At 39.2% G+C, this 132,372-nt stretch overlaps 1 protein-coding gene across 1 annotated transcript; it reads right to left on the bottom strand.

Moving 5' to 3' along the window:
- Nucleotides 1-13,423: 13,423 nt before the first annotated feature.
- On the bottom strand, nucleotides 13,424-132,022 carry GAB1 (GRB2 associated binding protein 1). The gene is made up of 11 exons (XM_016206928.2): nucleotides 131,901-132,022; nucleotides 51,142-51,436; nucleotides 40,675-40,900; nucleotides 36,557-37,158; nucleotides 34,991-35,076; nucleotides 34,493-34,796; nucleotides 26,090-26,179; nucleotides 24,293-24,386; nucleotides 23,093-23,216; nucleotides 20,920-21,042; nucleotides 13,424-17,660 (listed from the first exon to the last, which is right to left on the bottom strand). Exons 1-11 carry the CDS (start codon nucleotides 131,970-131,972, stop codon nucleotides 17,502-17,504), a joined length of 2,175 nt encoding a protein of 724 aa, XP_016062414.1. The 5' UTR covers nucleotides 131,973-132,022; the 3' UTR covers nucleotides 13,424-17,501.
- Between the last annotated feature and the right edge of the window lie 350 nt (nucleotides 132,023-132,372).

Raw genomic sequence — 132,372 nt, 5'->3', positions numbered from 1 at the left:
GGGGGAGGAGGAGGCGGGGCCTCGGCGGGGAGCTTGGTGACTTGGGTTTAGGTTTGTGCGACTAACCCGCGGCCTGACGCGAGCGCGGCCTTACACGTGTTCCCAACGGCCCAGGGTCTTCCGCCGCCGTGTCTTCCCGGACCCCCCGCCTGGCGTCGCTCCCGGAGAACTTGCGCAGGTTTTGCGCCCCTAATGAAACGCGGACGCCTGCGCCGGCCTTGGCACGGCCGCCGCCGCCTCCTGCGGGCGTGACGTCACAGCGTGACGACATTATGGTTATCCCGAGTGACGGTTCCGTTTGGGTTGTTGTGTAAGGAAACGTGCCCGTGAGTGTGATTTTTTTTTAAAAGTTTTTTCATATGTTGGATCAATCAAATCTAAATACCTTCTGCTTCCCTTGGGTACAGAATTTATCTGCTAAAGTTAAGCAAATTGAGAGCACGTTAAATCATAGGTGAGAAACGTGAGTAACCAGTAGATCAGGATGAGGGGCCTGGGGTTTTCTATTTTCCTCAACCACCAAGTGTTAAATGAAAATGATGGAAACGTACATGCTTCTCTCAAGAAGTGTTAACAGCTAACCAGCACTAATTACTTGCACGGCCTTGGGCCCCTTCCGCGCAGCCCAAGGGCCGTGAGCATCCTCGGTTCCCGCGCAGACTTCAGAACTGGGAACCTGTACGAATGCAGATGTCACATAACTTACTGGAAGTCAGTTTTCTCACCTTTTTTTATTATTACCTTGCTGCTGTTTATCAACTAAGTTTATGTAATAGTCACCATTATAAATATAATAATGAAAAAGTATGAAATAGTGTGAGAATTACCAAAATGTGGCACAGAGACAGGAACTGAGCAGATGCTGTTGGAAAAATGGTACCAAGTGAGTTGCTCCACGCAGGCTTGACACAAACCCTCAAGTAAAAAAAAACAAAATAACTAAAAACTAAAAACAACAACCCTGCAGTATTTGTAAAGTGCAATAAAACATATACCTGCATATTATCTCAGCTTTATATTGGATAATATTCTTATGATAATGTTATAAGGATTAAATAAGGTAGTGCATGTGGGTGTTTAATATGGACCCCAACATATAACGAGCTCTGGGTTCCAGTGTTAAATAATATTCTTATCCTAAAGAATAATAAGCGTGCGGATCAGAGAATAGTTGGAGAAAGGGGAGCCTAGTGGTTTTTTAATAAGGAGAGTAAAGAGGAATAGTGTCAAGAAAACACTACAAGGAATTAGTGCTTTAAGCATGTTCTCAGAAACAGAACGTTACAATGTAAAACTATGTTAGTATTCTATCTCAAATATGCAATACTCATGTTTATACCTAGTGTGCTAGAACAAACAGCATGTGCTGTCCTGAATAAGTACAAATGGGGGCAGAGAGATATTGCCAGAGGACAAAATATGCCAAGAGCAGGGACTATCTCAGCATTTTGTCCTTGAATGGTAGCAGAAAGGAGTTAAGTTCATCAAGGGCAAAGTAGGAATACAGGGCCTCTTTTCATTGCATGCTTATTTTATTTTGTGAAAACTAGGAAAATAAAGGCTGGCTATTACAGTGCAACAATAGAACAGTATTGAGTTTGTATCTAAGAATGGAAATTTCCAACACTGGATAGAAATGACCACATCTTCTATGTATCTTTTTCAGAATTCTCCAACATAGGTTATTTGCCATGTAAGAGAATTTCAATTAAAGAAAAACATTGTGCTCTTAATAAGTAAGTAAGACTTAAATACATTCCCCTCATAATTGGTCACCAACTCACATCAGTGGGGAAGTACATATAGGGTGTCCCCAAAATATGTATACCATACATTTTTTGATAGCTCAATTGATGTTTCTTTCTTTTCAGATTTAACCCATTGGAATTAATAATTATTCAAAGTGTGTATACATTTTTAGGGGGACGCTTAAAGTTGCCTCTTCCTTACTCTTTACAACTTAGAAATTCAAGTTCTCTGTGCATTCCCTTCCTGCTTTTAAAAAGTATTTTCTTTTTTATTACATTGGTTCTAAGTCACATATTCCTAGGAACCCAAATGTAATGATCCAAAGTTAAATTTTAACTACCACCAACCTTGAATATTTTCAAAAAAATTAACTAACCAAAGCTATGATTAAGAAATTTGGGGTTCCCTTTGTGCAACTGATTGAAATTAAGAAGATGCAAAAGATATACCTCAAACATTATTCAAAAGAAAGCATGAGTGGCTACATCATTATCAGATAAAGTAGACTTCAGAGCAAGGAAATTTACAAAGAGGAGCATTATGTAGTGATGAGAGTGTCAGTCCACCAAGAAAACAACAATTCAAAATGTTTACCCACCAAAGAACCGAGCTGCAAAATATGTGAAGCAAAAAGTGACAAGCTGAAGTAGGAAACAACAAATCCACAATTATAGGTGAAAACTACAGCATCTCTCAGTAATTGATAGAATAACTAGGCAGAAGTTCAGCAAAGATATAGAAGAACTCATCAACCACCACCACCCAACAGAATCTAATTGGATTTATAGAACATTCTATAAAACAACAGAAGGATACACGTTCTTTTGAAGAATGCACCGGAAATATACCAAGATAGACCATAAAACAAACCTCAACAAATTTAAAGGAAATAAAATCATGCAGCACGTCCTTCAACCACAGTGGAATCAAACTAGAAATTAATACCAAAAGCTGCAAGGAATGTTTCCAAACTAAATGACACTCTTCTAAATAATCCAAGGGTCAAAGAGGAGATCTTAAGACAAAAGTACATTGAACTCAATGAAAATGCAATATGTCAAAATGTATGGAACACAGTTAAAGCAGTGCTGAGAGGGAAATTATAGCACTAAGTGTTTACATTTTTAAAAGGGAGAATAGTCTCCAATCTAAGCGTGCATCTCAGAAACCTAGAAAAAGAACAACTAACCCAAAGCAAGCAGAGGGGAGGAAATTAAAAAAGTAGAGATCAATGAAATTAAAAAGAAAAGAACATAGAAAAAAATGAAATAGAGAACTGGCTCTTTGAAAAAATAAAATTGACAAATTTCTGGGAAAGCTGACAAAGAGAGAAAAGACAAATCACCAATCTTAGGAATGAAACAGAACCTCTCGCTACAGATCCTGAAAACACTGAAAGGACAAAGTAATACCATAAACAATAATTTGACAACTTAAATGAAATAGACCACTTCCTTGAAAGATACAAGCTACCATAACTCAGACAATATAATATAGATAATTTGAAAAGTTCCAAAACTACTTAGGAAGTTAAATTCATAACTTAAAAACTCCCCCAAAGAAATCTCCAGGCCCAGGAGGTTTCACTGGAGGAGTCTACCAAGTATTTCTACACAATTCTACACCAATTGTACACAGTATCCTCCAGCAAATAGAAGAGGATACTGTTTCCAATTCATTTTATGAAGCTACTATAACCCTGATACCAAACCAAACAAAGATACTATAAAAAATGTAGATCAATATTCTTGAAAAATGTAGATGCAAAATTCTTAAAGTATTAGCAAATATAATTACACAATATATAAAAAGAATTATGCACCTGGACCAAATAGGATTTATTCCAGAGATGCAAGACTAGTTCAAGCCCTGCTGGGTGTGGCTCAGTGGTTGAGCGTCAACCTAGGATCCAGGCGATCGGGGTTTGATTCCCGGTCGGGGCACATGCCCAGGTTGCGGGCTCGATCAATGACTCTCTCATCATTGGTGTTTCTATCTCTCTCTCTCCCTCTCCTTTCCTCTCTCTGAAATCAATAAAGATATATTAAAAAAAACAAAACAGACTAGTTCAATGTTTGAAAATCAATGTTATCTGCCATATTAACAGGTTAGAAAAGAAAACTCACATGATTTTTTTATTTTTAATCCTTACCAGAGAATATTTTTTTCCATTGCTTTTCAGAGAGAGTGGAAAGGGGGGAGAAAGAGAGAGAGAGAGAGAGAGAAACATCATGTGAAAGAGACACATCCATTGGTTGCCTCCCACACATGCCCTGAATGGGGCAGGGGATGGAGCCTGCAACCGAGGTGTGTGCCCTTGGCAGAAATCGAACCTGCGACCCTTCGGTCCTCAGGCCAACAATCTAACCACTGAGAGCCAAACTGGCTAGGGCAAAACTCACATGATTTTAACAATCAATGTAGAAGAAGCATTTCATAAAATTTTAATATGAAAATTAAAGTTTTATTATGAATTTTATTATGAGAGTAATAAAACTCTCAGGAAAAAAACAGGAGGGAATTTCCTCCACTTGATACCCACATTATTCTTAATGAAACTGCTTTTCCCTAATATCAGAAACAGGCAAGGATTCTGCTCATACCAGTGACATTCAACATAGTGCAAAAATGCAGACGGCATGATTATCTACATAGGAAATTCCAAGGAATCTACAAGAAACCTCTTAGGTCTTATGACTGAGGTCTGCAAGGTTTCAGGATACAAGATAAACATTCAGAAATCAACTGTATTTCTCAAAACCAGCAACAAACACGTGGACTCAATGCAAATAGACTTTTCAACAAATGGTCCTGGAGAAACATCCATATGTTGAAACAAAAAAAGAACCTCGCTAAGTCTCACACTTTGTACCAAAAGCAACTCAAAATTGATAATAGATTTAACGTAAAACAGAAAACTATAAAACTTTTAGGGGAAAAAAAGAGACAATACTAAGGATCTAGGGCTAGGCATAGAGTTAACCTTTGACATCAAAAACACGATCAATGGAAAATAGATGATAAACAATATCACAAAATTTAAAAATTTTCCCTATGAGAGACTGTCAAGAAGGCGAGGAGACAATCTACAGTGGGAGAAAATGCTTCTAAAATATCGGAGAAAGGATGAGTATCTAGAATACATAAAAAACTCAACAGGAAAAAGCAGTCTATTTAGAACATGGGGGAAAAGAAATAGACATTTCACTGAAGAAGATACACAGATAGCAAATTAGCACATGAAAAAATGTATAACATCATTAGCCATAAAAGAAATGCAAATTAAACCACCATGAGATATAGCACTTTACCCTTCCCTCTCTCTTTCTCTGTCTGTCTGTCTGTCTCTCTCCCTTCCACTCTCTCTGAAAAGCAGTGGAAAAATAATCCTCAGGTGAGGATTTAAGAAACAAAGGAGATAATGACCACACGAAATCCCAGTGAAGGCGAGGATTCGGAGAAACGGAATCACTCATACGCTGCTGGTGGAGATGTGAGTCAAAGGCGTTTGTGGGCCAAAAACCCCCAAGAGTGGCTGCTTTAGGGAAAAACTAGCATGTTCCTTGAAAAGCAAAAGCATGTACACAGTTGTATCTCTCTGAAACTATTGCTCCTAAGTATAGTCTCAGTCGTTTGTATTAACAGTAACTTTTAACCAAAGTGACTTGATTTCACAGAACACTAGAGGGTGGATAATTGTGAACTGTCACACACTGGCATTTGGGCAGAGTGCCAAAGCTCATGAACATACATAACTTTCTACAGCCGTACACATCCTATACAAGGTGTCTCAAAGTGGCAAAATTAGCACATTCATTAACAGACCCAAAGAAACAGCCTCTTTGTAGCATTTAAAATACAAAACAAAAGCAAAGAAACAGAAAATTATGTTTAGTAATCATCGTTTCAGTGTCATCTTACTTAGAAATGATTTAAGCATCACACTGACTATCTGGGAATTAATTTAATGTAAGTTCAAAATTACCTAAAGAAATGATCAAGTTAGCATATACCATAAAATATGACTACTATTGAAAATCAGAATACTGATTAAATTTACCTAAACACTACTTTATATATATATTTTATAATCTTAAACATTAACTGGAAGTAATGCTAGCTTATTTGATCAGTAAGCTGGTATAAACTTAGGAAGAACATTCCCAACTAGAAAAAAATATAGGCTTGCATTATGTTCAACAGTGATAAGCCAGAGAAGACATAGCTAGTTTTATTAAAACAAATATTAAACTATTCATGATTGCCAAAGGCTCACTAAATTTTGTGAACTTGGCTTCTTAAAACATTACTTGTTAATTTTGTTAAGAATACTTTTATCTCCTTTTAGATTCCAGCACACTTAAAGTTTTACAAGTTTGTTATTTTCTGGGAATTTTAGGAAAACTTAGTCCCTGTAAGTTGCTTATTTGCCCCTATCAGCCAATCAGAACAGAACCTTTTAAAACTATATAATCTAATCTATCAATCACATTCTGAAATGGAAAAACCTTACACACTGATGCAATAAAAAGGAAAGGTCTTTCTGCATTACAGACGTAGACAGAGAACGCTTACAATTTCAGTTTTAAAATATCAATCACAGGTCATCCAAACAAAGAAAACAACACAGGAAGTCTCCAGTCCAGGTATAAAGAGCTACTCTTCTTCCTGGTGGGCAGGGAATTTTTAATTTTATTAACAGTAACAAGAATTAAGTAAATTCTGCCAATTACTCATTTGGTGAACTGACCTGATTCTGCAGAATCTAGGGTGGACCCTTGGTGGCGGATAGCTGAAGCAGCGGGATGTAAAGGTCAGGGGGAATTTAACATCATCCAGAACGTTGACAGGAAGAAGGGGCGATGGAGGGTGAGCCGTGGGGGAGCGAGAGAGCGACCACTGAGTGAGAAGAGGTGACCAGGAGTCACGATAGTGATACGAAGGGTGGGTCTGAAGCTCCCAAATTGCTCGGGTTTGGGGAGGCCAAACGGTAAATTACTTGAAGCAGTGTTGCAGAAGAAGGGGACTCGCTTCCTGCTCCCAGGGCCTGGGGTGTGACAGGAAATGACTCCACTTGAAAGAACTGGGGAAGCGGTATCCTCAGGGGAGCCCACATTCCATCAAGTCAAACTGGGCATAAAGTTGAGATAAGGTTTTGCAGAGAACCAGTAGAAAAGTTTGGGAAAGGGAAAGGGGCCGGGAGACTGTGGGAGCTGACAGGATGATCATTTGGGGGCTGGAGGACTGGGGTGATAGGTGAGAGGTCTTCAGGTGAAGGTTGGGGTGACTGGGGATGTGAGGAGCCCTCAGCCACCGTGGCTGCAGTAATGGTGACCGGCAAAGTGCAGTCCTAAGGAGGACAGTCCCTCCTGTTGTAAGCCTTTGTTGTCATTTCAGTTCAGAAGACTTCCATCTTTGCAATTATAAACGGAAAACAATTCAATGTTTGTGGCCGCAAAGTGGAAATGATCCAAATGCCCGTCAACTGACAATGAAAATGTGGTGCATCCCTACAAAGGAATATTATTCAGCTTAAAGGGAATGACAGCCTGAAACATGCTACAACACGGATGAACCTTGTGCACATTAAGCTAAGCGAAAAGAAGAAAGTCACAAGAGACCAAACCACATATCATATGATTCCATTTATATTAAATTTCTAGAAATGGGAAATCTATAGAGACAGAAGCAGAATGCAATTCCATGGAAGAATATTCATGTAAAGCTATTCCACTTTTTGCCAGGACTTACCCTGTAGATTCAGTTTTGTACACAAGAGGGCGATGTCCACCAAATAACAAATTCATTCATAGCTGCTGGAAACATGCAAATGTAATCTCAGGGGGGAAAGTATCCTGAAAAACAATTGACATTTACAAGTCTAATATATATGAATTAATATATATGATTTTGCTTATGCGTGCACAAGATCTGGAAGAACAAACAGCATGGGCATGAATGAGGGTGGTACTGTTTGTTGTACAATATGTTATGCTTTTTATGTTTAGAGGGGTGACTGTATTTATTCAAAATGTTACGTAGAAAAAACTTTGTAAGAAAAATTATTTTGTGATCATTTAGACTCATATGTGAATTTGATAAAAGGGATGTGAAGAATATATGCAAAATATAAAGAGGTTATTTAAAAATGTTTTTTAAAATGGTTGCCAATGCATACTAATAGCTTTCAAAAAAATTCTTCTAATGAACTCGAGAATTTCCCATGTATTTAATTTATTCTTACCATTCTGTGTTTTCTCTCTCTCCTTCCTTCCTTTCTATCTTACTTTCTTCCTTTTTTTCTTTCTCTCCAGGGATAGGAAAGATCACATAATTGTTCAATTATTTCTCAGTTTTCTACTATCAAACTCTTCAATAGAAAGCTGAAACTATTAACAATAAGTACTCACCACCTTGACAATTATTAATATTTTGTTTATTTGTTTAAACCCATTTCTCTTTATATATGTGCATTATGAGTATTTTTTCCACAGATTTTTTTTCAGGTGGTTTTCTTCAGACCCTCTAACCCTAAATATTTCGGCATGCTTCTATTTGATAAAAAATATTCAGCCACATTGCCATAATACTGATATTACACCTGAGAAAACTAACAGCAATTCTTTAATATAATTTATTATCTAGTTCATTTAAAAATTTTTATTTGTGCCTAAAATGTCTTATGTAGCTTTTTCCCCCATCAAGATTTGCACATAGTATTGTGGTTATGTCTCTTTAGACTCTTGTTCTAGAGCATTCCAGCCCCTCTAGTAATTTTAAACAAAGAGGAATTTAATATAGAGAATTAAGGAATTTGCAATCATTGATGGGTGTGAAGGACCTTTAGGAGCGATTCTCAGAACAATGCCACAGAACTGAACTGCCAGGCACGGGACCAATGAGAAATCCAGGTCCGGAAACCACCACGCCAGTGGCTGAATCCAGGGTCATGCGCTCACAGCAACATGAGGGTGCAGCGGATGCCCCCCATTTCTCAGTGCTCGGCTCTGCCTTTGTGGTGGCTGGCCTGGAGGTGCTCCCAGTGATCCCTCCTGGTTGTTCGTGCCCTTGTAAGTCTGCTTCCACAGTGAGTCGGGAGTGGGCTGCAGGACCCACTGGAGTGCAGCGGAGATGAGCGTGTGGCTTCTAAGCCCGGGTCATAAGAGCCATTGAAGCCTCTGCCGGGCCTCTGGGGACACTAGCTCTGGGGGAAGCCAGACGCCACGCCCTGAGGATACTCAAGCAGCTCTGTGAAGAAACCCACCTGGAGAGGGACACAGGCCTCCTGCCGGGTGAGCGGGCCACCGTGGGAACAGGGCCTTCAGCCCCAAGAGGACTACGGCGTTGGCTGGTTTGACTGTCATTTCATTAGAGAGCTGCCCACCAAGACGCTCCTAAATTTCTGACCATGGCAACTATGAGAATAGATGACCTTTTTTTAAGCTGCTGTGTTTTGGTTTGTCACATAGATAGCATTAGAAACATTACATACAGTATTTACAACCTTCCACCCAATACATAGCTCCATATTCTGCCTTCTCCTCTTTTTTACACTCATAAACAACTAAACTAATGGCAAACTAGTAAATTAAATTGTTCATATTGTTCTCTTTTTGGGTGTCTTCCTTTTTCCTTCTTCCCTATCCTCCAAAGTCCAGCTCAATCTCCATGAAGCGATTTATTTAATTTATTATTTTTCAATTAGTTTACTTTCAGTATGATTCTATATTAATTTCAAGTGTACAGAATAATAGTGAGACAATCATATACTTTATGAAGCGCTTTTTTCCGGTACACAGTAAAGTGTCCGATGTTTACAGTACCCACCCGACACAATACACAGTTGTCGCAAGATTACTGGCCACCTTCCCCATGCTGTACTTTACATCCCTGTGACTATTTTCTCACTACCAATTAGTATCTGTAAAGTGTTTCTTGACTATGATACTTTGACAGTCTTTCCTTTGGTAGTTTGTGGCTGGTATGTCACAAGTAATTATTTACTGTCCCATATCATTTATTATTTCACACATATTATTTGCAAAAATAAAGATGATGTAGGTTTCTTCTGGGTTTCTCATAGCCCCTACCACAGTGCCACACATGTAGCAGCTACTCGAGTGGAATGACTTCATTTTTAATAGGCCGTCACCCACTCGAATAAAAACCTGAAACAATAATACTTTCTTCTTAGTCTGAATTCTAGAATTATTGTTTTGTCTAAGGATTGAAATAATCTCCAGACTCATTGTTTTTACAAAGTTGATTTAAAAATAGTTTTAGCGGTATATACGATATGTGTTTTACATACAAAAGGAAAATTTAAAGCAGGAGTAATTAAATAACACAACCCAAGTGGTAGCAAATGAAATTCTGTCCTTAATAGAATATTGTGCCCCACAGAGAAAGAATCCAATAAACGTTCTGTTCCTCTTAGCATACTGTTTCCCTCCTTGGAGATGCTAATTTAATGGTTCCTGAAAGACAAAGAAGTTATGGCCACCAGCAGCAGAAATATGTTTTTCACTGTTGGTATATGGCTTCAGAAATTCATCTACACTTTAAGAAGAAGTTATTGGCATAGAGATTGCCAAGTTATTTCATATTAAACCTCAACGCCATTGCTTGGTACATGTGTAAGAGGCACTCAGATTAATGAATTAATAATACCTGTATCGGTCAGGGTTCTCCAAACAGGCCAATAGGATTGATCCCTCCATCCACCCATCCATCCACTGAAGAGGTTTATTGTAAGGAATTGGCCTGAACAATTGTGAGAGCTGGAAAGTCTGAACTTTGTAGGGCAGTCCAGAAGGTTTGAAATTCAGGTGGGATTCTACATTACAGTCTTGAGGCAGAATTCTTCTGTGGGAAACCTGTTTTTGCTCTTAAGGCCTTCAACCGATTGGATGAGGCCTCTCCACATTATGGAGGATGACCTGCTTTACTTAAAGTAATCTAATCATGAATGTTAATCATATCTATAAATATCTCCATAGCAACATCTAGACCAGTGTCTGAACAAACACAGGCACTAGGGCCTGGCCAAGTGGACAGACATATTAACATCACAATACCATATTTGAGAGTGTGAGGAGATTTGATTTTTTTTTTCTGTATCACTATGCATTCCACATGTTGAGTATTCAAAATATTCTGAGCACCATTACCAAAAAATCAGAGACATATTATGCTGAGAGTTAATCACCAATATAACCATTAGTAATACAATTCTGTCTGATGAAGTATATAGAAACACATCTTAGAAACTTACCTTCCTATAAGTGTTCATGTATTTTATTAAGAAAATATCATTTTTTTGTAATCTAGGACAGGGAATCTAAGGGAGGACTGTTACCCTTCACAACAGTGAATAAAATGCCTCCCATCACTGACTTGGTTTTTTAAAAAAATATATATTTTATTGATTTGAGAGAAAGGGAGAGGGAGAGAGAGACAGAAACATCAATGATGAGAGAGTCATTGGTTGGCTGCCTCCTGCAGGCCCCCTGCTCCCCAGCCCAAAACCCAGGCATGGGCCCTGACTGGGAATTGAACCGAGTTCTGGATCACAGGTCAATGCTCAACTGCTAAGCTACACTGGCCAGGCCTGACTTGGCTTTTAACTATGCAATAACACATTCACAAAATTTCCAAGTTACTCTCCAGAAACTCCAACAAAACTGTCATTCAAAAAGTGTTTATCAGAGAGACTTTTCCCAAAGAAGTTATATGCAAATATCCAGAAGTTTCACCATTTATAAGGTGACAGAAAGACAGATGAGGAGAGAATGACCTCAAAGGTAACCTCGCCCACCCCAAACTCCCCAAAATGATTCAATGAGAGAGTTAAAATGCTGGGCCGAGTAGGCCAAAGGACTGTCCTAGAGTAATTCTTGGGGTTTATGAAATACCGGAGATGTCTGAAAACTCTCATGGAAATAAAAAAGCTCAGCCATTTATTTCCCAAGTCATGTTTTATGTGTAAAATTTATTTTCTAAGTTGCAAGCAGATCCTTATTTATTGGCCTGTTACTCAACAAAAGGCTCGCAGCACTGAACAGATGAAGAAAAAACAGAGATGTATGCATGTGGCAACAGTGTCAGAGGCTTTTCCTATTTAGAGAGTGACTACTGTATTCTAATAAGACTTCATGAGATCTTTCTTACAGAAAATGAGTGGCCCTATAGGACTGGAAAACATAGTTAATGGCAGAACTGGATTTTTGATTTAGATAAATACTCTAAGGAAAGGTCGAAAATATATATGTTCTTATTGGTTCACAATCTCTATATCCAATTGGACTACTTAAGGTCTTTTTAAAAAATTTATCTTTATTGTTCAAAGTATTATAGGTGTCCTTTTTTCCCCATTGACTGCCTCCACCCCACCCCCAGGCCTTCCCCATACCAATGTTTGTGTCCACAGTTATGCGTATAAGTTCTTTGATTAATCTCACCCCACCCACTCCCCCACCCGTCTTCCCTCTGAGATGCATCAGTCTGTTCCATGCTTCTATGTCTCTGGATCTATTTTGTTCATCAGTTTATTTTGTTCATTATATTCCACATATGAGTGAGATCATGTGGTACTTGTCCTTCTCTGACTGGCTTATTTCACTTAGCATAATACTCTCCAGGTCCATCCACACTGTCCCAAAGGGAAAAAGATCCTTTTTTACAGCTGCACAGTATTCCATGGTGTAAATGTCCCAGCTTTTTTACCCACTCATCTACTGATGGGCACTTGGGCTGTTTCCAGATCTTAGCTATTGTAAATTGTGCTGCTGTGAACATAGGGGTGCATAAGTTCTTTGCGATTGGTGTTTCAGGTTTCTTAGGATATAGTCCTAGGAGTGGGATCACTGGGTCAAATGGCAGGTCAATTTTTAATCTTTTGAGGAACCTCCATGCTGCTTTCCATAGTGGCTGCACCAGTCTGCATTCCACCAGCAGTGTACTAGGGTCCCCCTTTTCTCCACACCCTCGCCAGCACTTGTAGTTCGTTGATTTGTTGATGGAGCCATTCTGACAGGTGCGAAGTGATACCTCATTGGGTTTTTAATTTGCATCTCTCTGATGATTAGTGACTTTGAGCATTTTTTCATATGTCCTTGGCCATCTGTAAGTCCTCTTTGGAGAAGTGTCTATTTAAGTCCTTTGCCCATTTTTTAATTGGATTGTCTTCCTTTTGTTAAGTTGTATGAGTTCCTTATATATTTTGGATATTAACCCTTTATCAGATGTGTCATTGGCAAATGTTCTCCCATATAGTGGGCTCCTTTTTTGTTTTGTTGATGGTTTCTTTTGCTGTGCACAAGATTTTTATTTTATTTTCTCCTTTGTTTCTCTTGCCCTAAGAGATGTATTGGCAAACATATTGCTACGAGAGATGTCTGAGATTTTGCTGCCTAAGTTTTCTTCTAGGATTTTTATGGTTTCACATCTTATATTTAAGTCTTCTCCATTTTGAGTTTATTTTTGTGTATGGTGTAAGTTGGTGGTCTAGTTTCACTTTTTTGCATGTACCTGTCTAATTTTCCCAACACCATTTATTGAAGAGACTGTCTTTACTCCATTGCATATTCTTGCCTCCTTTGTCAAATTAATTGAGTGCCATGGCTTGGGTCGATTTCTGGGTTCTCTGTGGACTATTTAAGGTCTTGAAACCAAATTGTTTAAAAAGTTTTATTTGGTAGCAGAAAATATCTACAGTTGGATCTTTACAAAAGAAGATATGCAAGAGGGGAGAAATAAATGTACATATAAGATTTTGCTGTTGAAATTTGGGACGACCATCAACAATTGATTTAGGTTACAAGAGCTCACACAAAGTTACGTCTTTTTACATAAAGGAAGCAGAAGCTAGTCTAAGTTCTTGACTAAATAGTTTGTTGAAACTCTTAATAGACATTATACTGAATCTAAAGAAAGATTAGTCTATGGAAGAGAAGACAAACTAAATTATTTCAAACTGTAGTACTATATCAACATTTTTAGTCAGACTGAAACCAATTATCTCTACAACTTGACAACTGATTTTTCATCCCATCATGTCTATGACGTCTACCATATTCATTTACACCATGGCTTTTCATCTCAGTGTTCAGTATTTTAAATTACATGCAGATTTATATATATCAGATGCTACAGACAATAATTCTTATTTGGGGATGTACGTCTCTCTCTGGGTGTGTATCCATTTGATTTGGTCACATGTACAATCTCTGTCATGGACCTGATTGCTTATCTGACAATGGAGGACAAGACCTACCAGAACGGCCCAAAGGTAGGAGGCCTATGAAGGAGAGCCCTGCTGTTTCTAAAGACTTTGTATTCGTTCAAAATACTAATACCAGAACTTTTTAATGGGCCAAATAAAGAGGCACTAAGAGTGTTTGGGAGCATCTTAACAAAATATAAAAAATACAAATTTCACTCAATGGGAAAGCAAAAAACTTCCACTAGTGGGGGAAAAAACCACATTGGTGTTCCAGTTTCACTGCATTTATGACGACTGTGACCCCCATTAATTAAATATAAAGAGTCCAGAACAAATTCTGACTTAGGACCTTACTGTACAAGTATAGCAGTATTTCTATATCAAATTAAATGTAGTCAGTGATTAAATACAATGCTACACACACACACATACACACACATAATCATAGTACCTTTATGGACCTCTCTACAATGCTCACAGTAGCTTATGTATGGACAAAAATAAAGATGACGGTGTAAAGCTGGAATGGAGATCAGAACCACCTTTCAGAGCTTACTAAGTGACACCGTCCGTGGGTTAAATAGCTTACATTATTCAAGTCTGAATCTTGATTTTGAAAACAGAACTGTGCTTTGGTATTCAAACCTTTATAAAATTTTACAGTTTTTCAAAATAAGGGATAAAAGGTAGACAACATCAAACATGTGGGAGAAAAAGACTTCTGACATAACTGTCACATGATTAAACCAGTGGTTTTCAACCCAGGCCTGGTCAGAACCCAGCTTCCTGGAGGTGATCAGAGGTATTAAAAGGGGCATCAAATTTTCTTTTTATAAGTACATATTTTAAAAATGTAATAAAAATGCACATCCTAATCTGTTACATACCCCAAGTTTTCCGTACTGGAGACTGCTTATGTATTAACTTCCACTACCAGGGTAATTATTTTGGTATCAACCTTGGAATACAACTCCAAGAACCTCCTGAGATGTGTATTTGAAAACTATTATTTGCAATTACATATGTTTGTGTGAATTGAAATTTTCTTGACAATATGCAAATAAAACAAGGGATAGAAATAAACTGGCTGCTGAAGCTTTCACCAGCCATTAATAACCTCAATTTCATATCTGTGTTATTCAGAAATATTATTCTTAGTCATGGACTAAAATAAGTGAACATAAATGTGAACTTAAAATACATTTATACTGATAAAATAAACTTTTCAGGCTTTCTGTATTGGGGTTTCACAAAATTTTATTTAAAAAAGATTCTAGTGCTAAAAAAAGTTCGGTAAATAGTGCTCTATAAGAAACTGTCTTTTCATTTAATTTGTTACAATGTTCGATGTCTGAAACAAGCTGCCTGACATTTCAATTCTTAAATTCCTCTGAACGTGGGAACATTTCTACATATTAAGAGTGTTGCAGATCTTCAAAAATGGAAACTCACAATAAATAAGAAATTACACAAAAAAATTCATAATTGTCTTAGGCTCTTCTGATAGGCAGCTTTAAATAAGATTTCTATTTTTGAATTAATATATTTATTGTTGTGTTTTAGTCTCAAAATATGTTCTTCCTCCATGTAACATAATTTTGTATCATCACACATCAAACTGCGTTGTGCGTTTTGAACGTTCAGGCACATTTCAATGACTTTAGATTTTATTTTGTGGTTTCATAAAAGAGCTTGCGCACACCAAACTCAAACAATCTTTTTTATTTAAAAATCCACCTCAAAATTCACTTCTGGGTTTTAGCCTCTGTTTTAAAAAGAAGCAAACATTTAAAAGCATCAAATGTTACTAGTCTACAATTCATCATCTTGTTATGGACATTTTTAGTTTGTGGATTGGGGAAATAACCCATTACATCAATTAGGCACAGTACTATGGCCGAGGGGCCAGAAGTCAGGGCACATCTGTGTACTCGGGCAACATAGGTTTGAATGGAGGGGGTCATGCCTCAGCTGTGGGCACTCCTATCTCTGTGCCCCCTCTAAAAACTGTTAGTAGGTTCAAATCAATACATAAGAGATTGTATGTCATTTAGTTAAAAAACAAACAACTCTATCTGCTTTCTAAATTAAGTAGCAAAGCCAAGACATAATATAATTGTAGCCTCACTATAATTTGTGGTCTTGATATCCGTCCCAGGACCATGTTATCGGTGAGAAAGAATTATACGATTTCTCTGGTGGTTTCAGAAATCTGGTTGAAAGAGGTCCATGACTATAAGATTTCACATTATAGCAAGGCTCCAATATTTCTTGAACTGGGACAGTGAATATAAATCACAGTACAAAATCCTTAATTTTTTTTTACTAGAAAAGCAACAGGTGCTACATATGAGAATCACTTACATAACATCTATTTTTCTTTTTAAAAATGCAAGTATAAAATATTAATTGCATAGGGATTTAAATATAAGGCCAAGTAGAATATTAAGTAAAGTTAAAAAAAAAATCATAGAAAGGGCACTATGGTGTCAAAAGTTAGAATTTCATTCTTAGAGTAATAAATCTGAATTACTGTCTAATTAAAAAAAATCACAGTATGTTGCTATAACTAACAGTGAATGTCAACTGCGTCACTAACTCCAAATTGGAAATCAAACATTAGGACTAACAAGAAACAAAGCTCACTGTCTAAACCTGATCAGTGTATTAGCACATCAGTGCCTGGTACGTACCTGATTAGTCATATAAACTACGATTTGCAAATAATACAAAGTTTAATACATGTTAACAAGTGTGAGGGCAAATCATCACCTCATGCCATCAGTGATCTATAGGCTTACTTGGTAATGTAATTATTCAGTCTTTCTGAGGTACAAGATCCCACCCGGCAGAATCTTCACTCAATGAACTAAGAACACTGTAATTAACAAAATATAATAAAGTTCTACCACTGAGAACTAACTGTACACGAACCAGAGAACTAGGTCCTAATCCCAGTACACATATTATCCTTAGCATTCTAGAAGGCAGTGAAGGATGAGTCCAACTATACTCTGTAGTTTAATGATCACCACCCGCGGTTTCAGGTAGAAAGGTAAACTGTGAATCTACTTCTCATTGTAATGTTACACTGAAGTTTAAAAGAGCAATTTACAAATCTAAAAGTAGCTTAGTTAACTCAGTATTGTTATCTATAGTAGTGTGAGGAAAAACAAACACTTCCCAAAGGAATTATGTTAAGGTACATTTTTGAATACCCCAACAATGTTTTAAATGAAAAAGTGCATAAATACAGTAATACTACAAGTGTGTTAACTATGGAATCAATTTTTTTCTGGGAGCTAAACAATACTATTTTCCCACGTTATTTACAGATTATGAATTGTTCAGATACCACAAAGCACCATTGACAGTGTAAATTGCTTGATTATGTCTGAAAGGTCCTTTGACTTCAACTCTACTCAGTTGAGGATCTACCTAGAGTAGAAGTGTCAAGTCATCTTCAGTCAAATAGGACTTATCTTTACAATTCAGTTCTCTTTTGTTCAGACACAGCAGAGCAATATTTTCATTTCACACTCTTGGGCGGCGTTTCGGATTCTGTGGACTGTCTTCCGTCTGTCCAAGCTTCTCGGGTGCTCTTCAGAGCTAGGGTCTTCTGTTGGTCAACCACAACATAATCCACTCTCTCATCTGCCACACTGCTTCCCGAGCCACTGCTCTTTTGCTAGAAAAAGCAAATTAAAAAAACCTCATAAATTTCCACATAGAAGAGAATGTTTCTGAGTGAAATTCAGTGTTAAAAAAACAGATACACATGCAATGAAGAATTCGTGAAATTCTATTTGGTCACAAAAAAATAACATTACCTTGATTTAACAATGTTGTCTCTCTCCTAATTGCACACTATTTTTCTTTAAATTTCAAATTAACATATATAATAAGAATTCAAACTAATGCTCCCCATCACAGATGAAATTCTTATAAAGTAGGGACAGCAGACACCTGGTTCATCTTAAGATACACAACTTGCTTTTCTCCCTTTAGCCTTTAGCTTAAGCCTAACCTTTTTTTTTTTTTTATTAATCCTCACCTGAAGATATTTTTTCCACTGATTTTTTTAGAGAGAGTGGAAGGGAGGGAGGGAAAGGGGAGAGAGAGAGAGAGAAATATCGATGTAAGAGAGACACATTGATTGGTTGCCTCCTGCAAGTGTCCTGACCAGGGCTGGGATTGAACCTGCAACCCAGGTATGTGCCCTTGACCAGGAATAAAACCCGAGACCTTTCAGTTCAAGGGCCGACACTCTAACCACTTAGCGACACCGTCCAGGGCAAGCTTAACTTGTTCAAGTCCTGAGAACATTTGTCAGTGCTTAGTTTCAGAGCTAAAAAATGTTTTTTGAAAAGCAGTATTTCAGGAATGGCAAATAACATAGGCCGATGGGCTGGCCCTCTTATTCCTAAAATACAATTAAATACTAGCTAACTTAAAACAAAAAATTCTAAATGCATTGTTGGGCTCACTAGAGAAGAAGGAAAATGCCCAAGGTGTGAGGGAAGCAGAGGGAGCAGAGAGTTGCCAAATGGTAAAGACAATGCTGTCTTCACGATTAATGTCAATCTGAGCAAGGTACTCAGGAGGCCCTGGGTGGGAGGCCACGCTGAACCAGGGCTATTCTGTTAAGCTACGGAGCCTCTGACGTGGTCCCAGCATGGGAGCACCACCTGTTTCCCAGCAGAGGCCAATGCAGGATTCCCACAGCCAGCCTCAGCAAAATGAATGAACAATAAAATGTATAAAACACGAGGAAGCCGTCAAAAGTGCAAGTTAGTGCCTGGCCGGGCGTGGCTCAGCAGTTGAGCATCGACCTAGGATCTAGGCAATAGCAGTTCGATTTCTGGTGGGGGCACATGCCCGGGTTGTGGGCTCAATTCCCAGGAGGGGGCGTGCAGGAGGCAGCCGATCAATGACTCTCATCACTGATGATTCTATCTCTCTCTCTCCCTCTCCTTCCCTCTCTCTGAAATCAATAAAGATATATTTAAAAAAGAACGGACTTATTAAAAAAAAAAAAAAAGAGTGCGAGTTAGCAAAACCAAGCACAGATTCAGACCTTGTCCAAGGACTTCAGCTATTAAAATTATTGCATAAACAGTATAAAATATATATGTATAAAATGCTCAAAGGAATTTAAAAACAAGAGTAAATAAAAGGAATAAAATAAGAAAGGAATAAGAAGGTACTCAAATCAGCTAAGCATGTCTGAAAAATAAAACCCAAGCAGAACTTCGTTTTAGAAATAAAAAAATAAAATAATTGAAATTAAAATTACACAAGTGGATTAAACAGAAGAGTTGAGAATTCGTGTACTAGGTGAAAGACCTAAAGATATTATCCAAGTAATCACAAATAGACAATAAAAGAAAATATGAAAGAACAGTAAGAGGTACAAAAAATAGAATGAGAAGTTCTAACTAATGTCTAATCATCAGAAACCTCAAAGAGGAGAATAAAAAGAATGGTGGAACCCTAGCTGTTTGCTCAGTGGTTAGAGCATCAGCCTACACACTGAAGGGTCCCAGGTTTAATTCCAGCCAAGGGCATGTGCTGTACCTCTCAGCTGCAGGCTCGATCCCCAGCCCCAGTCAGGGCATGCGCAGGAGGCAACCAGCCCATGTGTCTCTCTCACATCAATGTCTATCTGTCTGTCTGTCTTTCTCTCTCTCTCCTTTCCTCTCTCTGTGAAAAGCAATGGAAAAAATATCCTCAGGCGAGGATTAAAAAAAAAGATTGGTGGAAAAGCAATATCTATAGATAACGGCTGAAACTTTTCCAGAATTGGTAAAAAAAAAAAAAAGAAAAGAAAAAAAGACAGTATAACTTCTACCAAGCAAGATAAATAAAAAGAAATCTGTGTCTAGGTGTCTAGACACACTGTAGTAAACCTGCAGAATATCAAAGATACAGAAAAGAGCATACCATCAGCCAGAAAGAAAAGACAGATTACCTACAATGAAACTGCAATTACATACACAGCATACTTTCCAGCAGGAACAATGGAAGCCAGATGATAGTGAATAGTATCTTCTACTTATCGAGAGAAATTTACTGTCAATCAAGAATTGTGGAAAAAACAAACAAACAAACAAACCATCTTTTTCAAGGATGAAGGCAAAATAAAGACATTTCCAGTTAAATGAAAACTGCAAGAATTTGCCACTAACATACCTCCACAAAAGGAACTTCTAAAGGATATATTTCAGGAGGAGAAAAGTGGTTAGAGAAGGACAGCTGATGATACAAAAAGGAGTAATAAAAACAGACATTGGCAAACATGCAGGAAAATGTAAATAAACATTATCTATATAATAAGAATACTACTTCTACTGATGTCTAATTCATGGATTTAACAACAACAACAAAAAAAGCACAAAAGTCAGAAAGGGAGTAATTTGAGCTAACACTGGAAAGAGAGCAAAGACAATTAACTTTAGAATGTAAGTAAGTATTTCAATGGTAACCACTAAAAGAGCAGAAAGTGTGTAACTTTCAACCCATTAGAAAGAAAAAAATTAATTTATTAGTCTCCATAACTTTGTTACTTGTGATTTATGAAACAGAATTAGGTAGTCGATTTTACTAAATTAAATTAAACATACTACTAAAATTCCCCAAAAGGAGATATGATTCTTTAGGTTTAAATTGTGAACTGCCTGGCGGGCATGGCTTAGTGGTTGAGCATCAACCTATGAACCAGGGGGTCATGATTTGATTCCTGGGCAGGGCACGTGCCCAGGTTGTGGGCTCCATCCCCAGCAGGGGGCATGCAGGAGGCAGCCGATCACTGACTCTAATCATTGATGTTTCTCTCTCTCTCTCCTTTCCTGTCTCTGAAATCTATAAAAACATATTAAAAAAAAACAAAACACCAAAACAATAAAATGTGAACTAATTGTATATTTACAGAATGAGGTTTCACTTACTTTACGTGGTGGTGTGGATTTCCCAGAATCTAAATCTAGATCGAGGTATTCCACTTGTTTGTCTCCTTTGGGCTTGATCATAGGGCTGCTTCCTCCATCAAGACTGCTACTGCCAAAAAGGTTCTGAAAGGGTAATACAACAAAGTCAATTGTCAAACATTCATGAGACATCCTGCTTTCTTACCTTGCTATCTACTAAAGCCTAAATATTTATTTTAAGAGGACATAGCTTGAAAAATGTCTGCTTAGAAAATTAAATAACCTTTTAGGATTGGGGGGGAAATAAGTAATGTCTAAAAAACTGATCAAAATTTAGCTTAGAATAAGCTAAAAGTAGTTTTAAAAGTCAAACTTGGTTCAAACCAAGACTGGAATGTCAAGCTACCATTAGTTTTGATAGATCAACCTGAATATTATTAAAATGATATATGTATTCAATTACATTTTTACACTACAGGATCCTTATACCCCTTGCTTTCAAATTAAATGTTTTTAAAAGTTCTATATTTTATTTAAAGGCTTTCACACGGAAATTAGTTTAGAATAAGTATGCTAACTAAAGCCTATGAATAATGACTCTATTGGCAAACAGTATTTTATTTCAACCATCTGGAATTTTTACCACTTAATTTCCTCTGCCTTCTCTTGGCCTTATCTCTTCCTAATAGGATTTGTATAATAGTAGGACTAGTCTCTAAGAAAAGATAAAGAAAAAAGGAAGATAGTGGACAGTAATTTTTGCTGAGGTTAAACAGAGTAAACTGGGATTCAAGGCAAAGACAATTGCTAAAAAAATACAGTTTATCCCCTTATTTGTAAGCAGGGCTGCTGACGGCCTATGAGCAACGTTTCTGTGAGTTAGAAAAAGGGGCTCCTTTCTGTGGGGTGACACAGCTCTGTGCCGGGGCCTGCGGCCTGGTGACCAGGACATGGTCTGGATTCCACGTACTCATGAATGCAGCCTGCTGTACACATACACCCTGGAGGCAGGATGGTTATGCAGTAATCAGTCTGTACCACCGAATGGGATGGCCCCATTTGCAGGAACAGATTTTTAAACCAAATTTATCAACTACTTCTAATAAAACATTGCAAAATATTGACGATGATATGTAGGGCACAAAAAAATAAGCAAGTTTTGGTATTTAAGTAGTACAAATAGCCATTTCCCTCCTGCCTATTTTTCTAATTCATAAAGAAACTGATTTTTTCCTCTAAATGACTCGATGTTTCATTCTCACACAAAAAAATCAAGCAGGACTGTGTGTGTGTGTGTGTGTGAAAATTTTTTTGTATTCAAATATGACCAATGAAAGAACCGATTCCTGGAATTTCCCTAATTGGAAACACCTAGAATTCACAGTATCACAAGGCTATGAAAGGAACCCATGAGTTCATATAATGTACACATTTAATTTCAATAAGTTGTTCCTAAAGGGAATTTCTCAGAATTGCTAGTTAAACTGTTTTCTAATTATTACTGGAACTGGAAATTTTTTCATCTCCAAGTATTGTTAAAATTTATGTCCCTACAGGGAAGCCTATTTGCTCCTGATCTAATCTCAACTGGAACAGCCTGTCACTGTGTTCTAGCCTTTAACCCAGTGTTTTCTCAAAACAGTTTAGAAAAACTCTAAGATTCTAGGAGTTATTATGAGCATTCTGCAAATTAAAAAATAACATAAAATAAAAACAACAGTAGTGTTTTTTCTAAAATTCTTTTAAAAATATGTAAAATTCTTGAACATATTTTTGTTGTTATTGTTATTTAAGAATATTTGTCTTTAGTAATGATGCACCGTCATTCGACTTTCAGGAGTCACATGAAGGGTTCAATCTGAAAACACCTGGCTTTAGCTCTTTGTATAAATGAACAGGCAGCATCCAGTATAAGGTATTTTCTTGGTAAATAGGTAGTTTCAAAAGTAAAGTACTCTTAAAAAAACTACAACTGGAAACTTTTATAATTTTTAACTAATTCTATACCTACTTTTTAGATATTAATATGACACTTTGACCCTCTATTGTTTTTAGGTTTTACCACATAATTAAAAAAAAAAAAAGCATTAAAAAAAGTTGTCTTTTATCCCTTTTCCTTAAGTATTAAGAAAGATAAAAGGATGAGACTGATAGGCTGGGAGAAAGAGAGAAGCTAAATGAAGACTTTACATACCGAGTCCTCGCCAGGTAGGTTTGGGTTCATGGGGACATAATTCTCTTCACTGTCGTGGGAGTCGCTGCTTGAGGTTGTGCTATGCACTGAATCCGGTCGGGGAGACATGGGAAACCTGGAAGAGCTAATTACAGAATTGTTATTACAAACATAAACCTCGACAAAATTTCTAAAATCACTTCCAAAATAAAAATGAGTGACAGTTTACATTCTTTCAGAGATATCCACTTAATTTGACAATCACCTATTGTATACACATTTATTATAATACGACTTATTGCACACATTCAAACAAACAACCAATACTTACAGCTATATTGCAAATGTATATTTTTTGGGGCATCAAAATTACCTTTGTAGAACAAAGAAAAAGTATTGCTAGTGATTTGGAGGATAGGTGGAAAGTCAGAGATATAAAGATTTAAGAATTCCGATTGAAAATAACTATACGTATATATGAAACATGAATACATATTCAACACAGGTTGGTAACTTCCTATATTCATTTCCCTATATACACTTAAATAAATCTTAATTAAATAATTCCCACAAGAAACTACCATATTTTCCAGATCAGTCGTTCTTAGAAATTCCTGGCCTCATGAACCCTTTACACTCTTAAAAACTATTGAGAATGCCAAGGAACTTTTGTTTATAGGGGTTCAATCTACTGATATTTACCATATTACAAATAGAAAAAAATTTTAAACATAGGAGTACACAAATTGCCCAGCAGGTGTGGCTCAGAGGTTGAGCATCAACCTCTAAACCTGGAGGTCCCGGTTCAATTCCCGGTCGGGGCATATGCCCGGGTTGTGGGCTCAATTCCCTGTAGAGGGCGTGCAGGAGGCAGCTGATCGATGATTCTCTCTCATCATTGATGTCTGTATCTCTCTCTCCCTCTCCCTTCCTCTCTGAAATCAATAAAAACATTCAAAAAAAAAAAAAAAAAAAAAAAGAATACACAAATATACAATTCTATTAGTTGTCACACAGTATCATCAAATATGTAACCTCTGGAAAATTCCACTCATGAGAGAAGAGAGGAAAATGCAAATGACATCTTAGTGTTTTAATGAAAATAGTTTTGATGTCACAGAACGCCCAAAAGAGGGGCTTCCCAGACCATCCTTTGGAAACCACTGTTCTGGGTATTTTCCATTACAATGAACAACCAAGCATATTTTAAACAGGACTTACTCTCGAGCAAAACTTCTAGTGATGGGAGATCTAACTGGGGCTTGTAATTCTTCCCATTCTGGCAAAGGTTTTATTTCTAAAGGTGCTGGCTTGGCTGAAATAAAGGAGAGAAAAAGAGATTTTAGTATACAGAAATTTGGAAAACAAAATCAGAACTTCTCCCTCTGTATTTGTATGTTAAAAACAAGAGTACACTTAAGACCAGCTAGTTTCACAGATGAAAGAAGGTTTGTGGACATGGTGTGATTTGCCCAAGATTACACAGCTAAACAATTAGTGACAAAATTAATCAGATAGTGGTTCACGGTTGTTAACTAAAAGCCTAAAGCTCTATTACAACATGTTGCGTCTTAATTTAAGTAAATATTTTATGAAGAGAAACTAAATGAGAAGAGAGTAATGTGATGCAGTTCCTTTACAGTTACTTGATTTATACTTTTCACAATTTCCTTATTTTATTTTTACCAAATTTTATCCTTAAATATGGAGACTTAATCTATGTAAAAACGTTCCGATTCTTCAATACTGAAGCATCAGTCATATACAACTCTACATATAAAATAATGTATAAAAAGTATTAAATACAAAACTTTGCTAAAAACAAAAACAAACAAAATTAACTACCAAATCTTCTAAATCAATTCATGCTCAGTCTGGAAACAAATTTAAGAAGCAATAATTATATCTTTAGACTCAAACTCAGCTCTGAGAAAAGGCCACAATTGAACAATACCTCAAGTTTTTAGCTTAATTTAACCAACAATATTCTTGATCAAGTTAAATCAAAATAAATGCTAATATTCCCATTAGTTTTACTTATAAGTGGTCTTTGCTTATTTACCTCACTATTGCAGTAGACAATAGCTGCTAGTACAAACCACAGAGCTCTCAGACCTTAACATCAAGACTGAAACGTTTTTCAGAAACTAATGAAATGAGCAAAGAACTAAAACATTATTATTTGTTAATATTAATTATATTTTAGGAGACTATTTAAACATACTAGGTAAGTATTTTAGTTACCTTTCATCCTGCCATTCTAAATAAAAAAGTTTCATTTTTCCAGGTTTCCCTCTAGTCTTTGTCTATATATACGTACTTTTAATCAACTATGTTATTATTACCATCAAACGATAAGATAGGTGGTCATTTTAAAGGGCTAGGTAGATTCACTGGGGCTTATAATGAAGTATTTTGTCAACTCAAATACAAAAAACTCAATGTGATTTTCTGAAGACTAGATTGATTTAAGTTCAAGTTCAAACAATTTTGCTCATCCATACACTTACAATGGACATGTACAGAATACTGTGCTGGCTGAAAGGATTTCTTTAACTCTTATGTTTCACCTTTTTGAAACCCAAAGGTTAATAGCAGTTTCGCCGTCAAATTCTAAGTCATGGCATAAAACAATTAATCCATGGAAATAAGTCTGTATTCTATCTCAGAACAGAAAACATACATTATATATAAATATAGCAGACAACTGGAATTCACAAGCAGCTCACAAGCTTAAAGAAAACAGTGCATTGGTGTCGAAAGGGTTAAAAGAATGCAAAAGGACAAGACTGAATATCACAGATTATCAAATATTTAACATGCAGCTGTTAATGGCATAACAAGGAGACATTGTGTATTATGGGAAGCATTCATTAGAAATAACGTGCTGGGAAGCTTTATTTACAACAGCAGTTGGATTTAAGGCTCTTCTTTACTTTTAAAGGAAAAAAAAAAAAAAAATCACAAAATAAGTCAATTCCCAGTGCCCCATCCAGCATGCGGTGCTAAAGTACATACCCTTTCTTCTTGCAGCAAAGTCACGTATGGTTTGTGAATCAGTTCGCTCTAAACCATGGGGTTTGGGTCTTAAAATTTTAGGACTTTGACCTAATTGGTAAAAAGAAGACTCTCTTTAATATGTTATTTTTTAATGGGAAAAATGGATTCTATAAAAAAGCAACTGAGCCCTGAGCAGAAACGTTACATCTCAAAAGCATAAACAAAAGTTTGTTTGTGGAGACAATTTCACTCTTGCTACATAGCACTCATGCTCAGTACACTGGAAAGGAGGGAGCTCCATGGACAACAGAGCAAGTAAAGTGTTACAACAGATGGTAGGGTTTTAGTGGGATAAGTGCCCTGGTTAGTTCTTATTTTTATTTGTGGGAAGGAGGAAAAACACAGACCATGTTAGTTTTTCTAACATGCCTTAGAAAATTGGGTCAAATAAAAAAAAAATTTTAATCCCTCAGTCAAATCTCAAGTATACCTGTTCTTTAAAGTTTAGTGAAAGAACTGAGGCCACCTCCTTTCTATTACTCTCTTAATTTGGTGGAGGTATTTTAAAAAGTTTAATCTGACCATCCCTTCGCCTCCTGACCAAACCCCTTCTAGAGAAGCAGGTGGATGCGACAGCGTTTGCTAATCCAAGACCAGCATTTGTTTTCCCTGAATACTCAGTGGCTGTCTGATGACATCACTTTGCATGGATCAGATGTCTAGATTCTGAAACTGCTGATGGTCTAGCTTCAATGTTAAGGATGTGAAAGCATAAATTCGTTTGCCATCATTTTCTTTTCATTGTAATCTCCAGCACATACAAGTAGTGATTGAAAAAAACCTATGAAAAGGACAGGGTTAACACCCAGCGGCTGGCTTCATGCCTTTTCCCATAGGAGATGTCAGAGTCGCAATATCACTTGAATAGGTTATTTATGCTACTCTTTTCTCAATGGCATCAATTTTTCTTTTTTCATGGCATTTACAAAGTTGAGTTAACAGCTATTAGATGGCAAAATAAGAACTCATTGATGTCTAGCACCTTATCTACGAAAATCTATAAGTTTCTTAAAATGTGATTATCTAGATTATAAAACATGAAAGTTCTCTAATTAACCAATTTTCTAAGTGATGCAATTAATACATTTGAGTTAATTCAGAAATGAGGCAGGCCTACCTTAAGATATGAGTGCTAAAATTTTGGGCCACGATCCTACCCCTAATACTGATCTACCCAGGACTCATGCTGGCCAGGCACTTTTCTAAAACAAAAGGGCATGTCAGCTTTTCATACTTCTCCAAAATAGTGTACTTCCCTTCAAAAAAAGTAAAGGGCAGAGGGTAAGCTTTTCCATAGAAAAATACATTTATTTTAGATCCGAAAGGCCTTTATAGACCAAATCCAGCTTCTTCATTTTAGGGAGGAGATAGCCCTAGAGAACGAAGAGAGGTTAAGTGACTTGTCCAGGTCACGTTATTCAGACTAAATCAAGGCTTCGTCTAGCTGCTGCGGATGCCGTGCCCCTGTGCTATCCCATCTTGCTGTTACCTGTCTATCCCTCTGGGAAACAGAGAATCTTAGAAAATCAGTGTTTGGAGTTTCATTTTGAACTCCTCAGTTGCCTGAGATCTTACATTGACTTGAATGCCATAGATGGTGGATATGTGAGTGGGGTGATGTTTGAAAATTACAAATTGCTTTTAGAACTACTTTTGGTTTGTTGGTGCTTACTTGGTGTGTTCTCTGCCCTCTTTCTTTTCTAAAAGATCCACCTTCATTAGCTCTCAGCTTCCGCCTGATTTTTGACTGTGGCCAACCTACCAGCGGTCATTCTCTACACTCCTCAACTTTCAGCCCCGGTACCTCGTCTATATTTGTGGTTAAATAATCAAGGTCACATGACTACCAAATCTACCTGGTTATGACCTAGCTCCATACTTCAGCTGCCTGACAGGTCACTGCCGATTACCCTTCCAATATTGACACTGAGGCCATTATCTCTCATTCAAACCAACGCCACCTCTCCAGTACTCTCAAGGGCACTCCTTGGTCTTCTTAACAGAAAAATGCTGTATTGAGATTTTTAAAGTGCACGTATAAAATTTACATGTATTTCCTAGTGCATCCAAAGCTTAAGGTCGATTTTAAGATAAAAGTCACAGCGTGGATATGTTGCACTGAACTGTGCTGAGCCACTGAGATATTTTGTTAGCTTTATTTCTCTATATCCTTCCAAACTCAACTTGACATTTGTGCTCCAGACAGAAGTAAAAGTCATGCCCAAATGATAGCTCAGTGTTACTTATGAGAGAAAGAAAAAGTGCAAGGTGTAAATATGCTCGTGTTAGCCTTGTCCTCTCCTCTACTGTCTGTAGGCAAATACTTGAATGTTTTGCTGACTGTTGAAGAAAAGTGTGAAAATAAAGAGTAAGAAATAAGAATTCTAAAGCAGAGGCAAAAATGAACCAATCTGGAGATACACCGATTCTCAAATTGAGTGTAAACAAAGGAACTCATCTGAGCCTCAACTTTAAATCCAAGGCAGTTACAACTTGGCTTTAGCTCGACTAGGCAGGAACAAAGAAAGCAACTTTTTTTCCCACATAGCTAAAGCACCAACTACTGGTGAAATTCCTATTGTGCTTTAACCCCTAGAGTTAAAATGATCTCCTCCAGGACTGTCAATCTCTGCGTCATGCGATTGCTCCCTTATTTGGAGTAGTTTGGTAAATCCTAATCTCTGGTTCAGATCTTTCCCCCAGATCCTAATCTGCGTATCTATAAAACCACCCACCTGGATGGGCCGCAGGCGTTCACACCGCGTGTTCAAAACGGAATTCGTCCACTTTGACTCACCACAAACCTGCTTTGTTTTCTATCCTTCTGATTCCCATAGCAGATCTATTAGGAGTCATTCTGGAATTCCATTTTCTCACCTCCCTATATAAATTTTACTTTATATTTATAATAACAATGCAATAGTTTGTTTTCATTCGCTCAAGAATTTAAAAAAAGTCTGCAAGTCTGAAGTCCTTCCTTCCCTTAACAATCAATGTGCAGGCCAGTTACCTGGTTTTTCTGGGAGCAATGACCTCACACTGTGTGGTTAAATGACCTCCAACCTATACTCCAAGTGCCGGCAAAACTTTAAAAATCACTATAAGTCCCCAAGTTGAGGGAGCAACTGAGAGCCAGGAATAAAAGCTCTTGTTAGGCCTTTCTCATTTGATCATCCCTAAACCAAGGCTTCAAAAACCCTGGATTTGGAAAATGAGGCAAAGCACTCCCTGAGAAAGATGCTGAAAAAGGTATGACTTTATAACATTTCATTAAAAAATATATTCTTTTCTATCATTAAATCTCAGAATGAGCTTTCTAGAGGCCAGTCTGCTCATAGTACTTGCCTGCATAGAACCCTTTCATGGGGTACTCAGAATAAAGCCCCAACTTATTAGCATGGACCACAAAACTCTCAGGATCAGGCACCTGCAGGGCATTTGGCATTTGCTCCCCCAGCCATCCTTTCCTCCCCACCTCCCACGACTGAGCCTGCCCCATCTCTCCTTTTTAAAGGATCTGGGAGCGCTGTTTATTCTGACTAGAAAATCCTCCACCACCCTCCCCGCCTCTCCATGGTTTAATTGCCACTCACCCACTCAGACTCTCCTCCGGGGAGCGCAGCTGGCGGTGCCAAGAGCTTACCTCAGCCGCAGCCCTGTCCATGCTACTTATGATAATGTGTTTGCTTTTCTATCTCCTCCCCAGGACCCCCAGCTTCAGGAAAGCCATCTTTCCTTCCCTGTGTTTAAACACCCAAGTCCTACAGCTGGTAGGCACTTAAATTTGCCATATTTAATGCTGGTGGTACATAATCTGACCAATGTCATAATTTTTTGAAATTGAAAAAGAGTGAATGTTGTTTTAAAAGTTGGTCATCCACAAATATGGTCAAGGCGGTCACATGAGGTCGTTTCAAATAAGCAGATGCAATCTTTTCTTTGCAAAGTCCATGAACTAACTATCAAGTATTATTTTAACAGGTACTGCCTACTTGCATTCAACTCAAAGAATTATTTATATTCTTCTGAACTTTTACAGATTATGCTATTTCCAGTAGGCGTCTCAAAATTCAAGAAAGAAGAAAAATAATTAACATTATTATCCTCTGCTAATTCCAAAGAGTAATCAAGGTATACTGAAAAACTCACAGACTTGTTTTAATGGTCTCGCTGTATAAAGAATAATGCTAATTATACTGGAATGTTTAGGGGAAACCCCCTCCGCATGCCAAGGCTATGGTGTAAAAATGCACTCCATACTCACCTTCTTTAAACTGTAACACCAAACAAAAATCTGACCGGGAGTCACACTTTAATGCTTGTTTAGTAAAATCAAGTTATTTTTACTGGTGTCACTCCTCCATCTTCCAAACATTTATTATAGTATAAAAGTCATTTTGAGAAAGCATGTTAATTTTTAATTATATTCAAAAACTTCTTTAGGAGATGTCTTGAAAAAATGTTTAGAGCAAATATATCGCTGTGCCCAGAATAGACCCACCCAAGGAAGCTCCTCACAATTGGTCTTCTTGATGCTTCCTACACCAAAGTGAAGACCCAGACCTGACGATACCTTAACCAGACTCATGTTAAAAAACACCAGAAGTAACCTTGCGCTGCTTTTTACAAATCAATACCATAACCGATGGTCAGAATCACTGCAGAAAGCCACAAACGGACAAAGCCAAACAAAACAAAATAGAAAGACAGCATTTGAGGCTCCAACAGCTGCTCCATCATGTTAGAAGGAGACTGGATGGGGGAGGGGGCCTAGATAAGTGCAGTGATTAAATACGGTAGATTTATGTAAAGACTGACTTTAAGAGAAGTCAGTCTTTACATTTCTGTAATTTCTGCAATTTCCATAATAGATATCTTACAGAAATTTCTCAAATTTTACAATAGCTTTTCCATTAAAATAGAAAACTTTCAATAAAAACAATAAAAACGTAATTTGTGCTGCATTTCCAACAACTTATCTGCTTTCCTAATATTTAATACAACACACGGAAATTATGCTTTTCTCCTCTAGTGTATACACAAAATATGGTTCAAAACAAACACTATATCATGACAGAAATGGTATGGGTGAAAATATAGCTCCTACAGGTTGGAGGATGGGCAACTGATCCATGAAAATACATTAAACATACAAGTTTAGAATATCTATGTATTTCTGCAGCTTCAGTTACTCAGAAGTATTTGAAAAACTCATCTGTACTACTAACTACAGCAGCTGACATCTATAATTGGGGGTATAAACAAGACTAGAATGTCACTCCTTTCTTGTAGTCCCTTCCAAAAACACTCCAGAAACTGGCTATATTGGATGTTGAACTAGTTATACTGGGCCCTGAAACTAATCAAGCCATATCTGATAGAATTGCATCTGCTTACCATTAGGTTTAGTTAATAAGAGAGACTAGAATAATAGATTGAGTTATATATCTGATATCACAGAATGAGAAATTTAGAACGGACTCATCTGATGCTATGATAACAAGAAGCATTTCATGACCAAATAAGACATTTGTTTTACAGTTTAAGTTTTGAGGAATAAACTTTGCTCCAAGATCTGAATTTGGGTTTTAAAATGTGTTTTTCTTGAATAATTATAACTTTCTAAAGTGGGTTGATAAAGTTTGCCCTGCAATATTAAATACCTTCTCACGCATCCTCTCTTGTATCATATTTACTGAAAAAGTAGGATAGTACGAAAGAAAAGCAGAAACATTTTCTTTACTACTATGATTTTAGTAACCTCTTCACTGTTTTGCTAAACCCATTCTCGATTTTGCCAAAAACGATGTGGTTATTTATTCCGGGTGCTTTCTCGGTTCATTTTGTATCTAAAAAAAGATACCAAATAAATAACCTGGCCCATGAGCTCAGGACTGTCTCTCAACAGTTCAGCTAACTTTTTAGAACATTGAACACAATCTCCAGAAGTAACTAAGAACCTGCTTTGTTCTGTTCTAGTGTGAAGTCACTTTAGGGTGGTTAGAGAACTAGGACAATTACTCTGTCGTGTATTAGAATATACAGTATTTTCACTATACACATAGGGAGATATAATTATACAAATATATTATATATGTAATATGTCATATATAGTACACATGCCATATTATGATGATATATTTAGGGTGCCCCCCAAAAAATGTATACACACACTTTGAATAATTATAAAGGCAGTGTTTATTAAAGTACATTTTATTTTCAAAATTGAGCTATCAACTCTCAAAGTGTATATACATTTTTTGGGACACCCTGTATATTATAATATGGGGTACATGAGCTCTGTCAAACCTAGGTGATACTAAAAGCATATCATTATGATTTTAAAACTTTTCTATCATATAAATAAGATCTTTTCTGATTCTGCATTATGCTTACCATATAGAATCATTAACTGTGAAATCTACCAGAACTTTTCAAACTGTGTTCTGCACAGTTCAAGGGGAGGAAGGGGCAGGCAAGGGGGCTAAAAGAGGTGGGACTAGGAGCCTGTACCCTACCCAATCCGTACCACCTCCACATTTATGGGAGACCTCAAGATATAAGACTGTAACTCTGGAAAGTGTAGCTCTGCAGCTACCATGCACTAATTACAGAAAAATAAGAACCATGTTAGCATTTAAATGAAGATTTCAATATTTCCAAGAGTTCAGGACACTTGTATCTTAACCCTTCAGCAACCTGTAAGTTCAATGATAAATGTATACAGGTCCAAAAATACTTTCATCTATTGTAGGCAAAGAAGAAAATGACCAATAATGTCTAAATAGATTTAAAAACAAATGAAGACAGAGTAACAGAAGGAAAAATTATTAAATAAAAAGCCGGTGACACGCCCTTTCTAAGGTGATCATCCAGATTATGGCCCTGCTTCTGGGACTGTCTGGGTGGCTATGGGTGTCACACGGGACCATCTTTTCAGCTGTTGGACCAAAGGTGGGCGCTTGACCCAAGAGCAGCCAAGTTACCGCCTGGCCTACAGTCTATCATGTGCCTTGGTGTGAAATGACAAAGGAGACCAATCAAGCTCCCTCTGAGCAACCTGAAGTGAGTCAATAATGAAGGAGGCAATCAGCAGATGTGGAAGCTGCAAGGGCATGGAAAGGGAGCCACGAGTCAGAATCGAGGCCACCGAGGGGCACTGTAGGCCAAAGCTCTGGGAAAGTAGAAAACCAAGTAAAGTAGGGGACACAGAGCAGAAGAAAACAAAAGGAGGAAAGAATGGGAGAAAGCAAAGCAGTCACAAAGACTTCCCGTGGGACAGACATGCAGAGAGCAGGACAAAGTGGCAGTGCCCTGGGGGTGCCTCGGCTCCCAAAACGAAACAAAACTCATTTTCTTAGGATACTCTGAGCGAGTCTGTCTCTCTTCTCCACAACGAGTACTTAATTAGAATTAATATTAATGATCTAAGCCCAGATTCATGAGAAATTTGCACAAGCATTACAAGCTTTTAAAGAGCTACAGACAGCACATGAGAACAACACAGAAATTGTGCCACTCGTCACACAGCCGATATACTAACTTACTCAGTTGTCCAGATTAAGTCATGCTAACAGCATGCTGCAACACAGCTAGCTGGGTGGGTCTTGACCACTCAAACCCAAACTTTAAAACTTGAGTACATATCACAAATTTGGCTGAAAAGTTTCTCTTACACTGAGTTCTTGACAAACCAAGTTACTTGAGAACTTAATGCTACTTATGAAGGCCAGTAGAAAAGAAAAGATTATTTATACTCCAGAAAAGGAAGGGTAATCTTTAAGCAGTTGTTATACAGACAGGATGGAAAGATTATACAAGCAACCTCACTGTCAGGTGCATGAATAACCTCGCCAAATGTGATACTATAGATGGTGGTTTGGTCTGCAATGTTCTGTTCTTTTAAAATTATTAAAATAGCTGTTAGAACTTAAAATGTCAAAAGATAATACACATAAAATGTGAAATTTCTGGGCTTCTCTTGATACATCAGAAGATTTGCATGTACAAGTCCATATTATTTTCACAAGTCAACAAAGGGTTGCAGCCCAGGCACAGTTAGTTAACCCAATTAGGGCATTCGACTTTCTCCTAATTCTCTCCTGTTCCCTACCAATCCTTGTGAATGTTTTAGTTTGTAACCTCTGCTGTAGAGACAGGAGATTTAAAAATCTCACCTGGGCATCAACATATAATAATTATTAATCTATACACAGCAATAACACTTAAACAAGTTAGTAACTAAGGTAATATGAAATACTCAAAATTTATAGTACCAATCCTGTTCTGGATTTAATGACAGTTCAATGGGCAGAGTAGATGGGCAACCCTGAGCCTTTTCCTATGCCCTGCTCTCCTTACCTTTTCTGTCTGGCTTGAGGTTCCTATCCACGGGGGGTGGTTCACAGTCTGCAACAGGAACGGGCCTTCTGGGAGGGGTCTTTGGGCTGGACCTGAAGCCCATATGAGCTGGAGGAGGAACTTGCATTCCAAATGAAGAGAAGTCAAAAGTCCCCGGGGTCATCGGCACATAGTTTGCTTCCTGAATTGGTTCCGTAAAACTGCTGGAATGCTGTCGCGGCGGCGAATTGGGATTCATTGGGACGTAATTCTCATCCAGCTCTTCACTTGATACACTTCCCACTGTCAATACATTTTTGATTTTCTAAAACACACATACATTTCTTTTAATAAACAAAAACTACTGTCAAGCAGGAAAACAAAATTGTAAGTCACTCCTATTCATATGGATCAGAAGGGGCTTTTATTTCATGATCTCATTTAGTCTCAGGGAACTAAGCGTGAAGATTTTTGACAATGAAATATATACTCGATCGTGCCAAGGTCAATTATACTTACAAAGTGGTTATGGAAGCCTTCAAGTGAACTAGATCTATCACTTGGAAACGTTCGTGGAATATCATAGCAGTCTTGAGAACTAGCATCTAAAATAAAGAACAAACTATAAACATTTCTTCCCACATTTGCCAGTTCTCAGGGTAATCAGGAATGACTGACTCTCTCTCTCTTTAAATGCACACACACGCAGGTACATATGCACACAGATTTTAAAAAAGATGCTCACAGAATAGTATCTTGACTTGGTACAATAAACCACTAGAAAATACAGACACTCACTCCTATGCCAACCAGTACCAGTGTTTGATTATGACAGGGAATGACTGTCTAAGTCTGAGATGAGATGGGTAATCTAAAAATGGAGAAAGATGCCCGACCAGCATGGCTCGGCGGTAGAGCATCGACCTATGATCCAGGCGATTTCGGTTTGTGTCCCAGTCAGGGCACATGCCCAGGTTGCAAGCTTGATCCCCAGTAGGGGGCATGCAGGAGGTAGGTGATCAATGACTCTATCATCATCAGTGTTTCTATTTCTCTCTCTCCCTCTCCCTGAAATCAATAAAGATATATTTAAAACATATATATGTATAAAAAGACATATTCTAAAAAATTAAAATAAATTAAAAAACAAAATAAAAATGGAGAACGATAAACTTCTATTTTGTCTTTTGCACCACCTTAGCCCTAACTTATATTTCACTAGCTTATACCCAAGATTATACAAACACTTCAAGGAGGGAGTTAGAAAATGGTACTGAATGGCTAAATAAATAAGCCTTGATATAAGTACTATTTATGATGCATTAAATCTTTATCTTCTTCAGGACAGCTGGGTAACTCTACCACAGTTTTTAGGGTATGAGCATTTTACACTTTGGCTTTCTATTTTTAGGACATTAAGAATCTCAGGGTATAACCCAGACTCAATTTTTCTCCTCTCAAGGTCTGTAACTTTTGGCAGGCTCTAGAAGACCATATAGGAATAAGAGAAGCGGCAAGGAATAATGGAAGAGAAGACTTAGAGCTTCAAAAAGAAATGCCACCAAACAAAAATCAGTGCAGCTTGAACGGAACTGATAATAACCTGTTAGACACAACGTAAACATTGCTTATCTAGGAAGGAAGGAAATGGAGCCCAATAGATGTGACACAGAAGTGGCTGTAATGGCACAAATACAGAAAAGGGCAGGAGTCGAAGAAGCTGTGTGGCTGGCCCATTTCCTGCTCCTTTGCCCATCGGAGGGTCTATGCCCCCAGGATGTATAGAAAGTGGGAGGGGTGCCCACTTCCTGAGGCAGGAAGGAATTACTGAGGTCATACTTTTTCGGGGATGAAAAAATCCAGCTCTTTCTCCCTTCTAGCAGAAAACACACAGAGGCACCTGTGGCACGCACCCCCCAGGGCATCTACGGAGACTGCAGCTTCCCTACGTGAGCGGGTAACTGCAGGGCTGAAGGAACCAAGGGCTATCATCTGACACCCTACTATGCTTGAAAGAACAAACATTCAGAAAAACAGATTTTCTATCAGGAACTTCGAACAGAGTCGAAGCCAACGAGAGCTGACCTTTCCGCAGTTTGTTCAAATCCACAGTGGAGATGGTGTTGCTGCGGGAGGGCGGCACCCCTGCGGTGGGGACACAGTAACTGTTGTCGGTGTCGGAGGCCGCGCGCGTGATGCTACACGTTTCCACAGGCGATCGGTCGTGGGCCGGGTGTGGTTTCGGTGGCCGGGGTGGAGGAATATCTGGAATAGTGTCTAGCTTTGACGTCTGCCCCAGGGTTCCTTCTGGAAATGTTCGTGGAATCTGGTAAGTGTTCCCAGGTGTTGACGGAATGTCATAACTAATAGACACGTGCCTCATTTGAGTCTCTACACTCGATGCCCCAGACGGGGTATTGAAAACGTAGAGTTCTCCATCTGCTTCGGTACTCGAAGGGGACACCTTTGGGAGGACGTCGTGGGAGTAACTCCTGGGCAGGTTGTAAAGGCTGGAGTCCACCGAGACGGACGCGGCGCGGGACGGCGGCGAGTCATACATGAGCTGCTGCGGGAAGTAGCCGTTCACGCCGTGTTTGCTCTGGGAGGAAGTGGGATTTTTATGAGCAGGGACGTTATCATTGCAGTCTGTTTCAGAAGAGGTGGATTTTGCAGAATCAGCATGTGTTCTGAATAAAAAAATTGTTAATGACAGAAAATAAAACACAGTGAAGACATAAGACTGCATTTTAATAAATACATTGACAGCTCAGCAATAAAAATCCATGGCTTTTTTCATTAGATTTTTTTGGTGTGATCCATGGGATTTAAAGCACGAACGCTGCTCATTTTTACGATTATACGCCAGACAACAAAACCGCCACCACGAAACCATCAAAAAGCATTCTCTCCAATTTCTGTCCTAGACTGGCCCACACCCCCAACTCCACCTATTAAATCCACACATAAAACCACAACCCCTGAAGTACTGGAATTAGAAAGAGTTATAAAACTCTGAGAAAGGTAAATGATTAAGGCACAGACACGGGGAAAGGCATTTCCTCTGAAGAGCATGCAAAAACGTGGTGCCAACAAGGTATCGAGGCGATCCATCGCTCTTTAGTCCGCCTGTGGCACATCTGTTCTGTACAACTAAAAGTCTAACGATTACCCGGTATTGAGTAAATTCAGTGTGATCTACAAGGAGGTGGCAACTTGAAAAGTGTTGTATATCTTCCTTTCTACTAATTTTTTTAAACAAGCGTTTAGCCAATATTGTAAAGTAGATCAAAATACAGGCCACAGAGTGAGCCAATTCCAAACCAGAACTAACCTTGAGGAATCTCATTAGAGTATATTTTATGCTTTGGGTACATTTTCAGCGCCTGCACTTTGTGGTATCACAAAACTTGGGTAAAAGGCACAGCGAAGCTACCCATAGCAGCACACTGGCGCTTCCATAATGCTAAACAGGACCCCTTAACTACCCATGCGTGCTGTCCAGAGTCCTGTAGGAACTTCAACTTACTGATTTTAAAAGTGAACTTGTGAGAGTTTTTTTAAGGGCCTATCTCCCCCGATTTCTTAGTCACCTCTGGCTCTGTGTACTCCATTTATTCATTGGAACTCTGCTCTGCTGTTAAGAACCTACGCTGCGATATCCCGGTTTTCTTTGTCCCTCACTGATCACTCCCTTGTTCACTGACTGGCTCCCTCTTCCTGTCTCTCCGCCCGGGAACGGCCAACAGATTTCAGTCCTCCCTTTCTTGACCACACACACCATGAAAAAGTCCTCCCATCGCCTTCCACTGAATGCTGACAATTCTCATCTCACTACACTCTGAGTCCCATATTTTCCAACTGTTCAAATATATTTCCATTTCATTATCCCAGCATTACCTTGCTCCTGTGTAGCAAACCAAGCCCAGCTTACTTCTCTAATTGACTGCCCTTTCTGACTTGCCATTAAAAGAAATGTCTTTATTCGGGTCCTCTAGGCTCAAACCCCAATCAGCTTGGGTTCATTCTCTTTGATTTCCACCATCCCCAGGTATAGAGTCTTTCTTCCTAAGCAAGTGCCCATCCCCTGCCCTATTCCCACTGTCACCACCCCAAGTTCAGGTCCGTGTCTCTGCTGCGTTCTACACCACTGGACCCTCCTAAGTGAACTTTTCCCCTCTGGTTTCTCCTTCCAACGTATGCATGGGTCATACTGCCATGCTGGGGTAAAATCAGTATTTTCAAAATATGGTTTTCATCTCACTCACATACCCAGAGAAAATCCTGTCTAAGGTCCCTCTACAGGGAACTCCAAAAAGCCCACAAACTTCGCCCCTTGGCACTGAGGCTTACTAATCACCTGGCTCCACCTTTTATGTCCTATCTCCTCTTACTCTTCCCCAAACGGAACCCTTTATCCAAGCAGGCTCTCCTCCTTATCTTCAACCCATCACTCTCATTCTCACCTCTCCCTTTCCCTCAAGCACTTTATGCAGGTTACTAATGATAGTCTCTCTTTCTCTCACCAACCAGGTGTAGTTCAAATCCTGCTCCTCCCAGGGCAGGAATTTCCAACATATTTACATATATGAAAACCCAGAGGCATTTAATTCAGCCTGGGAGTCTGGGAAAATTTTTCCTACATGTGTCTGGGCTGAAGTTCTCTTATCTTGCCTCCATCTATAGACACTTAAAATGCTTCCACGTTCTGACTTTTTCACAAGGTTTACTTGTAAACTGTGAAGGTGTCTGTATCTGAGGGGGCTGTAACTTACGTAATTAGTTTGTAGCACCTAGTAAAATAGTGGGCACATCATAAATACTTGTTAACTGTCGCTTTTGAAAAAAAGTAGATGCAAAATATATCTGAGCATAATTTCTACCACAACAGAAAAGTTGTGATAAAAGTAAGATCAATGAAAGACATTATATATATATATAGATATATATATATAAAAAGAAAATGTACTGAAAATTGTCACTTAGCCGTTGGCTTTTAAAATGTTGATATTGAAAAATAATTGTGACTCACCGTAAAATGAAATCTTAGTTAGTAGCATAGGTAACAAAGTTGCGAATGTGTAATTTTAAATACTCACAGCAAACAAGCAAAATCAAGTTAGAATTTGGTATTATTAACTAGTGCTGATTTATAATTTTTTTTTTTCTCTTACAGGTAAAATCCCATTACAACAAATATATAGAAATGCATCTTTGGCGTGTTTGTTTCCATTATCTTAGGGATATAGTCACAGAAACTAATTTGTGGATCTAAACAAATTCTATATAAAATTTTTTGAACAAGTGCTTTGTATATTCCTAGCCTGGTTAACAGTCATTTTCTACATTAAAAAAAAAATCTTTTTGTTATAAAAAATAATGCTTAATACCTAATAACCCTGTTTAAAAATCTTTCACATCTACTATGCAATTCACCCCCACATTTATACTACAAATTATGATAATAAATATACCCAATATCATTAGCTGTCACAGCTGCTAATGGTAGAGACAGGCCTCATGATCACTATTTTTCAGCTCCAGTACTTACCATTACCTCAAACCTTCCAATTACTCAATATCAAATTAAAATACCTTATAGCTTAGAAGAAGAGAGGGGTCTTGGAGCAGGGATGTAGATACTAAAGCTCAATTTGTATTTTCCATAGATTTTGCTATATTGGGATTTTACCTGTATGATTAATTTCTCACACAGATCCAAAGCAACCACAACACACTCACTGCAATGGAATCGTTTTGCTTTCAAAATCTTCTAGCAGTAGGTATTCCTCTCCTTCTTCAGAAACAAAAGATGACCCTTGGCTGGTTTATAATCACATAAGAAATGGAGCAAGATCACCATTTATAAATCAGTGAAATCTGTTAAGCAAGTAATACTGTGAGTCTGTAACAAAGACTACGAAAAGGAAGCTAGGTTTCACAAAGAGCTTTTGGTAAAAGTGTTCCTTGCCAAAGATGCTAGAGAATATGTTTTTTCAACAAAATCTAGTGAATATAAAAAAATCATTAGTGGAGGGATACAAACTTGAAATAATATGCATAAAATATAAGCCTATATAGATGGTTTCTTTTAAACCTTCAAATCATAGTTTTAAAAGTTTAAAGGTAAGATTCCTAAATATGTACACACACACACACACACACACACACACACACACACACACACACACGAATATGTGGTTTACCTGGTGGGTTCAGGCTTCTTGCTTTGACAGTTGATTAGCAAGAGGTAGTCTTGAGGGTCCTCCTGGATGTCAAGAGTCTCTATATGTGGTGGAAGGTTAATTAGCTGATACGGAGGAGGCTGGGCGACACAAGATGAGTCTACCTGGGCTGACGGTGGTGTTGTGATGACACCTGAAGATAAATCCGCTGGGGCTTGTAAGGAGCTGCCAGGGGGCTTCACAGGATCTGTGACACCAAAATATGACTATCACTCTCTATCCCATTGTAAGAAGTTTTTCTTAAGTAAAGCCACTTGAAAGTTTAGAGAAAAACTGTTTAAACACATGGAAACAGGCTAAATCATGACTGTGTCAGTTAAAACAAATACGACCTAAGCAGCAACATTTATACAGAAAATAATTGGTTCATGTCAAAGAGATCTGAAGAGTAGGGATCTTTCTTCCAGAGGTTCTAACAGTCTTTCATGTTGAGGCTTCTGGAAAGGAAGATGATCTTCGATGTTCTATAATCTTAGCACAAAAGGCAGATTTTTTCCCCCATGATGACAAAGTGCTTCCTGAGCCAACCTTCCAAGGTGACCTGTGTTATCAGGTGGAACCTACAGGTGCCTGGTGTTGTGAATACCAGGCCCAGCTCTTGACCTCATCTGTACTCTGCTGTGCATCCTTTCTACTTCTCAGCCGACTGGGGAGAACGAGTTCTAACTGCGGGATTCACGTTCAGGGGAAGAGCTTTTCTTTAAGGCACCACCTCTTTCCTGAGCGCATCGTCTCATTTTCATTGACTGGATTTCTATAGGATTTTCATGTCAGCAAATAAGTAATTTATTAACTATGTTCTGAGAAGACATATGAAAATAGCTCAACTGGGTAGAATGAAGTAATTTAAAATGAGTTGAAAATCTAAAAATAAAATCCCACTGTAATCACTGACGCAACTAAGTAAAATTTTAAGGGCCCAGAATAAAAATTCTGTTACTCTCGTTAGAAATGAACGGCTATAAATCCAGAAAAAGGTAAATGCTCCTATATGAATAAACACATTTGTTTATTGTCTGTGTTAGAAAATATTAATTCTGAAATATATTCATATTCTATTCGTTACGTCAACATGCTCTACCAAGTAAAATCAAATGCAGGCTATTTGGCCTGTTCATCACCAGGGAGTAGTTCCATGCCAGCTCTGTCTTCTCTAGATACTATAGCAGACGTCCACACGCTTTTTTGATCGGGTCTTTATGCATTCCACTTCAATATTCATATAGGTACCACGGCAAAGTTTACAGAGCTCATTTTATAACTTCTTCCCAGACACAGAAACTCATATCCTAATTGTAAAGTTCTAATAACACATAATATGATTAACTGCCACAGTTTCTATTTCATCGTGGGTCCCCAAATCAAACACAAAGGATCAGAACGCCTGTGCTCCCCTGTGCCTTACTTGTGGTATTTGCACAAAAACGTTTTGCTCGCCTAGTAAAAACCCACTCGGCACTTTCTCTGACAAGCTGAAAGAGAGCAAAGCGAGGCACACTCGCAAATCTGCAAGACCATTTGCCTACATGTGTGTAGTTTGAAATTTGCCCCTGAAGAAATTTGTGAGTCCTAACAGATGCTAATGAAGTTTGAAAACATCTTTCGGTTGGAGAATTTGGCCTGAGTAAACGGAAGCTCAGCTAATGTCTAACATTTTATCTTTGTTACGTTGCATGCAATGTCCAATCTTCAAGCAAGCTCGTCTAACAAAATCCGACACTTTTTGCCAGTTCATTAATTAATTCCTTCTTATTTATGAAAGGCGAGAACAGAAAATGGTGAGGAAAGAAAATGAATTTTTGGACATTTATACAACATAATGCCATTATTTCAGAGGGAATCATACATATCGCATCCTGTCTAAAAGATGTTGAGTATAAATAGTGTACATAACAGGCCCTAAGAAGTGTTTTACTGTTTTGCTTGAGTTGCAAATATACAGAGATTTATTTAAGGGGATTTAAAATGCAACAGATTAATCAGTGACTCAGAGTAAATCCTTGTGATTTGTTAAACTTAAGGGAACTATGAAAAATATTTACCTTTAAAGAGCTTAAGAAAGATATATATAACACTGAGGAGAAAAACAAAAGGCAGAGGGATTAGAAAGCAGCTACTGTCTCCTACAGGCTGTATTCACAAGTATATTTTATATGCTTCTCCTTTCCTCTAGGGAGGGGCATGGCAAAACTGTAAAAGCCAGTTCAATTTTTAGTTCTGAACAAAACAAGATGAAACTAAACACAGGAAAAACAACACTAGAGAGAATAGAATGAGTTCTAGTTTTCAACTGTTAACTCCTAGAATAACTTTTCCAGGTGGTTGTTTTTATACATACACTTTCCCTTTAATATTTTTTCTAAACTTGATGCCTAGACGCTAAATGAACTGAGGGATTGATTCATCTTAAGTGGGGAAAAATCACCCAGCAGGGAGTCATGTTTTATCTGACCTTGTTTATGCACACAGTGGGACCATCTCATTTTCAATCTTCCATTTCTCCAATCTTTCTTCTCTTTCTTGTGAATGACAAAAAGTATTTACCCTCTTTATAGGTGCAAGATTCTCTCAATCTGAAAAAAGGGACTGGAATTCAAAGGCTCTCTCTCTTTTTTTTTAATATCTATTCACAATATGGGAAAACATACATATAGCTGATCCTTGAACAACATGGGTTTCAACTGCAAGGATCCATCTTATATGGGGTTCAATAAATATACAGTCACCCCTCTGTATCCCCTCAGGTTTCACAACTCTGCATTCAGCCAACCGTGGACTGAAAACAGTAAATTCAATCCGTGGTTGGGCACCTGCAGATGTGGAGGGCAGAATGTATGTGTTGTTCTACACATAGATTATATGAGGGACTTTTTATATGATGGGCTTTTACAGAAGATCCTGGAACCAACCCCCTGCAGATACCAAGGAACGAATGAGTTTTGGGGGGAATTTTCAACTATGCAGAGACTGGCGCCCCTAAACCCTTGTATTGTTCAAGGGTCAACTGTACTTTTAAGGGGCAGGAACTAGCGAGAAACATCTATTATGTTCATTACCAGGCTCACGAAAGAAAAGATCTTCAAACAGTTGTAAAAAGCAAACCCAAGCCTTCCAAACAACATGACATACAAAAGTCTTTAAAAGGAAGGCAACACTGCTCTACCACTTTGGCTCAGAAAATGCACTGTTTTCAAAGTTTTAGTCTTTGGATTATTTTACTCATGTTAATCTGACCATCTACTCAGCTCTGCATATTTTAATGCAAGCACTGCATTGTCTTAATATTCTCTAAATACAATTCTCTAAATACAATTTCTGGCCAAAGTTAGTCAACTGATCTGAAAAAGAAACTTCTGTTCCATCTTATAAAAACATGCGATTTACCCCAATTGGGCCCAAAAGATAGTTGAGTGGACCATGTTTATTGCTTTTTGCCTCACTTAGGTTTCTAACTTCTGCTCTTTCCAAGTAATGCTGGGATGCAGTTTCTGAGAACCCAATGTCAGTTTAGGGGTTGCTTACGTGTGTAAAATTATTTCCTGTCTTTTAATTCAGAAGCATGAAAAGTGTAATTAGCATCCATTAAAGGAATAATAAGCTATTGGAGCAAACTCCTAATTGAATTTTACTTAGAAAACTAATAAACACTGCTAAGGAAAGCCTTAACCAGCTTTAGGTGGAGAGAAGTAGGTGAGTATGTGAGGGGAACCGCAAATAATAAATTGGCCCGCAACTGTCCCTAGCTTAATGCATAGTTTTATTCTATTTGAAACCCTAATGCCATCACAGAAGTTGGGTTGCCTTGATAATGCCTCTAAACATTCAAAATAATATATGTATTTTTCTAACAAGAGCCTCTGCCCAGGGAAGCAATTCTCCTCTTTCTTATTGGTAAGGTAGGATATTTCAAAGTTGATGTCATAGGTCCCCTGATTTTGTCACTACTAACATACTGCACCTGAGCATGTGGTAATAAAACTGTGGTGTGGCTCATGTCCTTGTCAGGAGACCAGACGAGAACCTTTTCTCTAAAGCTGGGCGACATTTGGTGAAAGAATATGTTCTTGGTTTCTACTGCAAAAGTGTTACCTTTATGCTCACAATTAATGGTACAGAGGTCAAGGTTACTAGGTTTCTACTGATTACTAACTTATCCGGTCTGTTGAATTTTTTTTTTCCTGCAAAGAGAAGCACTTTGAATAGATCTATGTCTAACTTAGCAAATAAAGGTCCACAAAGAGTATGCATTATCATTAGTGCTAAAATAATCTTCTAACTTCTGAACAGACCACTTTTTAATGAAAGAACATTTTATAAAGGTAAATCTCACAAATGGATACAAACAAAAAACAGCAGTAGTTGCAATTTCCAGTGAAGCAACCTGTAGTTTCTTCTATTTATTTAATCAAATATTGAACACCTCTAATCAGCCCAATCTCTTTAATGTGTTTCAAGTAGAAAAGTTTTTATCTTATTTGTTATGACCATCTCCTTCACAGATTGTGAAAATTTTCTTGAGACTTTGAAAATAAACCTTTAGGGAGTGGTGACAAATGCCAAATTCTTATCCCAGAGGTCTGATGACTTCAGAATCACTTGTAGGGTATTTTAGAAATCTAGGTGCCTGGGGTCCACCTCAGAAGACTCAATGAATCAAGATCTTAGGGGCAGTAGCTTGAAAATGTATAATAAAACAAAACAAACTCTCTGGTTGACTTGGTCCCCAGGAAAATGCAAATTAAAACCACTGTGCAACATCACTACACATTCCCTAGAATGGCTAAAATGAATGACCGAAAATACCAGTGTTGGTGAGAATGCAGAGTAACTGAAAGTCTCATACACTGCTGGTAGAAAAGCAACTGATACAATAACTTTGGAAAACTAAAGCTACTAAATCTTCTAATGCTAAATGTATATATACGTCCTATAATGTAGCAATTCCACTCATGGTTATATACCCCCCAAAACTAAGGGTTCATGGCCATCAAAAGACACATATAAGAATGGTCACAACAGTTTTACTTGTATTAACTAAAAACTAGAAACAACCCAAATGTCCACTGACATTTGAATTGATGAACAGTTTGTTATATAGTCACACAATGGAATGCTACACAGGATTAAGAACTGCTCCGTGCTACAGGGGTGAATCCCGCAGACCTAATATTGGGAAGAACAAGCCAGGCTCAAAGGTTTTATTTATACAAAGTCTAACTATAGGCAAAACTAATCTACAGTTATAAACACAAAATAATGGTTATATTTGGGCTTTGGGGGTGGGGGGGAGTTCCTGGGAAGAAGCATGAGAAAACCTTTTGGGGACTGGAAATTTTCATTTCTTGATCTGAGTGGCAATTATACAGACTTCTATTTGTATATATAGATAAAGGTGGATATATAAAACTATACTGGACTGTACACTTAAGTTCTGTGTTTTTTCATAGTAATGAGTGATACCCAAGTAAAAAATCATGAATAAAAAGAAATTTAAAAGTTCCCTAATTAAGAAACACTACTATGTGGAATCTAAAGAACTTAATAAACTGATGAACAGAATAGATTCAATGACACGGAAGCATGGATCAGACTGACGAATGTCAGAGATGGAGGAGGGTGGGTGGGTGGAGGGGGAGAGAGTAACCAAAGAATTTATATGCAGATACGCACAACCCAGGGACATGGACAATGGTGGGGAGAGGGACTGGGGAGGGGGGTGGGACAGAGTGGAGTGGGTCATTGGGGAGAAAAAGGGACATCTGTAATATTTTAAACAAAAATAAAATTTAAAAGTGAAACAATAAAATCCCTAAAGATTAAAAAAAAAAAAAAAAAAAAAGAAACACCACTTTACAGGAAAGAGAGCACATGTATGTATACTCTCACATGTTAGTTTAACCTACTTTTATTCTAATTATTTTTTTTTTTACATTTTTTGTATCAGTTTCAGTTGTACAAAACAGTGGTCAGAAATCATACACTCTACTAACCTACTTTCCCAAAGAGAAGAAAATCAAACAGAGAATCACACTATTCTTTCTAAGCCACTATTACCTAGGCATGTTGAGAAAAGCTACTCAACCGATAAGAGGCAGCTTTCTAACGGCACATCCTAAAATTAGACCAGGAGCTGGCTGCATACGAGCCCTAGGCTGTGTGTGCTTCCCGGCACTTGTTCAGCAGACTTACCAGCTTCCAAGTCGGTGTAGAAACAAAAATAAATCTGCCCATTTCCAAGAAAAACAAAAGAAATTAGTTTTTACCCTCAAACCTACTAAATAAAAACATTCATAGGAACCACACACAGTTCAACCAGCTGAAATTTAAAAACAGATTCAGTATGCCAGCATTCTGAGTAGTCAATAATAGCTGTGGTCACCTGGGGCAGCGGAAATAACATGGTAACGATATTTTGAGAGGTTCCTGGAATCAAAACACAGGTCAGAGTTTTCCCCTTTCCTTTTGTTTTCAGGAGAAAATTAGTTATTCTCCTAGGGACTGGGAATAGTTATTTTCTCAGACTATAATATCCAAGCAGAGTCTACTTCTTCCCATGTCTAGCCTGAACTAGTATAATGAAATATCATTTTGTGTTATCAGTTTTAAGCCAAGAGTGGGAGCATCTTCAACTCTCTGAAATGGAAAAAGCACAAGGCTCAGGGGAGAGATCTAGGTAAAAACAAAAACACCTCTTTAGTGATTGGAGGGGGGACCTATTTGGAAGCAAGAGAATATAAAGCAGGCAGTAAAGACATTTTGATATTTACCTTGTCATATTAAACTGTATGAATATAATCACAGAGGATAACAGCAGTTCTCGGAGGTTTAGAATTTGGTACAAATCTTCAAATGTGTAGATTTTTTTAAAAAAGGGCACCTAGCAAAGTCAGCTACTCCAAATGAATAAGGAAATACAAGTGGTTGATCTTAAAACCTTTTTTTGCAGTTTAGCTGCTATGCATCAAAACCCCAAATTATAGAGTGAAATAAAATATTTTTGTGGTTCCTTGATACTATACAATGAAGGATTGTTCATTTTTTACTGATTTCTTCCAAGAAACTCAAGTCTTCAACACAGTATAGTCAGACATTTCTAACTGGCTATTTGAAGGATGGCCAGGATAAACTTGTAAAATATCTAAATTGTAGAATTAAAATAAATAAATGCAGTTACATTTAGATACAGCTTATGAACTAAATTTAGAAAGCGTTGGCAAATTGAAGTCCTTAGGGGCCTGTTTCAATGAACAGATAAAAATGATTTGCGATTAGCATAGCTGTTCTTGGTAACCAACTCAGATTATATATATCAAATTTGCTTAATCATACTATGCATTTTCTTACAACCTCCCCTTTTATGGATATTATGAAGATAAAAAGTTCACAAATTGAGATTCACTTCTAATCTGTTTTATAGGGATTTGGGAGTTTGGTCACTGAAGAGGTCAGTGTACTTTTCAAGTTTCAGAACTTCCCCCTCTCCCGAAAGTGGTAAGTTTATAAAGTGAAAATAGGCAAAGACATTGTGATGAGTTCTGACTACAAAGAAAATGTTCTGCTAAGTACAAAAATAAAGGTCTCAGTACATTATCTATAGTCACAGAGCCATTTAAAACTCAACTCTCTGAAATGGGAAGAGCATAGGGCTCACGGGGACAGGTCTAGGTAATGGGCAGATCTACCTGTGCTTTTCCTCACCCTCTTAAGACTAAATCAGCTGCTATCTATCCGTATTTTTTTCTTCAGCAGACTACTTATCAACAGGTATATAATTCCTAGGTCATCTTCCTGTCTCTCCTACTAGACTGACAGCAAGCTCCACAAGGGCAAGAACTGTATTAAGACAGTACCACAGTAGCATTCTTTAATATTACATGTTAATTATATTTTAATATTACATATTAATACTTTATCAAATACACATTATATAAATTAAATACATTTTAAAGTATAATTTTATATATGCATGTGAAAAATATATATAATTTTGCACTCATCAACTAATAAATTGTTTTGGGCACGAGTCCTCTCCCACTAGATGCTCATTCTGTGTGTTTAACGTCGGCCATCTGTCTCCCTAGCTAGACACCCAGTAGATATTGGTTGAGTAAATGCTCAAAGCCTAGTAGAGTGCTGGCAAATTCAGACAAAACTTTTCTTCTTCTCAGAGGTGACTGGGTGTTCATCAAGGTCCCAGGTGATAAGAATCATAATAAAGTGGACAAATGGACCAGATGCCATGCCTTAAAACTTGCAAAATTAATCTGGAACACTTGAGCATTAGAAATTCTTTTTTTTAAAAAAAATATGTTTTTATTGATTTTAGAGACCGAGAAAGAGGAAGGGAGAGGGAGGGGCAGAGAGAGAGAGAGAGAGAGAAACTTCGATTGGCTGCCTCCCACACTCACCCTGATCCGGGATCCAGTCCGCAACCTGGGCATGTGCCCTGACTGGGAATTGAACCGGCGACCTTTCAGTGCACAGGACTATCCTCAACCAACTGAGCCACACTGGCCAGGACAAGCATTAGAAATTCTAATTTGTGGGGTTCTCAACACTATTCACCCCCAAATGGGCTTCCAAAAACTAGACAATCATATTCCTTAACTGAAAAATGTAGCTCCTCTAAGGGGGGGCACCTCATTTCTTTTGTTAAATATATTTAGGAGAATAATAAAGAAAACAAAGAGAGATGGAAGAACACCTACTTAGTCTTTCAGATCAGTCGAATCTATACAAGCAACCAATGGGGACAGAAGTCTACCTTTATGTCTCCCAAACAAATTCTAAATTGAAAAGGCAGCAGGCAAAAGAATACCAACAAAAAGATTGTACAACGACTTAAATTATTTTAACTGAAAATCCATCACATAACAAATTTAATGTGGTATCCAAATCCAATAATTTTCATTACTGAGTGGTTGTTAAGTAACCATTAAATAAAAAGCTATCTCATTTGTGTCTTTAACTTTAAAATCCTCCACTGCACTCAAATACAGACTACATATGCAAACAAGAAAGGAAAGCAGTTTAACTGGAGTTAGAAATAATACCCCTCCCCTACTTAAAATGTGAACACATTTAATAACTTCACAAAAACAACTGAAGCCTTAACTCCCCACATGAAACACCGTCTTGAGGCTTTTCATCGCTAGAGCTCTGGTGAAGGGTGAAGGGCTCTCGTTCACTAGCCGCCTCCTGTCTAAGCGGGGCGCCTCCTCCCTCTCTCTGCGCTGTTCCCTTGGGCATTCTGGAGTCCTTACCAAGGGGTTTCCCCGACCCCACTGGGCCAACCCCAGCCCTGGAAGGCCCTTCTCCTGGGCTGCTGACTGGCCAGAGAGGAAACAGCATGCTGACCTGAGCTAATCAGAGATGATTACTGTTTCACTTCAATCCCAAACTTGATGTTGATTGTTAATAGTTTTTCCACCCCTTGCTGAATCTCCAGCACTCCTAAATATAGATATTTGGAAACTCACACTTGTGAACTTGAGTATCACCCTGAAGACAATAGGGTCAAAGACATTATTCCTGATTCTTGGTCCTGCAAACCGAACTTTGTATTGGAGTCGCTTGTGTAGGTTCTTAGTGTTTGCTTGACAAGGAAGAGAAGTGGACAGGGAATATGTGGTCAGGACAGCTACATAAATGCACCTGGAGAGGAATTCCACTCGTAAAATTCTTCCTGAGGCCTCTTTGCACGCCAGGCACCCCAAATCTCAGATCCTCAAGCAACTCTCACCTTTCCCTCTGGAGTCAAGCAGAATTCGATTCCTCCTCTTGGTCCTTCCTCTCTCTAGCCCCTAAGCCTGGAGGGTTCTGTATCCCTCTTTTCACTAATGTAGAAATTCTACTCCCTTCAAAAGTCTACAATTTACAATTTATCTTCCTCTGAGAAGCTTTCTTATGTAAACCTTGAGCCCCCTCTTACCCCTGTGGCAGGTAAACTCATTGGTTTATTACTTTTTCATCACATTCTGTGATTGATTCTCACTTGCTTTTCATAGGTACGCTAAATGCCATGGCAACATAGTTTAAAAAATAACTAAAGAGTTAAGTTGAGCCACATGAAAATGCTGCTTTTAACAGGTCAAAAACAGTCAAAAACAGCAGTGTTCTAAGGTTCAACTTCACATTTATATAGGAATTCAAGAAAGGCTCTGAAATAGTATGTCTTCTTGTCACCTTCTTCTTAAGGACATTTATTTAGACATTGCCCCACAATGGTTACATTTTTCTTTTTAAAACCTATAAAAAGTTTCTGCCCAGACTGATTAAAGGGTTTAGCTGCTTTCTCCAAATGTTATCATTATTATAAAAAAAAAAATCCCAAGTATTATGTTGTGTAACTGAAATAAAAAATTCTGTAACAGTCCTAAAACTGTAGTAATAAAGGAGAGAGGCTGAGTAACAAAGACCCGACCTTACCTTCTTCTGTAGGATTAAACCCACAGATGTCGCAAATACAACGGACCCACTTATTCATCTCTTCCTCACTGTCTGCCACCAGGTAGAAAATCCGGTCAATGGTGTTGATATCAAAAATGTAGCTGTTTTCAAACTCCTTTTTGTTAAATGTTAATCCGGCATCGACTTGCTGACAGAGATTTAAGTCGATGATGCGGATGGGCTTCTTGGCGTGATCATGTTTGTAATATTCCAGGACGTCTGGATCGCCAGTCAAACGGCCGCTGCGCAACACGAACCACCTCCTCTTCCATGCCTGGGCACGAAGCACAAACATCCAGCTCTCATTAGCTTGAGACACTTTTCAAGATGCACATATATCCATCAATTTTACAAAGGCGTTATCCAGAGAAAGTCACGTACAATGTTTTATTTATTTCCATCGAATTAGCACCACTCCGGCAGAGTTTACCAATGCCCAAATTAACTTAATGCGTGCATATACAAATTTATTATTTTCTATTGGGTTTTCTAATAGAATATTAGAAGATATTGATTGATATCATAAGATATTACACCAAGATGTAGTATCAAGTCAACAAAACAAAGAAGATTTCGTTTTTACTAATTAAAAAAGCAGTGGTTTCAACAAAAAATGCTAGAATAACTGGATATCTACATGCAGAATCATGAAGTCAGAGTCTTGTCTTACATCATATAAAAATTAGTTCAAAATGGACCAAAGACTTAAATGTAAGAGCTAAAACTATCAAACTCTTAGATGAAAACATAGGGGAAAGCTTCATGGCATTATATTTGGCAATGACTTCTTGGATATGGCACAGAAAACAAAAAAAAATAAGTAAACCAAACGGCTTCAAAATGTATAACTTTTAGCCCAGCCAGGGTGCTCAGTGGTTGAGCGTCAACCTATGATCCGGCGAACATGCGTAGCTTGCAGGCTCGATCCCCAGCAGGGGGCGTGCAGGAGGCAGCCAATCAATGGCTCTCTCTCATCACTGATGTTTCTCTCTCTCTCCCTCTCCCTTCCTTTCTCTGAAATCAATAAAAACATTTAAAAATATATAACTTTTATACATTGAAGGATATGACCAACAAAGTAAAAAGGCAACTCAAAGAAAGAGAGAACACATTTGCAAGTCATATATCTGATAAGAAATTAATGTCCAGAATACATAAAGAACTCCTATAACTCAATAACAACAAAAACAAACCACCCAATTAAAAAATGTACAAAGGGTTTGAATAGACTCTGCAAAGTTACACAATTAGCCAATAAGCACATGAAAAGATGTTCAGTATCATATATCATTGAGAAATGCAAATCAAAACCACAAACAGATACCACTTTGTACATAGTAAAGTGACTATTATTGAAAAAGTTGAAAATAAATGTTTTGTACTGCTGGTAGAAATATATAACAGCCTAACTGTTGTGAAATCGGTATGGCAGTTCCTTAAAAAATTCCAGTTGTGGATATATATCCAAATGAATTGCAATCAAAGCCTCAAACAGGTATTTGTACACCTATATTCACAGCAGCATTATTCATAACAGTCAAACACTGGAAGCAACCCAAGTGTCTACTGATGAATGACGATACATACATTGTGGCGTGTGTGTATATATATTACTCAGCCTTAAAAGGAAAGAAAATTCTGACACGTGCTATAACATGGATGAAGCTTGAGATGTTACAGTAAGTGAAATAAGCCAGTTCCAAAAGAACAAAAATTGTACAATTCCACTTACATTAGGTACCTATAATAATCAACTTCATAAAGACAGAAAGTCAGGGGTTGAGGGGAAAGGGACATGAGGAGTTAGTGTTAATGGGTAGAGTTTCAGTTTGGGAAGATGAACTTCTGGAGATGGATGGTAGTGATGGCTGAACATCAACGTGAATGTACTCAGTGCCACTGAACTGCATACTTAAAAATGGTTAAAATGGTAAATTTTGTTATGTATATCTTACGACAGCTTTTTTTAACAGTATTTTTTTCATGCTTTAATATCATGCCGTAAAGAATACACAAAGGTGCTTCTTCAAAAACACTCCTTCATATTCAAGCTATAGGTCTCTCTCTCTGTGGGGCTAAGGGGTAGGGGGGGGTAAAAATGGGTATAGAAGCTTTCCTGGTTTCCTGGAAAATAAGCCAAGAAATGGCGTATGTCTTCCTTTTGGCCAGATTGCTTGCTGTTCAGACTACATAAATAAGAAATGTATTTTTTATTAATCCTCACCTGAGGAACTGTTTTTAAAATTGATTTGAGAGAGAGAGAGAGAAAGAGGTGAAGAGAAAGAGAGAGACATCGATTGGTTGCCTCTTACACACGCCCCGGCCAGGAATTGAACCTGAAACCCAGGCATGTGCCCTGACCGTTAATCAAACCTGCAACCTTTTGGTCTATGGGACTACATTCCAACCAACTGGCCAGGGTAAGAGTTGTATTCTTGAGTATGGGATACAACTTTTTTTAAAATCTTTTTCTTTCTCTTCCATATATTGACAGCCTGGACCTATACTCACCATGTGCTGCCTGCACAAGCTTTAGGACATTTTGAGTCGACAACTATGCCTAAAGAAGCCTAAAATTCTTTTACTATTACTGTCCCTAAAATCTATGTTGATCAAATAATAAAAGCAGGAGCAAATGACTGAAACAGTCAGCTTCCACAGTCTTTAAACCTAACATTTCTGCCCAGAAAAAAAATGAAGCCTTACTCCTCTCTGAAGGTCTTCCTGGTTGGCAGTCAGACTGCAAAGAAGCCGATTTTAACAAGTCTCGGTCACCTAGTAAGAGGCATTCTCTGCTCCAAACTGAACATGTGAGGATCCCCCAAGAAGACACTCCAGGAGGTGGAAGGACTGAGAAACATGACAATTTATGAACCCCAACGAAATCAAATATTCTTAATGGCCTCTGTACATTTCTGTTCATTTGGAGGTCATGATGGAGCACCAGTCCCAACACCTCGACCCTCTGTTTCTGAAAAAGAATAAATAGTCCCTTCCACTAATAACTTGGGGTAATGACAGCCTTACACTTATGGTGATTTCAGAAATTTTATTCATAGCAGTAAATAAGTTTCGTGCTCTACATAGGTTAATTAGACAAAGAATGCACACACTGTCGGTACTGTAGCAAAGGCCAACTGCCCCAAAACATTATTTCTATTTCTTCCTTAACATATATCAGTCTATTTTTTAAAATCTGCTATCAAAAACAATACTAGTATGACACAATAGGGTCTCTATATTTTTTATGTTTTAAAAAATTTGGCATATGTAACACAAAAGGCATCAACTAAAAACTGCTTCATTTTATCCTGAAAAATACAGGTGAGAGAGAGACAAGGGGATTAACTAAAGTTGTCCAATAGATGTTTGGACTTAGTCTCCATCTTGACATGAATCAATTTTGACTTGTCGTTTGCTGTCGGAGGTCCTAGGAAGCTATGACAATGGCCTGAGGCAGAGACCGAAAAAATGAAAAACTAAATGGTCTGAGTGGTCCATAAACCAGCTCATTTGGTCTTTAATATCTTGGACAACTGTACCAATAACTTGGATAACTTAAAGTTTAGCATTATAACAGATTCTTTTAAGTTGTACACATTTAAGAAAAGCTAGATATATTAAGAAGTAAATCAATGAAGTTACCAGTCAATAAGTTATGGATTATATTGTAAAAGCTATGCCAGGTACATGTGGAAAGAAATACAAGTAGGTAATTCACGATTCCTGCTCTTGAGGAGTTTACTGATTATGAAGAAACTGCTTTACTGTACACAAAAGTATTTGAGAACACAGCAACCCTGGCAAAATACCTGCAGAACCATGGCTAAGTGGACAGGCGTTCCTTCACGGAAACACGCAGTCCTCTAGCAAGGTTAGCAGAGAATCACGAAGGCCTAAAACATCAAGATTTTAATTTAACCTCTTAGTCTGACTGCAGCTCAAAAGTAAATGTAAATGATTGGTGTTCAGAAGAAGAGGGCAATGTGGAGTTCTACAGATGCTTTAGATAATATTGAAAAGTCAGAGTGTTAACTTCACATGAATTTAGCACTGGTTTCTGGATTACAAAAATTGGTTCAGTGTAAGACATCTATTTACTTCAAAATAAATAACTATCATCTCTCAGTAAAATTATGCCTTTATGGATACCTCTGTATCAGGTGGCAAGCCTGAAAAAGTAATAGAGAAGAAACAGAAAAGACAACACAGCATTATGTCATGTACCCACGGCTATCATGGAATCCTATTTTTTTTAGTAAATGATTTCTCCAGATAGTGAAGGTTCCATCTTTAAACACAGAAGTGACCTTTTAAAACTTTACTGTCTCACATGAAAATCTCTCTAAATGCCTCACTACATAATTCATTGAATAAATCCATCCATTTCCCAATGATTCATAGGCATCAGTTTCTATAACTGCACTTTTGTGAAGCTCTGAGTGTTGGACTATATGGAGGGTGATATGCCTCTATGCTAAATAGTGCCACATTGTTGGGCTCACAGAGTTCACCTATAATTGTTTTTATCAACGGTCACGCCTCCCTTCTAATAATATGGTTTATAAGATGCCTCAGGAACCTTGCACATGCTGTTTCCTCAGTCCAGTATGTTTGTTCCCCCAGTCTTTACCAGGCTGACTCTAACCTTCAAGCCTTCTCTTTCCTTAACACCCTCAACCCAACCCTCCCAATGGAAAGCAGGGCATAGTTTTAGGGACTCTATTACTTACCTATGTAGTGATTTCTGTAATTTTGCAATTCAATTTCTCTTTGTATTTATTTATATAGTATCTAACTCCCTGAAGACAGTGACCATATCTACTTTATTTGCCATTAATTACTCAATGCATTGCATGTGCCTGGTGCCTAGAAATATTTGTACAATAAACAGAATTCCCCTATGACTATAAAGCTGTAAAATTTTTTGAGAACATTAGATTAACTATATGGACACATTGAAGAGAAAGGTGTGCTTTCGAAACATCTTCCATTTGAAGAAAAGGGCTCCAATAGTTAACATATACATAATAAACTAAACATAACTAAGACAGTTTTTATCAAAACACATGCACAAAACATCTTGGGAAAATGACAAAAAGAGAAAAGAAGGAAATGTGTCCTTTTGCTACAGCTTATGTGTCACTCTTTCGTCTTCTGGTTAACTGTGCCCCCTCCCCCCCCATTTATTTCACTGCTTCTCTGGTGAACGATATTGTTAAAATGTACAGGGCACTTGGAAACTAAAATAAACAGCCAAGAAATGAGTAGCAATGAATTGCGGTGCACTAGATAGATTGGGCTAGTAATTACAGAGACCTGAGTAGACATTATATGAGAGGAGCCCTTTACAGCAGGAAATTACAGCATTAAAACACAGAATTTAGCCAAGCAGCACCTGCCACTTATTTATTTATTTTTAACACGGTCCAAATGGGAATGTTTGTCTCAGTCACAAAATGAGTCACTCTCATTGAATCTGGCACAGATTAAACTGGAAAACAAAAGCAATTACATAAACTACACACTTTAATAAGGCAGATACAAAGGTTCTCTGGATTATGGTACAAAGCACAATTTAGCTACAGAATAAAGCTTGATGCTCGAAGAGAGAACTGACATCAGCATCCTTGCTAATCACAGCACAAAAGCTTCTCTATGTTTTGTCAGAGCACAGAATGGGTCCACATAAATCAGTCTTTGTTATCTGGAAATATCTGGGATTCTTACAGTTTGCCCTATTTTTATCCTGGCTGCCTTGGTAGCCCCAGAGAAAACTGTACATTGCCTCACCAATGCTGCAGAGCAGTAACGGACAAAAAAGGACAAGTTTTCTAGAAACCTTCAAAATCAAGCAGTCAAAGCAATTTTCAACAAAATTCATGTGAAAAAAATCATTTTAACTACTAGACTCCCATTAGGAGCAGGTTTGCTTGAGAGGAACTATGCAAACTGTTTGTTGTTATTTTCTATATGGAATTTTAAGTTGAGTAAATGACGCAGTAATAAGACTTCATCAGCAAGTTTGCATTTTAAAAGCACCATACTGTGATACCAGTGTCTCATCTCAGGGTTTCAGGATTAACTCTGGCTACTACATTAACATCAAAAAAGAACAGCATGTATAGTCCATGGACCCCAATGGAAATATACTTAGATCAGACTGCCAAACTAAATAAATATCCATAAGGTTTAGAGAATTTGCATCGCAATTACACATTCCCTACGCTCAGTGAGTACTAGTGCCTGTAGGGCAAAGCCCAAACTCTGGCAGGGCACAGGGACCCCAAGTCTTCCCTATCTTTCCCAGCCTCACTTTTTGCCTCTCTGCCTTCCAACCATATCGCAAATGCCTGCAGCTCCCCTAACACTCGGCTTCTGTTTTGCCTCTGGTCCTGACACAGGCTCCCCTTGGGCAGGTAATCCACCCCCTGGGTTCAGCTCAACCTCTTCGGGGTGCCATCCCTGGGGAGGCCCCTCCAAGCTCTCCATTTCTGCCTCATTCCTAGTTTACAGTGTTTGACACCCCTACAGAGTTTCTTGAGGGCTGGATCCATGTCTCTTCACCTTTCATCTTTCTTTTCCCCCTTCCCTAGTCCCAAGGAGGTGCTCAGCTGCTGAACATGCCAACCAAAGAGGCAAAAATAAAGTATGGGCGACCTCACACTATCCATGCTTCACGGGGACATTCGCACAACTGCCACCCGCCCAACCCATCTGCAATTTGGCTGAGAATTGTCAGGCAAGGTAGATGTCTGAACCATAAATTAATAATAAAAATAATAATAAACCTCTACAGATACGAGGGGTATTTTTAAACTTCAGTTTAAAAGAACTGTTCTTTTAAATACTTTCTATATTTAAGCAAATTGCATATATTAAACTGAAGACAGACTTGTCACATTGCAGGGAGGTCTTAGGTTGATGTTCATCACACCCCCCACAGAGAGTGGAGATGCACATACATACTGGCAAGAAAGTACAGATGGAGTTCTATTCTCCCTACGCAGATATTCCCTAGTGGTAAAAATAAATAAATAAACAAATGAACAAATAAATGAATAAATAAATTCAATCTGCATTAGTCTCAAGCCATTATCTGCAATAATATTAACACATTCACAAAATGTGCCTAGTTTGCCTAAATGGCAAATGGGCTCAGTTATAAAGAAAGCTTGGTAACTGCTCCATACTTGTTTTCTAAGTCGTCTGTGGTGTAACTGACGGGGCACATGCCTGCTCTAACGCTTGCCAAGGCCCCCGAATATCTTCCCTGTACCTTTACTGGAAGAGCTAATAATTGAGGAAATAGCAAATATATGGGTAGGCAAAAGAGAAGAGGTCAGAGTGGTCCAGTGATTCTCGACCCTAACTGGACATAACAAATATCTGGAGAACTTGAGAAAAAAATTGATGCCTGGGACCTTACCTGAGATCCGCTACAGTAGCCTAGCTTGGGGGGTTCAGCCCTAGCCCAGGCATAGGTAGCTTTAAATGCTCAGCAGGTAACCCTAATGTGCCACCAAGACTCAGAACCACCATCCCATCAATAGACAGGATTAGATTGTTCCTTACAATAGAATTAAAAAAAAAAAATCAAAGGTCCCTTTTTAAGTGCATGTCTAATTCCTTATCTTATGCCTTCTGCTTTTCCCAGTGTGGTTTACATCCCTCTCCTTGTTTTCGTTCACAATATTTATCCTACTGGTGAATGTTTAAACTCCTTTCTACTGCTGGAAACTCATCCATTTTTCAAGGTTCTGTCCAAACCTTCCCTTTTCCTCACCACACCTTCCCTCTGGGCTTTTGGGAACCCACTGGCTACTGCCCTGAAATATCTCTTGCATTGCTACAGAACAGTTTGGAACCATGTAATTTTTACTATGTACATTTCCAAAAGTTCTAAATGCTTGTGAATTATTTTCCCAACTAGACTTCAAGTTTCTTGAAAGTTGAGACCATTCCTTAAATTATTTTGCATCTGTGATAGCACTCCACACAGTGTGGATAGCACTGAGGATAGCACTCCATCCTCAAAGCCTGGATGGAATGCTTTTCGAGTTTTCTGTTCCTCTGGACGATTGTGGGAAGCCAGTGATCTTAAATGAAAGGATCTCAGGGAAAGGAAAGTGAAGTCCAGAGTTCTAATTAGGATCAAGTTAAACTCCTTTCACAGGATGGCATACTAGGTTCTCTAAACCACACTTGCCGGCCTCACCTCTCCCATCTCTCACCTCCACAGATGACTGCAGCAAATGCCCACATGGTTTGTTCTTCCTCCATGGCTTCATATTTTGTTGTTTTGTTTTTAGTCTCCTACTCACTCTTTAAGACCTAGCCCAAGAACTCTTCTTTGAAGTTTCCCTTAATGCCACCCCCCTCCCCCAAGTTAAGGCACCTACCTGCTGCTGCTCCTCTGAGCTCTCAGCACATCGGTCCCAGCAGCTTGTTAACAAGCTTATCCCCTTACAGTACTTCAGGAAGAACTCGGATGACTACTGCATTTAGGTCTTCAGTTCTGAACCCTATATGTAGTTAAGCTTGACCTGATAACCTGAAGAAGAACAGCATTTTCTACATTCTTGAGCCAACAACCCTGCCATTATGAAACATCACCACTGTAATCTTACTAACCCTACATTATCCCAGAGAACTGGGGGGAAAAGAACAGTGGAACTTCTTATTTTGAAATCTCTTAAAAGGTATTTCACAACTGGTATTTCAGGAAAGAAGATCATTACTGCGAATTCTTTGGTAGAATTCAAAATTTATGTGTCATCTCAGAAATTTGCAGAATGTTAGGGTTAAGATATGTGTTTCTTTATACTTGTTTTCTGAGGTCTCTGTGGTATTACTGATGGAGCACATGCCTGATGTAACACTTGCCAAGGCTCCCTAATCTCTCCCTTGGACCTTTACTGGAAGAGCTAATTATTAAGGAAATAGCCAATATCTGTGTGGACAAAAAGAAGTCAGGGTGGTCCAGTGATTCGCAATCCTAACTGTACATCTGGAGAACTTTTTCAAAAAATTGATGCCCAGGATCTCACCTGAGATCCACTAATGTGCCACCAAGACTGAGAACCACCATTCAATCAATAGAGTTAGGCTGCTAGATGAAAATGCTATTTTTAGTAAGCTATGTTTTAATGTAAATTCCATCAGCAGGGTTAGGTTAAATTTAAATAAATTATGAGACATCTATATAATAATAAATCGATACAAAACCTTTAAAAAGCAAGACTAATCTATATATATGAAAAATGTCCACAAGATAATTATTCAATTTTAAAAAAGCATGTTGCAGAATTGTACATATATAATTCCGTCTGTCTGAATGATTGTGTTATTGTATACACACAACAAACACAAATTATGTTTAGAGGACACGTCTGGAAGGAGATATACCAGAAGTGTTAACTGTGGTAATTCCAGGAACAGGAAGGCCAGATGTTTCATATTTTTATTTTATATACTTTTTTATAGTGTGAGTTTTCAAGAAATTTCCAATTATTACTCTTATAATTTAAAAAATATTATGTATTTATAAAGCTTATGCCTAGACTTGGCCAATGTGCTCTCCCCCCGCCCCCACTCCCTCCCCTCCACTTTCTCTAAAAATCAATGGAAAAAATATCCTCTGGTGAGAATGAACAAAAACAAACAAACAAAGCTTATGCCTAGAAATACTCTAGAGAAAGTTTTCTTAATTTTTTAAAATCTACGAATCATGTACACAAAACAAAAATGTTCATGTATGTATGGAAATGCATACACTCTTCTTACTTTGCAACTAATGAATGAATTTAACCTTTCTTTTAAATATAGAATTCCAGGATACATCTGGAAGGAGTCTCAGTCAGGAAATAGCTTAGACAAATAAAGTAGAACTACTTTGTTTTAAAGACTGGAATTTTGGGGGTTAAAAAAAAGTAAAGTTGGGAACACTTAAAATAGAGGAACAAATTTCTCTTCTTCCCATAAAGTCTGGTGGTTACACTATTCATACTATTTTAATTTTCTTTACAAACCACGTCAGTGAATGGTAATATACTCAGATATTTAAGTATCTAAAATAAGCACTTTGGGAATTAACTATTAAAAATATTAAATTTCCATAATAATACTATGAAGGTAAATAATATAAAGAAAAACAAATTAACCGTGCAGCAGGGACAAAAGAAAACCATTTGCTTTAAAACACTTGAGTTGTTTTCCAGGAAGCACCATCTTTTCTCATAGAGCAAAATAAGGAAAAAACAGGCTCGGTGGAAGTTTCCACTCCACCGGCTCTATCATTATGATCATCTGTTCCAAACACACACAAGCCTAAAATTTCCTGTTTTCAAACTATTGTCACCATTTTCTAGCCTAGAGTTATCTGTGCTAACTTTAGCTTAGTAATATAAACAAAAGAATACACCAAAAATAATGCAGAACAATGCCTAGATGTAGGCTAACGACCAATCCACAAACCTTTTCAATAGGAGTTTACATACATGGCCTGGACAAAAACAAACTAGCTGCACGTGAAACTATTTCATTAATAGCAAAACTAACCAAAACATCAAATTCAACAGAAGTATTAGAGCAGCTGGGGAAAAACATTCAGGGAATTTTAAATGATTACTTAATAATGCATGTAATTTACTTGTTGAAATCACTGCTCAACTGATGCCCACCCCAAAGCTCCGTGTAAGTTCTGCAGAAAACAAACAACAAAGCTGACAAACACTCCTTAGCGTTCAGTATACACCAAGTACATAGTTCTTACACCTTTTCTGGCTCATGGAACTGCTTTGAAAATCTGATAAAAGCAAGAAACCTTTTCTTGGCAAAAAGGCACATATAATTGTACACAGTTTCAGGGCTCCTGTAGCACACGTCAAAACTTGAAACAGGATTATAACACTTCTTTCTGCAATGAGCAGTATGGTTTGAGACCTTGGACCCCCCAACCAGGGAAATTTTGTTACTAAAGTTCCATAGGAAAGTAGGTCACCTCATGGAATTAACTCTCAATACAGCAATATGGGGCAGGTTGAGTACAGTTTTATTTGTAAATACTAGTTCATATCTCATCAAAATGACCAATTGTCAGGGCTATGGGGACACCCTCTAACTCCATGGTTTCAAGCTTCCTCACCTGCCCAGGAGGAGGCTGAAGGAAGCAGGAGCCTGGCTCGCACTGTCCCGTGTGACTAGGAATGGAGACCTAGGGTGATGCGCAGATGAATCTGCCTTGTGTTTCATCTACTATCACCCTTTCCTTCCTACCAGGTACAATTAGAGTCAATGAGCTCACATCAGGGTGCGGCCAGAGGAAAACGGAGTCGGGGGGTCCACTCCATCTTTTGCAATGGATTCAGCTAGCCTCTGGCCTGCGCGAAAGGCAGTCTGAGCCATAGGTAACCTGGCCAGTTGAGACTGGGAGCGGCAGCTAGTGATAAACAAGTATGCAACCCGGCCCTGTCTTCTGCATATCTCCCTCAGAACCTGTGGAGGCAGAGGTAGCACAAATGTCCAGGCAGACTCCTACCCATCTAGGTGTAGACGGTACAAGTACAAGAAAGGGACGCGAGCATTATCATGAGCATTGGCATGCAGGCCCAGAGGCACTGCGTCATTAATTCCACTTCTAGGAATCTCACTTAAGGAAATAATGCCAAACGCAGCTAAACAGGTAGGCATCAAAATATCCAAGCCAGTGTTGTTTATATTAGCAAATATTTGACACAATCTAAACATTCAACAGCAGGTGGGAGGTCCAACCATCCCACTTTTTCCAGTTGTCCTGATTTTAGCACTGAAAGTTCCCCATCCTGGGAAACCCCTCAGTCCTCGGCAAACCAGGACTGAATAAATAACGATACATCTCCATAAAGGTGTCTTACACAGTCATGAAGACCACACTTTTGAATGGTATTTTAAAGACCTCTCCCTGTCCCCCATGGTTCGCAAAATTTCCAAAATACTGAGATCTCAGCAAAGAACTAATCTTTTCTCTTTGGAGTAAGTGGAATCTACTGGCTGCACCTTCCTTTCTACCTTTTCTGGCTCTCCTGTCACCTGTGCCAGATAGAGCTGGCCGCTCCGATGGTTACACAGCACCTTGTGCACACCTCTATCAGAGTGCTCTTGTCCTGCCTGTCAATCAGTCCTTCGTACAGTTGCTTTCCTCCCCAAGACCCTGTCTTATTCCATTTTAAGTGCTTAGCATAGCGAAGAGCCTGCAAAAGGACTTGGCTGCTTAAAAGGCATGTGTGCGACCTGAATAAATGGATAAATGATTGACTCCTGGTGACTGTGACGATGCTGTCTCTGTCCTTCACTTAGTCTTTACATAAATGGACCATACACCAAACCAACAGTGGGCCTTCTTACTACTGTATGAATTCAGCCATAAACCCTACCAAATCTCCAACTCCACCAGGCTCAGTCAACAAAAAGTGAAACTTAATCATGGAACAAGTGAATGTGCTACCATGCCAACATGCCAATATTAGGACAGTGCCTATAGTATTGTGAGAATGTCTACATATTTTAGTTATATAACATTATTTACGGTGACATATTGATTTACATATACATAGTTATATATTCTCTCTGTGTATATGTAGATTCTGAAACAGACATATATATTCAGATACATAGTACATATCTATTCAACATTGTTGTGTGTGTGTGTGTAAGGACACTCCAGTCTCTGAGGGTAGAATGTGATGTCATTAGACAGAATAAGGGCAAATGCTATGTGTTATGAACCACGGTATAAGTGTAAATGTTTAACTGAAGAACAAGGTGTGAGAAGTTTACTTAAATATTGTTGTTTTAAGTGATAGGAAATTGATACCATATCTCGAATGAAAGTCACACAATTTTCCGGCACAGAAGTGAATTCTAATTGCAGTTTGAGAGCAGTCCTGCCCAACAGGACATTCCACAGTAATGGAAATGGCCGTGCTGATCATCACAGTAGCCACTAGCCACACGTGGCTAGAGAGAACTTGGAAAGTGGCTGGAATCGATTGTCTAATTAATTTAATTTAGTCACATGTGGCTAGAGCTACCTTATGGACAGTGCAGTTTTAAAGGCCCTTTCTCTCACTTGAGGGAGAAGTGATACTAATCACTGAAGAACTGTAGCTCTAAAGGACAGTAAAATTAGTTTGAATTGTGTAGTGTACTGTAGCTGTTGTGCCTGAGATGCTAACAATTATGTGAACCTATTTCCTGATTTACTATGTTTCATAAACTTACTTTGCCCCACAAATAACAATATCACAAAGGTTGTTGTTATTACTATTTTTTTGGGAAAAACATGCTTGCTTAAATAGAGATTTTTAAAAAAGTGAGAGACATAACACCAATAACAACCTGGAATTTTTTAAATAAAAATTTATCTTCCATAAAACCAACAAATTTCTAAACGCTTTTTGTTGTTCAGCTATCCAATCCAAAATAATTCTGGGGTAGAAATAGTGTTTGAGTTTCCAGCAAAACATACAAACACATACTTATTTTCCCTTTTAAGTTTCTTATTGAACATTCACAATTCACAATAAAGTAAAACAATGACGCACTGAAATTTGGATCGCATTTCAAAAACACACATTAAGAACTAAAGGAAAAGCACCAAAGTGCTACGAAAAGAAATTTCAAATTCTCATAATTACATTTATATGCCATAAGCAAAAATAATGCCTAATTTAATTTTCTTCTCAACATAAAACTCAGTCTAAAGCTTCTAGAACAAAAGATATGTGCCAAGAGAAGGTTTCCTTAGAAAGGTGCACTTGCAAAGAGATAAATTATGCATTCTGAAGTCACTGACTACAAAACACATTAAGATCAAGGTGCAAGGAAGAATAACCTCATCCAAAGAGGAGCACCGAGCACACAGCTGAATCTGACACAAAAATTACACCGCCAATAATGACACCAAGAAGATCTCCGATGCAAAATACGAAGACTCAGCCCAAGTGCAGCTGCTAATGACCCTCCCCCGTCCCCTCCATGCAAAACATGATTCTTTGGGGGAAAATGCTTTTTCACCCATGTACTATACAGATACTAATCTCATCCTCCAAGAAAAGCTGTTGTCCATTTACCTTTTTTGTCCTCAACACATGGAGTGCTATCTTGCCCATTCTAGGGTGCGTCGGCCCTATGAGGCCAGCTTTCTTTCTCCTGTCAACTGTCCATCTCCCTCTACAGCACCCAAGCCTCATAACTTTTGACCCACAGGAAGCAGATACAATGGAGCAAAGATAATAACCACTGTAAGGATTTGTGTGTGCATAATTTAGTGCTTGAGGACTAGGAGATTAGGGTTGGGGTGGGGTGAGAAAATGACTATTTCTGCAAGAAGAGTAACATTTGGCAGGACCCAACTCATCTTGAACTCCAAGCAAAACTGTTATGCAAGTCATATAGTCCATAAAGGCTAAAAACCTATGCACAGTCTGTATGATAACACATATACAGATATACCACATGCAGTTGACAGATACCTCACACACTTCTCTGCTTTACTCATGTTAGGAAGACTGTGAGACAATCAGTCATTCAGGGTGCTGGCCTCTGAGGTAACAGACAACTGACTGTGTCCGACTTGCCAACTTGGAAGTTCACTAAAGTCTGTAAAAGCTAAAAATAACCACACAAACATGTTTACAGCATTTTAAAAATACAGGATCCACACTGTCTTCTAAATATAAACCCGAGTTCAGAGGACAGGGATTGGCTTTGGGTTTTTCAGAGGCGTCATCAGGACATCCCACACTTCACCACAGAAATCCACATTTCAGTGTTTTACTATAAATACACAATTGGTGGTATTTAACTGGCGTGAAGAAGGGGTGGGTTTGGAGTGGGGAAGGCGAGCAGGAAAGGAAAAGATGGGACCTCCTCCCCCATTTAATAAGAGGGCTCCCTGAATACCTCAAACCCCCACCTCTTTGTGGTGGGACCGGACCTTCTTCAAAGTCTGAAAGGGGATATCCTGCCCATGTTTTCTGCTCCACACATCCACTTCCCAGTGGAGCTGTCCCTTTCCCCTTCCTCACTCCCAAATCCGTAGATGCTGCTGCAAAAGATAACTGTAGACAGGAAGGCAAGTGGGATATGCACATGGATGTAAATTCCCCACATCCCAACTGCTGCATGAGTGCACATTCTGAAGACAATCACTCGAATTCTTATCCTGTTCCTGAAGAGTGAGATAATTCTAAATCAAACACAGGGAAAACTTTCCAACTAAAAACCATAATGCCTGGGGCACTCGTACTAAGACCATTAAGGATTCAGTATTTTACTACTGTTGAAAAAATGTCTATTTGGTCTCTTATAAGTATGCAAAATTATTATTAATTATTATTTTTTAAATTTTATTGATTTTTAAAGAGAGGAAGAAAGAGAGAAACATGAATTGGTTGCCTCCCACATGCACACTGATCAGGGATCGAGCCTGCAACCTGGGTATGTGCCCTGACCAGGAAAAGAACCCGCTACCTTTTGATGAATGGGACGATGTTCTAACCAACTGAGCTACACCAGTCAGGGCAAAATATTTTTATATTAATTTTTGGATAGGATTGATTTAAACTTTATCCTTTGCTTTTAATTCTAAATCTTAAAAATTTAGCAGCTGTTAAAAATATAAAAAATATAATAATAGAAAGAAAAACCCGCAGCAACAGACTTAGCCCTATAGTTGTATGTTATAAACATCAAATGTCTGTGTCTCGTAATTTACAGAACTGTGATGAAATCTATGTTTCTGGAGGTTATTCAATATCCAAGTGAAGTATTCTCCAGAATAAAATCATGTAAGTCACATGGGCACTTTCTGAACAAATTTATTTTTTTAATAAACTATTAAGAATAACAAATTGAACTGAAAAATAATGAAAAAATTATATATAATTACATAAAATTATATATAATCTCACCATCAAAAAATAGTTTTTGATATTTTTATCTAATTTTTATTCATATACATACGTACTTTGGTTTCATAAGCCATACTTCTAACTTTCTGAGATTTAAAAGTCTCAGGTTTAAAATTTTAATTTGTTAATATTTCACATTATGACTTTTTCCAAATATTAATTATCATGCTAAAATTATACAAATAAAGGTGAGGACCTCACTTTTATGCTTTCTGAAACCCAATTAAGAAAGTGTATTTGATGATTGTAAAAACACAAGACATATATTTACTATGGGATTTCTTACACAGCACAGCAACCCAGATTCATTCTAGCAACTGAAATATTTAATTAACTCAAAGACTCTGGAGCTGATGTTCTAAGCAAATAATGACTAAAACAAGTACAGCAGCCCGGCCGGTGTGGCTCAGTGGTTAAGTGTTGACCTATGAACCAGGAGGTCACTATTCAATTCCCAGTCAGGGCACATGCCCGGGTTTCAGGCTCAATCCCTGGCAGGTGGCGAGCAGGAGGCAGCCGATCAATGACTCTCATCATTGGTGTTTCTCTCTCCCTCTCCCTTCCTCAATAAAAAAAAAAAAAAGTACAGCAGTCTCCCCTTATCGGTGGTTTTATTTGCCATGGTTTTAGTTACTCGAAGTCAATCATGGTCTGAAAAACATTAGTTGGAAAATTCTGGAAATAAACAATTCATACATTTTAAATTGCATGCTTTTCTGAGTAGTGTGATGAAATCTCACACCACCCCTCTCTGTCCTACCTAGGACATGAGTCATCCCTTTGTCCAGAGTCTCCACACTGTGTTTGTTCCCTCCCGTTAGTCACCTAGTAGTTGCCCTGGTTATCAGATGGACTCTCATGGTATCGCAGTGCCTGTGTTCAAATAACCCTTATCTTACTTAATAATGTCCCCTAAACGCAAAAGTAGCGATGCTGGCAATTTAGATATGCCAAAGAGAAGCCATAAAGTAGTTCCTTTAAGTGAAAAAAAAAAAAAAATATATATATATATAAAACATGGTATATATAGAGTTTGCTACTATACATACACACACACACACACACACACACACACACACACACACATATACATGCATATATATAGCTCAGACATCCACTGGGGGATCTTGGAACATATCCCCCGAGAGTAGGGGGAACTACTGCACATACAGTCCTCTCAACAGAAATACTATTTCTTGTTTACCAATAAGTGCAATCTAACCCTGTACAAAATAATTTATCAAATCTATAAAGAATTTATTCCAGAAAAAAATCATTTGATACCTCAACTTATGTTAGGTATTATAACCTGAAGATATTCTTAGAATAAATATCTCTACTTTTTGGCCATTTAGGTATTTATACCTTCAAAATTAAAAGATTAGGCAATCTATTTATAGATTATCTACAATGAACTCATGTAGTTTGTTCTAAAAATACAGGGAAAATTGAAGAGAAACAAAATAACTCTATTTAAAATTTGTCTGTGCTTTAAAAAAGAAATAAAAACAAAAGCACCACTCTGTACTTCGTTGAATAATTGACCATGAAAAGGCAAAGCAATGAGATCGTTATTTAAAGATTAAGATTACAGAATCCTAGACCAACTGAGATAAATGACTTTTTGGTAACCAGATCCAATTCTTTTTTTTTTAATCCTCACCAGAGGATATATTTTTCCATTGCTTTTCAGAGGGGGGGAGGAGAGACATTGATGTCAGAGAAACACATCGATTGGTTGCCTCCTTCATGTGCCCTGACCAGGGCCAGGGATCGAGCCTGAGCCTGAAACTGAGGTATATGCCTTTGGCCGGAATTGAACCCAGGACCCTTCAGTCCACAGGCCGACACTTTAACCACTGAGCCAAACTGGCTATGGCAAGATCCAATTCTTGGTGGAGCAAAGACAAAGAAACAATAAAAAACACACCTTTAGAGACTTCTGGTCAAGGTGAGTAGGTAAACACTGTACTCACCTCCTCCCACAACCACACCAAAATTACAACTAAATTATAAAACAACCACCCTTGAGAACCACCTGAAGAATAGCTGAACAGAACTCTTATAACTAAGAATATAAAAAAGAAGCCACATTGAGACCAGAAGGAGAGATGGAGACACGAAACAGGCCGGTTACACACCTATGTGTGCTGGTAAAGAATCAGGAGGGATATCTCAATTGTGGAGATCCCCAATCAGAAGTGAGAGATCCCAGCTCCACACTGGGCTCCCCAGGCATTCCTTTTAAAGGGTCCATGTATCACTGACAGACTCACTCGCTCTGCGCTCTGGTGCTGGGCAGCTGCTCCTAAGTGTTAGGGACATATGGGGAAGAACTGAACTGTCTGGTTTCAGGGCAAGGACTGGAGAGGTTACTGTCTCTGCCATTTCGTTCCTCTGTTGAGCCCTCCTGCCACACAGCTTGAAGGTGTAGGTGGGCACCAAATCTGAGTCTATCAAATTTGCTCCACACTAGTGATTCCCTGAGAACCAGTTCCACCAAACTTGTGCACAGGCCCTAACCTCTTTCAGCAGCTATTACTCAGAAATGATTGACCTTGGCATACACTGTGGTCTTCCCTAAAATCTCTGAAAGGCCTACAAACCCCAAACAAGCAGCAGCTGGCCTCAGGGTGCCCTGTACCTCTTGCTAAGCAGCTCCCAGCCTGGCATTAGTGGAAGTCAACCTTAGTTTGTAGCATAGCCTCTCTCAGGCACCTTCAAGCCCAGCACAGGCAACTATTAACCACAGATCACACTGTAGGTCCTAGGTGGCCCTGAGTAGGGCACAGGCGGCAGCTGCCCTGGGCCTGCAACACAGTCCTTCCAAAAAGAGGTCCCAGAACCAATATACCTGGTGACTGGTTTCAGACCACACCAGAGCAGCACCTAATTAAGTTTCATAAATGACATACCAAAAGTTTGGACTCTGTAGGAACCAGAGCCCTGCTACAGTGAATCCCATTTGGTGGGGTCAGCCCACACACAACTTGTCCGTTTTAGTCGTGATCAGTCCTCAAAGCCAGTCAGCCTTAGAGTCAATTCCACCCACAGCCATGCCAACAGCAATCAAGGTTCAACTATGACTGGAGGGCACACACAACCCACACATGGGACACCCCCTAGAGTGCCTGGCTCAGGTGACCAGAAAAGTACACCATGGGTCCCACAGGACACCTACTACACAAGGCCACCCTGCCAAGTCTGTGAGATGTAGCAGGTCTACCTAATACATAGAAACAAACACAGAGAGGCAGTCAAGATTAGGAGACAAATAAATATGTCCCAAATAAAAGAAAAAAAAGAACAAAAGTCCAGGAAAAGAACTAAACAAAATGGAGATAATCTCCCAGATACAGAGTTCAAAACACTGATTATAATGATGTTCAATGAACTTAGGGGAAGAATAGGTAAACTCAGTGAAAACTTTAAAAAAGACATAGAAAATATAAAAAAGAAGCAGTCAGAAATGAGTAAGGCAGTAACCAAAATGAAGAATACATTAAAGGGAATGAACAGTAGAATAGAAAAAGCAGAGGATCAAATCGGTGATTTGGAAGACAAAGTAGTAGAAATCACCAAATCGGAACAGCAATAAATAAATAAACAGATAAATAAATAAATAAATAAATAAATAAGGACGGTTTAATGGACCTCTGGGACAACATCAAGCATACCAACATTCACATCACAGGGGTAACAGAGGGAGAAGAGAGAGCAAGGGTTTGAAAACATATTTGAAAAAATAATGACAGAAAACTTCCCTAGCCTGGTGGAGGAAATAGATATACAAGTCCAGGAAGTGCAGAGTCCCAAACAAGGTGAACCCAAAGAGGCCCACATCAAGATACATCATAATTAAAATGCCAAAGGTTAAAAACAAAGAGAAAAATCTTAAAAGCAGCAAGAGAAAAGCAGTTAGTTACCTACAAGGAAGCTGCCATGAGACTGTCGGCTGATTTCTCATAAGAAAACTTTGCAGGCCAGAAAGGATTGATACAAAATATTCAAAATAACGAAAATCAAAGAACTACAACCAAGATTACTCTGCCCAGCAAGACTATCATTTAGAATCAAAGAAGAGATAAAAAGCTTCCCAGACAAGAAAAAGCTAAAGAAGTTCATCACCACCAAACCAGTACTACAAGAAATGTTAAAGGGATGAAGAAGGAGGGAAAGGAGAGAGAGGAGGAGGAAGAGGGGAAAAAACAGTAACAGAAATATGAATAATAATAAAATGCCAATAACTACATACCTATCAACAATTACTTTACACGTAAATGGAGTAAATGCTTTGTACAAGACATAGAGCAGCTAAATGAATGAGAACAAGATCCAAGTACCCATCAATAGGTGACTGAATAATGAAAATGTGGTACACATATACAATGAAATACTACTCAGCCTTAAGAAAAGAACGAAATTTTACCATCTGCAACATAGATGGACCTAGAGGATATTATGCCAAGTGAAATCAGTCAGTCAGAGACAAATACCATATCATTTCATTTATATGTTCAATCTAAAGAACAAAATAAATTGTAATAACCATGTATGGTGTCAGGGGGTACTAGATTTACTGAGGGGATCACTTTGTAAGCTACATAAATGTCTAACCACTATGCTGTATACCTGAAAGTGATATAATATTAAATGTCAACTATAACTGAAAAATTAAAACAAAAATCTCCACATCTTTAGCAAGCTTCCCAGACATGGCACAGATTAAGAGGATGGGTTAGTTCTCTCACTTCCAACTAAAGTCCCTACACCAACCCTACATGGCATTCTAATCTTTATGAGCAATTTGAAAAGAATAATCAGAAATAAAAACTGTCCAACTTTGTAACCATTAAGAATCCCTTCCGGTTCCTTTTAGCCTAATCTTTCACCAAATGGCTGAGAGGGTAACCATAACTAATCATTTGTTCATACTCAATTGTGTAGACTCTTTCTCTTCACTGCTCTGTTCTCAAAACTTAACACACACAATGCCTAACAAAAAGTAGGGACTCAGCAAGTGGTGACTGAGTGAATGAGTGACTGAGTCTTGACACACAGTGTAAGGTGAACCCTATAGAGATAAGCATTACTGTGATTCACAAATAATTATTAAGTGTTCATTATTAAGTAGTTTGATGGTGGAAACATGCCAGAAAAGGAAAAGAAATATTATGACAACAAAAAATTACCATTAAATAAGTATAAATGTTTACACTTTAGATGTAGAAATAAGCATATTAAAAACTACTTTAGATGCTATTATACGAACTACAACTAAACAGAAAAACTTTTCCCCAAGGTATGCAGACAGAGCAGCAAACATAGGGCATAAAGTTAAGTGAATGCAATGCATTGATATGGGTTTCCTTTCTTCTCCATTCTTTTGTCTGCCCCCTAGTGGAGTCCTTATGAGTAAACATAAAAAAGGCAGGCACTATAAAAACCAGGAAAAACAAAAAGAACAGAACAGAGTGTAACAAATCATTGATTTGAATTTCTATAAATCACTCACTCAAGAATAGAAAAGTTAACTTAAGAATTCCTATTAAATACTTTTGTTCCGAAAACAAAACTTTTCTATCAACTTAGGTTCACCATTTCCTTGTGTACCTTTGGACTTTTAATCGTTGCCTTTTAAGGGAAAATCTGCATCTCTAGATTGCATCTAGGTAGTATATGGCTTTCTTAATAGTTAAGAAGACAAATAATTTACTGACTGCTAGTAAGTTGACATGGTCTGGCCACTTTATTTTTGGTTTTCAGGTATCTTAGGTATGAACAATAGCAAAACCAAAATCATTTCCATAAAGAAGATTCTGGAAATCTATGGATTCATTCCCACAGTACTCCAAGTCAAGGAACAGGTAAAGTGAAATGGAGACAGTGGTTCAGTGATGGCAGGCGTGGCTGAGTGACTCCTCTCAGAAAGCATGCTTATCTCCATGGGGATCTTTCTGTCTAGAAAGGGGTGTAGGTTTTGTCTATGATCTCATCTTCAGCAACAGCCGACTCTCCTCTAAACTGGCTGCCCATTTTACACTAGAGTTTTGCACCAACATGTACATCTTTAAATATGAAGATGACGGGCATGGCTACTGTGACTTATGTAAACAATGAATTACGTGACACTCCCTCCCCTTGTGACTGGTGACACACAGCTGCAAGACAGTCAGCCAGGGTTATACACACTATACTCACTGAACAAAATATCAGAAAATTATCCCTGAAGGAGAAATACAAGTATTAGACATAGTTTCTGGGCTTCAGTGACCCAGTGGTTTCATTTCTTAACTTCTAGAATCAGAATGCATAATAAGTCATGATTATTATAAACAAAATTATTTCTAGAGAGGTGATTCTAGATTTTTTCCCACATTCAAGTACTTGAACATATAAAACTCCTCCTGCATTGATAGGAATTCTGTTCCCCAGAACTGTATAAAAATCAAATGACAGAATCCAGGAAAAAAACGTTGAAATGAATAGAGAGACTAAAATAAACAGAGTTTACTTAATTACTATTTTTTAACACCCTTTGTAGAAGTGCATCAGTATGATAATTCTGGCAGGTTCTAAAAGGCAATGAGCTTCCAGTGATTTATGACTACACCTTACATGTATGTGGTATCAGCTTAAAACACCCTCAGCAGCTTTTTCATGGAGGAAACAGACCAACCTAAGTCAAAGGAGATGAACTGGTTGATTTTAATAAGAAAATGCTCAGGATATAGGAACACAGGATTTAAAGTTTTCTGTTCTCAGACTGTTGTGAATGCTATGAATGGTGGGAGGGAGACGGAGACCGTTGACAACCATCTTCCTTTGTTCATTTATCTATTCCCTTTGGACAAAACTGTCAGCTACAGGAAGTATCAAGGAAGACAGAATAGAACTCCTGTGCTTTTAATTTCTCTCCTAATGTCTCTGTCGTTGCTCAAATCTCTACTAGAAAAGCAAGCAAAGGCAAATTTCAACCAAGGGCCTCAGAAGATTTACTGCAATCATCAAGGTTCATGTGTCAGGAAGAAGGAAGGTGGGGGGAATTTCCCTGACTCTATACTTAGATATGGATCCTTGGTTTAATTTTTATCTCTTGTCTGTTGTACTGCCAGATTAATTATAGAGAGTAAAAGCAGCTCAAATAATTGACTTTCTTAAAATTTACTATTTTTAGAACAATGATATCACTAAGTTTTAAATACACTAACATCATGATATAATTCTTAAAGCATGCTTATACATCTAATTTAATATTTTGGAGTCTGTTCAAATTATTCATTCAATTGAGTAACAAAGGAACAAAACAATGAAGAGGCAGCTGTTTCATCTGTATATCTGATGAAACATGTAGCGTGCAAACATATTTGGAGCGTGTAGTGTATTTATAGTTAAATAAAGCAAAATAAGCTACTCAAGAAAGAATTGTTTCCACTTCCAAATAATGATATTAAAAAATATATACTAGTGTTGTGTCATTACTAAAGACTTAAGTTTATACGGGAGACACTAACTTCTTTGTGTGCTATGAAATTAAACTTACAGCATTAATCACAATTTGTCATCATATTTATTATGCTTTTGCTGGTTTGTTTACCATCCTATCTCTTCAAGTAGACTATAGCATTTTCAGGACAGAGACTCTCCCTGTTTGAGTCACTGTGGTCCATCAAGCTCCTAGCACATTAGATGAAATAAGAGGTGCTGAATACAAGTATTTATATTAAAATGTTCTGTTAACTTCATACCTGCAGGAGGTAGAGCTTATAGGCAACACCATAAACCCACCCTGGGCATCCCTGCCCTTAGTTCTCCTCCAAAGAGAAGCAAATCCTGGTTTGGGCTCCTCTTGGTGGTTACCCCTGGGTGGTTATTCGTGGTTCACCCCATCCTCTACCCCTACCCCTTCACCCCATCCCCACCCATTATCTGTGTTTGGGGAGAAGTGAACTATTCCCTGTCTCCTGGCTTTAAAACTCCTGGTTTCCAGCAGTGGCTGCCGATTTCCTGACCACAGCGCCCCTGATGGTCACTCCTCCACTGTTCCAGGGATCACTGGTCTTGAGTAAACAGTTCTTTAAATTAGCGTTTATCATTTCCTCCAGTCACTCCAGCCCTAAAGGTGTAAGGAACCTAATATAAACTCAGCCCAAAGCACCATAAGTAGTCTCTTCATTAAAGTCAGCATTTCTTACCAGGACACTAAAAAAGACCCTTTATATTCCCAAATTCTATGCTTACATATGACATCACTTTTAGACATTAACTATTGAAGTCCAGCCTAACTGTCACTCACTTTCCCCAATGCCTCTCCCTCCTTTCTCCCAAGGTAGTGATGCCACCAGTCCCTCAATCAGAGAAACTTCAAACCACATACTTAAGCCGCTGTTTTAGTGCATCAGTCACAGAGTGTCACTTTCTTGGAACAATTAGTTTTCACCCTCTCATTTATTCTTCCCTCACACCCTTCCGCTGCCTAATTTTCATCTGCTGTACAAATACTTTACATTGTCAATGTTAATAATATTTACATTCTGTTCTATAACCCCCTCAATTTTCTATGGTCTTTACTCTAAAGGTTGAGTCTACGAGCTTAAAGTCAATATAGGGAATATACACTATCATGACCATAGATGTGTTGTTTCCTACAGTCCCAGGTAGAGGCTAGGATTGCATTTATGTCTCTGTATGTCCAGTGTCAGGACACCCCCCCCCCCCCCCCAGGTCACACAAGGATGAATGCTCCTAGGGTGAAGTCTAATGGATTCCGTTTTCCATCTCACCAATTACCATGATCAAATCTTCCAACTTTTCCCAAGCCTCCTATTCTAATTCCTATTTCATTAACCCCCTTCCCTGCCCCGCCCTTCCCCTTCACTGGGAATGGGTGCTGGCAGGCCTGGTTCAGGCTGGCTGTCATCCATTCGTCTCCACTGCTTTCCCAGGGCCGTCCACTAACCCCTGCTACTCCTTCCTCTGTCCTGGTTAACTCCTCACTTTGTTACCACCGCATCCCAGGAAAGAGGACATGGAAGGCATGCTTTAAAGGAGGCAGCACAGCGGTTAACAGTGTTTTAGAATTCAATTCTATTTGAAAGAATACCATTTTGAAAAATTAGTATTTATTATGCTATTCTCTTAGAATAAAGGGAACAATATTTTTAAAGCCCTCTCAAACATGTTTGAGGGGTTGAGAGTTCCCACCAAAGGCCTTAACTTCCTGATTCGTATGCATCTAAAAATATTACCGTTTACCATTTAACCTACGATATTAATCCATGAAGACATAGATTTCATGTTTAATTTCCCTTTTATGTACTCAACTGTATATTTATTAAACAGAATTCATTCTTGAAATATCCTCCTTAGCATAAAGGCGTCTAAAATGATATCGCCTGGCAAGCTATAAGCATCTGGGGAGGATATTTCAGTGGAAATAACGAGGAAGTATATTTCCTTCCTTCCTTCCTTCCTTCCTTCCTTCCTTCCTTCCTTCCTTCCTTCCTTCCTTCCTCCCTCCCTCCCTCCCTCCCTATGTTCACTGGGTACCTACATGTGCCACTGTTCTAACTGCTGGAGAAACAGTAGTTCAAGAAACAAAAATTCATCAAACTCAGCAAACTTAAATTCTAGCGGAGGAAAACAAAAACTAGTAAACAAGTAGGACTGATTTTAAAATTCTATAACTGCTGTGAAGGAAAGCTCAAGTTGATCTCAAAGCCCTAACTTTACCTAAATAATCCAAAGAATATGAGGAACTGTTATAACACTCTCATAAAATGTATTTTAACACAAAGTCACCACTAATCTCAACACAGTCCCACTGGACAGTGACAATTATCAAGCTCCCAGATCCTGGGAGTGAGCAGTAGGCTTAAAAGGTCTGTAATCTTGTCCCCTCAAAGGGTCCCCATCAGCTAATAAGACGATATAATCAATGTGCGGCTTCACTGTGCAATTGCCATGCGAGGCCATTACTTCGGTCCCTGGACATTGTCAAATGCCACTCCTGGAACACTCATCTCTCCAGTCCAATGCACATAAACAGAATAAACAACTCGAGTGAAAAAGAGAAGAAAAGAAAGAGAACGAATTACAGTTCATTAAATTTTTAAAATATTTTCTACATTTTGTAAACAACTAAGTCTATTCTTGCCCTACTTAAAAAAGCATGTGGAGCCAATAAAGAAGTATTAAAGAAGATAAAGAAAGGTATTTAGGAATCAACAAATGGTTTGTGATGGTTAAAGCAAGTGGCAAAAGGTAAGAAAATTACTTAACCTAAAAAATATACAAAAGAGGATGATTTTGTATATATACTATGTGACAGGTTTACTTAGGAAAAGCACCTTACATACAATGTGTCCGATAAACAGTTGTTGCCAAAAAAATTACTTCTGCAATGGAAAGTAATCAAACAAAAGGAGGAATGCTTTCTTTCAAATGGAAGCAATTCAATTGGACACAATAACTGAGGCAGGCTCCCAAGGGAAGGAGGGATGCTCACAATGGGCACCCTGGAGAAACCTCCAGCCTCCCTTTTGATCTCAATCTTTCTCCTGTTCTGCTGACTACCTTTCTTATTGTTTCCTCTTCTTTCTCTCTCTAACCATTATCCCTCTTCTGTATCTCTCATTTCCACTTTATTTCTTGAGCGTTATCATAAGAACACCAAAGAATTTGTTTGCTTTTTTAGTATCACATTTAATGTCTTTTTCTTTCTTTCTTTCTTTAATGTCTTTTTCTTAACTTAAAAAACAGGTATCTTGCCTTAGTTTGGCTCAGTGGTTAGAGGGCTGGCCCGCAGACCGAAGGGTCCCAGGTTCAATTCCAGCCAAGGGCATGTACCTCAGTTGCAAACTCCATCCCCGGTGTGCAAAAGGCAATAGATTGATGTGTCTCTCTCTCACACATCGATCTTTCTCTCTCTTTCTCTCTCTCCTTCCCTCCCTTCTACTCTCAAAAGCAATGGAAAAAATATCCTCTGGTGAGGATTTAAAACAAAAAAAAAAGCAAGCAGGTATCTTTATCATTTCTTTTTATGCTTTTGAGCATTTTTTTTTTTTTACATTTGAGCATGGGTCTGTCTTGACTTTTCTTTTTTCAGTGAAGCAGGCACTCTTAAAAAGAAAATGGGCCTTCATTCTTGACGAAGGAAACAGAAAACAGTCTTTGATAAGTTGGACATCCAGACACCTGTTGAAAGTGAGGACTAGTCCAAATGGTCTCTCAAAACTTTCAACCACAATGATGATAATAATCATTAACATTTATTGAGTACTCACTAAGTACCAGGCATTGTTCTAAGCACTATACATTAACAAAGTTCTCACCACAACCCTGTGAGGTAGACACTGTAATTATTCCCATTTGTAGATGAGAAAATGGGTCACAGAGAGATTAAGTAACTTGCCCAAGGACATACCGGCAAGAGGTAAAGACAGGATTTGAACCAATGCAGTCTGGCCCCAGAGCCCAGGGCCCTTAATCACTTCGAGTTATACTATCTGTTTATGACAGGGAGTGGCAAACTTTTTTTAAAGGGCCAGATAAGAAATATTTTAGGCCTTGTGTGCTACAGTGGTCTCTGTCTCATATCCTCCTTCTTCTTTTTTAAATAATCTCTTAAAAAATGTAAAGAACCCTCTTAGACATAACCAGGCCCACAGGCTGAAGTTTCCTGACTGCTAGAATTTTATTAGTTCATATGAGCCAGTCCACTATGATTCATTTAGACAAACTGAGACAGAAGTAAAAGCAAAAGATAGGTAGATTTATGATCCATAATCCATGAACGCCCAAGAGCTCTCAAACGTGGGTTGCCACTCAAACAGTGCAGGTAAAGAAAATGCAAACATCAAACCAAAGAATTGTAGGTGCTTTGTGGACACACTCAAAGACACAGAGCTTACAGATTAGGAACCAGGTGCAATTGTCACGAATGGAAATTAGTAATAAACAAAAATCCAAGTGAGCTTCAACAACTAATCCTTCACAAGAAGGCAACTCTGGATTTTCATCTTCCTTACATTATCTGTTGGACAGAATTACTACTGTAATCTGCTCACCGATGTCTACAAATTGCATCTGCATATTAAAGAAATGCTTTAATTTTCAACGTCCTTCATGAACATGAATTCCTCGTTGCATTACCAAAATATTTATTACCTTCAGAGTCTGAAACTAAAGAAGAGTAGCTAATTAACTACTAGCTTAAGACCCCCCCGGAACACGGAAATCATGAGAATATGAACTTTTCATCTGTATTCTTCCTGGTCCTCTAGGAAGTTCCTACTCGCATCAAATATGAACGTGTAATCACTGCCACTCACCACTCGAATTTTTTGAAATAAGTTTTCGTAGGCTCCGTATACTTTACCACAATTTAATTTTCTTTTAAAAATCAAAAGCTCTGTTTCAACAATGACTCAAACATTTCAACAAACCCAATCAGAAAGTAGGAAGTGAAGCACTTTATTTTGGCTTTTGACCCTACAAGTCAAACGGCTCAATCTACAATCCCATCTCTTAGGCAGTTTGCTCCTTAGAGGTAAACATTTAGACATTTGTTTCAGAGTATATATTGTTCATTATTTTTGCCATTTTCAGTGTAGGAAAAATCAAAATTGAGAAACAGACTCACTTCTTTCTTTCCTATCAACATTGGGCCATCTGTTTAAAATAATGCAGCTATTCTCAGCAGTTAGGCAATGGATTACTTATAAAAACAAAAACAGATGCCTGCTCTTTAAGATCACCCCATTATCAAATATATGAGCATGACCTGCATACTAACAAGTCCCGTGTATGTTACCCGCCAAGCCTGAAACTGTAGATTTTTTCAAATACTATGGAGCACCTCAGGACATCATTTCATTCCCTCTTACTGCTTCTTAGCAATTGCTAAACACACAAGAATAAAATAACTGTGAGGAGATAATTTTTATAAGCTGTTAAAAATATTTCCTGTAACACTAGATCTTTACCCCCAACTTGGGTGTCCTTAAGAATTTGTGCATTTCTCCTGTTGAGAAAAGTTGCTTACTTAATAGTTAATTTTTACCTGGAGTACTTCTAATTGCAGAGACTCATGTATTTAGCCTTTGTTTCTTCTTTGGCAACAGTGTCAAGTCAGAGATAATCTCAGTAAGTATTTATATAATTTTCTCCTTTCCAGAGTACAAAGCATGTCTTTTAAAAAGAAAAATCTAGGTGAATGTTTCCCTGTGCCATTCCCCTTTTCTCTGCCTTCTTTTCTGTGCTTGGAAACAATGACCTAGCTCCTAGAAAAAGTCTCTTTAGAAGTCAGTGTACTTTGTCCTTACCAGGTCAGATAAGGGGTTAAGTTTAATTTACAGAGCAGGCCTTTCTGGTTAGTGGCGGCCTGAGAGGAGAGGAAGGAAGAGCATAGCTAACCAGCGTTCACTCCATTAGTCATTCCCACCCCCTCTACTTCTTACCACCCATTCTATTCTCCCTCAAGGCTAACCTGGATCTGTGATTCAATCAATACTTAAAGGACCCCTTCCCCCAAAAAACAATTAACATCTTATAGGAGACACAAATTCTGCAGCTGCTCTTTCATTCTTCTTCCCGTAGAACAAGGATATTCAAACCCTCACTTGCACTACTGTTTCCTAATAAATAAATATTGGTCGCATTAACTAAGCACGGTGCTGCAGACCCTTAGCTGCTCACTGAAATCTATTCTTCCACAGCGAAGGCGTTGTAACTGGGTACATAGTATACGGCTAGAAACCCCATTTTCCAGCCTCTCTGATAGAGAGATGTGGCCAAGTGACTTAATTCTCCACAAAGGAAAGCGTGTGGCAGAAATGGGTACCTTTTCTGGGTCTGCACTTAAAGACACTGGGCATGATGCCTCCCTACTCTTTTCCTCCCCTCAAGCTGGGACACAGAAGCGCCCAAGGCCTTGCTTTTGAAATCGGACAATAATGGGTCTGGGCTGCCAGTCACTACTTGAGCCAATTAAGCAGAGACAGGGTTGAAACATATATGCACATTTATTCCAATACTGCTGACAAAACAGGAGAGCAATAAGGGTCATCCACGAAAATCTGCTCTGCCACCTCCTGTAAGCCAGCTGCTTATATTGGATAGAAGGACAAAGATAACATGGGGAAGTGGGCAAAAGGAATTGGGATGGATATAATGGTTTACAGGAAATGCGGGCTGGGGGTTGCAAAAGGGTGGGGAGCCTCCTGGATCCCTTTGTTTCTACAATAAGATTCTTTATTTTTCCATGATGATAGGCAGCTAAGGAGAATGGATCACATTCCGAATGTCCGGGGGTGTACAACTCCCAGCCAGGTTAGAAAGTGCTTTTTTTCTAATTAGAACAGAACTATCACAGTTAACAGAATATGATTAATATTTCTTATAACTATAGCTAACAATCAAGATCACACAGAACATTTCTGCCCCCAACACTCTATGTAGATGAGACTCCTCTATGTAGAAAGGGTGGAATAACCAGGTAGAAGGAACCTTGATCTCTGAATTTCTGCAAGGAGCCTAGAATGCTCATCTTGTTATATGAGCAATAAATGAAGCTGTACCTCCTTTAATTCACTGTTCTAGAAGCATAGGCTTTTTGTGGCAATTGGTTCAAGCGCCACAGGTAGCAATGTTCTGAGTGTCTTGCATTGAATTATTTCATTATGAGCCTCTAAGGAAAGTACTGTCATTATTCCCATTTTCCAGAAGCAGAAACAGATTTGGAGGACTGAGTTTCTTCCCAAGGACAACGAGCGGTGAGGCAAGGCTCCACTGCAGATCCGGACAATGCCAAGTCGGCTATCACACGACAGCCTTTCTGAAAAGGAAGCCTAATCACGTGCAGTTGTACAATCTCACCCTAATTGAGACTTTTCTTCTGTGTTATCGCTTAGCTACCTAGAGCAGAAGTTATGAGCTCAAAATTAAGGGATATAAATTTATATTTGGCATGTTCATAAACAACCTTAATCTGTTTATTGAAGATCTAAATTTGTGTAAGTGCCCCAAACTTCGAAGGAATAAGACAGCAGGCCAAGTTGAAACAGTATTCTGGATGAAACATATCACTCCCTTTCCAAATTCTATTGTTACACACAAAGCCTAGGTCTGTACCTCAACTGAGCGCCATAAGACACAAGATTAATTCAAAACGAACTCATTTTGGCTGTGTTTCATATTATGTTTATTATGAAAGGGCCCATGAAACACTTACACAACCTTGGGGTTTTCCTTTGAGTAATATGAGGCCATACGCCTTTTCTCCTCCCAAACTTTTAAAACTCACACCAGGAGAGCTGCCAGGATGTAGTCCTGCAGGGGTTTGGCAGGGTGAAGGGGGATTGAAAAGACGAGCTTCTTTTGTCTTTACAACTCACCCCTTTAAAAAAAAATCATTTTGCTTTAAGAATCCATTTACTCTTCCAGAAAGCTCTTATAATGAAGTGCCAGAGTCCATTTACTTATTCATTCAACAAACACAAACTGAGTATTTACTGTTTGTGGAGCACTGTGCAGACACTGGACACAGAATAGTACATACAAGTAGAAGTAAAAAATGGAGGTAAAGCCGTAACTTTCACGCGATGATAATGATTTTTATCTTACCTTAAGCTTGAATAAAAATTCCAGAATTGTCTTATTATTTAAAAATTGTAAAATCATAGACTGCAAGAAAAGAAAGCCCTTTCCTTTCTGTGCTTACCTGTCAGACAGGATGTCAGGCGTGGGGGCGTGGGGGGAGGAAGGGGGCTCTAGGCGCTGTAAGTTCCCGGCACCAGCTACTGAACTCACAGGTGAGCCTTACAACTCGTGTCTAGGTAGCTTCTCTCCCTCCAATCCTTTCAGAAGGTCTGAATATACAGTTAAAGCTCATGTGCATCCATCTGCTTCCCAAGATCGTCGCCCACCTCACTAGGTATTAATGAACAGGAGATGAGCGAACAACGGGAATTCTTGGCCAGTATAAGCAAGTATTTCATTATTTAGATTGGTGTCCTCATTGTATGCTTGGTGAAAAAGAACTTGGCACTCCACTGGGTAAATCTTTTCTATAAAAATAAAAGCTCTTCTTACATTTGATTACTAACTGTGGAAAGACGAAGCTGTGAAAATACCACCTTTGTGAGGATAATGTAATTTTTAGATGGATCTTCTAGGTCAGCGATTTTCAACCTTTTTCTTCTCATGGCACACATAAACTAATTACTAAAATTCTGTGGCACACCAAAAAATAGATTATATTTTTTGCCAATCTGACCAAAAACTAGGTATAATTTTGATTCACTCACACTGGACAGCTATTGTGTTGGCTGTTGTCATTTTTTTATTTGACAATCTAAGGGAAAAGAGGTCAGTGCCCCTGACTAAACAGTCAGGTATTGCATGTTTTAAAAATTCCTGCAGCACACCAGTGTGCCTCCTGCAGCACACCGGTTGAAAATCGCTGCTCTAGGTAGTTAGGTATGTCTCTGACAGTGGGCAGCTTTCAGAAAATGCTCCAATCCTGGCTTTTCTGCAGGTGGCCCATCTCTGCACCCGAGGGGTTCTGCCCACATGCCCCTCCTTAGGCCTCACAAAAATGCTGTCTGATTTCTGATTCAGTCTTAGCTTCTCAAGGAACTGTTTAAAACTTCCAAATAGAACTGCGTTCAAATACTGCTTCAGGTCTTAAGAAAATATTTTTTTTTCAATGTAGTGTTCTTTCATCAAAAACTAGCTAAAAACTGCTCTGGGTTAAGATCTTAAGTGGCACTCATTTTCAACACAATTACTAGAGTTCTATTTTCCATTTGCACTTAAATTCTTCCAAGTAGTAAGTTATATTTTTAGTGAGAAGCATTAATTTGTGGGTGGCATTGTTTGTAGACAGCATCACTGTATCACTGACTAACACTTACTAATGAAAGTGAAGGCTGAGCAGTTTAGTCAGATCTGGACCCAGCCTCAGAGACCTTACAGTCTCTGCAAGACTAGAAAAAATATGCACGGAATAGCTCGGAACACCACTGAAAGTGGCAAATGACACAAATGACATGAATAACACCCTGCAAGCATTCAAGGAGGGAGAGCTTATCCTTAGGTTTGGAGAAGGGGCCCAGCTGAAAGAAGAAACATAAATGTGGGCAGTGCCAAAAGGAAGTCAGCATCCCCATGGGCCCAGCTGCGGCTGTGCCTATCCTGTGCCAGTTACAGTCCTGGGTCGCCCAAGCCTTTAGACAGAGTAAGGCTCAGGAGACAACAGGAGCAAACGCATGGAGCTGGCAAAGTGCCGAGAGGACAGGCGGTGTTTCTGTGAGGCAGGAGCCCAGAGTGGGTGTCAGACTGTGAAGGCTTCAAAACAGAAATTACGAGTGAGAAGACCTGGAGTGGCAAACCAAGGAGCGGGGCCTTTCCTGAGAAGGTTACGGGAAGCCACTGGAAGTCCTTCACAGGGCAGTAACATACGGGCCGCACTTACAGGGGGTTACCCTGGGGGGCCTGGAGGCGGCTGAGGCTCCTTGCAGGGGGACCAGCGAGTGAGAGGCATGGGCTAAGAGCCTTTGACCACAGCGGGGCTGCAGCGAGCGTCCAAGAGAGGCTGAGTGGGCTGCAGGGAAGGCAGGGGGCAGCCCCTCCGCTATGACGCCCCACTTGAAAGATGGAAGCTACTTCAGAGAGCAGCCTTCTGTGCCCTCCCCCTTCACCTCCACCAGCCACTTCATGCCTGCTTCCCTAACCCTTGCCTTCGACATTACTTCTTCAACAATCACTTGCAGACCAACTCGCTCCCAGGGGTCTCTAGTCTTCCAAAGAACAAACTCCTAACGCTGCATTTCCAAGGCAGCAAGTGACTCACCTGCTTACCAGGTCCCTTACTGTGGCACAGACTACCAGTTGCTCCCCTAATATTCATTTCCCTGTTTTCTTTAGAAAAACTTCTGTAAAGGGCAAGGGAATAACTACGTTGGGCTTTGCAGGCAACATGGTCTCTGTCACATTCACTCAACTCCTCCCACTGTAATGTGAGAGCAGTCAGACAATTCCTAACCGAACAGGCGTGGCCGTGTTCCAATACGATTTTATTCACAATGACAGGCTGACTGTCACTCAGATCCCTGTTTGCCGACTCCTGCTCTATAGTAACAGAAGCTTTCACAGGGTGTCTGGCTTGCTAAAAATGACATTTTCAGACTTCCTGACAACTAGCTGTGGTTATGTGACTGTTCTGATGAAGAGAATACGAGTGAAAATGGCTCTACAGTTTCTAAATCCTCCTCCTTGTCTTGGGTGAAAAGAGATGACGGTGAGTCACCTTTGACTGTGAAGGTGAGGACAACACCCTCAGAATGGCACAGAAACAAGACGGAAGGAATCTGTCTATTGGGGTCCCGTTCTAGTCCTGGGCCAGTATGGACCGTCTGGACTACTGTGAAACAGGAAGAGGGGGGAAAAGAAAGCCCCCAACACTTCTACTTAGGTCAATGCATTTGGGGGGATCTTTTTATAAAACTTTGCGTTTTCAAATTTATCTCAGTGCATGCAGTTGTGTTTGGAAGGGGAAAGGGCTTCGTTGCAGGGCTACATGAATGATAGGTAATCAATCATAAATTCACACTGTGGTCAGATGACAGCGCAAATCTATCTTCGTTGTGGGAACTAATATCTAGTGAAAGCTTATTCTGTGCCATGCACTTATAAAATACAAGCTCTCACTTATTTTGAAAGCAGTTATTAAGGTGACCATTTTCTACAGATGAGGTCCAGAGAGATTAACGTGCCCCAGAGTCACCCTGCTCCTAAGTAGCTGCCCAAATATATTAACTCAGGGACACATAACTCTCAAACATGTTCTGTTCCCCAAATCAGCTCCTTCGTGTCAAGGACAAGCCACAGTAGTCAATTCTAGGGTGAAACTTAGAGATGCCTCTGTGACTCCAGGTTTTAATTTTCAAACTGAAAAGCACCACTAAGATCCACTGATTGACGGCTCCATTTGGTTTAATTACTACTCCCTCCTAAAAGCCAAGTAAACCAAAGTGACACAAGGTTAAATGACTTACCCAGATTCCTTTGAAAGGCTCTGAGAATGCCAGAATGTGGATTTCATGAGACAGCCACAGGGGCTGCCAGCTCGGCCCCAGCTTGGCCTCCGCCTCTCCTCCTCCACTGCCCATTAGAAGTTAACCGCCTGGACACCTGCTACTCCAGGCTGAACAGAGCCTACAAAGCAGTTTCAAAATAAGCCAGCAGAGGGGAAGAGCTTAGTTTCTTTTCTCTCCAGGAAAGGGTGAGCAACGCCACCACCATTTGCTGTTTACCCTGGGCTGTCAGGTGTAGCATCCGTCTCTGCTAAGAGCTTGGCACCCATCAGGGGACCATCTGGCTCTGTTTCCCTGACCTCACGGCCTTTCCTGTCCTACAGTCTGGAGGCTCAACGAAAGTTGAGTTCACCTTGAAATTACAGCACAGCCAATGGCACCATCTGATCATGATTGTGATACATGAACCCCAAAATCAGTTGTGAAAATTTTAACCTACTTCAAAATTCATTTGAATTTTTTTTAATAGTATAAGTTGATTTTTGAAAACTTCACTTGTTGAATCAGCTATGAATGGCTAATTAAAAATTAATTATCATTAGTTGTTGCTATACCAAAGACTGTAGTATATATATTTACAGAAAATGTTTGGGTACAGAAATATAGCAAAGAACAAATAAGTCCACCTCAAGTAAAGCACAAGGTTAACATGTTCTCAATTAGTTTTATAATTAGGAAGGGAGACCTCAACCCCAAAATGTACTTTTTTTATTTGGAACATCTCTAAGGTATTTCCAGAGCCAAACTATAACAGATGCCAAACCATGCAGCCATTAAAGTCATATTTTCAAAGAACACACTGGGATATGGAAAATGTTCTCACATATATTGTTTTGTTAGGGAAAAAAGCAGGTTTCAAAAAGGTTTACAGACATTCCTATAAAAGAATGACTACATATCTATATAAACATGCACAGAAAATTAGTCCAAAAATAAATTCATTAACATTTCAACAGTAGTTTTCCTCTGAGTGGTAAAATTACATGTGACTTTTCTTTTCTTCCCAGCATTTTCAAAATGTTCTATAACATATCATTAAAGTATATGTTTTTAAAAGAACTAGACGATATAAAGAACATCATGACACCAAAGGCAGTTTTCTCCTTTCGTTGTGTTCTATAAGAGGATACAGAATGTGGGTTCAGAAATGGTATAGGCTATTTTATGTCAAAATCATAAAAATCTCAGACACTCACATATTCAAAGGTGTAAGTCTCAGTGTCTGACAGAACACATTTCAAAAAGATCAGAGAAGCAACATGACATATGGAGAAGCGCAGCCACTGGGGAGAGGGTCCAGACTCATTACAACACACAGCTGTTATCCACGTTTTATCTTCACTAAATTGGCATTAAAAATGGAGCAGGGAGTGTGTGGAGCACTCAAACATCTGGGACATATCATTATGGATGAATATTTCCAGGAATTCTAATTCACAATTACTGCTTTCAAACTGATAAAAGAGCAAGAAAGAAAAACAACAGCAACTGTTAAATTAAAAAGAAATATGTGCATGTCACAATTTAGCAGTGGCTAAAATCAACTAAAAATTAGTTTTTATTTCACAACAAGAGTTACTAAAACAATTAAAAAAAACAAAACACAAAAAACACCAAACCACAATTAGGGAATAGAAGTCAGAATAAAGTCTAAAACAGGATCAAGTATCTCCTACCCCCAGTCACAAGGCACAACAGGGTCTGAGGCCACGTATTTATTTGCAGATAATGAAAAAAAAAAAATCAAAATGGCTCAAGCTAACATATCACTGCCCCAAGTTTCACACTAATGGTCATATGATCCCCAAGCACTGTTTCTCAGACAAACAGTCTCTTCTTTTATAAAGCCAACAGATCATCAAAAAAGCCTACACTAAGCAAGCTCCTTTACTTTTTAAATGATGGAACCACTTAACAGAGGAAAACAGGCCTTTAAAAGAAATATTTCAGGAAAAGGTGAAGCTAGGGAGTTTCAGGAAAATATGTGATAAAATTCCATTGCTTTTCCAAAACAACAAAAACTAGTTTCCCAAGCCCCAAATACAAAAGCAGAGCAGAAAATAAAACTGTGTTCTCAAATTACACGATTCCTGAGGGAAACACACTTTTGCTCGCTAGTTCAAGGAATATTTTCTCTATAGGGTTATTTTATTTACAGAGGGAGAAAAAAGACAGTATAGACTGAATAATCCCTAAGTGTTTGTGTGTGTTTGGGGGGGAGGGGGTATCCTACAGAAATATACAGTTTTATGGAGAAAACTTACCTGCCTTAAATAAATATTTACTTAACTGAAGACAAGATTTTCAACAATGAAGCAACAGTGGAGAAAGATACATAACAAAACAGCATTCATCCGTCTAACTAGAGAGCAAAAAGATAAAGGTTGTAGGGTAACAGGAAAAAAAACATTGCTAAAATGTGAAATAAGATTCTGATCTATTAGCAACAATTGTGATGAAAACAATGCACACACCTTTCATGTAGGCTGCCTACAAGGACAGCGTCCCCGTACCTCTGACTTCCATCATCCTGTTCATGACCAGAGTCTAGGAAAGTAATATATATGCCCACAGAAATGCTGGCCTGGCCTGCACCCAAGTCAGTGACTTCAACTGCTCCACATTAATAACAAAAGCTGTACAGAGCGGACAGGCAGGGAAAGAGGAAGAGATGAAAGACTGGTGCAGACTTCTAAGAGCAAATCTATCTCCTACGAAAGAAACTGGCCAAGCACTATTCAGAAACAGTCTCCTCAATGGAAAAAATCAGCTTTCTTTATAAAGCCTACAGTTCTTCCATTCCATTAAAAAAAAAAAAAAATTATTGCTTTTAGGGAGAGAGGAGAGGAGACAGAAAGAGAGAGAGGAACATCAATCGGTTACTTCTAGTACGTGCCCGAACTGAGGACTGAACCTGCAACCTAGGTTATGTGCCCTGAATGGGAATCGAACCCCCAACCTTTGGTGTACGGGACAACACTCCAACCAACTGAGCCACGTGTCCAAGGCCAGGCCATGTTTTTAAAGTCTGCATTAAACTCTAACAAAAAACGGTTTGCACTGTAATGGACTGTAGTAAACACAGAGACGTACGTGCCAGGGACTGTCCTGAGCACTTTACACAAGTTGACACAGGTAATCCCCAACAACCCGAAGAGATAAGTGCTATTAGCCTCAGCTTACAGATCAGGAAACTGAGGCACTGAACAGATAAATGACTTTTCCAAGATCATGGAGCTAATACAGTTGAGCCCAGGCTCTCTGGTTCTGGAGGCCAAGGGCTTAACCAGGACACCAGGCTACCCCACACTGAATCCTGCTAGTGCACATAGCCCCGTCTGCCTAAACCTTACGGAAGGCTCAGTCACTGGTCCTCCCAGGGCTACATCTTGTGGCTGCTCCCTGGATTGAAACGGAAGGGCAGAGAGTTACCTTGCATTGAGTGCTTGTTTTATATCAGCCCCTTCATAAAAGATACTCTCATTTATCATGTGATATCAGCATTATTTTGATTATCCCCATTTTACAGATGAAAAACTGAGACTCTAAGGGGTTAAACGCCTTGCTGAACACTAGTGAGAGGCAGTGCTGGCATCTGAACCTACATCTGTTTGTAAGTGTCCATGTTCCTGCCCTTGCTGAAAGCATCCTGCCTCCTCAGTCACAGGTTCATCCCCTAAATGGGTGACCAATTCAACAGCCAGAGATGACCTCCCATGTTTGAACTAATCGTTTTACAAACAAGTGCTGCCTGAACAACAGGAATGAACATGGAAAGTGAGGGAAGAAAGATCAGTGAAATTCCAACACAACAGCAAAATAAAAAGACAAACACCAAAAAACAAATCCTCTCAAACCATCAAAATTTCCCAATTAGGTAACAGAAAGCATTTTTGGTGCATTTTTGGAGCAGCACCACTGCAGGGAACTATGAGCTGTAAATACAACCGTGTATTTCTGATGCACGTAAACCAAGCTTCTGCAAATCATACTACGTTTTAAATGCACTGGGGAAACTCACTATTAAAAAGAATTCTGTGGTCCAATCCCTTTGTAGAGTCAAAAGCTCTCTTATAATAATCTAAGTCTCTGAATACCCCAAAGCAGGTGTATTCTATTTTACAAACCTAATGAGGTATATAATAACCCAAATTATCTTACACAGGGTTGGGATCTAGTTCTGCCTTAAAATGGAAGAAATGGACCATTACACATTTCCAGACTTTTCTTTCTAGCCTGTGGTTCAATAAATTGCTAAGTTGCCTATCACATCAACAAATAAATTAGTGTCTGCATCTTGGCTGAGAATTCCTTGGGGGGGAAAAAAGAATAGGGGTCAAAAGCCCGGTGATAAAAATAAAAAAGCATCATGAAACTATGTGACTCCCAAAATGTACAGAATCGGGCTTTAGGATCCCTTAATTTGATGGCTAAGAAAACTAGGCCACAAGAAGGACATAATCTTGTCTAAGTCTTTACTAGAACTCATGGAAGAAACAAAACTGGAACCCAGTGCACTAATATATACAATTTCATGGGTGCTTCATGGTCCAGAATTGACTCCCTCTAATGATGTGATAATGCAGTACTGTAAGCTCTGAAAGAGCAGGAACTGCGTCATATTTCTGGTTTCTAAGCTCCTACAAGTTGCCTTGCTTAATAAATATTACCACTTCTCCCTGTGTTGGGAGCTGGAAGGCTACCTCCTACTTCACTTCTGGTCTTTTCAGCTTGTTTGGCTGAAAAGAGGATCTCAACACAGAGCTGTACAAAATCAGTGCCAACCTTACACAAGGAAAGGGGGGGCACAAGACCCAGATGTAGTGTCTTAAGGACCTGCTGTGAAAGGACTCAGGACTGGAAGGCACAAGACACTTGTAAACCATTCACCTGTCCAGGTTAAGATTGCTCTGCTCCAAAATAAATACAACTTACTCATTTGTAGTTCCTGACCTCTAAGGCCTCCTCCAATATTAAATGTTATTATTCTGTTTAGTCCTTAAATTTATGACTTTGACACACACACAAAATATTTTAGTAAGCCCCCTTCGATCAGCCTCTGCTTGGTAGGTTACTGTGAGTCTTCGTGTAGACAAGTAGTCCCCACCCCACCTGCCCCGATGAATGAGGGAATGGGAAAGCTTTTCTCCATGACGGCCACCGAATCCTCATTTCCTTTCCTAACACTACTTCTACCAGAAAAGCTCCTCAGGTTTGGGGGATTAGGCCCATTGAACTTCTAGCTTTACTCCTGGAACAGGGCCCAAGGCTGGGCCTGTCACAGCAAAAATACTGTTGCCAGGCTGTGCTCCCCCAGACAGGCTGCCTCTGTTTGGTATCTGGTGAGACCTTGAGCAGAAGAGGGGCCCTAGTCAGGGTCGGCCAGGAGTGTGGAGCTGGTCTGAGGCCAGAGGCACAGGTCAGAGAGAGGCCAAGGCCACTGGGAGGCCAGCCTAGAGAGTGAGCCCTGGTGTGTAATCTAAAACTTGAGGAGGTGATTAAGAAAGAAATACTCAGACAAGGAAAGAACAGGAGGGATTTGGAGACTAGAAAAATGAGAGCATGAGTTAGAGGAGGCAGAGAGGGAGAAAGAGAGAGAGAGAGAGAGAGATTCTCTTGGAAATTCTGTCTCAAAAAAGCAAATGTTACTGTCTTTCAAGTCAATCAAAATAGCATGCATTTATTGTGTCTGTGGGCTAAGCGAGACCTTATTAATTGCTGTTAAGCATAAAGAGTTTTGATACTAATACAAGCGTGTCAAGAAAAAGAAAAGGCCAGGACACAGAATTCTCATATATTAAGGAAAGAACCGTAAATTATACTGTTAAAGTCTATAAAACTTTACAGATTACAAATCACCTTCATGTGCACCTTCTGCTTTGATTCTCAAAATGATTTCATGATGTTTGAAGAAACTGAGGCTTGAGAGGTTGATATAATTGTCCAAGATGCTCAAACTGCTCATAGCACCTCTTCAGGTTTGCCTGGGGTTCTTCCACCCCACCCCCAAGTCTCTAAAACTACTCTCCCTCCAAATCCACCTTTTAAGAAAAATAAAATTTATTGCTTATTCTTTCTTTTTTAATTCCATGTTTATTTAATTTCTAGCATTGAAACGTGTTGCAGGTTGAGTATCATTAAACAGTGTTTGGATAAGCTGCTCATCACTGTCCTTTTACTGCAAAGCATGTTAGCATTCAATGGGTTAAAGAAATTTTGAGGGCTAGTCTGGAAACTCTACCACCGCATATGCTATACTATTGTTTCCATAGGCAGCTCTGTTCCAAGTTCCAATCAAATGACTTAAAAGAGATCTTTTGAAACACATGAACACAGCCTAAAAATAATTACCACTGCACACTTAAGGAATTTCTTGGATTTCACTCTTCTTTTTCATTTCATTTAAATATATACAGACTCATACAGAGCCTGTTTTCACTGAGCTGCACGGACGGTATGAAAAGCTAAGCATTTCAGTATAACAGAAGGAATTTCATAAAACGCCCACATGTTATGATTGTGGATAACATAAAGAAGTGGGAAAGTCCCCTTCTGCACCCAAACTCTGCCAAGACATCTGACATGCTCATGTCTGCCAGGACTCTACAGTTAGTCAAGTCACAATCCACTTTTTACATAAATCAGCATAATATTGTAATGATTCAAAAAGTTCAGAAAGGACGTCTTGCCAGAATAATTAACTTTTAGAGGCCCTCCAAAAGATTTGTTCTCAGAAAAATGTCTCCCGGCCAAGGGATTTCAAATACTACAAAGAGAATGGCAGGTTTTCAGTTGTGAATTTTCAACAAATCAACCACATACATGGTTGAACGTTTTTCCACCGAGAATTGAGGTGCCAGGTTTAAGAAGATAAAATAAACATTCCAACTCATATCTAAAGAGATAAATAAGAGAATAGTTCTGGATCACTGTGGCTATTAAACGACACAGGTGACCAGCACATTAGGATGAATTCAACTAATAAGTATCCCTGATACTGTTTGATTTATTAAAAATGGATTGATCCATACTTTTTCAGAAATCTTCCTGTTACGTAGGTTCAGACATGACTGTATATGTTTAAACCTAACCACACAAAAACAAAGAACAATCAGACAGAATCTTAATAGGATACTCTCAACAGAAAGTTTTGACACCAATCTGCCAGGTGGATTTCACCCTACCTCAAACAGCAGATACTGTGTGGACCTGGTGGCTCAGTATCCTGCCATTTTCTCCTATGTCCTCACTCGGGACAGTCCTTCCAGCAGAATCTTGAAAAAGACAGACTAAGAATGATAGGAATCAAAACAAAAGGCAGCTTCCATGCATGAGGAACTCTGAATTGCCTAATTTCAATCCCAAAGCGTCTCAGTCTGCCAATCCTCTATAATTTTTGATGAAGGACAACATAAACCTGTTTAAAGCTGTTTGTAATCAAAAAGTACAAAGTGTGAGAACCAAATTCTCTCTGTTATTGAGGTGAGTCTTAAAATAACCACAAGCAGCTAATATTTAATTTGGTGTTCTTACCTCTCAGTGAGAATTCTCAAGAAGATACAAAATGCCCTTATAAAACATAACCTACAGTAGAAATATCTCATCAGGTAGGCTATTATCTCAATTATCTACACATAAAAAGCAAGTCATTTTTTGAAAAAGGAAAATTATTTTTTACTTTAAATACTCTTTTCTGTTTCTTTTGAGACATGAGCACTTTAAATAGTCTAATATGAGGCCCTTGCAGTTCCACAGGACTGGGCTAGAAATCCAGCCACAGTGAGTTTGCTCCATTCTTTTTAATCTCAAAAACGATCAATACACATGTTAAAATCTTTTTTAGTGGTGCTAGCCTTTAGTTTTTCTGTGATGTAATCCTTATGCCCCCGTTACGTGTTTCCATTAAGTGTATGTTTCCTCATTTTGAGTTGCTTGAAAGTAGACACACTTGCCTGATCTGTAAACAAACTTAAAAAACAGAGAAGCCTACAGTCCAAAATCAGTATTACTCAAATACCTGCATTTTTTTCTTTTTTATATTCACTAATTCCCCTGGGTCTGTGTCTTCAGGTACATAATGGTGGTGTGTATTGGAGCGGGGATAGGTGAGGAGAAATAACATGCTCGAAGATCTCTAACTTCCCTTCCAACCCCAAATCACTATCATTTGCTGGTTTCTCTGGTCTGCCTCTATCCCAGAGACATCAACTCCCGCAGAGTAGAGGTGGGGGGGTGGCCTTTTGCCCCCTAGACATTTGGCAATGTCTGGAGACACTTTCGGTTGTCACAGCTGGGCGTGGGGTGTGCTACTGGCATCTAGTGAGTAGAAACTAAGGATGCTGCCAACCTAAACATCCTACAATGTACAGGCAGCCCCGTGACAAAGCACCGGCCAGGTCAGCACTGCCAATAGCTCCGAGGCTGAGAAGTCCTGCTCTAGGGCAACAGGCCTGAGAAGCTAAATGATGTCTCATAATCAGAAAATTGTGGAGGCCATTTCCTAAAATATTTACTCCCTTTTGTTTTCCTAGACAGGCAGCTCAGGTGCTCCAATTCCGAAAGGGGAAGCAGAAAGCAACAGGACCATTCACAGCTCCCTTTCTTGTCCTCCCTCCCTCTTTCTTATCCATGCCTCCTGAATAATCAATGCTGGGATGAAAGATGAGTAACCATGGTCCCTGCCTTCCACATGCTACCATCTAGTAAAGGAGACAGAAAAACTGACAGAATGGTCAGAGCTTGGACAGAGAAAGACGCAATGCAGCTTGCAAAAGCCCACAGGTTCTTTAAAAGACCCATTAGGTATCAAAACTTCATTTATTCGGCAGATATCATTAAGAAGCCTTCATTGGCAAGTTTTTACATAGATCAGTCCCACTAGAAAGGTTCAGTGAAATTAAGAATGCGTCTTCTTTCTACCAAAATGATGAGATTTTGTTCCTGAGCCATAAATATCACTTCTATTCTTCTAAGGGATTACGTAATCAAATGTCCCTCCAAGAAGACAAGAGTATTCCAAGGATTATTGGGTTTTCTGGTCCTATAAGTCACTGGGTTCTTTTTTGTAGGGAGAGGTGAGTAAAGAAGGCGCCAAGGGCAGAGCAATGACCACACAGTGGAAACCACCTGCTTTCTAGGATATTCTGGGATATAGCCAAGGGAACTGTACAATTTTTCTTCCCAACCAAGATACTTTTGAGGGTGAGTTACGTCAGGACAACAGGACAAACGAGCACTTATGAAGCAATAGCAGGTGGACAACAACGCCCAGGTGAACCTGGGAACAGCCACAGGTACCAAACGTTAGTATGACTTTTACTTTTTCAGTCAACTAAAAATCAGTTATAGTCCAAAGGAAAGCAATTTGCTACTCAGTATAAAATCAGCACAGAACACACGCAAGCAAATGCCAAATCTGAAAAGCCTGACCATATTCTGTTTGTGAATCTAAAGTATGAGGTTCCCACTGCATTGGGGACCAGGTGGGAGTCGGTCTTTCCTTTGCTGCACAATAAATGCAAGGTCAACTGTTAAACAGCTTCTGGTCTTTCAGTCTAGCTAACATGCTGACCTTCCTAAGATACTGACCCTCCAATCAGCACAAGCACATTTTTTGAACCTACAGTCAACGCAAACTCTCAGTTAAAAGTCATTTCACTTTATAGGTTTGTCATATTTAACCACATTCTGGTCTATGGACACTTTTGTGTTCTGGGCAAGAGACAGCCTCAGTAACTCTCCCCTTTCAAGTTGCACTACCGGCAAAGTGTACGGGTTCCTGGGCATTTGAGCAGACCCAAGATGTTATATGTTTAATCTAGAGAATCCTGGAAAGCAAGATACCAACCTCTCTGGAAAACAAAAACATTCCCAGGAAGAATGGGGTCAATACTGTCTTTTTTCGAACCCATAAATAAGGAGGTCTCTAAAGAAAACACTGTAGTCAGGCAGGGAGCTTGCAAATAAAAAAACCAAACCAAAAGCATGTACTAACGCTCTGGGCACCTGCTGAAGGCTGAATGTAAGAGTTCACTGCCTGCAGCTGCGTCAGGAGGCCGGCGGGCCCACCCAGGCACAGCCAGCAGCAACCATGGCCACACAGCCATTCTCTCACTTTCTTTTGAGCTTATGAGAACCAAAATACAAACCCTGGGGAAGATGACACAACCTTCCCAACAGTCAGAAGGCCAGGTTATTCAACTATTATTTCAGTTCAGTGTTCTAGATTTGATCAAGAAAGAGACTTAGAACTGGAAATGGTAGCCCATCCTAAAAGAGGGGAGCAAAGGCCACTTTTAAATTTTAGCCTATCTCATCCTAAGGAACCAAGGGAGTGACTACTGGTAAGCTCTCTACACAGAGAACAAAAGGGTACATACAAAAAGGGTAAACCACAGACGGGTAAGCTTGTACTGAGTCCAACAGAATTGTACCTTGCAGTTTTCAAGTCCATGGTCTATTAAGACTTGGGGGCAGGAGGGAGCAGCAGAGGCTTATGGTATTTTCCAATGTACTGTCAATTACCCTAATGTGTTTTTTTATAAGCCTGGTATCAGAGAAATGCCATAAACAGGATACATCTTCATTCCTCAAAACGGTCTGGATAAAATGAAGAAATGTGAGATGGATGACACAGCTTAGGGGTTCCCAGGTTTTTGGAAGGCCGTCCTAAAACAGTATTAATTAGTAAGTGGCCATAACCTGAAGGAAAGGTCTGGTATCATTATTCTTTTTTAGTTGAATAATTATATTAATCACATAAATGAACTTTGAGAATATGCTAATTAATTTTGTAGATGACACAAAATTAGATGAAAGACAATATTCAGAAGAATCTTCCTACAGAGGATGTAGAATGCTGCGTGGACAGCAATGAGATGGCATTTTAATAGAGACAGATACTGAGTCCTGTATTTAAGTATAAGCATAAACTGTACAAAGAGAAATGCTGGAGATCTGGTTTAACAGTACTCTAGGGTGAGAAGTAACACAGCTGTTTTTAAAAAAATTCAATCTTCAGCTACATCACTAAAATTAAAAAACCAGATCAAGGGAAGAAACAGTCTACTAGGCATTACCCAAATTGAAACCACATATAGAGAACTGAATTAAATTCTGGGAGCAGCATTTTAAGAGGAAATTAATTATCCCAGAAAGACCAGGTGGATTAAGAGTATAGAAATCACCCCACATGAGAAACTGTTGAAGGTTCAGCCTAAAGAACACTCGGGGGGGGGGGGGGATAACTTTCTTCAACTATTTACAAGGCCATAATGCGGACATCCCCCAAACAAACTCCCACTTGTCAATGTCCCTCAAGAATGAAAATGCAATTCTCCAGGTATAGCTGGACAATAAGAAAGCAGAGGAAACATGACCTCTCTGGCGTTGGGCGTTGTACTAACACAGCCTAAAATGGAATTAGGCCTTTTGGCAACTGCATTACACAGATGACTCATAATGAATTTAGACCAAGCTTAACCCATAGCTTTCTCTTGTGAATATGGTTAACAGCTGACAGTCTTAGCAATGATCACCCTGAACATCACATTATATATGAGTTTGCTCAATGCCTGTCTCTACCCACTAGACTAGAAGCTCCATGAATGCAGGAGTTTTGTCTTGTTCACAAGTGAATATCCAGCACCGAGAACAAGTCCTGATCCACAGCAGACACTGGATAAATACATGTTGAATAAACAAATGACTGTTAAACAACGAAAAGCCTATAAAATGGAGATAACAGATAAAGGGAAGAGAGTACTGTTGTTCTGTGTGGCTCCAAAAGACAGAACTGGCAGCCACTATAAGTTACAGGAAGGCCGATTTCAATGTAAGAGAAACCTTCCCAATAATTAGAGATGTTCAACAACAGAATAAGTTGCTTATTGAGCACTTTGTTCTCCATAACTGAAAATATTAAATTAGATGTTGGATGAATAAGAAGTCTACACTTTCTGGGTGCCCGAACTAGGTAACCTCAAGTACTTTTGAGACTCAATGATTCTTCATAGATACGAGTTCCGCACTACCAATGAGGATCATAGGGATGTCCCATTCAATACAGGACTCTCTTACAGCATCCATACCAGACAGTGTCCATGTCCCCCTCCAGATCCACTCTCCACCTAGTTCAATCCCCGCTTTGAGCTTGGGGAGGCTGAACTATTAAGGACTGCACCAAACTCTTGTTCTTAAGCTTTTGATTGGGTTTGGCCATAGGGAATATAGGGCAAGGAGCCTGGAGTCAGATGACCAATTCCCTGGCTGCACCCTTATGTGTTCTCAATGGATGGCCATGTCCCTTGACTGGAGACCTCAGCTTCTGCAAGGCAGCCATTTCTACATAGCCCTCTCTCAGCACCTGGTAACAAAATGGGAAAGGCAACTCCTTTTTCCTCTTCAGGTGTAGGTATTGGCCCTTGCCCACCCGCCTTACTTGCCCTTATAGGACTCTATATTGTGGTAAGTAGTCTTTTCATCAAATGTTCCTCAAATTATGCAGCTTGAGTGTTGCCACCTGCTTCCCTCCAGGCCCCTGACCAATGCCCCATCTAAGTGGTACTCATCCAGTGTCTGTTCAAATACTGCCAGGGAGCACCCAAGGGTTTAGAGAGCTCTGTTGCACAGCTCTACAGCTACAACAGTTAGATGTGTCTCCTTTATATTCAGCCAGCTCTATCATTCGTACTCATTAGTTTTAGTGCAGCTATGACAATAACACTAGGCCTTTCACTTATTTGACACCAGTTTTCAAAACCAGACCCACCAGTGGAACACATGCAGCCGGTACAGTTTACAGTTAGTCTTATGTCTCAGCGCAACGGCTCAAGCAGCTGGATTTCCTGTGCATTCCGTAAGAGCAGTTCCCGGTTTAGCAGCAATTTGGCTTCCCATCCAATCAGTCCTTCAGAGACAGGAAGCAATGTCCGGTTATCGCGCAACAAATATCAGATTTTGGACACCAACGGCAGTTATCAGGAAATCATGTCTATGTTATGTTCTTTCTCCAGATGCGAGAGTTTGTAAAAGAACAAACACCGCCAAACTTCACTTTTAGATCTTTTATTATTGAGGCTGACCTACTAGAGCAACAGGACATTTTCACCACGCACTGATTTTTATCTTACAAAGAATGTACCAAGTGAGAAAATACTGTCTTTTCTCACTGCCAACAGAGTGGTATAAAATGAATAAAAATAGCCACAGCCGGTTTGGGTCAGTGGTTGGAGCGTTGGCCTGCAGACTGAAGGGTCCCAGGTTCAATTCTGGCCAAGGGCATGCACCTCAGTTACAGGCTCAACCCCCAGCCCCAGTCAGGGCACCTGCGGGAGGCAACCAATTGATGTTTCTTTTTCTCTCTCTCTCCCACTCTCTCTGAAAAGCAATGGAAAAACTATCCTCAGGTGATGATTAAAAATAAATAAATAAAATAAAATGAATAAAAATGTTTGGTAAGGGTCAGTATTTCTTTACATAGCCTAGGGGCATGGCAAACATTAAGCAAACAAAAGATTGGGTGTGAAAAGTACACATAAAACCAGGTGAATTTAGACAAAGGAAAATAAAGAGGAACAAAATCTTGAGAACTGCACAAAATATGAAGAAAAACTTCCATAGGAATCTACTGCCAAGAACAACTACTTATGTACTATAAAATATTTTTAATTGTATATATTTGTAAAAAATTTGTCATATCTTTGGCAACTTAGAGAGGTAAGAATGGAGAAGATAAAAATAGAAGTCATAAAACTTTTATAATTCCTACTGCAACAAGTTTTCAAGCTGTTTAAATATCTTAAGTTTTAGACAATCACAAGATGATGGAGTAGCCTCATCAACTCCAAAAACAGCACAGTCCTGTCCTGTTAGAGAAAAAACAGAAACTAAGACAACTCCAAGAATCTGGTGCTTAACCTCTTCCAACACTGGGCAGCTGTCCTGCCCTTTCTCTGATCTTTGTGCCCTTTCTCTGATCTTTGACCACATGAAGTAATTAGCACCAGAAGATAAGAAATTCTTTGTCATGCTAGCAGAACTCCTGTTCACTCTTTTTCCTTCAAAAATAGGACTTACCAATACATCTTTCTTCCTTCTCAAAGCCCTGTGGATGTGACTGAAAACACTAGCCCAGAATCAAAGTCCATGATGCACCCAAGAGGAGCACTCTGTGAGGGGCCCATCATCAGAACTTAAAGACTCTCACCTGAATTTGCAGTTCTACCTAGGACTTAAGGCTGGTCCTAACATAGCTTCAAAAAAGATAGTTGTACCCTCAAGCCCTTGCACTTAAGAGGGGAACTTATTACAGTCTGTTTTATTAAGGCTTCAGTGTTGTACCTGGAACTTATTCCTCTGGAACAGAAAAAAGTAAACATTGCTGACATATCTGACACATCCAATATAAAAGTGAAATGGGCTCTCTTACAAAGAGACACTCTCCAAAGACTCTCTCCCTTTTAAACTTGGGGCTTCTAAGAATATTTATAAATAAATACTATAGAAATTCCTTTCTAGAAACATTGAAAATTTCTGCAGTCCTGCTACTGGATATTGGGTCCAGTTCAACAAACATTTTTGTAGAGTTCAAACTCTGTGCCAAACACTAGGTCACTGCACTAATCATGAGAAGACAGGTTTTTCCAAAAATGTAGTTATCTTGCTTAATTTCTGAGACAGTGTTTTGGCGACAACACAGTATGAATTACAGCCTGAGCCAGGTGATCTCCAATGATCTCATTCATTTCTTTAAAAACTATTTATTGATTCTGGGCTATTTGCAAGGCTACTTCTGATAGCAACAGAAATGGTCTGTCTCATGTATTCAAACATGAAATGCTCTAAGTATAATCAATCATTTTGTGATTGATTATATATTTAGAAGTTCAAATTGTGGAAAGGCAAAGAACTGTGAGAATCTGAAGGAAGAGACATTGCTTATTAATCAAGGAACCAAGGGAAAAATTCAGAACGTTGCATTTGAAATAGCCCTCAAACCAAAATACAGTGAAGACCCAGCCATGAGAGATGTGGGACATGGACAAAGAGAGGTAAAAGAAAGAAGCCTGGGAAAGTTATGAAGGTCCTTGAAGACTGTAAAGTTTTTAATTCAAAAATAAATTTAATCTGGGGACATCTATAATACTTTCAACAATAAAGATTAAACCTATTTTAAAAAATAATAAATTTAATCCATTTTGGATAAACAAGTTGTACAATAGAATGGCAGTAACAAGGAATGAGGTTCTATATATCAGGAATTTTAAAAACATTATACCAAGTGAATGAAGCCAGACACAAAAGCCACATATTATATAACTACATTATATGAAATATCCAGAATAGGCAAATCAGACAGAAAGTAGATTAGTGATTGCATAAGGCTGGTAGGGGGTCTGCTGGAGGAATATGAGAAGTGACGGCCGATGCATATGGGGTTTCTTTTGGGGGTGATAAAAATGCTCTGGAATTAGACAGTGGTGATGGATGCATAGCTCTGTGAATATACTAAAAACCACTGAGCTGTACATTATAAAAGGGTAAACTTTATAGTGTGTGATTTACAGCTCAATAAAGCTACTATAAAAAATAAAATTAATCCTTTTTATGTTTATAAAGAATTTGAATAGCTAGGCTAGCGTCCTATACATATTTTTCACTTAGATATATGTATTAACTATGTATAGAGAATACCACATATGTACAGAACATACGATGTAACAGCAGGCTAACATTTTTTAAAAGAGTTTAAGATTCATTGCCTTAGAACTTTCCTAAAAGAAATGAATCTGTACCTTCTTAACCCCTAGTTCACTTCAAGTATTAAAAACAAATGATAAATAAGCACAAGTCATATGAAGCTTAATATTTGAATGCAAAGAAGTCGTTAGTGTCCTTTATACATCAAGTTTAATTTTCAAATGGTGTTTTTTTTAAACTTGAGGCTGTATTTCATTGTATGTTTTCTAAGACCATATTAAAAACAATAATCACATATTTTCAGATGTTGGGTTTTGTTTTGTGTTGATAATTCACTTATTTGTTCTGAATTATACAAAGTGGGCCTGATACTAGTAGTTAATTTATTGTGTCTTTCTCTAAGAAAGGGTCAAAGACTTTAGAAGGCTAACAGTGTCTTCTTCTGGGTCATATTTACCATAAATTTCTGATTTGCTATATACAATGAACCTACTAAAAATTCAAGTATAAGCAAATCTTGGCTCATCACAAGAAAAAAATATAGCTTAAGTAAATGTTCATTTTAAGAGTAAAAACAGCCCGGCCAGCGTGGCTCAGTGGTTGAGCATTGACCTATGATCCAGGAGATCATGGTTCGATTCCCGATCAGGGCACATGCCCGGGGCTGCCGCTCCCTCCCAACAGCCGTGTGCAGGAGGCAGCCGATCAATGACTCCCTCATCACTGATGTTTCTATCTCTCTCTCTCTCTCTCTCCCTTCCACTCTCTGAAATCAATAAAAACGTATTTTTTAAAGAGTAAAAATGAAACTAAAGAAGATAATACAACTAACTGCTCATAAAACTTTAAAAAGCTTATCAATTTTGCACCATGTGTACATACTTAAGGCAAAATAGAAGGAAAATGCCTCTCAGTGTGCAGACCTGTGGATTGTGAGGTGGCCTTAGCTTCTAAATCCAAATATCTGCCTCTGTCATAAATGAAATTATTAGTATTTCTCATGTACCTATTACATGCCAGTTATGAAGAAAAGCCTTTCCCTCATTTTAAATTTGATTCATTACTTTGCAATAATGTGATTTTCTCCTAAAAACGAAACTTTAGTTAAAAACAATCTTCCAATAAACTTGCTGAAGTGTCTCTACTTTTAATTTCTATAATGGCGAAACTATAAGCATAGCTTAAACCAAGTTCCTATGAGTCCAGTTTGTTTAAATACTTCAAGATTCTTGCCAACTCTAGATCATGAATCCTTTTTGTCAGTAGAAACGCTGTGATGGACACCTGTGTGAGTTAGCATTCCGTATTAAACAGAACAGCAAAGAATACCTACAGGATCACCGAAGCAAATTACTGAATAATTTATGAATTGTTCTTTCACTATAGCTGAACTACTCCTCAAATGTGGGTTTTCAATTTCCCACAATTATGGGGAGCTGATCCCAGCTAACGATTGATTTTCACATTAAAAGAAACTGCTAAAATGATGAATAAGAAACCAACAAGGCAATAAAACTGGGAGTTATTGTAAAGAAGAAAAATCACACTCTAAAATGTAGTTACAAATTCTAGTTTAAGTATGAATTCAGGGGTTATCCTGATCACTAAATGGCGTTTTAGAAGCTAGACATAGTCCCTGTTTCTCTCCAGGTCCTGGGAGGAAACAGCCACTAATTCACTTGGCAGAAACAGTTAATATATTACTTGAATTATAGACTTCATTAAAAGTGAAAGAGATCCACCAATAAAGAAGTTTGTGGTTCAAAAACAGATTTGAAGTTAACTACCAGTTCTCTCCCAAGTTTCAGAACAGAACAAGACTATTTCCATGCAAACTAAGTCAAAACTGAGAGAGTGCAAGAAAGGCTTTTTAATCTAAGTATATTTCATAAATGTCTGTAGAATTTTTTTATTTGAACATCCAGATTTCCCGTATTCCAGCTCCCAGAATCTAGGTTTTGTTCACCCAGTACTTATTAAGATACATGAGTAAATCATTTGAGAAGGGGGAAGCGCACCTCACTGAAATGTTTTTACTGATCTGAAGAAATACTGTGCACATGTACGTGTGTATGTGTGATGGTGGCAGTGGGGCTGTGACACATAACTGCAGTAAAAAGTTGAAAAATTACAGAAAAGCACGCAGAAAAAAACAAACAAAAGTATTTGTTAATCCAAAACCCATGTATATTATCCCTGCCGAATACCCCAACCAGTCTTTATGTTTAGTTCATGATGCATCTGGCTTTATTCCTTTCATGATAAAGAGTCAGAATAAAAGTAAATGGTTGTACACACCATACAATATACAGATGATGAATTATAAAGCTGAATACTTGAAAACTATACAATTTTATTAACCAATGGCATCCCAATAAATAAAAATTTTTCTAAAAAGTAAATGGTTGTTCCTGGATTTTGCATTCTTAATAAAAAAGACAGAGATCAAATTTAGAATTACTTAAAACCTGTAAAGGTAGAGTTGCTGCTATTAATTGTTACTTATAAATGTGAATATGCTTCCTGCATTATTATCTAAAAATACATTTTATAACAGAACCATGTATGACAAGGAAAATGAACAAATGAATAGAGCAATTCAGAACCAAAGAATTACTGAACTTCAGAGCTAGAAGTGACCTTGTGTATTACACGAGTCCAATTCGTATTCAACTAGAAACCTGACTGTGACCTCGCTAAGAGAGAGTCCCTATTTTATTCACGTGTGAATCCTTCGCATGAAGCCCAGCATGTGCCAGGCATTCTATAAATACATTTGAAATAAGCTACCATGTTTGTTGGATGAATGAAATTCATTTTAATGTAATAGTTTACAGTCCCAGAAGGAAAGACTTCTGGCTCTGCTCCTTCTACAAAGAAACAGCTTATTGTTCATTTATATATTGGTAATGAATAAAAGCCTGAACCGGAGATCATGCAATGGCAGTCCCCAACGAATGGAAAGGTCGTAATCCAAAAGTTCGTATGTAAGTAGACTTATTTGAACTCAGAATTCATTTTCCCAAAGAAACAATGTTGTACATAATGGTTCACTTCTCTGGCCAGCTCACAACAGCTTCCTTAAGCATACAGCTCCAAGGGACTAACCACCACGCAGAAACTGCAGCCTGGGACAACGTATCTAGCACCCCATTGTGGGAAACATCTTCTTGCTGCCCAGGAGGAAGGCTCCTCCAAGGTTAGAGAACGGGGGACTGAGTGAGAAATCAGACCAAGGGTCAAGTTGTCAAGAACGATACAGGGAGAAAAAAACAGCTTACTCCCCCTACTCGCCTCCCATTCCTGCTTCACTCACCAAGCAAGAACATTTTGAGTTCTATACATTAGGTCCTGTGCTAAGCACTTGGGGGGCACAGCAGAGACCAAAATCAATATGGTTTTTCTCCTTCTGGAGCTTATAGTTCAACAAGGAAGACAGACATTGAAGGGTTAGAAAGAATGGGGGGAAGGGGAGAGGTTTGATGAGCAGGAAAGGAAAAGAATATTAGAAATGTCAGGCATCATTTCCCCCTCGTTTTTCTTCCACCTGCATTCATTTCATCATTGGGGTGAGAGACGAGGAGTGACAGAAACAAATAACTAAAAAGCAGATGCATGGAGAGCTTTCATGTTCATCTTCCCTACTTCCACCCCTTTTTACAGATCCCAATGCCAACTAATGCAGGGCAGAGATGACTGGCACTGACGTGGGCCTGAGGAAGTGCACTAGCAAACCCCGGGGATGCAGCAATGATGAGAAAAGACTGAAAGGAGGGAAGTCCCATCACCCCCAAAAGAGAGGAGAAATCATGCTGTGAGCAGGAATGGACAGCACAAGGCAGAAGGCCGTCCTGCTCTGGCTCATCCAAGACAGGCTGCTCTGGACAGACAACCTCATAGACATTAAAATCTGTCCCGACACCTCTCCAGTTTCCCCCATAATTTTCTACAGTCCATCCAGGAATACTTCTACTCCCATGCTTGTGTACTTGGAAGAGGGTTTTAATCACTCATCCTTTCTGAAGTTTAATTACATGGATGCTTTAAGATGACATTAGGTTCTTTGATTTGCAAAAAGAGAAAAAAGTTGGAAGATTTCACAAGGCCGCCAGAGTTCGAAGGAAAGTGGCAGATTTAACTTCCACATCGGATCAGTAGACATAAAATAACCAACTGAGTGGGGATTACTCTAAGTCATTTTTGAGGGACGATGGCATCTAGATCAGCAAATGTAACTCCAGGATGGGAGGTAGGAAGCACTCTAGTCCATCTCAACTGTTCACCGTATGGGTGTGGCCCCCAAATCCACCAAAACCAAAGCATCATTAAAAAATGGAATGAAAAACTTAAACACAAATTGTATGTGTCCATTGAGTATATAAACCTAAAATACAAGATGGTGCTTCTTTCACTGCACTTCATGGCAGATTTACAGAGAAGGGTAAGATTCAGAGAATTTCAAACTGCAAAAGGCCACCATAACTTCCTGCTTGGCCCAGTCCACTCCGATGACCATTTTCCACCCCATCCTATTTTGATTCCCGCAGCACCTGGCTCCCAAACACACCTTCCATCTTACACAATTATTTTTTACTTTCCTAACACGTCCCTACTCTGGATCTCGTCCTACCAAGTAAAAATCGCTGTGTGTCTTTTGCTGATTCCTCTCCTTCTGCTCCACCCCACAAACAAGTGTTCTGTAAAGTCTCACAATCTCTTACTCTACAAACTCTTCCTAGATGACTGCATGGATGCCCAAAGCCCTCCGGGACACTTCTATTCTTATGATTCCTAAACATGTAGCTCCAGCCCATCACTCCCCTGAGCCTAGGAGAGTCTCCCAACTCATGATAAATGATAAGTCATGGATTAGTGATTAGTAAGGAAACCAATGCAAAAGCACCCACAACACTTTCTGGTTTACATCAGGGAGGTCATCTTTGCTTTTTCACAAAATTTCTGTGAGGAGAAAACCTGCTACAACAGAAAGAACAGAGGTTTTGAAACACACATATGGATCTGAATCTCAGCAATGCCATATGCCAACTGTGTAAATTTGGAAAGTTACTCTGAGCATCAGTTTTTCTACCTGTAAAAAGGGGGCAATATGGTCTACTTTTCTTTCTTTTCTTTTTTTAATACTCACCTGAGGATATTTTTTCCATTGCTTTTCAGAGGGAGTGAAGGGGGGGGGGGGAAGAGAGGGAGAAAGAGGGCGAGGGAGAGAGAGAGAGAGAGAAACATCAATGTGAGAGAGACACATGGATTAGTTGCCTCTCGCACACACCCTGACCTTGGCCCAGCCTGCAACCAAGGTACGTGCCCTTGGCTGGAATCAAACCCTGGACCCTTCAGTCTGCGGGCCATAGTTCTAACCACTGAGTACACCAGCTAGGGCAATATGGTCTACACAAGGTTGTTGTGTAGACCAGAGATTCAAAAACAAACCCAAAGCCCTAGCTGGTGTGGCGCAGTGGTTAAAAGCATCAGCGGGTGAACCAATTCCAGGTCAAGGGCATATACCTGGGTTTCAGGTTCGCTCCCCGCCCCCATTTGGGGCCGTGTGGGAGGCAACTATTCGGTGTGTCTCTTTCACATCGATGTTTCTCTCTCTCCCCTCCGCATCCCTCCTACTCTCTCTGAAAAGCAAAGGAAAAAATACTCTCAGGATTAACAAAAAAAACAGCAAACAAAAAAAAAAAAATCCACCACCACAACAAAAACAAAACAAAAAACCACCACCCAGCACATAACAGCTATTTAATAAACACAGTGCTTGCTCTTATGTCTGGAGGCTGCTGTTATGAGAACACTGAGAATATTATGGATTTTGCTCTGACATTTTTACCTCATACCTATTAGCAGACATTTTTTAAGTCTTCCAGGAGGGTAGCTGTTGTCCATATTTTTAACCCTCTGATATGTCAGGGGTACTAGACTCATCTATATGATTCTTTTAGGTTGTCCAGCATCTGAACTCCTTTTTCCTATGTTTAGAAAATCATTAACCTACAGTTTAATTTTCTACAAAGCAGAAAATTAAAGATAATTGTTTTCTTAGCCGCCCTTGCAACAGCGTGCAAGCACATGATTAGGTCCACTGGCTCCAACAAACAAATTCATCCCAAACTTTCAATCTCAAGCAATTACAAGACACAAGAAGTGCATAGAAACCTGGGTTGGGGGGTGGCAGTGAATGCAGCCTCCAGAGGCAGTAGTGGCAGTGGTCAGTATCTAGTGTCACTGGTGACAGCAGTGTGAGATGCTGGGCCTATGGTCATGGCCCATGAGGCAGTAATGATATGTTCCCTGGACCGGCTCAGTGGCATTGCTCCTAGTTCCAAACTAGGTTCTCAGCTTTCCCAGGGAGACTGTGAGCTACCTAACTGATCCTTAATAAACTCCTTTTCTGATAAAATTAGCCAGAGGTTTCTGTTGCTTACAACTGAGAATCTAGAATGATATACGAAGTCAGGTAACATTTTATTACTTTTGGTCAAAGGCCAGGCTAAGATTTACAGTGCAAACAAATATAGCGAGATCCTCCCAGTAAGTCAGAGAGTCAGAGTGAGCTGCCAAGATGTTAGTGGGCATTTCTGAAATCATTTCTTAACAAGAACAATAGGATGACTACATCACCATGCAGTTTTAATAGTAGTATCTAAGATGATTTATTTTTTCCCATCAGACTGAGATGCAGAACACTAAATATCCCCACCAAAAGCATTCAGGTAGTTTCTTGCTTCAGAAGTCCAACTGTTCCCTTCAAAAAACCTGAATTTTTGTCTCCCTGCTTAATTATCCCCAAAGGAATTGTAATGCCCTTCCATTGAACTGGCTCAGTCAATAGCATCACCTTGTGTTAGCCTGACAGAGAAATCTTAAATATACATATCCTCGGGGAAAAGACCAGGTAGGAACTGAAAAATGTAATTTTTGAAACTGAAAATAAGTACTCATACTTTATCTTTAGTTAGAACTGGTATTTCTCTTATAATCAGCTAACTTCACTTGCCTTGGGTAATGCACTTAATTTCCCCTAGTCTGTACAACTAAATTGTACAGAAGTTTGTACTGACTTTGCTTATATATTTTCAGTAAGACCCAAGTGGCTGCAGAAATCCCATGAAAAACAAAACATTGGCACGAGAAAATTCTTACCGACAGTAAGCAGCAAGATTCTGAGAAAAATCAACTCACAAGAAAACTTTTTTTAGTGTGATGGCAAGGATTTGGGAAAAAGGAACTTGCAGGAAAAAGAGTCTGTTGCCAGTTATTCATTTACTTAAAAAAAAATTTTTTTTTTGGCTATTTTTGCAACATCCAAGTAGAATTCTTTGTCCTAACCCTAATTTCATTTTCCATTTTGTTCTCTAAAGGTCTCACAATCTTCTCATTATAAATTTCAATAGTTAGCCACTGAAAAGATGGTCATTCCATGGATGTCGGTTTTTTAACCTTCAGCTCAAAACTGAAAAGTTAGAATAGAAAATTGTATTTTATCTCAAATGATGAAAGCAAATTTAAAACAGCAAAAATGTTTTGAAAAATCAGAAGATTGTGAACTGTTTGAAACTTTTCCCAGCTCTGAGCTGTGACTTTTTAAAATTTGTGATATATATGGGGTTATTCTTCCCTGGTTATTTCAGACTAGGACACAGAGCAGTGACTCTACTTACACAAATGAAGCTTCTGTCTATAAGCCAGGATTCATATGAAGTTAGACCATTTGCACGAGGCCACATACGTATTTATTTTTTATTCTTATTTTTAGAGGATGTTTATTAAAGCTGATGACAGTGAAACAAGAAAGGCTCTAAAATAGCAGAAGCCTCAGGAGAGGGACTAGGTGGGGAAATAAGCCTAGGTGGGGCTATTTTTAGCTCACTAAGAAGTCAGAAAAAACGGGCCTTAGAGACAGGTGTAGGAGGTTACCCAGGACAAACTGCCACTGCCCAATGCTCCCTGGCTGCAAGTCTCGTGGGGTCCATTAAAGTTTAGGAGATGCAAGCCTGTGGGAGAAGAAGAGGGGAAAGGGAAAAGGCATGGCGTGCTCCTGGGAAGGAGAGTGTGAAGGCCATATAGTATTATGCAACATTCATATGAGTTATTTCTTCGTCTACCCTCTAAAATCATTATTAACCCAAGATACTAAAAAAAAAACAAAAAACAAGCAAGCTGCAACCTGCCTGAGCTACAGAAATGACCACCTCTTTTAGGATATTTCGAATTAAGAGTGACTCAGGAGCGGAAAGCAGGTTGCTGTTAAACTGAGATCTTCTAAGTTGGAGTTCCCCAGTCTTTTTGCTCAGAGAAGGCCTGAGACTGAGCAGGTGAGAGAGTGAGAGACTGCAGAGCATCACATGGCAGTAGGAGGTCAAGGCCATCCCTCTAGGTTGACCAAGCAACCTTTAACACTGGGAACCCCTGCACATCTCAGAGGCCCCAGGCGATGGGGGTGGCTTTCAAGGAAAGACTTCCACATCCACCATTAGGTTCAATTGCCAGCTAGGGGCCTGACAAAAAGTGAATCTGAGAAGGGCATACTCAGCACTGAAGGGACCCAGCACTGTGCAGCTAACAGAAACGCTCGTCATAAAGCCCATGGAAACATTCTCTTGTACACCGAGGGAGGAGGGGAACAGGGCTCATCTAATTACCTTTGTCCTTCACTGTTTTCATTCTGGGCACAGAGAGATGAAAATGATTGTTTGTTGGTTTCTGCCCAAGTACTGAACTCAGTAAGGACAGTTAACTTCTACTTTTAGTATCAGACATTCTCGGTATCAGACATGGCACGCTGATGTCATCTGAATAAAGGAGCAGTCCTCAGCCAGGCATTACTACAGTTTCACGTTTATTTCCTGTTACTCAGAGAAAAGGGAAATGGCCCCCAAACCTACCCTGGGCCACCTGACAGCTGAGGCCCTCTGCTACAGCACTCCTCAAGTACTGTTTAACTTTTAATGCCATTTAAAATGTTATCACACATTTACTCAGCTCTGCAATTTACAACAAACCTACCAAACAGGACAGGCCAGTCTGGATTGTATAATATGTAAATAAGCCAGGGAGCCAGGGAGCTAGGGAGCCAGCTGACACGGGAGGGGAGGGCAAGCAGGAACAATGGTGAAATGACTTAGACCTCACTACACCTGAAGGCAGCCTCTGCATTCACTCTTCTTGCCTAGCACTTTGAATAAAATACAGAGATTACAAAAACCAATAAAGAACTTTTATTATACATATTGCCACAAATACCAACTTGCTAAATCACTAAAATTAATTAAAAGGGACACAAAAGTCAACATTTACATTTCATTTAGTATTTTTAATCTGGTACACCTACTGAATAACTCATATTTGGAACTAAAAATATCAATGCATTATAAAGAGATTATCAATAATTAGTATCATCTTCCCACACACACACATGCTATCAGCTTAAATGTGGGCCTAGTGCCAGAATTCAAGTTTTACCAGTGTGGTTGTATGACTTGAATATGTTGTTTTAGTTTCGTGCATGTACTTGTTTGAGAAACAGATTTTATATCTACCACCCTCAGAGATGTTGAAGATGTACTAAATAATGAAACTGGTAAACATTTCACAAATATTCCTATAATACAATAAACCGACACAATAGAGAAGCTCCACAAATACAATATTTAACGTTTTATAATAAAAATGGAAAATACTAAAATGGTAATCAAAGGTGTTCATTAACCTTACAATGCTTCATGAATTACACAATTACAATCACCTATTTTTTTTGTATACAGGCTGTTATGAATCAACTGGGGGGAAATATTTTTTTTGTATACAGGCTGTTATGAATCAACTAGGGGGAAAGTTATGAAAAACTCAGTTGTAATTAGTTCAGAGTAGATGACTGTAAATATAATAATCACACAACAAAGTTACAAGTTAATCAGTGAAGTTTAACAAAAGCTAGTTGAAATTTAATAACTTCAGCCTAGAAATTTAAAAGCATATATTTATATATACATGTGATTGGCATATAAAATATAAATATATATGCTCATTACAATACCTGTTAAAAAATTTAGGGCTTGGTTTATTATACCAGAGTTCTTTCCTAGGTTCTCATTTTTAAAAGTTTTTAACAGTTATGATCAAATTTGTTCTTTCCTGTTTTTGATACTCCCATTTTTGCGATTTTAAAAAGTCAGTCTTAAGAACTCCCTTTAAAGACATAAAGAATAAGACAAAAGCTCCAATTAGGGGGAAAAGAACCCCCTTCTTTTGGCAATCTTATTAAATGCACATTTAACATGTTATTTAAAAATCTTTGATAGGAAGAGTGAGAGCTGGTATCATCAAGCTGTATCTTTCCATTCCAAAGAGTAAGCATGAGGCAGGGTTGCAAACCAACCTAAACTATGGAAACTACTATGGGGTGGCAAGCTCCCAAGGCTTCCACAGATTCTACATGCAAGTGCCACTTCATTACACTTTCATCCCTACCCACCCCTCACTGCAATAGGTAAACTGAGGGGGGGGGCTGTGCAGGGAGGGGTTGTTAAGATCAAGGTGAATGGTTTTTGAAAAAGCTCCCTGGTGATTCTGATATTCCCCTGACCTGCCCCAAATGAGGACCAGAAAACCAAACAGATGCACTGCCTCATCTTCTCACTCTTAAAACCCAATGCATCAGAATACCTAAGAACCTCTGGTTTCTACTGGCTACTTCTTTCATCTGTTTTAGAGCCTAAAGCTGTGGTTTCAGCCAGACAGGTGTCAATGCGAAGTCAAAAGGGTACTTCTGACAGATACAGGGAGACGGGCCAGGCCACAAAACTATAACCCGGTAAAGGCCATTCCTATACTCTACAGAGTTGAGCCAGGCTGGCATCTTTATGATCCAAGCATCTACCAGGTAGGAGTTGACGCTACAGGCACCCTAGTTTATCCTGTCTGTCCTGTTTCAACCATCTGTGTTCACATGATAAGCTTACAGAAGAGGTTCCCCAGCTAGGCTCAGAGAAAGGGTTTCAGGACTAATTCTGCAAAGACAAAAAACAGGCTGAGTAGGAACTCACACTCATCCAGCAGAGATTACCAAAAGGTATTTTAGAGACAAATCCTATGGTACATATTCTAAAAAAAATACAAAAAGGTGGTGAAAAGAGAAGATCCAAGATTTCTGCAGAATTAAAAAAAAAAAAATGTTAGGAGAGTAAGGAAAACATCCTAAATAGGATCCTTTAAAATGTTTCCCCTCCAAGAAGAAACAGTAGGCATTTTATAGGCTCAACTCTCTACACTCCTCTCAGAAATCCCCCCTGCTCACTGGCAGGCCTCCACATAGCCTAGCTTAGTTGGCAAATATTCAAATACAGTTATTCAAAATATGTTAATGAGGCTAATAGGGTGCTCCCATCATGTAACCCCACCCTCCCTTTCTTTGTGTGAACTGAACCTGTGCAGGTTAAAACAGGTGTGCCAAGCACTTGCTAAGTGAGATTACTGACTGTTGGCTAAAAGGCTGCCAATTTTAAATGAGCATTTACGGGCAATGGCGTTGCTCAAATGCATGCTGTCTTCAAAAATGAATGTTTTGATGTTTAAGTCACTCCCACTCCCATATTACTCTATCAGTGTAAAAACATAAGCATTGGTGATTTACATTTTTAAGTACTATATTCAAAGTATCTTAAAGATTCCAAGCCACTTTACAAGTATTCTTTTTAAAATAATTCCACAGTGAAATATTTTTCAGTCTACAAATGAAGAAAAAGTAGTAGTTACACATTGTGTAGACTATGGAAACTGCAATCAAAAGTAGAACTCAGATATCTAGTCACTTAATACAGCTATTCAACAACTATCTTTTTAGCACAATATCAAGTATTTTTGTGTACACAAAGAAATCACAAAGCAACTAATTAGTTACTCATTTTTGGTTTGTACATATTCTAAAAATCTCAAGATTTCTCCCACAAAATCAGACTATTTTAAAATTCTCCTTCCCCTTTCTCCCTGCCTACCCCCTTCCACACTGTCCCCCCCGCAAAGTATTTACTTGTTTCTTCATCCACACAGACATTCCACACATAGTCTGAATTTTAAATCTCAGGCTATGCAGCTTCACTTTCAGTGGAACAGAAAGTGCTGGTTCCAAAAACATCTCAACATTTCCCAGTTCCTAAATTAGTCCCCAGATCACCAGACCTTATGAAGGAAACCAGGATCCAGTATCTTAAGTTTAAAAATTAAAGGGAGGTTGGAAGGAAGGTATAAATGGGACTCCATGCTTACCCAGGGTGACTCATGCTCACATGCTCAAGATTAAACTGAGCACTGAACCTAGCATCAGGGAAGAATTTTTCCTCAGGGGCAGAAAGGGGTGTGGGATTTCCAAATGAGCACTAAAGTAGGATCTTCTGTGTGGCTCAGGTGAGCAAATCCCACATAATTAACTTCCTACTATAGGGCAGGAGCAAATACAGGTGAGGTGCATGCCTTCCCAGAAGGTGTTGGTAAATTCCATGTGATGTGTTTTTATCCACAATTAAAAATCAAAAAGAGAGAGATTGGGGTGAACGTAACCATATTGCCACTGCCCTAAGGGGAGCTAAAATGTCCTTAAAATGTCAAGTGTTTGAATTTTAGAAATTACAACAACCCACTGTAGAAGGATGTGGATATGGCAAATTGGAAATGGCATGGGGCTGGGCAGCAGGCAGCTTGTGTCCATGTCCACCGCTGCCTGCTGAAAACAGCTGGCCCTGGACTCAGGGTATTTCCATGGCCTCAATACCTAGGCCTCATTTTTCTCATTAAGAACAGGAACAGTAAGGAAAGTTCTTCCCTTGTCATTCGTTTAAGAAAAACTGGCCTATGTCTTCCTTAAGTCATTGTCTTCTCCTTAACAATAAAAATCTCAAAAGTTATAAAAAAATCATTCTGCTTTGGAAATACATGGTTTAGAAACACAACAGATTCTATTTGAAAACAGACAGGGATGCTTTCAAGGCTAGAACCTTATTGAAGATGAAAATATGGCAATGTCCATGTTATAATTTCCCTTAGTAAAAACAGGGGGTTCTCAACATACAACTATTTCTCCAACTTGGGAATAAAAACCACATTTGCTAAAAAATTGAGTACGCATAAAACCTACCATAAAAGAGTATGTTTTAGTTGTTTAAGAATCACTGAAATAAGTATGGAGACATTAAACATTTATATGTTCCGAGTATTAAAAATTATACCTTAAACCATAGGAATAATCAAAGCATCAACATACTATGAATTTTAAGTGAACCTATATATATTTTCTATTCAAATATAAGTAAAAATACAATTATTATGTCTAAATATATTAATTTTAATGATAAATCTTATATAATTATTAAACATTTCCCTTTATTAACTTATGCAAAAAGCAATAACTCTGCTTACCTAATATTTTATAACTTTTTCTGTATGTTAAACCAAAACCAGAATATGTTAAAATCTTCCCATTGAAAATTTATAAGCTATGCATTTTTTTGTGCTGCACTTGGATGACTAAGTATGGTTCTCCCTCAGAGCATTTACACTTGTTCTCAGCCAATACATATTCCTTGGAAACATCTACCACCATGTTAAAAAAAACATACAGGTTAGCATAAGTTGTAGAAGAAAACTTGAAAAAAATAATTAGAAATAGTAAGAAGAAAAGAGATTTTACCAAGTGTCTGGTTTAAAAAACACATGCAAGCAAGAAAGTAAGGTTACCGGCACCGAGGAGAGAAGCTGTGAGCCCAGAAGTCGCAGGAATCCAGCCACTCCCGCTGCCAGGCTAACCGGCAGAAGCTGCTCTGGCCTCCGCCACCATCCCCAGCAGCCCTTCGGGTCCGCACTTCGGGAGCCAACTGATCGACTAACCAATGCACCTGCGCCGTCAGTGCAGTGAGAGGGTGTGGTAGGGACTTAATATAATGACAATAATGAGGGACGTCCGGTCAAGATGGCAGAAAGGGAAGGACAGATAAAGAGCTTCCCAGACAAGAAAGAGCTGAAGGAGTTCACCATCGCCAAACCAGTATTACAAGAAGTGTTCAAGAGGCTTCTTTAAGAAGGGAAAAAAAGGTTAAAAAATACGAATAATAAAATGGCAATTAACTACACACCTATCAATAATTTCTTTAAATGTAAAGTAATTATTTGAATTACTTTATTTTAATGGATTAAATGCTGTCATCAAAAGACACGGGGTAGCTAAATGGCTAAGAAAACAAGACTCTTACATATGCTGTCTACAAGAGACCCACTTCAGATCTAAAGGCACACAGGCTGAAAGGAAAGAGATGGGAAAAGGTATTTTATGCAAGTGGAAGCAAACACACACAAAAAGCTGGGGTAGCAATACTTATAATTAGGCAAAATAGATTTTAAAACAAAGGCCAAAATAAGAGACAAAAAAGAAACTAGCAATTCCACTTCTGGGTATTTATTCAAACAAATCCGAAACATTAATTGGAAAGACACATGCATCCTTATGTTCACTGTAGCATTACTTCCAATAACCAAGAAAGGGTAGCAGCCTAAGTGTCCACTGATGGAGGAATGGATAAAGAAGAGGTGGTACATCTATAAAATGAAGTATTACTGAGCCATAAAAGAGAAAAAAATCTTGCCATCTGCGACCTGGATTGGCCTGGAGAAAGTTATGCTAAGCGAAATACAGAGATAGACAAGTACCATATATAAATACGAAAATAAAGGAAAAAAACAAAACAGAAACAAACTCATAGATACAGAAAACACTCTGATGGTTCCCAGATGGGAGAAGAAGCTGGGGATGGGTGAAAATGGGGACGGGATTAAGATGTGCAAACTGTCAGTTATAAAAACAATCGGCTGTCAAGTACAGCTTACAGGGTAGAGTCAATAATATTGCAATAACTATTATGGTGTCAGATGGGTACTAGACTTACAGGGGTGATCACTTGGTAAGTTATATAAATACTAATCACTATGTTGTACGCCTGAAACTAATATACTGTAATTGAGTAATAAACAGTTATCAAATATAATAACAATAATGGTACTCAACGCTTACAAAGGAGAGAGGAAGATCCTATAAGATCTTGTGGGCAGATGAGCATAGCATATAGGATCTAAGAGGCCGAAGTAAAGAAATGGAGAAGGAAGAGAGCATGGAGGATTGCAAAAAGGGAGGGAGGAAAGATTAGCAAACCAGTGGTGAAAAGTTCTGCAGTATACTCGAGGTTCCTAGCAGGACAATGAACACTTTGACACAGATGGTGAGGATAGAGTACATGCAAAAATGAACACTCTGACAAAAAGATACAGTAGGGTAAAGAATTATTTAATGAAAGCTAACGATAGTCGTTTTTATAAGTAACTCCCCAAGTCCCCTTACTTTTGAAGAGGGGTGTGTCGAGATCTTTCTGCAAGGTAAATGAAAGAAATCATCAAGTAGCCCTAAGGAAATAAGATGTCAAAAAATATGACAGCTTTCTAGAAACGGCTTAAGTCCCGTAGGAAGTTGTATATAAAACCTCTGCTAGGGTTAGTCCTCTGCTAGGGTTAAGCAACCCTACCTGGTTAATTCCTACCTGGTTCCATGTCTTGATCAATTTTCTAAAATAGAGTCTGTCTTCACTTTCTCTCCCTTTTGCTTTTTTCCTCTAAAATGGATTTTAAAATAAAAGTTCAGGTTAAAAGAAATAGATTAGAATACGAGAGAGGGGAGAGGGAGGAGAGGGGGAAGAAAGGGGAGAAGAAGGGAGAGGGGGAGGGGGGAGAGGGGGGAGAGAGGAGAGAACTTCTTGAGTCAAATACAACTAGTTTGGGGCTTTTACAAATCAAAAACATTTCAACTAACCAAAAATTTGGGCCAACCAGACATGTATTATAAAGAAAATGGGAAAGAATGTTTGAAATCAAAACTAGTCCAGGAAATCTGGACTGTATTTCAATAATATGTTTTCAGATCCAATAACCAGAACTGTGGTGAGGAGCTAATCCCTTTTTACTTTTCCTCTTCATTTTTAAGTCATTCATAAACTCGATTCAGGAACACACACTCTTTTTTGAATCAATACCTACATAATATCTTCCTTGATTTAATAATGCCTTTTTGAGTTTCTTGCCAATAGTTAGGTACTTTTTCATAGTCTAAACTTTCTAAAAATCCCCTTTCACTTCTGTCATCCTCTAAATATGTCATTAGGAAACAGTCTGATCTAAATCACTGCTGGAAAACATTAAGCACGTATCTTTTTAAGCATTAGAGCATATTTCCCTTATCTCACAGAAGAAAAGCAAAATTACTTTCTAAGTTTCGGCTCTTATCTCCCTATTCCACTCTTTGTACGTGCTCTTTACTTCCACTGGATTTTCTTCTTTCTCTTTTTCCCTCCACGCCCAACTCAGGATTTCCCCAAGTATAATTTAAGGACTGTCAGAATCAGCAGGGGTTTGGATTAGAAAACATAGTTTTCTGGACCTCTACCTAGAGTTACTAAAAATATCAGAAGGTGAGCAGGGTTCAAGAACCTTCATTTTATGTACAGCATAGGGATTACAGCCAACAGCACGGTAGTAACTTTGTACAGTGACAGACGGTTACTAGATTTTTCGAGGTGATCCTTCAAAGGCATATAAACGTTGAGTAACTATGTTGTACACCAGAAACTCATATAATATCGTATGTCAAGTACACTCTAATTTTTTTTAAAAAGTGAATGAAATAGTCCATAGGGAGGAATCTTCATTTGAGAAGTGACCCAGGTGATTGTTATACACATTGAAGCTGGAGGACCACTGACCCAAACCCTTGAATCTCCCCAAACCAAAGGGCACAGGGACTCTGCCAAGCTGCACATAAGTACCATCAGAGCACCTGAGGAGAGAGCATGGTGGTGGTTCTCTCTTCACTTTCCTTTTAAAACACAGATGGAAGAAGCAAGAAAGTGTGGAGAGTACAACAGGAACCAAATGTGAGACATCAGCATAAATGCAGACCCGTCAGCCCTGCTCTGTGGCTTCTGCCAATTACAGTAGCCAGACCTGCAAGAGGAGTGATTGCATGTAATTTATAAAAAGTAAACAAGCTGGGCTGCTTGCGAACAATGAATGGTGATATTCAAGCCAAGAGGTAATAAAAAACATGAATAAATGACTCAGCATCCCCCCCTCCTCACCCAGACAACAATTGGTTGTACTCTAGCTAGAATTAGTAAGGGCAAAATGAGTAGATGGGTGATGACTTACATGACAACACATGGTTTGAGAGAGATTTTGTCGATCATATAAACCAGTGTGAAAGGGTCACACAGCAACAACCTCTGGTGTTCAAAAGCTTAGTCACCTCAATGACTGCTTTTCTCAACCTTATTGAAGTCAGAAAAATAAATGTTTGGTTCCAGTGCTACAGAACAATCCTGCACGTGTATTATGGCTTTTAATGAAAACACAGGGAAATAAAATGAATATATAATACAGATGTAGGAACCTAGCTTTATGAAGGATCCCTCTACAGGAGTCTTCCGCAACTTTAGCACTGTTGATAGTTTGCCCTGGTCATTCTTTGCTGTGGGCAGTCCTGTGCACTGTAGCATGTTTAGTAGCCTCTCTGACCTCTACCTGCTAACAGCCAGTAGCACCCCTAGTTGGGACAACTAAAAATGTCTACAGACATTGCTAAATGTCCCCGGTGGGGGCAAAATCACCTCCCCGCTCCCATTAAAAATCACAGAAACATCATGAACAAATATTTGTATTAGTAAAACAGCTCATAGAACATACTTTTGACATCACAGAAATCTCGTGATTTTTGCTCTTAAATATATATATATATATACATATGCATGTGTATATATACCATATATAAATACCAAAATAAAGGAAGAAACAAAACAGAAACAAACTCATAGATACAGAGAACACTTTGATACTATAAAACCTTTTATCACCCTATTTTCCATACATTTTCCCATTACCAGGGACTAAAATGCAAAATCTTACTATTGTTTTAGTAAGCTATCCAAGCCATTACAGAAGTGCCACATTGCAAAATAACTGAGAAGGGCTCATCACCTTTCCTGGTCACAATCAATCAGATGACTCTCCAAAGTATTTATGTCCATTTAACAGACCAAAGTATCCAGCAGGTACAGAAGGCACAGTGCTAGGGCCCATGAGGCTTGTGGGAGCCCACAAAAAGTGTTTTAATATTAATTTATTTAAAAATCAGTATTAAGCCTGGCCGGGCGTGGCTCAGCAGTTGAGCATTGCCTTGGGATCCAGGCGATCAGGGTTCGATTCCCGGTCAGGGCACATGCCCGGGTTGCGGGCTTGATCAATGACTCTCTCATCATTGATGTTTCTGTCTCTCTCCCTCTCCTTTCCTCTCTCTGAAATCAATAAAGATATATTTTTTTAAAAAAATTTTTTTTAATTAAATAAATAAAAATCAGAATTAAAAATGAATACAGATAGTCCCCAATTTATGATGGTTTAATTCAGAATTTTTCAACTTTATGATGGTGCAAAAGCTACTCGCCTTCAGTAAAAACAGTACTTCGAATTTTGATTTTTTCCCCAGGGCTAGCGATAATTGGTACAAGACTCTCTCATGATGCGGTACAGTGGCAGCGAGTTGCAACAGCCAGCCTGCCAGGCGATCAGCAGGGGGAACACCCCACACTCCGTGGGGGACTGTGCTGCCGCTGGTTTTGGACACTGTGTTCCGAGCACGTTTCAGGTAGGCTAGGCTAAGCTATGATGTTCAGTAGGTTAGATGTATTAAACGTATTTTCAACATACGATTATTTTCAACCTATGGGTTTATCAAGACATAACCCCCTCCTAAGTCAAGGAATATCTGAATAATAATAATAAATGTAAAATAATAATAAAACCAGCTTGGTATATATTTACATCTCCATAATGATGCAGGTGCAAAATATAAGTTTTATTCTTTTTTTGTGGAGGGAGGGGGGCCCATGAAGGCAAAAGTACCTGAGTTTCGGAAAAATGACAGTGTGGCCCTGTCATCTCCCGGGGAAATAAGCAATTAAAACAAGCAAATATAATCAGGTGTGACGGGGCTGTGCTGAGAATCAAAGGACAACACAGATGCTCCGGCCCACTGTGTGTACGTGTGAGACTGAGGTGGTGGTGGGAGTTCAGGGGAGGCTCCCAGCGGGCAGAGAACAAGCAGAAGTGAGCAGAGAGGGCAAGGCCGAGAATTCCTGGAGGAGGGACGAGCACGGGCAAAGGCAAAGTGAAAGGTCACAGGGCCACCCTGGGACGTGCAAGTTCAGGACAGCTGAAGTGGAGAGTGCAAATGAGAAGGCAGTGACAAATGCTACTGAAGACACTGCTGGTGCCACATCACAAAGAGCCTTGCAGCTGAAAGAGGAGGTTTGGGCCTTTCTGAGAGCAAGGGAACACTGCAGATCAGCTTCAAATTGCGGAATGGTGTTATCAGATTTGTGTTCAGAAAAGCCATTCTGGCTGCCTTGATAAGGGCAGTTTGGAAGGGGGGCAAGAATGGAAGTAGAAAGACTTACTGGCTGTTGCAACAATCCAGAAGAAAGGCAAAAGTAACTTAGGCAACAGAGGAGTCAATAAGCGAAGAGATATTTGGGAGGTAAACTGACAGAATTTGGTCACTGAGTGTGGAAAGTGGGGAAGGGGCAAAAAGAAAATCTTCTGGCTTAAGCCAGAAGGACAGGATGGTGGTGAAATTGACTGAGAGGGAACAGTAAGAGGACCCGGTTTAGGGGCAGGCAGGAAGACCTGCTGTGGGCATGCTGACTCTGAGTTGCTGGGGGCTATTTAAGCAGTTACAGATCTCAGCAGATCCATAGATGTGGAATGAGAAATGGGTTAAGATAGAATCTTCAAGTCATCAGCCTATATATAATTCAAGGGCATTTAAGATCCGTAGATGGGCTTTAAAGGTTAGGAAACGTGCAAGGTTATAATAACATTTGCATCCAAGTTTGTAAGAATTCTGCAGAAACCAAGTACCCAGAGCTTTTATCAACTTTTCAGAGTTCAACTCACAACAGATGAAGAACCACTAAGTAAGATGGAAGAAGAGACCACCCGGGGCAACCACAAGAAGCCGTTAGAAACTCCAACACTTAAGGAAACCAGTGCCTGGTATCAGGAAGGCACAGGAAAAAGTATTTTGAGAAGAGGGGTTGGTCATTTCCATCAGGAGTTCCATGAAAAATTAGAACCCAAAAGTTCAAATCTAGTTCTGCTCGATTTGGCAACCAGGAGGTCACCGAGGACCACAGTGGGAGCTGTTTGGACAAGAGTGGTGGAAAAGGCCCAGCCAGCGTGGCTCAGCAGTTGAGCATCAACCTATGATCCAGGCGAAGAAGAGAGACAGCCAAGTGCACAAAACCCACTCAAGAGTCTGGCTGGGAAAGGGAGGAATAGAGTCTCACTCCAAACGCATCTTTGAAAACTGAATCCATCTTTTAAGGTCCTGGGGAAATCTCTCTTACCACCTTCATTAAGCTCTTGGAGAGTCCCTGAATTCACCTCCCTCTGCTGAATTCTTCCAGTGCTTTGTCTCACACATCCCTGATCATAATATAATTTGCAGCACTGAGTGCATCCTAAGTCCCTAGTACCATTTAAAGTCCTGAAGGGTAGAGACAGTGCCCTCTTAGTCTTCTTCTGAATTCTTCACCACGGACATTCCCTCAGTGACTGAAGGATCTGACCTGAGAGGTGAGACATGTGACCTCAGACAAATCAATTAGTCTCCCCGATGCTAATCTTCATTCCCTGTAAAACAAGGAGGTTGGACTCGACTACGGGAGGAGGGGGATATGTATAATTGGAAAAGGTATTCAATATAGCTATTGTTTTGGCGATACAAATCATAGAAAGTAAAGCTGGATTAAAAGTTAAAGGACATTCAAACGATACCTTAGAGAGAAATGGGTTAGAAAAGATTGAGAAACATTGGACTACATGATTTATACTTTTAGGTTTAAAGTTCCACAATTATTTGGTCATGTAGTTCAGGAGACTGTGCAAGGTACGCCGCTGTACATTTTAGAAACAGAAAACAAATGTCATCATTGTCCTCGCAAAATTAATATCCTACTACAAACACCAAAGGATGAGAAACGAAGCCTCGATTTTCTTTGGAAACAAATCATGTGTACACACTTCCTACTTCATATACTGTGGGTCATTATAAAAATCATCTACAAAAATATATTTTAAAATATATTAGGCTTCCTTTTCTTGTTTTGACTATTTGCTTAAACGAAGAGATAGAAAAAAAGAATACTATTCAGCAGCACCAATTTAATTTTGTGCCCATTTCTTTGGAGATAATGACCTATATATCCAGTGAAGGTTACTCAGAAAGCTTTGATTGTATGTAACAGCATCACTAGGAACATATTAGCTTCCCAAATATTCTGCATTCTTACTAGTTCAGTATTTCCTTTTATCTTTTCTCAACATTTCAAGCATTTAAACCTAAAGCTGTCAGGAGAACTTGTAAAATCCAATACTCTTCCACAACTTCAGGGTCAATTATAACTTTGCCAGAGGGAAGGGGGTTCAAATACCTCGGTAAGTCAAATGAGGTGAGCACTCCTCATCAAGCTCTATGTAACAGCACTGGAATTCAAAACACAGGAGGCAGCCTTTTACCAAGTGTTTCTCTTCCCAGAGTCAAAGATTAAAGCACTTCTCTCCTGCCAATCAAGTGGGTCATCCCTCCAACCAGCAGCACTTTCATCTTGGCTACTGGGAGACTCTGGCTAAGGCAGGGTTGGGAATGTGCGATGGGCAGGAGCTGGGAGAAAGCAAACCAGGTACTTAATTCTTTAATCAGGTAGTCATCTCAGGGAGGAGTTCAGCTCGTCAGAAAGTGGCCTAACCACATTTCCCAATACAGTAGTAACTTAAAACTGCATTTCAGGAGAGAAAAACAATCCTGCGGAGCATGGTTATTCCTAGTCTCAGGCTAGAGATACCTCCCCCTTTTCAGAGAAAAGGTGAAAGAATGTGTGTGTCAAGATTCTGCCACACATACTTTGCAATGCTGGTGGCCAAGCTTATGTTACAGAGGAAGAAGTGGAAACAAAAAGGAAGAATACGTTTACCTTTCACCCACTTTAAAAAGTTAGCAAACAGAATTTTATAGCAATTGGCTAAGTGATGTATTAAATAATAAAAACAACAACAAAAAGAGACTGAGTTCTCAACCTTCTCCTGATGCTGTTGTCCTGCATTTTCATTTCATGAACGTGAGCCTCTTAACTGACATTATATTCACCTGCTTATTTCATGTGTCCTAGCCAAACAATAATGATAAATATGCAGTGCAGCCGAGCAATGGGAAACTTAAAAAGCCTTGATGTTAACTGACGCGTTCCACCCTCTTTAGACCTTTAGACTGGATGTCTTCCTGTCACTTTTCTCTTCAAATGTAAAATAGAATTCTGATGTTTTCTTTTTCTGCGTGTGATGTTTTTGAAGAATGTATAATGCTGTTTTCCAAAAAAATGTAAACTACACAAGTTGAAACAAAGAAAAACACATTTTAAAAGGAAAAGAAAAACAATGAACAGGATAGTTGCAGCAAAGTTGAGTATTTTTCTTCCTACCAAAAAAATGATCTAAGATTTTTTAGATTTAAAAGAAAAATGTTTGGACTCTCGGTATATTGTTTTTAATTCATGGAACAATGTAGCCACGTGTGGGTTTTTTTCCTTTCGGGACATTTTTTTTCCCTGAACACATAGGGAATTACCTAGGCCAAATATGAATTCAAAGTAAAACGCAGGGAGGAAAAAACACACACAAGAAACTCCACCATAAGAAAAACTTGTGGTAAATTTGGCATTCTTTCCAGTATGCAAAAATAAAACTCAGCTTAGAAATATGATAAAAATGTCTGAAATGTACACTAAGGAAAGAACAATTAAATGGTAGAAAAAAATTAAGATAACTCACATTTCCTCTTCTAGAAGCTCTTTTCTTTGCAACTTACATCTTCATGTGCAGTTTGCATATAGTAGCTCTGCTAAAAACAACCACATGGAAAATTTTTGCTCCAGATAACACTGCAGGACGGGGCTTGGCAGCTATAAGTTGTAATCAGAATGCTTCGAGAGCAAATGTAACAGAGATAATGACCTAACATGCATTTCAGTGCACGGTCTCAACTCTTTTACAGAGCAGGCTGTGTTCAACTTCATATGCATTTGGCAATGAGAATTTTTCTCTTCAATTAGGGAGAATTTTGCTCCTGTGAATAAAAGAGTTCCTGAAAATATGAGAGTCTTTTTTTTTTTCAGGTAAGGCATTCTTCTATTATTTAAGGTCCTCATACGTACAAGCCTGGAATGGTCCAAAACTTCCAGTTCCTAAAACAACTTTTCCCAGTAACTCCACGGACTTGGATCCCATCTACAATTTAAGGCTTCCCCAGCCACTGAGTTGGCAACTGGAGAGGCTCCTTCTTTAATGGATGTAGAAATCTACAGTACAAGGAGCCACTTTCCTCCAGGGGTAATCGAAAGAAGAAAAGAATGCTAATTTGATTTGTGCTAGTAGGCGAAGAGGGAAGAAAAAAAAGGGGACTGGGGACTCGCTAAGTTTCCTTTTCTAAGTGGAATGAAATAAAAGGGGTCCCGGAAATGTCGTGACTGCGACCCAAGTTCAAATGGCAAATTCAGATGGAGCTCGCACGTCGTGGAAATCAGCCACCGTGTTAATGCAAGGCATGTGAAACGAGAGCAAGGCCTCCATCAGCAGGCAGCTGGGGCCAGCGGGACCCCAGGGCCTTCTCCTCCCTCCACACGGGCTGGCACCCCCACCGCTGGGCTAAGATGGCTCCCAAAGCCCAGGCCAGAGGCTAGCCCAGGGCGGCGGGCCTCCCGCTGCAACTCGGAGGCCAGTGAATCAAAGGCCCTTTTATTCTCCCTCCCACCAGGACATGCTCCCTCTCTGTTGCAAGCCGAACGCTTGCCAGAATGAATTATTTAGCTCAAAACAGACGTAAAGAAATCTTAACTAGCACATGTCCCTTGGAATTTTAATAAGTTCAGGTGACCAAACAAGGTGCTTTGTTTGCTTCTAGACTGATGCATAAAATTCACTTTCGATAGGGATCTCATCGGGGGCATTAGGTCAAGGCAGACACAGAAACTTCTGGAACCACAAGTACAGCCACATCCAAACTCCATGTATGAACCCGAGGTGTTCGGAAGCCATTCTCCTCACCAGGGTATCTAATCTCAACACAAATTCTCCATTCTCCCTTAAAAATCAGACTTCCCTTATGATTTTGCTATTTCTGCCAGCAGTATCTCAATTCTTCCAAGAGCCGAGCCTGAAATTCATTTCTGAAGTTTCCCGGACAGCCTCCTACCCCCGCCCCTCTCAATCTGAACTCTTAAGCAATTATTACTTGTATCATTTCATTGGACGATTAATCCTATATGGCCATATAATGTCTTATAAAACGATTTAAGTGTACATACATTAATTATAGTTTGTCTTCACAAATAGATTAGAAACTCCTTAAGGGCAGGGAGTGGGCCTTTCCTTCCATTGTATTCCACACAGGGCACATTACAAAAGCTCCAGAAATACTTGTTCATTTATTTACTCAGTCCAGAGATTTGTTGAGCTTCTCCTGTGCCAGGCACTACACTGAATGCTGGAGACACAGCACCAGCACAGAAACTGCGTGCCTGGTGCTCAGCGAGCCTGCATTCCTGTTAAGCAAAACACCCAGTCTCCAAAGAACTCTGCTTGAGCAGTTCCTAATATAGCACTAAACTATTTTAAATAAACAATAAATTATATTTATTTCCCCAAAAGGAGGCCTACTGAGAAGCTCCACGTCTGCCTCTATCTCCCAAGAAAATGTCTGACAAGAGGAATGTAAAACCTGCTAGAGTTTAGTATGTAGAGCTATTGCCCACCCCTTCCCCATTTTACAGACAGGAAAACTGAGGATCAGACGGGTCAAAAGGTCACATGGGTAGTAGCAAAGTCAAGTCAAATCCTGGGTCCTGAAATTCAGTCCCGGGTTCTTTACACAGTAGCACAATTTACCCACAACCGTTAAAAAAATAAAGTCATGCACAGTCTACCTGCTACCTCCTTTCTCCTGTATTAGTTAGTACCTGTATTAGGGTGCTGGCACTTAATGTTTTGAATCTATCACCTCTTAAAATTCCTCAATCTGCAAATTATCAAGAACTTATCTACATTTTTTATGTTGACTCCAAAAAATGGAATTTTATTAGTCTTAAAAGTGCTTTGTCATTATATTTTTCAGAGTTTTAAAAAAGACTTACAACAGCAAAATACTCTGAAATAATCAATTCAGCTGTCAACCAGATTATCCAAGTCTCTCACCGTATTGTATTTTATTCAAAGATGATCATTTTACAAAAATTTAAAAACAGATTTGTAGAACAGTAGAACTCTAAAACTACCCTCCAAACTGATACACCTTCCTGATGGTAATTTTGAATCCCAAAAGACAAGCAGATTTAGGAGTTCAGCAAGTTTTACATGGAGAGCTTTAAGCCCAGGCACAATGGAAGAATTAGCTATCATTAACTATCATAAAGGCTTAACTTAACTGGTAGGTGATGATCTTTGTTAATAGAAACAATGTTCCCTCCACCCTGGAAAAGGTTAGAAGAAAAAAAAAGTAATGTTTACTAACATAAGGATTGCGAGAGAGAAAATTTTTCTTCAACAGAATAATTCTACTATTCAGTCACTGTAAGCAAAAGCTTCAAAATCCATTGATTGCTTCTGGTAATTGCCAAAAGGGTCAGGAAGAGCTTCCAGACATCTCTGTTGTAGTGACACTACTGAGCAGAGACTCAATGCTTAGTGCAGATTCCAGGTTGCCCTTGAGCCAAGGAGACGTTGCTACTCTGGCTGCCTGGGTCCCTCTCTACGTAAGATGTCAGGTGCCCACCCAGAGGAAGAGGCTATTTCTGTTTCTAGGCCCATTTCCAGAACCAGGGTTGTGTTCTGGAAGACCAGACAAGAACCATCCTCCTAAATGACAGCTGAAGGGCAGCAGATTCCAAGCTGGGTGCAGATTATATACCCAAGAACTGGCTGAGTTCTTGCCCCCTGGGCTGGCTGGCAGCTAACAGGCCACCTTGCCCTGGCCTCAGAAGCAGGTTCTCCTGCTGAGATTGCACACCTGCCCAATGCTGACAGCAGGGCCATGAAGGAGCCCAAACTTAGTGTCCAGGCTTGAGGCAAGCCAGAGGGAAGCTCCTCCTGCAGAGATATGGTGATAGCCAGCTGGTGAATCAATCCTTTGTTTCCAGACTTACATTTTATCTCAGCTAAAATTTCTCTCCAGTCCTGATGAAAATTTCACCCTTATTTCAAATGGCTGATTTGTCTTTAAATAACTCTTTAAAAATCTGAGCATGTCTGTTGAGTGCATACTACCAAGAGTTTACTTGTTTTCTGTATCCCTTAGTGGTGGAGATCTGTATATGATTCCATTCGGGTCCTTAAAAGTAAAAAAGCAGCTGTTTAATATAGAACACAGGACAAAAACAACACAGCAGCAGCAAAACTGAGAGAAAGCATGTAAAATCTCACCTCCATTTTAAGTAGACTTTAAGAAATTCAGAGAATGAAATACATACAAGAGGTTCTTACCCTTTTGCAAATAAAGACAGAAAAAGTTACAAAGAGACAAAAAGGCTAGGGAATCTGCTACTGCTCCAGGCTTTCCCTCACTTTCTTTTATGCTCACTCAGTTTAGGAAATTCAAAAAAAGTTTCCTTATCAGATGTACACACCACTATGCAAAAACAATGCTGCTTAAGTTGAGTGTCAACAGTGAACATAAAATGGAGTTGTAAATGGAATGCATTGGGGCCATAACTTGAGATGACTTTAAAGATAAAACTAAAACAATCTTTTGTCACTTAAAAGCCCTTTATGATCATCTTAATCAATGTTGAGACTACCCTATAAATACTATAAACAGAGACAACTGTCAAAGTCCCAGGGGCCAAATGTTTCCCAACAGAATCAATGCTCAAACTCCCTGAAGTCTCATTTAACAATTATAGTACCATGCATCCAAGTATCTTTCTTTTCACAGCAAACCCATTCATTGAAAACCACTATCAAGCCCTTGCTGGGTGGCTCAATTGGTTGGAGCATCATCCTGGACACCAAAAGGTTTCGGGTTCAAATCCCAGTCAGGGCACATACCGAGGTTGGGGGTTTGATCCCAGGTTGGGGCATGTATGGGAGGCAATCAATCAATGTTTCTCTCTTTTTCTCCCTTCCTTTCTCTCTAAAAATCAGTAAAACATATCCTCGGGTGAGGAATAAAAAAAAAAAAAAGAACCATTATCAGGCAACATTTTGGTGACCAACAAAATTTCCTTCTATCCAGAAAATAAGATTTTACATGAAGAGAAAACAAGCATAGGAAATGCATAAATACATGCCTATATCTTTCAGGGTCAAAGCTGCTTTAGCAAAAGCAATCAAAGCCAAAAGATCAACAATCTAGGACTTTCAAAATCTTCTGGGCAACCAACTTGACTGCCAAAATACACACAAACTTCATTTTAACTTGTAACACCCTAGTCCCCCTCTTGGACCCCTCGATTCTGACAGCCACCCTGCCCACTGTCTTCCTGGGCCATCTCCATGTACTTCACTAGTGTGTAAAGAAAACACTAGTATTCCGCCAGGCAAGAAAAACTCAGCCTCCCTCCAGCTGTTAGGCAGATTCTTCCCTGTGCTGAAAACACAATTTAGGGAGCCCATGTCTCTCTAAAGTATTTCCATGGCTTCAGACTACACTGAGCTTGTTCCTCAAAATATCTATTTAAAAAAACCATAGCACCCAGCTTGGGCACATAGTAAAAAACCACTCTGCATGGTCAGCTCACTTTTTCAAATAGTTGTCACATCTTCCCTTAGACTCTGAAAGCCACTTGAAGGGTCTTATGTTTCCACAACCCCACCTCTTCCTTGCATTTTGAATTGATACTCATAGAGACTCCTAGACAATTATAATCTGAAAGGACCTTTAAAAATGGTCTAGTCTGAATGAACCTTTTATGGCCCAGTCAGTTAGGCAGATCCTGGTTCAAACTCTGCCTCTGGCACGTTCTAGTCATGTAGACTGTTTTCTTATCTGTAAAACAGAGAAAAAGCTACCTCATAAAACTGTTGGAAAGATCAAATGAAATATTAACTTTTAAAAAATTTGGACTTTCCTCTTTTTTGGTCCTTGTTAAGACATAATCGTTTTGGCTGATTCTCTTACTGGTTTATTCAAATGCAAGCCCAAAAGACAGGGCTTTTTTCCTACTATGTTTCCTAATCTTGTAGTGCCTAGTCCAGTGTGCAGCCAGAGATCAACCATGTAAAAGAATGCACTAAACCTCTATTATCACTACCAATTTCAACAAATGTATGGTTCTTTAGTTCCCCCAAGAACTCAATCACTTCAGTTTAGGTATTTCCTAAATGTGCCTTCTCAAAACAAATACATCTCCTTCTCTCTCTGCTTTCTCTTCTTGCACATATACATACTTCTTTTTAAGAGCTAGAAAAAACAACAAACCACTGCTTCTCCCAAATTTTTGGAATAAAGTTAGCATCCCTACCAGGATATTAAGGCAAACTGTGATAAGCGGAGAGACAAAATTTAGAAGGATTCAAAATATCTGGAGAATTTTCTTAGGATTTGTGGAATCAAGTCCTTACATGAGAATTACTTGTCTGTAACAAATTCTGGCAGAGTAAGAAACTCACTGGTCAGTTGTCAGTAAAGCTAAGTATTGCACTTCACTCCGTTTTGTGCAAGCAAGCAGTGGCCAAAAGGATTAACTTGATTCTGATACTGGATGGAGATATCCTGCAAGAAACTGGTTCCTTTAGAAGTGTTGGCACCATGGTAGTAAATTTACATTTAAGGGGACATAAATTTTACTTTTGAAATATATCTTACTAGAAAAAAGCTGCTCAATATGCCAGGACAAAAGTGTCCTTTCTTTCCTTTGCAGGGGGTCAACGACCAAAGAAACAATGAGGGAGAAGCAGATAAGATCCCAGACCCCTGAAGAAGGCACAGATTTCCACCAAAGTAAGGCTAATTTCTTTCAAGGAATATTTTTCCTAACAGCTAAAACGGTTTAACACATAATCGGCATCTTGTACCAATTACACCAATACCATTTAAGCAACTCCGGTGGCCTGGGAAAAGACCACAGAAATCCTCACGAGTCTCAGCTGTCCCCTCCTGCGGGGCTTGACAGCGTGTCCTAGGCGCCCAAACACCAGCCACTAGGCTCCCCCCAGCGCCCTCCTCTCGCAGCAAACTGCCAGGGCGCTCGGGCCAAACTCCAATGTCGCTGGATTCAAAACCGCGAAAATGTGAACCCTGCTAATAAGCAAACGGTAGGGCGCGTAATATAACTTCTCATTCTTGCTCTTTTTGCCGACTTGAGATACTTGTGTCTATTGCCAACTTCCCAGGTCCACAGCCCTCTTCCCGTAACCCGAGAGAAAGCCAGAGAGCCGGTGACTTACACAACCTCAGCGGCTTTCCCAGTCGGGGCCGTTTAGTAACAGGAGCCCCAAAACGATTAGATGCAAACACCAGGGAAGGACAATGCTCTCCTCCCCACCCCTACTGAAAGAAAGAATAAAATTCAGCGCGCGTTTAGCTGGAAACCCCGGGCCCTTTCCTGGGTCGATGAGGCCCGCCAAGCAGGCGTCTGGAATCCGAAGGAAAAAAGTTACCGGGCGAAGTGGAAGCCAGGGCGTGAGGGTACAGACTTGGTCCCAAAGGGGCCGAGGGGAACGGGATGGGGGGGCTAGGCAGCCCCGCGCGCGGCCAGCTGCAGCCTCGGGCGAGCCGGCAGGGGAGAGGGGTCGGCGCCGAGGCCCGCGGAGCCCCTGGAGCCGCGGCCGAAGCTCTACTTACATAACGCTTCAACTTTTTCTCCGGGGGGGACTTGCGAAGCCATCCCGAGCAGACCACTTCGCCGCCGCTCATGGTGCTTGCCTTTCGGGCTCCGGCCCGGGTAGCCGAGGGACAGGCGGGCCCGCTGTCGACGCGGCCGACGCCAGACGGCGGAACGGCGGCGGGGACCTCGCTCTCCCGCGGCGCGCCCCGGTCCGACAGGGTGGGCTGGCTCCGCGGCGCGCCCGGGCTCCGCGTCCCAGCCTCTCCTCCGCAGGTCCGTGGACGTGAACAGAAGCGGGGTGCGCCACCGAGGCCGACCCCTCGGGGCAGGGACCGCCGCCCGCCGAGGGCACCCCGGCCTCCCTTCAGTGCGCCCGCCTGGCCGCCAGGCGCCTTGTCCCACTGGCCCCCAGAAGCGATCGGGCTCCGCGGGACTCTGCCCCGGCACCGAGCCGGGGCCTCTGTCCTCCTGCGCTCCGCCCCCCTGGGA

The sequence above is a fragment of the Miniopterus natalensis genome, chromosome 4 (genome assembly GCF_054644295.1).
Source record: "Miniopterus natalensis isolate mMinNat1 chromosome 4, mMinNat1.hap1, whole genome shotgun sequence".
Lineage (NCBI taxonomy): Eukaryota > Metazoa > Chordata > Mammalia > Chiroptera > Miniopteridae > Miniopterus > Miniopterus natalensis.
Note: the sequence above shows the minus strand (reverse complement) of the source record. Positions and strands in the feature narration are given on the sequence as shown.

Coding starts and splice junctions, on each gene's coding strand:
- GAB1 (XM_016206928.2), bottom strand. CDS start 131,972: ATGAGCGGCGGCGAAGTGGTCTGCTCGGGATGGCTTCGCAAGTCCCCC. Junction 35,077..36,556: donor TTTGAACAAACTGCGGAAAG/GTCAGCTCTCGT, acceptor TCTTTATTTTAG/ATGCTAGTTCTCAAGACTGC. Junction 17,661..20,919: donor AATCCACACCACCACGTAAA/GTAAGTGAAACC, acceptor TGCTTTTTCTAG/CAAAAGAGCAGTGGCTCGGG.